This window comes from Macaca mulatta, chromosome 6, assembly GCF_049350105.2.
Source record: "Macaca mulatta isolate MMU2019108-1 chromosome 6, T2T-MMU8v2.0, whole genome shotgun sequence".
NCBI lineage: Eukaryota > Metazoa > Chordata > Mammalia > Primates > Cercopithecidae > Macaca > Macaca mulatta.
Genome location: NC_133411.1, coordinates 114,886,182 through 115,030,360, shown reverse-complemented (window position 1 = coordinate 115,030,360; position 144,179 = coordinate 114,886,182).

Genomic DNA, 144,179 nt, shown 5'->3' with positions numbered 1-144,179 from the left:
CGCATAGCAATGTTTCAGTTAAGAACAGACCACATATATTATGGTGGTCCCATAAGATTACAATATGATATTTTTTACCGTACTTGTTCTACGCTTAGATATGCTTAGATACACAAATACTTACCATTGTGTGACAACTGCCTGCAGTATTGAGTACAATAACATGCTGTGCAGGTTTGTGGCTAGGAACAACAGGCTATACTACATAGCCTAGGCGTATAGTAGGCTATACCATCTAGGTTTGTGTAAGCGCACTCTATGATGTTCACACAGTGACAAAATCTCCTAACAATGCATTTCTCAGAAAGTATTCCCATTATTAAGCTGTATTCCCATTATTAAACTATAAATGATTGTGTGTGTGCGTCTATGTGCACGCGCGCACACACACACACACACACACACATATATATATATATAGAGAGAGAAATTTATTTTAAGGAATAGGCTTATGCAATTGTGAGGCTGGCAACCCTAAAATCTGCAGGCAGACAGAAGCTGAAGAACTAACGAAGAGTTGATGTTGCAGTTGGATCCTAAAGGCTGTCTAAAGGTGGAATTACCTCTTCCTCAGAGGACCTCAGTCTTTTCTAAGGCCTTCAACTGATTGGATGAGGCTCACTCACATTATGGAAGATAATCTGTTTCATTTAGAGTCTACTGATTTAAATGTTAATCTCATCTAAAAAGTATGTTAACAGGTCCATCTAGATGGGTGTTTGGCAAAATATCTAGGTACCATGGCCTAGTCAAGTTGACAGAAAATACTAACCATCATAGACAGGAACGGTCAGAACTGTAAAAATTACATTTTGGGTTTAAATCTATTTAAAGTAAACAAAAGTATCATTTCATAGGAACATTTACATAATTAAATTTTACAAAGCATAGAAACAGGAGACAGAAAATCACCAATAACCTTTTGGAAATTTGGTGCTAGTTATTTTTAATAATAAGTGATAAATATTATTTATATTTTTAATGATTTATCTTATTTAATGATTATAAACTCTCATAAAATCATAGAGATTCTTTGTCTCCTCAAAATATTTATAGTCAAGCCACATAATATCTCAGTTAATGGACACATATACCATAGTGGTCTCATGAGACTATAACATATTTATTGTGTCTTTTCTATGTTTAGACAGTGCTTAGATACACAAAGGCTTACCACTGTATTACAATTGCCTACAGTACAGTAACTGCTGTACCCAATTGTAGCCTAGGAACAACAGGCTATAGACTATAGCCTATGTGTGTAGTATGCTACAGTGTCTAGGTTTGTGTAAATACACTCTGTATATTCATACAACTATCAAATTATGTAACAACTCATTTCTCATAGAGTATCTCCATTGTTAAGTGATACATGACTGTATTCGGAAGATATACTTACATAGTAATTAGTCAGAGGTTGAAAACAATCCTTAAAGAGAATCTTGCAGTTACTTCATACAAAGAAATGAATACAAGACTGGAATATGTTTACATTTTGTAAATCGGTAGAATTAAAAGCAGTTATGTATACTTTCTAGGAAACAAAAAGAAAAGATTTTTTTCCTTATGTGGGGAAACTCTTTACCTTGTATATGTAGTTACTGCTACCATGATTACATCATTTCTCTTTCAACAATAAAAGGCAACAGTTTGAGGTTTAAAAGACACATAGATTTTAAAAATCTAAACAAAAAAACAAGATGCTGAAAGCTATAGTTCACCAGTATTGTAATGCACACACCCTCATATACTACAAAAATAGCCACATTTTATGTTAAATGATGTTTCTTTCTTTAAAATATTATAATAAGAAAAGATGCAGATTTTTAAATGAAATATTTTTATCTCTATATCTATGGCAATATAAATCACTCCTTTATGGTTATTATAATGCTAAGCAATGATAAAGTCACATATACACATAATGAATACAAATGAAAGGTAATAGTTAGCTAAATAATGTTTGCCACATAGTTGTATGAAACACTAATTTAGAAGTTTCTAGCAACCAAAGGGAATATCAATGAGAAATAACCTAGAGCAAGAAAGAATCAGTTTGATGAATTGGGCTATATTAAAGAAGTTCCAATACTTTTTCTTTTTTTGACTCTAGCAATAAAATAGACAAAACTTTCATGTGAGAAAGTAATATTTTACTCTTGGAAAAATGAAAACTTCGAACCTTTTCCTTAAGGGAAGAACTTTGCATTTAAACCATTGACTCTTTAGAGACATTTTCAGGATGAAAAAAAAAATCAAAAGATTCATTTTACTTGGAGCATTAAAAAAGATGAAACACATGGGGCTCCTGGTATTTCTCTCATTTAAGTTTAGTGTCATGATGGTTTGATAGGGTCTGAACATTCATTTAAAAAGATATGCCAAGTAATTAAAAATATTGCAGGTAAGTTGAACATTTGACCTATTTGCTTATTTTAAGCTCTGCCTCGGGATCACTCCTATTCCACATTGTAAGCTATTCCACAGAAGTTATAGGCCATGCATATATTTTAGCGTGATGAATGCTGGTATTAAAAGGCTACAGTGTGTCCCATCTGAGGCAGCACTTTATATCAATGTGGAAACTTAATGTGAGATTGAGGGTTACTGTGGCACTCTAGGGAATCAAGAAAAGTCATACTCTAATGTATGAATATTCAGAAGGAACAGCATATAAATGTACCATGTTTTTCAACATTTCTAAAAAGCATTATAATACATTCTAAAAAGCATTATAATATATAGTGAAATAGAATATTTTTATTTCGATAGCAACATTCACTCAACTCTATGCTGTAATTCTCTTATTCATTTGTACATTCATGTACTCATTTATTCCACACATATGTATGGAGCATCAATTATGTTTCCAGGAACTCTTCTAGATCCTAGGATATAACCATGAATAAAATAAACAAAAACTCCCAATCTCTGTTTTAGTGAGGTGAGACAAGAGACAAGAAAAAAATAAAACAGGTCTGGCACGGTGGCTCACGCCTGTAATCCCAGACTTTGGGAGGCCGAGGCAGGTAAATCACCTGAGCTTAGGAGTTCAAAACCAGCCTGGTCAACATGAGAAAGCCCCGTCTCTATTAGAAACACAAAAATTAACCGGACGTGGTGGCAGGCTCCTGTAATCCCAGCTACTTGGAAGGCTGAGGCAGGAGGATCGCTTGAATCTGGGAGGCAGAGGTTGCAGTGAGCCAGGATTCTGCCATTGAACTCCAGTCAAAAAGAAAAGAAAAGAAAAGAAAAAAATAAAGCAGAGCAAAACTTAAAATAAGTTGTGTCTTTGATAAACAATAAAGCATGATGGGGAGAGAGTGAGATAGATGGGAATGGTGAGGTGCAATTTTAGTATGCACAGTTCTAGAAGGAATCAGTTAACTGGTGCCATTTGAGAAAAGATCCAAAGAATGAGAAGAGAGCCATGTGTGGCTAGGTGGGAGAAGAGCCTTCCAGCAGAGGAATAAATAACCACAAAGAACCAGAAATGGCTATATGATTAGCAGATTCAGTAAATAGCAAGAAAGCCTGTACGTGTCTGGGAAATGAATTCAGAGAAGGGCTTATAGGCCACGCACGTGTAGGCTTTTTCTCTGAATGATACTGGAAGCCACTGGAGGACTTGAGTTGAAGATAATACGATGTAACACGACATGACTTAGATTTTAGTAGAACATTCTGGCTTCTGTGTTGAGAATTGACTGTATTCCGGCAAGGAGGAAAGCAGCTACACCACTTAAAGGACTTTCCCAATAATTCAGATAAGAGATGATAATGGCAGATTAGCCACTGAAAACTAGTCAGATGCTGGATTTACATGACCTAGAGAGTGAATAGCATCTGCTCACAAGAGGAGCTCCTGCTCCTCCTTTATAAGCAGAAACCTTCGGCCTCTATCTCGGGTTGCCAGATAAAATACAAGATTCCCAGTTCAATGAATTTATGATAAATGGTTAACCATTTATCATACATAAGCATTATATATAATCATTACATATCATATATATATATAATCATATATCCTATGGAATTTACTGTCCATGCAAATAGGTCCCATGCAATATAAGAACATACTTCACTAGAAAAGTTATTTGTATTGTATTTGAAATTCAAATTTAACTATCTTGTATTTTTATTTGCAAAATCTGACAACCCTACTTCTATTACTCCCTGCTACAATGCATCTTTACTTACATGCTGTTAGTGAGAGTGTTCTTATCTTTCCCCACATAGAGGTGTGTATTCCTTTCCCTCACTCCTACCCCACAAAAGTAATGGAGTTTTCACTGGCCCTGGGAGCTGGAGAGGTAGCTGTCCTTCACCACTAGCCTAAAGTTTCTGCTCCAATGAGAGAAAGTTGTGAGGGAAGTGGGCGTGGCTTTGTGTCTTTCTCTCACAGCAGCCAATCACTTCCTGCACCCTGTATCATGGAGAAGGGCTTTCTTTGTTTATTTACCTTGCCTCCATCTTGCCTGTGAGCCCCTTTTGGAAGGCTGTAAATTCATGTTGGGTTTCGCTCCCCACTTTTCCAAGTTGTCATATTGCCCCACTCCTGGCCTTTAAAAATTAGTTAATTTTTGGTCACCTTCTTTGTTCTTACTTTCTTGTATAACAACCAGCTTTTTCCCGTGATCTTCCAAAGGTGAAAAGTTCCTGTGTCATTTCTCTTAGCAGTGACTTGTCACACTTTCCAGTTCAGTTTATTTGGTTGCCTTGGTACCTCCTATCTCTGATGGGCTCAAGTAAAGTTATAATTTTGCAGATTATTTGGCTCTCTCATGGTTAGGGTGAAAGCAGTCTTCTCTTGTTCTGCATGCAAAGCATAGTAAGACCTTTAAAGACTTAAACAAAACGTAGACACATTATCACACTGCATTTTTTGTTTGTTTTCCATCCATCATCCAAGAAGCTAGAGACATAGGAGGGTAACCAACCATTGAAAGCAAACGTCTAGAAGGAAGTGCCAATAAAGACAGTACGGTTTTAGATAATTTAAATTTAGACAAGTAAACAAAAAAAATATAGTGCTCACCAAGCCAGTTTCCTGCCTGGGTCTTCATGCTTTTCTTGTTTTCATTCAGCCTGATACTACTGGAAATGTTCGTGGAAACATGTAACAGGTACCCAATATAACAACATGATATCGAATCTCCTAACTCTTAACCTCTAGCCAGCAATTCTTTTATTTATCTCATATTGATTCTGTCTCTGTAGAATTATTTTAAATTTGTCTATTTTTCCCCAACCTTTTGTTTCAATGTCATTTTCAGTCTCATTTTTCTCTTTCAATACAGAAGTGTCCTACGTAATTTATTGAGGATGGAGGTCATCTGGCATAAACTTCCTCAGTCTCACCACTCTTAAAATATAATTTACCTCACTTATGTTTAAGAGTCTCACCACTCTTAAAATATAATTTACCTCACTTATCATTGTTTCCTGTTCTTCTGCTTCAAAAAGAGATTGTGCCTTTCCAAAAACAAATTTCTCCTTGAGGTTCTGACACATTCCCACCTTTCAACACTGTTTGATTTCTCAAATGTTTGCTTCCTTTTTGCTGCATATTACTTTTATACCTGATGTTGGCTTCTTCTCTGGGCCCATTTTATTTTTTTTACCTGCATTTCTCTACCCCACTTTTGTAACATTTTGTTTTCTAAGTTCTGCTAGATAGTTAAGTAATATTTGCACTTCATGTACATTTTACTTCCAGATTTTCTAATAATCTGGCTATTTCCTATTTTTGGCAGTATGAAATTTTTCACACTTTCTTATTTCTGATTTTGACACAGGTTTGCTTCTCTATATTACTGACCTATCCCTTTTATTTTTCTTTGCTTCATCTCTCACACACTTGAAGTCCCTCTCTCTCTGAGACATCTTATTCCTGCTAATTATTCAGCATTAATTTATGTTTTTCAGCAATAATGTAATAACTGCTTAGTCTATATTTGCAGTCTCAAACACTCCACTAAATGCTAATTTTACATTTTTATCTCCTCACTAGATATCACTACCTCAATGTTTTCAAACAGCATTGATGCTCAAAGCTGAGTTGATCATTTTTCACTAATGAAATTTCTTCTTTGATGTCTGTAGATTCGATGTGTATTTTACCAGATTTCTGGGTTCTAAGCTCCAGATTATTTTTAATTATTACCCTTTTTTCATTTTTCACATGCTTTGTCAATAAACAAATATTGATTTGACATTATGTGCTTTGCAAAATGATTGAGATTCAGCCATTGACAAAATTTCTTCTGTTACAGTGTGGTCTGGGAGACAAACAATTATATAAATTAATTCAGTTAATTTCAGATAATACTACTAGGATGAAATACTGTGACAAAATATGATCAAGAGAAATCTCGATCTGAGTATATGGCATTTGAGTTGACCCTGGAACAATAACCACAAACCAATTATAAAATGACTTGACAGGAGTACATTCTTGCCTGAATAAATAAATAAATAAATAAGAAAATAAATAAAATTTATGCAAAGCCCTTTTTAGTTTACCCAGTTACTATTTGAACCTATTCCTGATTATATATCTTCTTTCATTTGAATGATACTTTCTCAAGGCCTGTTATCACATAATAGGACTATTTTATTAAATTCCTAACTGAAGCTCCACTCTTTCCAGTGGATAGAGCTAGAATTATTTCTCTAATAATCTTCTGTGCTTTCTTGCTGGGCAATACATATTCCTTTTTGCATGCCTTGGCTGAAGCATATTGGAATATTTGATAATGCCATTTCTTCCACCCAAACAACCTCCCCTCATTGTCCCTAGCTGTTAAAATGTCCTGCCTTTCATATTTTGGTTTATATTTTCGACTCCTTCATTCATGAAGCATTTATTGATAGGCTTAGTATTATAAAATTTTTCTTGTCTAGATTTCCCAGAGTTTTTAGTTTTAAATCTGCATAAAGCTTTATATTTTTAAAAATGATTATACAGTAAAATTTACCTTTTTAGTGTACAGTTCTATGAATTTTAACATTACTGTCAAGATTTTTAAAATTAACATTCTTGTATATTTATAATTGATCTTTCTCCTTATAACTGAGTATTCTCAGTTTCTCCCTCTGCAACTTGTAGCCTTGTTAGTATTCTTTTTTTATTCGAATCACTCAGTACCTTGTTATAATTGTTTATTTGTTTGTTTGTTTGTTTGTTTTTGAGGCAGAGTTTCTCTCTTGTTGCCCACGCTGGAGTGCAGTGCCATAATCTCAGCTCACTCCAACCTCTCCCTCCCGGGTTCAAGCGATTCTCCTGCCTCAGCCTCCCAAGTAGCTGGGATTATAGACATGTGCCACCACGCACGGCTTATTTTGTATTTTTAGTAGAGATGGAGTTTCACCATGTTGGTCAGGCTGGTCTCCAACTCCTAACCTTAGGTGATCCACCTGCCTCGGCCTCCCAAAGTGCTGGGATTAGAGGCATGAGCACTGCGCCTGACCTACAATTATTTTTTAAACAAACAGTTTTATTAAACAAATGAAGAGGAAAAAAAAAGATTTTATTTAAACAGTTTTTTTTTTTTTTTTTTTTTTTTTTGAGACGGAGTCTGGCTCTGTCGCCCAGGCTGGAGTGCAGTGGCCGGATCTCAGCTCACTGCAAGCTCCGCCTCCCGGGTTCACGTCATTCTCCTGCCTCAGCCCCCGGAGTAGCTAGGACTACAGGCGCCCAGCACCTCACCCGGCTAGTTTTTTTTTTTTGTATTTTTTAGTAGAGACGGGGTTTCACTGGGTTAGCCAGGATGGTCTCGATCTCCTGACCTCCTGATCTGCCCGTCTCGGCCTCCCAAAGTGCTGGGATTACAGGTTTGAGCCACCGCGCCCGGCCTATTTAACCATTTTTTTTGCAATGCATTTCTACCAGCAACAATTATTTCCAGTTTTGTTTATTTAAAGATAATTTTTATTTCTCCTTTATTTCTGAAGACAATTTCACAGTTCAAAATTCTGGGTCATTATTGTATATATTTTTAATACTTTATTTTATTCTACTTTCTTCTTGTTTGCATCATTTTTATAGAGAAATCTGAAGTAATTCTTACTTTTGCTCCTTTATAAGTAAAATGAGTTTCCCCCCTTTAGCTTCTTTGAGGCATTTCTCTTTGTCTTTGATTTAACGAAATTTTACTATGATAAACCCAGATGTTGATTTTTTCAGCATTTACCTTATTTTGTGTTCTCTGAGTTTCCTGTATCTGTGGCATACTGTCTTTCATTAACTTTGAAAAATTATTCGCGACTATTATTAGTTCAAATATTTATCTTGCCCCTCTGTCTCTTTCTTCTCCCTCCAGAAACCCCACCATGTGTATTTACATCTTTTGCAATAGTCTAAGAGTTATTAAGCATAGTGTTCTGATTTATGAATTTTTTGCTTGTTTTTATTTTTGTCTTCATATTTCAGTTTGGAAAGTTTCTCTGTGCATATGTTTAAGCTCACTGATTTTTTTTCCCATCATCTGTGCCCAGTTGAATCATAAAACCATCAAAGGCATTTTAAAATTATCTTTCTCTGTTTTTGATTTCTAGCATTTCCTTTTGTTTCTTTCTTAAGGTTTCCATCTCTCTGTTTACACTATTCATATGTTTTTTCATGTTGTTGATTTTTTTATTAAAGCCTTTAGCATATTAATTATATTACAGTCACTTTAAATTCCTTGTCTGATAATTCCCAAATCTCTATCATATCTGAATATGGATGTTTGCTGTGTCTCTTCAGGCTGTTTTATTTTGCCTTTTTAACATGTCTTGTAATTTTTTTGTTGAAAGCAAAAACATGATGTATCAGGTAGTAAGAATTGAGAGAAACAGGCTTTTTGTGTGAGGTTTTATGTTTATGTGGCCAGGAGTCTGCGCTCTGGTTAATATTTGCGTAGCTGAGGAATCAGAGGCTTCAATTTCCTCTAATGTCCTTGCTTTAATTTCCATGTTGTCTTTGAGACTCCTTAGGAACTCCTTAAATGGAGTCTGTGTTTGGTAGCTCTTTCAGTTATAATCCACTATTTCTATCCTGGAGCCCTGTCAATGTGGTGGTAAGGTACTAGGGAGGGAAGACATTCTGTAATTTCATGAAATTCTCATTTTATGTGTGTGCCAAAATCTCTGGGCTGTGACCTTTAGAAGCACTCCTTAGCCTTTTAAAATTCTCCCTCGCATGAGATCTGAAGGCTAGAGAATATTGGAGCTGTCTAATCCCTCTTTTCCTAGATCATTTAAGGTTCTAGTAAAATATTTTCCCTTGAGGAAAATTTGTTATTGAGAATATCATGCTCTGAGTGTATTTGAAAATGGCACTCCACCTCATTCTACTCTACCTCTTTCTACTGGAAGTAGAAAGTGTTTTCCAATCTTTACCAAAAGAACTGGTGGTGCTCCTGGAGGTAAAACTCAAGAAAGTGTGAGATCTTTCCTAAGATGGGGTCCCCAGAAGTTTTAATTTTCAGAATAATCCATACTCAACCTATAGTCATTTGTCAATTGCTGTTTAAGTGTTCCTACTTGTTATTGGCTCCAGTGTCTTCTGTTCTCTATAAGCTGTGATTCACTGTCTTTGTGTCTTGTGTTTCCAAGGTGGTAGTTTGCTCTGTGACCTCAATGCTCTAATACATCTAACAAGAGCTCTCACTATCAATTATTTTGTTTTTTTCTTATGACTATGAGACTGATAACTTACAAGGACTTTACATATCAGAAAGGAAACTAGAGGTGTCTCCTAGAGTTTTCAAGAGCTAATTTTTATTCTAGTCTTAAAATCCTTATTATATATGTTACAGAGCATGATATATATTTGCCAAATCACACTTTATGCCTCTTAACATGCACCTCAATGAATTACAATATCTGTAATAGAAGATTGGGGCATGGACTCCATCCTCCTATTCTTTGATGAACAAGTCCTAAAGTTGAGACTATGTCTTATTCAAAGAAGCGTTTCACTCTGTATAGTTTTCACAGCAAACATTTATAGGAGATAAGCTCCACTTATGCATGAATATAAATGTTTAAGCAGCAATTTTTCATTGTTGATACTTTATTTTTTGTTCAGAGACAGTTTTAGTTATTTAGTTACAGATATTTTCTTAAGTTAAAAAAGAATTCAGACTTTTAGTACTAAACAGAACTCTTATTGATATATGTCTATTGTGTAAAATTTTTCTTTAGTTTCTTAACTTTAATATTTAAGGTCAGCAGTGTTTTAAAACTAGGCTATTTTTCCTTACTTGATCTTTGCCTCTTCTTGAACCAAATCTGCCTTAGCAGATAGGATTTTAGAAGATTTCCCCTAGAGTGTTACTTCAAGCTATTTAAGCTGCCATCAGCTCCTGATTTAGCATTTTTAATAAACTTCCTAGGGCAAAGGATTAATTTCCCTGGACCCTCTTTATCCTTGATGTAGAAGTATAATGTTCAATCTAGGATGGGTCATTGTTCACCTGCTGTCTTCCCTGCATGTTTATGAATAAGTAGATACAAGTTCAAGGAAGGGAGGAAACACAAGGCAAAATAAAAGTATTCCCAATTCTTAAAATTTGTTGTTAAATAAAAACAGAAACTAATACATATGAATGTAAATACAATTATTTTCACTGCATTAAAGTGAACACTTTAAAGAAACATATGTCTATTGAGGCAGTTTATAGCCAACTAGTTAGAATTTAACTGCCCACATGCTTATTGATTCTTATCTAAAACTCATCCAAAAACAGAATTTCCACGGTCTTAGCAAAACTGTAGTTTATACAGTGACCCAGAAATTTGGGACTATTGTCATTAGCAGAGACACTTGAATTAGTAAACCATCACTCAACAGTTTCTCAAGATTATAATGGGAATTAAGCCTAAAAAATACATATAATTATTCCCTTTTTCATTATGAACATATGTAGTAATACCCAGAATCCTATGATTTCACAGCATATCCAATTACAATTTTCTGAAATTGTTTGGTCTCAAGTTTGGGCTCATTTAAAATGCTTTTAAAAGAAAGAGAAACAAGGGCGAGGGGTGAGATGCATCATAAATTAACTGGGAAGAGGTATAGAAAATGTTGACAAAGGACATAGTGATTGGCAGTTCTCTATTAAAATTAAACTTCCTCTCATGTTTTCTGATAAGACCTAATACAGCTTGTTTATGACAAAAACAGGATATATTCTGTATTAAGGTACAGAATATCCTGTACAGTGCTGTGAGTCAAACATAAATCAGAGCCATGAGCAACTCTTCTCAGTGATAATTAATGGTGATTTTATATCACATGTGTCACTCTAGCTTTTCTTCTTATTGAGGGGAATCATATAATTTATTGTCCGAATGCAACACATTTGAGTATAAAACATGGCATTAATTGGACATTATACTAGGACAATAGGTTTAATTTGAGACTATCCCAGGAAAACTAAGAAATATTTGGTAAAGTGTCTAACAAATTTCAGTTACAGTTAACTCTGAATATTTTTCCCTCTGCCAAAAGACAAGTATTCCAAAATTATCAATACTTTCTATAATGGAATGTATATGCTAGTAAAATAACTATGAGACATTTAAAGAATAAACAGGAATCCATCTTCTTAAAGTGAAAGAAAGTTTTTAAAATAAGAAGTAAGTATCATTTCCAAAACAAAAAGGTGCCAAGGCCAAAAATAAAAATTAAACACAGATGTATGGAAATATATCTAACTTTTTTTGTTGTTTCTGAAAACAATATAATTTACCTATAAAAACTCCCTTATCTCAAGACTTTTAAAAATTGGAAACTCATATCTAGACAGCTTTGGACAGGAAGACTTTCAACAGGCTGTGCATCTATGTAACTATATATGTGTGTGTGTGTATATATATGTGTGTGTATGTATATATATGTGTGTATATATATGTGTATACATATGTGTGTGTGTGTGTATATAGTGTGTGTCTATATATATATATAGAGAGAGAGAGAGAGAGAGAGAGAGAATTTTTTAAAATTGATTGCTATTGTCTGAACATTTATGTGCCCCCTGAAATGCATATGTTAAAATCCTAATCCCCAAAGTGATGGCATTTAGGAGATGATTAGGTAATGATGTGGAGTCCTCATGATTGGAAATAATGCCCTTATAAAAGAAACTCCTGAGAGCTAGCTAGTCCCTTCCAACCCTGCATGTGAAGATGCAGCAAGAAGTCATTGTCTATGAACCTTCAGTAGACACCAAATTTGCCACCACTTGACCTTGGATGTCTCAGTCTCAAGAATTTTGAGAAATAAATTTATGTTTTTTATAAGCTACCTATTTATAGTATTTTGTTATAGCAGCCCGAATGGATTAAACAGAAAATTGGTACCAAGAGTGGGATGCTGATACAACAAATACTGAAAAATGTAGAACTGACTATGGTACTGGGTAAAGGGTAGGACGTAGAAAAGTTTTGATGTGCATGCTAGAAAAAGCCTGTGTCATGCCATTAAGGACAATTCCACTGAAGGCCCAGAAAGAAGAGAGGAGAGATATAGAGGGAGCCTCAACGTCTTAGAGAATATCTAGGTGGTCATAAACAGAAGGTTGGCAGAAATAGGGACAGTAAAATCAATTCTGTATGAGGCCTCAGAGGAAAATGAGGAACAAGGTATTGGAAACTGAAGAAATGTGGTTCTTGTTACAAAATGACAAAGAGCTTGGCTGAATTGTGTTTACGTGCTTGTTGTGTTTTCTAGAAGGTAGAATTTGTGAGCAACAAAATTGGACATTTAACTGAAGCTATTTCCAAGCAACATATAGAAGGTTCAGCTTGGATACTCTTGACTGCCTGTAGTAAACTGTGAAAAAAGAGAAATTATTTTAAAATGGAATTGTTAGTCAAAGGAAAGCAGAACTTTAAAAAATTGAAAATTTTCAGCCTATTTGTACTTGAAAACATGAAAAAGTTTGTTCAGGAAGAAAAATGAAGGGTGTGAGGCTGAGACCAAATGTAATAAGGAGATTAGTTAGAATCATCCATCTCAAATGAATCTAAGAATTATTCATTAGTATAATGAAGAAGTTAAATAGTCATCTACTGTAATCTCAGCACTTTGGGAGGCCAAAGTCAGTGGATCACTTGACATCAGGAGTTTGAGATCAGCCTGGCAACATGGTGAAACCCAGACTCTACTAAAAATAAAAAAAAAAATAGCAGAGCATGGTGGCACATGCCTGTAATCCCAGTTTCTTGGGAGGCTGATGCAGGAGAATTGATTGTACCCAGGAGGTGGAGGTTTCAGTGAGCAGAGAGTATGCCACTGTACTCCAGTTTGGGTGACAGAGTGAGATTCTGTCTCAAAAAAAAAAAAAAAAAAAAAAAAAAAAAGAAGCCGTCTAAACAGAGCCAGGACCCATTATCCAAAATAATGGAAGGATTATCTCAGAGACATTTTGGACATCATCAGGGATGCCTCTGCCATTACAGGCAAACTGCAAGGGCCCGGGGAAGAAAAAGATTTCATGGTTCTACCCCCGCATTCCATTGCCCTGCTCCTTGGCTGACTCAGGTGAGGCTCTAGTGGGCTCAGGTGCAATGACGGCCATGGTGGCAACCTCCCCAAAAGGCATAGGTAGTAAATTTTGGTAGTGTTTATGACAGAGTGTATAAGCCATGCAAACTTGGCTGCCTCCACCTAGATTTCAAAGAACATTCCAGAGAAGTTTGGGGCCCAGTCAGAAAATTGCTATGGGGCCAGGGCTACCACAAGGAGCCTCTAAAAAGGCAATGCACAGCAAAGCAGTGGGAGCAGAGCTGCCCCTGAGACTTCAGACTGATAGAATAACTCATGTGCAATTTCAGCCAGAGGAAGCTTTGGACACACAACCCAGCCACAGAGCTGCCATCTTGACTGCTTCTAAGTTTTGACAATTAAGAATAAAGTTGCTATAAATATTTATGTGAATTTTTTGTGTGTGAACATGAGTTTTCAAATGGTTTGAGTGAGTACCAAGGACAAGAGTATGTTCAGATTTATAAGAAACTAGTAAACTACCTTCCAAAGTGGCTGAACCATTTTTCATTCATATCACCATGAATGAGAGTTTCTGTTGCTCTACACAATTGCAAGTAACAATGTAAGTATCTCACATGTAAAAGATTCTCTATCTGCAGACTTTCAAATATTGGAAACCTATATCTACATAAATAACATTCCAAATGAAGAATTAAAATGGTTTGTGAATCTATAAAATTATATATTTTTAGGACAACAGTTTTTTAAAGACTCAGAAAGCAATTTATATTTCTCAAGAAGTTTTGCTTACAAGTCCATTTATAGGTGAAAACATAGAACCAAACAAATATAAATCCTGTGTCGTCTTGGTGAATGGGTTTGAAAATGTTTATGAGCATAGCCTATGATTATCATTCTGTTTTGGTTTGTTTTTACATACCTTTGTAATTCTATTTTTTCTTTATGAGTATTATTACAAAAGAGATGTAAAATTAATATTAGAGCTATAAAATATTGTATCAAAAATGCAAAAGCCAGGGTTTTCCAAATAATTAAACTTACTTATATTATTAACAATAAAAATATCTTACTAATATTTTTACATGGGATTGAATAAGTATTTTTACTAATCATAAATAATTTAGAATAGTGTTATATTTCATATTTATATTACTCTTTTAGATTTTTCTTGTGTTTTGTAAAACATTTGGAAAGGATAGATTAAAATATAATTTTTTTCCTCTGAAGTAAAATATTAGTAATATTAATGATTTTTAGAAGCTATATTTGAGTCTTAGGTTTATATTATGATGTGGTATTTGTTTATGCTTCTATAACTGAAATATTATATAAAGCTTTTGAAGGAAGTACAAAGAATATTAATATATTATGTGATTAAAAGTCTGAGAAATATGTCCTACTAGGTAAGAATAAGGACCAGAGAAGAGAGAACCAATGAAAACTGTAGCCTCCAAACTTCAACAGAGACTTTGAATGAAACTCACTAGAGTTCCACCATTTCTATTTGAAGACCAAGGTGAATATAGTTTAAAATTGACGATTGTGTTGAGTCATGTTGTTAGTCATATTCAATGCCAACTGAATACGGTTTAAAATGTACAGTGGTGTTAAGAGTCATGTTGTCAGTAAATATTATGTAGTAACCACCTCTACAGATTTTACAAAACCTGAATTTTTAAATAAATTTAAAAACAATTCTGACTGCAAGCAGGAAACTAAGCCAGGTGCTTTTTATTCTTCTAGAATTGTTGCTTCCAAAGTGAAACCCCATCACGATATCTATCCCACTCCTACTTGACACGTCATGAAGAGTCTCAAATCTTCCTCTAAAATGTCTTGACAACTAGGTTGTAGGCTAGGTTTGAATGTCTCTCAGCAAAATACCAAGCTTGCCAAAGGTATAGAATTTACATTAATATAATCCATTGCTACTACTTATGTATTATCGTCATCCATGAAACACTAGAATTTCAACAATCTATTTTTTCTTTCAAATACATTCCCTAAAAATAGAAGATGAGACTTTCTAAAATATTGAAGTTGAAAATAAGAAAACATGGTTATTTTCCTCCTAACCTTAAGCATATTCTCACACCTGAAAAGGGATTTAAAAAATGTTAAAATCACCTTTTGTATTACTTTGTTAAAACTGCCCTCACAATGGGATACCAACTTCCTGCAGTAATATTTTAAAGCATTCTGGTGCTGTGAAGAATATTTAATTATGTGATTATTTTTCATTATGTGTGTAGGTAATTGTCTCTACGTCAAATGTAAATGATTTTGAACAATAAAAGTGAATGAGTAATGTTCTTGCTGTGAGCAACAGATGTCATGTGGATTTTGATTTCTTAGTCATTTATAAATATTTCTTTTCAAGTCTAGAAAAGCAATGAGTTAAGATTATAGACTAATAGCCACCAAAATCCAGGTTTAAGAATGAAAAGCAATGTGAATTATGGAACTATAGAACACCGCCTAGGAAAAAATATTTTATTATATTTATGCTTTTTAAAAACATGAAAAATATGACTTTTTAAAAGATGCATAGCTTAGTTATAATTCTCTGAATTTAGGTCCTACTACCAAGATTAAAGATTTTTGCCCCTCTCACATGTGAACCAATGTCTTCTGCCTCTGACCACTGCCTCATATGTATGGTCTTTTGCACATTATAAACAATCTTTGTTTATGGAATGGCATATGTAAGAATCAGAAAAATAAGGTATACTTTTGTAGTTTACTGGGCATATTCTGCTTCTTGGCAAGCATCCCTTTCCCTTTTATTGACAATAGAGTAACTTTCTTTGTGATAGCTATTTAGCCCCACTTGGCTCACATAATTTAAGTAGGGTGGCTGCAATTCTGGATCCAGTGCTAGTCATGAGAAATAGATCCTGCTGACAAGAACATCATATTCATCACTCAGTGTATTTTAATTCAGAAGTGGTTGATATTTTTCAGGCTGTCAATCTGTGCTATTTCTTGGAAATTTTGCTTGAATAATGAAGGAGTTAAGAACATACCACCCCAAAATATTCCACTCTGGCATATTTACTATGTTGATTTAAAGGCAGGTACAAGAAGTGAGACAGGTACAAGATGATCATTCTGACCTTCTTCTGTTTATTAAAAGCTGTATATACTTTTCTCATGTGAAAAATGACCTTCCTATATCAGAAGGAAGGTACCATTCTTAGCAAGGTTGGGAAATCAAGGCCAAGGGGAATCAGTACAAAGAAACCTTATTGAAGTAATCCTTATATTCTTAATCATCTCACTACCCAATTTACTACTCTAGCCTAAGCTCCTTTGCTTTTTTCCATTCTCATAACTTACTACTCTTTGACCAATTCAGTATAAATGTTCAATTCTAGCTGTGTCTTTGGGTCTTTATTTTCTTACGATGACTCCTGGGCCATGTAAAACTCATATTAAACAAATTTGTAGGCTTTTCTCCTGACAATCTTTCTGGTATAAATTTAATTCTCAGGCCCAGAGGATAGAAAACATGAGCATAAAGACAATATTTTGCCTCCCACATGGTGACTAGAGAGAGGCAGACACTCTTTTGCACAGGAGTTACTGAGGCTGGTGATGAGAAAAGCTTCGTGCTTAAGGAGTCAACAAGAGGAATCAACTTGCTTAGGAGAGAAGCTAAACAAGGAAACATTATTGTGAGATAGAGAAAAATAAATATTGTTGTCATTTGAGCTGCTGGGTCTAGCCATGCGTGATAGTTCTCTCTCTGACTTGTGACAAAGATTGTCTCTTGCTAGCCTCCTCTGAGCCCTCTCTTAACTAGGCCTCAACCTTGGTCTATAACGACTTGAAAACAAAACACTAACATAGTTTTTAACAGATCAAGGCTGCATCCCCAGGATGATTCTAGTACAATGTGAAGTGCCTGTCAGAGAGAACTCAAGGATGCAAAAGAATTAGCTGTCTGTTAACTGTCTATTCCAGCCAGCACCTGATAGGGCCCGTCTCCCAACCTTTCTGGAAGGGTAAAAGTTTAACTTTAATAAGCACCAGTTAGCAAATCCAGATGAATTTCACATGGGCCACTCCCATCTTCCCACTTTTTATAAATTTTTACTTTCCTTACTTTACACAGCTGCTGTTCATCCACCTCCCTATTTTCTTATTCTCCCTTTAAAACCATCCGAAGTCACCTCTGTGCAAATCAAGGTTGAGTTCAGTTCACACTGGACTCTTTTATTTATTGCAATAGTATATTACAGATTACAGTCTGGCCTTACTACTTTAGTGTATTATCCAACTTTAATATTCAACTTTGTATTTAACACTTGATGCTTATGAGAGCCAATAATCTGAAATATAATATATTGAATTTAGTTTATCTATCATTTGCAACTGGAAGAATCATAATTGATTCATTCTGTGTATTACCTGGAGTTTGAGTTCCCTTTTCCATGTGCCTGTGTTTGAATTTGGTAAAGATGATCATAAAGATATCATTGTGAGGCAGCTGTTCCACAACTCTTTATCTCCAGGGAAATACAAACATGAAGCTTGTTTGATAGTTACATTGGGCTTGGCTAGATTGGGAAACTCTAAATTGTAGGAAAGAGTTTATAGATAGAATAAGATATTTTTCAGAATGTTTAATAATGACTGACATCTAGGACTTGCCTTTTCACAATCACATTTTGTAAGTGATGACTTCCTCTTGATATTAGATATTTCCAAATTCAGTAGAGACTTCCAAATCCTTCCTTCCCTCTTTCTCTCTCTCTCTTTCTTCTTTCCTCTTTCTTTCTGTCTCTCTCTGTCCGCCTTTCTCTTTTTCTCTCCCTTTCTCTCTCTCCAGTCTCTCCTTTCTTCCTTCCAATCTCTTTCTTCCTGTTATTTTTCTTTCCTCAGAGAAGAATCAGAAATTAATAAGATAGACAGAGGAATGAGATATAGGCTATAAAATATAAATTTAAGTTATTTATCAGAGACAAAATCTGGAAAGGCAACATGTTAAAGAAGATATCAAGGAAGATAACTGAGCATCTTGCATGCCAGTGGAGGACTAATGGCATATAACTATTTATAAATTGAAGTCAAAGTGAGAATGGAGAACTTGGCTAGAAGACTACAACAAGAGAGTACTTGAGCAAGTTGAGTTGAATGAGACAAATTCTATTCCGTCCCTACAGAACATTAGAAAAAGAAGGCTGAACATCAGACCCCATTAATTTAGTAGCTATTCAGAAGCATGAAGAACATGGGATAGAGCAGAAGAGCAGGCATTCCTTCTCAACTTTAACCATGTTTTCAAGAGTTGAATCTTGTAAATTTTCATGCTTAGGGTGAAAGTCCACTAAGTCTTAACTATTACCAAGACTGAAATTACTGTTATAATTTTGTTCCATTCAAGTACAATAATGTAAATGTAACTATTATCCTATGGGTAAAACTGACTTAAACACACACACACACACACAAAATCAAATAATCAATGATCTGTCTCTGCAAATGTGTTCTACACCATTGCGCCAGAGTCTGTTTCTATGAAAATTGTGTGTTGAAAAAAATACTAACCTTCAGAATATCAGCGGTTTCTGAAGAGGAAGAAGAGTTTGTATAAAACATGAATGGTTTTTAGATCTGTCACTTCACACTGTATTACACACTGAAACCAACAAGGAAGTGTGAAATAAAAATTCTGTTTCCTGGTTCCCTCGTCAGAGATTTTGATTTAATTGTTCTGGAATACAGGTTCAAAAGAAACAAATCTCCACAGATGTGTCTAATGTGCAGCCAAAGTGAAAAATTACTCTTTTGAGAGGACGGAACAGGAGCAGATGCCCATGCATTGAGGAGTATTTTTACAGTGGCCTCCAGTGTAGCTGCTTAACACTTGTAAATTTGAGATTGATTGGTGGTAACATACAAATTCTTTTAAAACCAATAGCTCTTTGATGAGTAAATAAATACACTTTTTATGTCAACTTATGCAATACTTATACTATTTTTATAAGAAAAATGTGAACAACTTCTTAATGAGAACATGTAACCATTGTGTTCTGGGACTCCTTGTACATTACTAATTTATGCTATTTAATAGCAAGTATCAGAAAATAATTAAAATAATTACTATGAAATATATTATTATCTAGTTCTTTTATTTGGTTATTTGAATATTTTCAATTAAAAAATCATATATGGTGAGTTTTAATAAAAGAAATGTATGCACAAATAAAAATGTGACAAGGTAGGAAAAGCCCTTGTTTAGTTCAGAGTTCAGAGTTATTAGACACAATTTGCAGAAGTAAAATTGCTGACTCAAAGAGCGTATGTTACTTTAAATTTGAAGGGTATTACCAAGCCATCTTGCATAAAGCTCAGACTATTTAACATTCCAACTTAAAATGTATGAGATACTTCACCCCCACCTCTTGTCAGCATAGACATTAATAGAAGAGGTATTAATGATGCTTTCCTAGAATTTTAATTTGCATGACATAATCATAAGTGTCATTGAGCATGTTTTCACATATTTTAAGTTCTTTTTCTTTTTGTAAGTCTATTAATTGTGACATTACCGATTTTTTATAATTATTCTATCACACTGATTCATATAAAGGCTTTGTATTTTTTACTAAATATTTATGGTATGTGTGGGAGTGGTGGGAGTGTGTATGTTGCAAACATGTTTTTCTGGTTGAATTTTTCACTTTCGACTTGGTAATTTGAGAAACGTAAATTTTATAAATACTGCGTAATCAAGGTTATCATTCATTTAAACTGAAGTTTTTCAATTTTGTGTCTCATTCTGAAATTATGAAAACAATAATCTCCCATGTTTTCATGTAATATTTTTTATGTTGGCAATTTTTAAGATTTTTTAAAAAAATCTTAAAATATTTTAAAAATCATAAAAAATATTTTTTATGTTGGCAATTTTTAAGACTTTTCCCCCTCTTTTTTATTGAAATGTAATCTCACACACACACACACACACACACACACACACACACACAGAGTAAACATTTTGTAACTGCAATCTATATAAAGACAGAGAATGTCCTCAGAACGTGTGGAATCTTGGATTCGTTTGCTAGGGTAGTAGTTACAAATTATCACAAATTGGATGGCTTAAAAGAGGAATTTATTCCCTCACAATTCAGGAGGCTAGAAGTACAAAAGCAAAGTATCACCTAGATCTGTTTATTCCTTTGGGAAAATTCAGGATGAAGATATCTGGGCTTTTATTTTTCAGTGGGGGCTGTCAAAGCAGTTACATTGAACAGATATAAAATTAATCACTGTTTCTAATTATCATCTTTAATATTTTGGTAACTTGTGCTTGTCTAGAAATCTGTCCATTGAAATTAAAATTTCAAATTTAAAGTCATATATTTCATTATTATATCATCTTATTACCTAATTTTAATATATGTAGAGACTGTTTTTCTTTTCTTGTCAAAGTACTAACTTTGGACTTTGTAGATACCCACTGTTATTATGATTTTTTTCTATTTCATTATTTTCTCATATGGCCTTGACTCTTTAACATTATTTGGTTTAATATGCTGTTCACTGTCTAATTTATAAACCATAAAATATACACTAAAATAAATTTGCTTATAAAAAGAGTATAGTTTCCTTGTATATGTATTATATGTACTATTTTTATTATTCATTATTTTTTAGTTTTTATTGTGATATTTTTCTTTGATCATGGATTATTAAGAATGGTTTTTTTTCTTAATTTCCAAATACATAGATTTTCTTAAACTTTGGTTCTTTTTTTTTTTTATTATTATACTTTAAGTTCTAGGGTACATGTGCACAACGTGCAGGTTTGTTACATATGTATACATGTGCCATGTTGATGTGCTGCACCCATTAACTCGTCATTTACATTAGGTATATCTCCTAATGCTATCCCTCACCCCTCCCCCCTCCCCACAATAGGACCTGGTGTGTGATGTTCCCCTTCCTGTGTCCAAGTGTTCTCATTGTTCAATTCCCACCTATGAGTGAGAACATGTGGTATTTGTTTTTGGTTCATTTTTAACTAACTTTTCATTAGCTAAATTCCACACTTTACCTACTAGTTCATTCTTTGCAATGTAAAATACTAAAAGTTTTGACAGATACATACTAGAATGTACCCACAATTTGGTGTCCTACAGAATTATTTCTCCACTCTCAAAATCCCCTGTGCTTAATCTGTGTATTGCTCCCCTACCCCTAACTGCTGGTGATTGGTGATCTTTTTACTGTCTCTATAGTTTTTTATTTGTGAGAATGAGAGTTGTAATCATATAATCATACAAAATGTATCCTTTACCGACTGGGTGGGTGGTAGTTTTTGTTTCTTTTCTATTGTGTGTGTGTGTGTGTGTGTGTTTGTGAAAGACAAACTTGGGATCATACAAAATGTAGCCTTTTCAGACTAAGTAGGTGGTAGGTGGTAGGTTTTCTGTGTTATCTTCCAGGAATTTGGGGGTTATGCTTTAAATTTAGGGCTATGATCCATTTTGAGCTAACTTTTGTGAAAGGTATAAGATCTGTGCATAGATTCATTCTTTTCATGTAGATGCCCAATTATTCTATAATAGTACCAGTAGACTACATGTGTGTGGATTCATTTACTTCTCCTTGCAGTTCTATTGGTTTTTGCCTCCAATATCTGACACTTTGTTATTAGGCCAGTACATACTAAGGATTATTATATCTTCTTGGAGGAATGAACACTTTATCATTTTTCAATGCACCTCCTTAACTCTCATAATTTTTCCTGCTCTGAAGATTATTTTGTATGAAATCAATATAGTTACTACATTTTTATTAAAACTAATGTTAGCATGCTATATCATTCCCCTTCTCTTGCAATCTGTCTGTATTTTTATATTTAAAGAAGTTTTTTGTAGACAATATATAGTTAGGCGTTGTTTTTAATCCACTCTCTTCGTCTCTCTCAAGTGGGTTATTTAGACCATTTCCATTTCACTTGATAATTGATATATTGGAATGAATGTCTACCATATTTCTATTTGTTGCACTTATTTTGGGGGTCATTTTACATACTTTTCTCTGCCTTCTCTGTTTTTATTAAGCATTTTATATGATTACCTTTTCTCTCCTCTCATAGCATATCAACTGTATGTCTTTAATTTTTCATTTTTAGCAAGTGCTGTAGAGCTTGTAATATACATTTACAACAAATCCATGTTCATTCTACAAAAACACTATACCATTTTATAAATAGTGCAGGTACATTGTAACAGATTATTCCCAATTCTTATCTCCCTTCCCTTATAACATTGCTTTTATTCATTTAACTTTTCCAAAAGGAATAATCTCCCAATATGTTGTTGCCATTATTGTTTTGAAAAAAATTTTCTCTCAACTCAATTAGGAATAAAAAAATTAAAGATTTTATTTTACATTGATATTCCTTCTCTAGTGCTCTTCTGTAATTTATATAAATATGAGTTTCAGATCTATATAATTTTCCTTTCCTCTGAAAAAATTTATTTGAACATTTATTTTTTGTAAGGCAGGTCTACTAGTGACAAATTTCCTCAGTATTTGTTCATTTGGGAAAATATTTCTTTTTCACTTGAAGAATAATTTAGCTGTATACAAAACTCTAAGTTGGTAGGATTTTTTTTCTCTATCATTTTTCTATAGAAAAAGTGCTCTTATCTTAGGCATAGTTCAAGTTTTTCTTTGCATTTCTGCAGTTTAAATATGATATTCTTAGGTATAAACTACTTTTTAGGATTTATCTTGCTTTATATTCTTTGATTTGAGCTTCCTAAATCTGTAATTTGGTATTGGTCATCATTATTATTTTTAATCAGCCAATATTACTTAAGATAATTCTTATGTTCATTTATCTTTTTATTCTTCTTGTATTCCCATTACAAATATTTAGAATTTTTGTAATAGTCCCATGGTTCTTGAACATTCTGCTGCATTTTTCAGTTCATTTTTCACTTTGCCTTTCAGTTTGAAAAGTTTCTACTAACGTATCTTCAAGTCACTAATTCTTTTCTCAGCTGAGTACAGTCTACTGATGAACCCATCAAAAACACTCTTTATTTCTGCTACATTTTTTTAAAATTTCTAGCACTTCCTTTTGATTATTTGTTAGAGTTTTCATCTTTCATTCACATTACTAATTTATTTTTGCATGTTGTTGACTTTCTCCATTAGAATAGTTAGCAGATTAATCCCAGTTACTTTAAATTTCCCTGTTTGATAATTCCAAAATTTCTGCCATATCTGATTCTGAATTCTTGCCTTGTATCTTCAGATTGTTGTTTTCTTGCCTTTGACTATGTCTTGTAGTTTGTCACTGAAAGCAAGATGTGATGTATTGGGTAAAAAGAAAAAAAAAAGGTAAATACAGTGTGAGAATTTTTGTTTATCTAGCTAAGAGTTGTGCTGTGTTTAATGTACACTATAGCTGCTGGTATCAGAAGCTTCAATTTCCCTTAATGTCCTTGTTTTTGCCTCCCATGTTGTCTTTTTTTGTGTGTGTTTTTTATCTTTGTTTTGTTGTTGTTTGTTTTTGAAACTCCTTTTCACACAGAGTCTGTGTTTCATAGCTTTCTCATGTTTAATCCACTGTTATTATACTGGAGTATTGCAGATGTGGTTTTAAGGTATTGGAGAGGGATGAGCCTTCTATAATCTTGTGATTACCACTTTTTTTTTTTTCTTCTTAATGGGCAAGAGTACCTGGGCTGTGCCCTTCAAGAGTGCTTTTAGTCTTTTTCCCCTCCTCTTTTGTGAGATAAAAAGTCTGAAAATGGCTGGAGCTGACTAACTGCCCTTTACACAAGTCAATTATGTCTGTGATAAATTATTTTTATTGCGGGTGGATCTTCATTTTGAGGATAAAATGTTCTGGACATATTTCAAAGTGTTCACTTTCCCATCTTTTCCTGTTAGAACCAAGATGTCATTTTTCTCTGATCTTTGTTGAGAGAACCTGATTAATCTCCCAGAGGTAAAACTCACAAAAGCATGGGGGCTGCCTAAATCTGCATATTTTTCCCTGATGTTTTAACTCTGAAGCTAGCCAATATTCAACCTTCAGCAATTATTCACTGTTATTTAAGCATTCCTCCTAGAGATTGGCTATAGAAGCTTCTGTTCCTGTTAAGCTGAGATGTCTGTATTCTTCTGTGTCTCCAGTTTTGGGGTCAGCAGTTTGCCTTGTCACCTCCCTCCTTTGATGTATTTCTGAAGAGTTGTTGATACTTATATTTTCAGCTCTTTTCCAGGTGAGGAATTGAGAGTAATTATTTCCAAACATCCAAATGGAAGTGGAAACCCATTTTTTAAAACATTAATATTTTAAAATGTTTAATTTCTCTATGTTCATAGAGAAAAGAAGGATTTTATGGCCCAGCATAATATCAACTTTTGGTAACTTTTTTCCTATGTTTTTGAAAAGAATATGTGTACTGTAGATTTGGCTATAATATTTCATGTATGTCAATATGGTTGTGTCGTTTACATCATGTATATGCTTACTTAAATTTATATGAGATACATATTAATAAATCTCCTGATGGATTTTGAATATTTTGAAGTATTTATTTTTCACAAATAAATAAATCTTCAAATATATACTTTAAGGCTATTGAGTAAATTAGACACCTCCTTAGAATTGTTTCCTTTTTCTGGTATGTTGTTATTATTTTGAAATGTCTAAATCATTAATAGCGTTTATTACTTTAAAGTCCACTTGCCTAATATGAATATGGCATTCAGGCTTTCTTTCATTTATTGTTGGTGTAACATCTTTTTTCTTTCACATTTAACTATATATATATATATATATATATATAGTTAAATATATATATAAAAAATACATAAGTGAATTTCATTTTTTGTTTCCAATGCCACAATCTTTTTCTTTTAATTAAAGCATATAATTCATTTGACCTCATTGCTGATTATATTTAATTTTAAATTTATTAACTTACTGTTTGCTGTTTGTTATGTCTATTTTTTAGTTTCTGCTTTTGCTAATTATTTTGGGTTGAATTGACTTTAAAATTTTTTCTACTTATTTGTTTAACACAATCCAGAGGTTATAACGTGCGTCCTTGACTTATTAAAGTATAATATATAACAAGATATTAATAAATTTATGGTTGCCCTTATTCTGATGGATCGGCAAGATTAACGTGTATTTTACTTTTATATTTATAAATGTCACAATACATAATTTTTAAAGCTTTGCCCATTAGTTTTTGAGGAAAATTTCATGAGAGTAATTAAAAAAAATACACTTATCTGAAAAAGTTTTGTTTTACTCTTGGTAGGCAGTTTTCTATGGATATCACTGAGACTAAACATTATTTTTTTCTTAAGTATTTTTAAAGCTTTGTTACTTTTTAACATTGCCTTTTCACTGTTCTTTATGTAGTTTTTTTTTTTTTTTTTTTTTTTAACAGAGTCTTACTCTGTCACCCAGGATGGAGTGCAGTGAGGAGATCTGGGCTCACTGCAAGCTCTGCCTCCCGGGTTCACGCCATTCTCCTGCCTCAGCCTCCCAAGTAGATGGGACTACAGGCACCCACCACCACGCCCGGTTACTTTTTTGTATTTTTAGTGGAGATGGGGTTTCACTGTGTCAGCCAGGATGGTCTCAATCTCCTGACCTCGTGATCTACTTTTTTTTAGTGCCATTCTTTATAGTACAATTCATCAGTCCACCCTCAGCCACGCTTTGTGTTACCAAAGCCATATTGTTTTCAGTTCATACTTTCCAGAGAGCAAACTCCAATCTTTTGCTGCAATAAAAGAAGTTTACCTGGATTTCATGGTGAAAACCAGAACCCTGGGGCCTAAAAGCTTCAAAAAATTAATTTCACCCATTTCTTCTCTCTCAGTTCCACTCTGCTCTGTGCTTTGACCTCAGCAGCACCTTTTGTTTCCAGTGTCTGGTGTTGTGGCACTGATCAGCTTGTTTCTTGCTGGCATTTCTCTCCATGTATTTATGTTGTAGGCACTACTCATATACCTTTTTAATTAACTACCATATTAGAAAAGATCCAGGAAAAAGAGTTCTTGATAAACATGTGAGTTCAACCTGTTTTAAAAGTAGAGATATATTTGAACAGCATTATATATTATATCTCACCAGCAAAACCATAATTTCAGTTTTAAGTTTTTTGTTTGTTATTGTTTTCCTCTACTTTATAAATGGTTCCTCTTCATTTTTCAGGTCTCCATTGAAATGTCATCTTTTCAGAGATGGCTTCCCTGACCACGCCTCTAAACTCATCAATTTCTATCAATTGGTGCTTTTACACTGATTTCCTAGATCTTATCTAAAATAATTTATGATATTTCACATATCTCATTTTTTTATCTGCCATGTTCATCCCAAGGACTTTAAAATGTGCCTCATTAAAGGTACACAGTAAGTGCTACACAGGTATTTGATGAGCAAAAGTATGAATGAATGTATGTAACATCTTACCTATTGAGGATTTTGATCACAGAAAATATGTAATTAAAGTATAGCTTATTGTCACAGGTCACATTACTTGTGTGTGCCTTGGCATGGATGATGTCCTTAAAATGTTGCTTATTTAACAGAAGTGGAAATAATTATCACACCCTATGGAATTTCTGTATTAGACACCCACTTTTCCAATAAGCAAAGCCCATGTGTACTGGAGATTGTGTTGTGTTCAGAACATTAATTATGTGATACTAATCCTTTAAATCATTTTTCAAAACAGCCCATCTGAGTTTCAGTAGGTAAATACTTCCTGGCTTTTAACTATGATCTTATTAAAACTTTAGTTTACCAAGTTTTGCTAGTTTATTTTTTTGGTCTTTTTAAGTATTCTAGGGCTACATGAGTTCTCTGCTATATAAGCCCAGAAGCACTATTAGTTATTAGATGACCTTGCTCTTTTCTTTAAAAGAATCAATGTCCTGCTATTTTACTATTTGTGAACTTTTACACATTATTGTATATTTATTGTTTAAAAAATACACCAAAAAAGAGATCCCTCAAAGGACTAGAAAAGAAAAATTGAAAGCTTTAAAGCATCAGAGTAAAATGCATATTTCATGTCATAGTGGTAAGTGCTGCATTATATTAGCAATTTAGCTATAGGATCAGTGACTTTTCTGTCCTTTATTGAATTTCTAATATCATAAGAAAGTTACTAATGTGATAAAAGTCTTAAAGTATTACCGACTTTCTATCATGCTCTTGAAGTGAATTTTTATAGCATTAGCAAAAACAGAGTTCCAGAATACCGTATAAACTGACCAAAATGAAAATAAAAAAGCTTTAGAAATCAATAATACAGTTTATTCAGCAGATCTATTTGAAGCTTCTCATATTTCATTTTCAGAGTTTTCTCTTTTAGTGGCTGCTGCTCATTGACAAGAGTTGCAGAATTCCCACTTCCTCTGAAACAACATTTAGTCTTGGGTAGACTGTCCTGTTAAGAGACTGAAAATTGCTGATAGTATTATTTATAGAAAAGAATGTTAACAAAGTACCTGCAGCACAATAAATGTTCCTGCCACTTTTAAAAAAACTCCAAAACTTAATAAATAAATAAATACAGTCCAGTGAGTGAATCCACCTTTAAAGGTTATCAGCTCTTTTTGATTTTATACACATGGAATGATTCAGTTGTGACAGACAGAACTGTCATGTATTGGGGTGTTACTTTTATTTTCTGTAAACATCATATTAAATATGAAAAGTGAGAGAAAAAATGACAAAAAAGTTGACTTTCCTTTAGTCCCAGAGACAAAATAATCCTTATCATTTGCCACCCACTCAATTTTACTAATGCTAATTCATTACATTTGTTTGTACGTGAAATGCAATGTAAACCAACCACAAAAACAGATTTTTAAAATACACGTAAATTCAACCTAGTTTTCAGTGGGTTTAATTTTCCCTAGTAGCAATTCCATGTTATTTGAAGAAAAGTAAATTCTTAAAACTTGCCTAACTTGTTGAGAATTTTTATACTGTCTTGTAAAAGAACTACTTTGGGCTACTTATTACTTGCCCAAACATTTTTTTTGGGATATTTTGTGCATTACTAAATGCCAATATTGTGATTTGGGAAATAAAATTTTAAAAAGTTTAAGCAGTAAAACATTTACTTCCATAAATTTCAAAAAAATCACAAAAATTATTCATGTTTCCATATTTTATTTCTGTACAAGACTGCAAAATGGGAATTAATCATTTAAGTGAAATAACTAAAACTGGCTATTTTTCTTCAATCCTTTGGTTATCTCATGTTACTTCCTCACTAGTTATAAATCATCAGATTGATTTTTCAATCTTCTATGAAGTCAATTCTCAATTGTATTAATTTGGTCTCTGTGAACTTTGTAATGTATATCTTTTAATTTAAAAACGGTATTTGAACTTTATCTTATCTCACAATTTTTAAGTTTTTCATAGTTTTTTTGACTAAGAGAATAATGGCAGTAAAGAGAGCCAAAATTTGTATTAGAGTCAATCTTGAATCAGGGACTTACACATTCATTCTGCTCTTACTATCTCTGTTCTTCTAAATTTTCACATAGTGACCACGATGTGTCTAGAGCTATCGTGCTGTGTAGATTTGTTTTCCTTAGTAGAGTAAAAGCTACATGTGGGAAAGTTCTCTTTAGACTATGGCAGTTGGAAAGTTCGCTTGAGATCAAAAACCAACCTGGCCCAGGAAACATACATCTAATTTAAACCACAAGTCAAAAAGAAGATTGAGTTAATCATATCATTCATTGTCAAATACCACTGTCTTCCCCAGAAAACTGTCTTACTGAAGTTAACTTTTCATAGTTTTATGTCACATAGGTATCCTGTTAAAAATACAACGTTCCAGTAATATCAGGTTAATGACTTCCAGTCAAAGACCAGCTAGAACACACCTATAAGTTTAACAAATTTGGTTTATTATTTGTTGAAGTGAAGGAGAAATAGGGCTTTGCTCTTCCAAATTGTACATTATCAAGAATTGAAGTAAATCTATGCGTATTTTATAATTCTTGTCTATTGTAAGGAAAGACTACACTGAGGGTAAAGGTATAACTTATTTTTATAAAAAAGCATTCACTTGCATTAGACAGAGAGGGGTATATTTGTTATTTTCTAACTTGAGAATGCTCCTTTTTTGTCTGTTCAGATATGACGGTGTAGTGGTCTGTTCTTGTTTTCATCCATCAGGGTCAGAGTGACCTTGTCTGATATTGGTGTTCTTTGACATTTTATGTTTAAGAGGGGAACATTTAGGCCTAGCTGTGTGTGGTGGCAGGCCAATTCATATTAACACCACAGCCTAGCTGATATTACTAGAATAGTTCCTGGTTGTCAGAGATTACTTTTCTCTTTCTCAATAATTAACATATCACTTTACTATATTTACTAGCAATCAAAAGTTCATTAAATTTAATTTGGATGTTGCATGATGATAAAATATAGAAGAGATGGCCATAAGTATATTTTTGGAATGAATTTTTTTTTCAGAATGATATATAATACTATTTCTTTCAAAGTAACACATATCATTTAGATTATTCTAACAAATCAATAGAAATAGAGAATAAAATATAAATAATTAATTCTTATGGGTGCTTAGTCATCATAGGTATAAAACAAATCAATTTTGCTCTTTATTTCACTAAAATTGTGTCATCATTTCTAAAGAAATCCCTAACATACATGAAAAATAGCTTTCCATCTTCCAGAATGAGCCGAATTTGCCTTTCAATATTATCTTACAAGTTGTTGCTAGAGACTTAAGGCAACTTGGATTTTCATTTTGGATATTCTAGTTGAATCTTCCAGAGAAGAACCAGCTTCAAGCTTCATCTATGTGTGGATCAATTGTTGCCCCTCTCCGATAAAGTATATTGTAGATATAAAAAAATCATTGCTAGGTTGTAATTGTCAATTTAAATGTTATTAGTTGTATTAATTGGTTAGTGAATGTTTGACAAATCAAATTTGGAACAGGTACTCCTGTGTGGGGACATGGCAGGTTTTATGAGTATTTCATCACTGGAGTCCTGCTTTGGAAAAATAGATTAAAATTTCATGAATGTGCAATTTAAAACCGTATTCCTAGAGCTCTCAGTGAAGAACCTTTTAACTAATTTAACAAAAAATCTCCTTTTTATGGGCCTGAGGAATAAAGTCTCAGAAATTGATAAAAGACTCTGCCTAAAGGCAGAAGAAAAGACTAAGCCTTAGTAAGATTATCATTTCCACAAGTTTAGCCTCACAACTGCATCAGGAAACCAATAGTAATTTTATTTGCTTAGTGAATCCAGAAAGAAACCTGAGCCATTGTGCAGGGTGGAAAGGGAAATATTACCATGCAGCATGGGTGCCTTGAAGTGCCTGTCTCAATCTTACCAGGAATGGAGGCTTATTTGTTCATTCTTTCTGCACCAACCCCCCTCCACAATATTGCCAAGACAGGCTGAAACAAAAGTGTTCAGACAGAAAAGAAAATTTAAGACTGATATTGAATGGAAAATGTTAATTGAATATTTTCTATGTAAGGACACTACTGCAACTGCTAACTTTATTCTGGTCACAGAAGAAGCCATGTGTCTAGGAACATGATGATATAGCCCCTATTACTGGCCAATTAAGAGATAACAATACTGTGGCAGTAATTTGCCTCTCCATCTGCAGCAATCTGTCACTAACTCTAAAAGCCACTTATCCTAGGAAGACAACCCTAAAACAACCTGAAGAATTAAGAATACAAGTAACCAGCAGAGGAAGATTTTAGGCAGGAGATGCTCAGCAGCAAAATCAGTTTGACATTATTATACATTGTTTTGAATGTCCTGAACATTATTTCTACTTAACATCATGGTTGAATATAAATATTGCCTTAAATTTATTTAATTTAATTTAATTAATTAATTTTATTTATTTATTTATTTATTTATTTATTTATTTTTGAGACAGAGTCTCGCTCTGTCACCAGGCTGGAGTGCAGTGGCGCAATCTCAGCTCACTGCAACCTCCACCTCCCGGGTGCAAGTGATTCTCCTGTTTCAGCCTCCCAAGTAGCTGGGACTACAGGTGTGTACCACCATGCCCAACTAATTTTTGTGTTTTTGGTAGAGACAGGGTTTCACCATGTGGGCCAGGATGGCCTCGATCTCTTGACCTCATGATCTGCCCGCCTTGGCCTCCCAAAGTGCTGGGATTACAGGCATGAGCCACCGCGCCTAGCCTTAAATTTCTTTATTTAAAAATGAGAAAATTATATTTTCCCAAGCAATAAGATATTTAAAATAATTTGTATTTTATTACTCCTACGAAAAGTTTTAGATTTTGAGAATAAAATGAATATCCTGATTTTCCAGGCATAGTTTATGTTAAAACATAAAAACACACAAACATATAAACAGAGGCGCATATTTATATTGCAATAAGATTTCACCATATCTCTTTATCACCTCAGATGATTTCTAGAGAAATCATTAGGCATAATTTTTCTCATTAATTAATTAATGAAATTTTTTTCTCATTCAAATGCAAAAAAACAAATAATTTACATTTATTGATCTATTTAAGTCTCATGAGCAGGTAATATACTTATTTCTATATTATAGATGAGGAAATTGATAATAAAAATTATTAAATTGCAGTCCAGGGATCATACATCTGGTATGAGAACACAATCCATGTTTGTAAGCCACTGTGTAATTCCATAAGAATAGTATCAAAACTATTATCACTCAATCAATAGTTAATAAAGGATTTTTAAAAATTATGATTAGAGAAAAGGTCTCACTTTGTTGCTCTGATTGGAGTAGAGTGGCATGATCATTGCTCAATGTAACCTTGAACTCCTGGGCTCAAGGGATCCTCCCACTTCAGCCTCCTCAATAGTTAGGACTATAGGTGTGTACCACCATGCTGGCTAATAAAAAAAAAAAAAATGTAAAGACAGGATCTTGTTATGTCACCCAGGCGGGTCTCAAAAGGGTTAGTATATAGCCAATCCTCCTAATAAATTTTCATATAAATAATAAATTTTCAGTTGACACATAATAATTATGTAGCTAATCTCCCTAACAAATGTTTATGTAAATCATAAATATTGTGAAGGTATTCATTCACAGTGAATTATAGAACCCATCACATATCTGTCTATGGTGAGCTTGCATTAATTTGCTTGAGGTGGTAATGTTAGTAAATAATAGGTTAACATAACAATAATAACAGTGTTTATTAACAATAAGACCAAAGTAATTTCCTGCTTCTGTAGGCTGTGATACAAGAGGCAAGCCAAGAAAAATAACATTAGAAACTTATTTGAAATCAATGTTGTTCTTGTGTTGGATGCAGAAAGAATAGAAGGCTCGGCCGGATGTGGTGGCTCATGCCTGTAATTCCATCACTTTGGGAGGCCGAAGCGGGTGGATTGCAAGGTCAGGAGATTCAGACTATCCAGGCCAATACGGTGAAACCCCGTCTCTACTAAAAATACCAAAAAATGACTGGGCGCGGTGGCTCATGCCTGTAATTCCAGCACTTTGGGAAGCCGAGATGGGTGGATCACGAGGTCAGGAGATCGAGATTATCCTGGCCAACATGGTGAGATGCCGTCTCTACTAAAAATACAAAAAAGTGGCCAGGAGCAGTGGCTCACACCTGTAATCCCAGCACTTTGGGAGGCTGAGGCAGGCAGATCATGAGGTCAGGGGTTCGAGACCAGTCTAGCCAACATAGTGAAACCCCATCTCTATTAAAATACAAAAAAATTAGCCTTGTGTGGTGGTGTTCACCTGTAATCCTAGCTACTTGGGAGGCTGTGGCAGAAGAATCACATGAACCCAGGAGGCGCAGGTTGCAGTGAGCTGAGATTGGGTCATTGCACTCCAGCCTGGGTGACAGTGCGAGAGTCCATCTAAAAAAAAAGTAAACAACAAAAAAACAAAAAAAGTTAGCTGGGCATGGTGGCATGCACCTGTAGTACCAGCTATTCCAGCTATTCGGGAGGCTGAGGCAGGAGAATTGCTTGAACCTGGGAGGCGGAGGTTGCAATGAGCTGAGATCAGGCCACTGCACTCCAGTCTGGCAACAGAGCAAAACTCTGTCAAAAAAAAAAAAAAAAAAAAGAATGGAAGGCTCATCTTCCTCTTCTCATCATGACCCTAAAAAGCAAATATTTTCCCCTAGAAAAGAAAAAAAACAGGTGGCTTTATCTAATAGAAATGAGACTCTGTTTCTCATAAGACATGCTAGGTGATTATGTATTCTCAATCCTCTCAATATAAATATCCAGGTATGCTACAAATATGAAAAACATTTTCAGAGTGGAAGTAATTTAGCTTTATTTTCTTTCTTGAAAATATAGACTGTAAAAGAGAAGACCTTTCTTCTTAGAATTTAGCAAAGTTGCCATATTCATTTTCAACAAGAATATTAACTGCCATTGAAGCCTGAAACACAAATATTTCATTGTTAAAAAGTTTGCTTAGAAAACTGACAGCTATAAAATGGTAAGAGAAAAAGAACATTTAATAACAAGATTATATAATCATCTCAAAATCTTCAGCAATATTGCATAGTCTTTTGCTATTTACCATCAGATTTGTATATTTTACATTGCTTCAACGAATAACAAACACTCAGTAAATTTCTCTGCAAGATGTTTCTTTTCAATAATTTACATTTGACATTTAAAACTATCATTATACTTCTCACCATTGATGCATATCACAAATTCGTCTATTTTATTTACTGTAGTTTCATGCATAAGAGAATACACTGTTAAATTTAAAATATCAAGTTTACAATTCTTCTATCTCTTCGGGTGACCTATTTGAAGCAAAACTCAAAACTGTTAACAATATGTGATACATAAATTTGATGAGAATACTTTTCAGTTAAGTTGTGATGGCACGAGAAGTTTCAATTTAACATTTCAAAATATTTGCAGTCTTTCCTAAAGCTCTGGTTTCATTTGAGACATAGTTTTGGTTTTCATTTCAGATGAGAAATTTAGTAATTATCTTAGCCTGCTGAGGTAAATTTTTTGAATGCAATTTGGGTCAGCTTATGCTAAAAATTGCCTCTGGAAATGAACCCCTAAAAACAGCAACTCGAATAACAACAGAAAGAATACGGTGTTTGATTTGTTTGTTGTTTGAGACACAGTCTCATTCTGTCTCCCAGGATGTGGTGCAGTGGTGAGATTTTGACTCACTGCAATCTTTGCCTCCTGGACTCAAGTGATCCTCCCACCTCCCCTTCTGTAGCTCAGATCACAGGTGCAGGCCACCATGCCTGGCAAAATTTTGTGTTTTTTATAGAGATGAGGTTTTGCCATGTTAACCAGGCTGGTCTTAAACTCCTGGGCTCAAGGAATCCACCTGTCTCAGCCTACTAAATTGCTGGGATTATAGGCGTGAGCCACTGAACCCCACCAGGTGTTTGATATTAATGGCTGGTGACAGTCATTTGTAAAGGATCTTATGTATAGAAAAGGGAAAAAAAACCTATACAATAAATTATCTCTCATATTTTGGTAGGCTCTTTTTGGTCAATTCATAATACATTTTACATAGTAAATATTCTATCAATATTTGCAAAATTAAGGTAATATTATCTAATCTGTAACTTCCCCTAGTCAAAAAAACAAACAAACAAACAAACAAACAAACAAACAAAAAAACCAAATGTGGTGACTGCAGTTTCTAAATTACATAAAGGACTTATTAGATCAGATGTGATCAAAGTCTTGAGATACACTTAGCATTTGAGGATACTTTGGGCTAGTCATTCAGACTGTTTTCTTTCTCTTAGGTGAGCTTGATCAATACTGAAGATCACTCCTGCAGATTAATCCTGTGGATTGCTTGAGGAGCAATCTAGTAGATCCCTCATGCAAGGAATTGACTAAATTTTAACAAAAGATTGATAGGTCCAATAAAAATTGAGAACAATATTAGACTGTTTTAATACAATAATATGGTGGCGATAGTTGATTTTTGTCTAATCAAATAAGTAGTTTCAAGATATATGTGTAATCACTATAGATAAAAGGAAAGAATATCTTCTTTTCAAAAATGGTTTGTAAAATAACATGAAACATTGATTACAAGAAAGCAATGTAATATTTGGAATAATAGTAACAAAAGCAAAATATGTGAAGTACATTTCATTATTTTTCCTTTATATAAGAGCTTTAAATCCAGGGACAAGCCACATTAGCAACGAACATGATTAAAATATTTAAAACAAAAAAAGCAAACATCTCAGAAGCATGTTAAGTTTTCATTAGTTTTTCCAAAATTCTTATGCTTGAGTGTTACTTTTTTACCTTAAACTGTAAACAATGTTAATTAATTCAATAAAAAGATTCTAGACTTCATGACATTTCAAAATTTTTGAAATTTACATGTGCATATGAATATATATATATGGCTATCGTAACTTTTTTTTGTATGTTCCTGGTATTTTTGAACTTTTTCTGTGTTTAAGTGCTTTCTCTTAACACGTGAAATTTATAGCTTTATAAATACTCCTTTTAGCATGCCATGGTTTTGATGGAAAGCCATGTTAAATGATTGCAGAATATTTACTGTAACTAGACTTAAGTTGTGATCATATAGGTTTGATGCTTTTGCAAATATTCAAGAACAGAAATTAATCTATATTTAGAAATTAAACTAGGGAAACTAAAGCTAATTTAATATTCTGGTAATTTAAAGAAAATAACAATTAAAAGTAAGCAAGGTCTGTTCATAAATTTTTAATGATTCACAATATTTCTCTTTTTGTGAGAAAGGTCATCTTTATCAAGGTTGCCTTGTAAAACATATGACTAGGATAGCATATTATAAATCTATTAACAGACCTATAATCCACATCTCCTTTATGATACAAAGAGTTTTGGAAAATAAAACTAATTGTACTCATAGGTTATGAAGTTAAATAACTGAATATGATTTGGAATGGGAAAATAATTCACAGTCATATAATCATAACTAAATTAATTTTGTCAGAGATAATATCTTGTACTTGTTTTGAATATAAAGCTAACCCCACAAAAAATGAGACAGAGCAAGATGCTTTTAAATATTTATGATGAAATTGAACATTTACTACAGCATAAACCTTTGCTTTTTATAAGCATCCACATATTACAGAAAATTTCAGATTTTGGAATTTGAAGTCCAAACTGATCACAGCTCTATTTTTCTTAATCTAGTCTGTATTAACAGACCTAAGCTTTCCATAAATTATCTGTATTCTCAGCATAGTAAATGCTCTTATGCAACACACACACATACACACACACACACACACACGATTTTGAAGCCAGTTTTTTAAATGTCTTGAGAAAAGCATTTTTACAACTTAAATACCTTCATATCAATGCAAAATAATACCTACAAGCTATTCAGAGAATACAATATTTATTTTGAAGAAAACTTGAATAAAATATTTTAATCTCTTCTTTCATTTTTATTCTGTAATCATATCTAAAAATAACAGTGGCGTTTTAAGCCTCAATAGTTGTTCTCAAAGGACATTTATTAACAATACTAGTCAAGCAAGATTTCTTGCTTCTATCTGAAATAAAACATTAAAGAATCAACAACTTCTGACAAGAAATTGTGAAAAATATATCAAATAGGTTACATGTGTATTTAATACACATTATACATATTTAAAATATCATGTTTCCAAATATATAACTGTCAACTTCTAATTGTAATGTCATAAAAATCAGTCAAATTTTGTGTGTAATGAGATATATATTAAATAAACAATGTTAAACACTTTACAAATCCATTATGTTAATATATTACTCAGCGTACTTTATCAGGAAATGAAGTGAACTCAGAAATTTTTTATATACTAACTCTAAAATGTACTTAGCTCAGCCTATAAAATGTTATTATCATAGAGCTGTTCTTCACTTCACAGATATTTTAAAGACTGAGATGCAAATTAATGGTAAGCTCTCTTTGTATTGTTAGAATTAAATAAATGGGACTTGAATTATTAAAAAAAAAAATTAAAAGCTAGGGGTAGACAAACACCCTGCTATCGCTTTTATTCACCACACTGCAAACTCAAAAAGAGAAAAAAGAAAGATAAAAGTGAGGTTCTGGTTCTTTCAAAAAATCTTCACAATTCATATGCTATTCATCTGCACCAAAAAATTGTTTTCCAATGGATTCATCCATGTTGATTTTCCCTGATAATACTTTTTAAATTGTGTAACCTTTTCATGCAACTTTATAAAACTAGAGGAAGGGAAGGTAAATTTTCCAAAAGGTATTAGACATTTAATCCTAATTCAAATGTTAGATTTTGGATTTAATAGTTTACTTTTATCTGGCCGAGTATTCCCATCATATATTGAAACTATATTTTTATTGTATGGTTTTAAAGCTTTCCATTAGTTTCTTGCCTATCATACCCTTTACTTACCTAAAATTCAGCTTCAGATTCACCACCACCAGTAAAACATTCTAATCTGTCAAAATGCTTCTTATTCCTTAGTGCATTGTCATGCTCATTCTAAGTGTCTGAAGATGTAGTCGTTTTTTAAAATTCTCTAGTAAATTGTAGTCACACTACATCAGTTTGAATCCAGGCACACACAACCACTTACTTTATGTGTGACCTAGAGCAAGCTAGTTGATCTCTCTCTATCTTACTCCTTGAGGATTGTATGAAGGAAAACCTATCAGGGACTTAAATAACTGCAGTGTGAAATATAAACAAAGTGATCACAGGGATAACAGCCTACCACTCCAAAAAGGCCAAGAATATACTGGCAAAACTGTCAGTATCACCTTTATAGGAACTCTGAAAATTCACTAAAATTTCATAGCAATCAGATGAAATTTTAAGAAAAATAAAACGGAATAATTTAGGTAAGAGAGCCTCGTGGCATTTTACCCACATCCCATTCATGCCTCAGCTTGCTGTAGGCCTTTAAAACAATAACATAGATTCCTAGTATAGTTTCTTAGCACTGTTACAAGCAGAATGAATCTTGTTCTCAAATAATTTTTATTTTAACCTCTCTGATGGATTTCCGAAGGACCCACTCAAGTGGCTTCCCTCTATTTTGCCTGACATGCAACAACCCTTCAAGGGCCAAGGAGGTTACCCCAGGGGTCATGTGTTGAAAACATCTAAAGCCAAATTCATTAACCTGCTTCTGCCTGGAACAGGGATTAAAGTTAGGACAAATAATAGACAAACTGGAATCTTGGAGAAGGTCTGGGGAGTGAGATGCTTTGGTGAATACGGATTTTTAAATACTCTAAAATAATCTTGGCAATCTATAAGCCATGTACATCTTGGAGCTTTGTGCACACTCAGAAAGAATCTGAAAAAACAAACAAACAAAAAACCTCTTATTGACCTTCAGGCTCTGGGCCAGCAGGAAATGCAGACCAAAAACCAAAACAGAGTTATAAACTCCTAAGTATTGAAGGTGTAGTCCAATACATATGCCATCCATCTTCAAAGACTGTGAATTGTTTCTTGGTTCCAGGTGTTTAAGGAAACTTCTGTTGAGTCACTATCTGACCACTCAGTTAATGGAACAGAGACTTCAGACTCCACACATAACAACAAATATAGACTCTGTTTAATTTGCTGAGCTAATTTTTTAAACAAAAACAACTATAACAGAAAAATACAGCAAATCTTCATGAGAGGGGAGATTCTGATTTCTATAATTATCACATTATATAATTCAAAATGTTCAGTTTTTAACAAAAAAATCTAATAAGTTATCCAAAGAAATAAAAAAGTATGACCCAATAACAGAAAAAAAAAAAAAAAAGAAATCAATAAAAACTATTTCTGAAGAAGTCCAGACATTGGACTCAGACAAAAACATTAAGTCAATGATTTAAAATATGCTCAAAATACTAAAGAAAATCTTGTACAAAGAACTAAAAGAACACATGAGGGCAATGTATTTAGAATTAGATAGAAACTCTTAAGTTGAAAAGGATGAAAAATGAAAAAAAAAGAAATAAACTACAGAAGTGTAGACACTGATTTGAGCAAGCAGTAGAAATAGTCAATTTTCTTAAGGAGAGGTTTATTGAGATTACCCAGGCTGAGAATAAAGAAAGAAAAAATAAATAAATGAATGAAACTTAAGGGATCTGTGTATCATCATCAAGCATATCAACATATGCTAAGAAAACAAAATTGATAAACCTTTAGATAGACTCAAGGCAGGAAGTAGGGGAGAGAAAATCCAAATTACTAAAATTAGGAATAACTAGGAGTTTGTTGCTAGCAGACCTGCACAACAGGAAAGTCTCTCTGGCGTAAATTAAGTAACTCTAGGGAATAATTCAAATTCGTGTGAAAAGTACAGAGCACTTATAAAGGTTAACCACATAGATGAATGTAAACATCAAGTTCTATGCTATTTTAGGTTGTACCTCCTCTTTTTCTATATTACTTGAAAGACAACTACTCAAAAAATTATAAAACTATATTGATGAACATATCATTTTAAAAGATGCAATTTTGGCAATAACAACATGAAGGGGGGTATAGATAATAGGAGATAAATAATATCACAACTAAGTTGGTAATTCAAGCCTGACTTTTTTTTTTTTTTTTTGAGATGGAGTCTCGCTCTGTCGCCCAGGCTGGAGTGCAGTGGTGCAATCTTGGCTCACTGCAAGCTCCACCTCCTGGGTTCACGCCATTCTCCTGACTCAGCCTCCCAAGTAGCTGAGACTACAGGCACCCACCACCATGCCCAGCTAATTTTTTGGTATTTTTAGTAGAGATGGGGTTTCACTGTGTTAGCCAGGATGGTCTCGATCTCCTGACCTCGTGATCCACCCGCCTTGGCCTCCCAAAGCGCTGGGATTACAGGCGTGAGCCACCGCACCCGGCCAAGCTTGACATTTATAAATTAAGATTCTACTTTTCTACTTGCAATTTGCAAGGTAAATCCTAAGAAAATAAGTAAAAATATGTGTAAAAAGAGAAACAAGAAGGGAATTAAAATGGTACATAGAGACTATCTATTTAACACTAAAAGGAGCCTGCAGTGAAACAATTGCAGGACACAGAGATACAACATATTGAACACAAATGGCAAAATGGCATAAACAACTCCTTTCTTACAAGTAATTAGATTCAGTATAATTGTATTAAAATCTTGATTAAAAGACAGAGATTGTCATAATCAGCGGGGCAAAAACATGATCAAGCTCTATGTTGTTTACAAGAGAATTACTTTAGAACCAAAGACACACATAGGTTGAAAGTTAAAGAACAGGGGGAACAAAGATATTCTATGCAAACAGTAACCAAAGGAGAAATGAAGTAGCTATATTAATATTATATAAAATAGGCTTTAAGACAAAAATTGTTACAAGATACAAAGAAGGGCATTATGTAATGATAACAAGGGTCAATTTATCAAGAAAACGTAATAATTATAAAACACATATGCACTTAATAACACAGCTCCAGAATATATGAAGCAAAAAGGGACAAAATTGAGGCGAGAAATAGGCAGTTCAACAATAGTAGAGGCTTTAGCATTCACTTTCAATAGTGGATAGAATGAAAGTCAAAAGATAAACAAAGAAATAGAAGACTTGAACATGCTATGAAACATCTATACCTAGACTTAGCAGACATATATAGAACCCTTCATTTAACAACTGCAGAATATACATTCTCATCAACTGTATATGTAGCACTGTCCAGGGTAGGCCATATGTTTGGCCAGAAACAATTATCAATACATTTTATAATATTAAAATCATACAAAATATCTTTTCAGACTATAATAAATGAAAACAGAAATTAATAACGGAAGGAAATCTGGAAATCTTATATATGGAAATTAACACCTTACAACAATCAGCAGGCCAAAGAAAAAATCACATTGGAAATTAGAAAATACTTTGAAATGAATGAAAATGAATACACAACTTACATTTTATAGGACGCTAACAGAGTGCTCAGAGAGGAACTTTCAGCTACGAACATCTACATTAAAAATAAAGAAATATTTCAAATCAATAACCTAATTTTCCCCCTTAAGGAAGTAGAGAAAGAAAAACAAACTTACAGCAAGCAGATGGAAGTAAATAAGAAATATTACAGTAGTGATAAATGGAATATAGACTAGAAAAGTAATTGAGATAATCAACAAAACCAAAAGTTAATTATTTGAATATTTCAACAAATTTGATAAGCCGTTAGACAGACTGATCAAGGCAGGAAGTAGGGGAGAGAAAATCCAAATTACTAAAAATAAGAAAGGTAATTGGGACATTACTACTGACCTTACGAAAGAAAAAAAAAGATTATTAGAGAATACTGTGAATAATTTTATGAGAAAAAATAGAAGAACCTAGGTGAAATGAAGAACTTTCTATAAATACACAAACTACAAAAACTGACTCAAGAATAAACAGATAATCTGAATTGACCCATAAAGAGATGATCAAAAATCAAAATTTCCAATTAAAAAAGCCCAAGACCATATGATTTTACTGGTTAATCTATTAAACATTTAAGAAATAATTAATTTCAATTCCTCTCAAATTCTTTCAAAAAACAAAAGAAGGTGATATGGGTGTCCCCACCCAAATCTCATCTGTAATTGTAGTTCCCATAATCCCATATGGGAGGGAACCAGTGGGAGGTAATTGAATCATGGTGGCAGTTTCCTCCCATGCTGTTCTTGTGACAGTGAGTTCGTTCTCATGAAATCTGATGGTTTCATAAGCATCTGGCCTTTCCCTGGGCATTCATTCTCTCTCTTACCTCCCTGTGAGAAGGTGCCTTTTGCCATGATTGTAAGTTTCCTGAGGCCTCCCTAGCCATGTGGAACTGTGAGTCAATTAAACTTCTTTTCTTTATAATTACCCAGTCTTGGGTATTTTTTCATAGCAGCACGAAAATGGACTAATACAGGAGCGAACACATTCTAACTCATTATGTGAGGTCAGTATTACCCTGATGTCAAAATCATACAATGTGGGTGTAGTGGTGTATGCTTCTAGTTACAGCTATTAGGAGGCTGAAGTGGAAGGGTCATTTGAGCCTAGGAGTTCAAGCCCGCAGTCTGCTATGATTGTGCCTCTTACTATCCACTATGCTTCAGCCTGAGCAACATAGGGAGACTATGTCTTTAAAAAGATAATCAATTTTAGGCTGGGTACAGCGGCTCACACCTGTAATCCCAGCAATTTGGGAGGCTGAGGTGGGCAGTTCACCTGAGGTCAGGAATTTGAGACTAGCTTTGCCAACATGGTGAAAACCCGTCTCAACTAAATATACAAAAATTAGCCAGGCATGGTGTCGGGTGCCTATAATCCCAGCTACTCAGGAGGCCGAGGCAGGAAAATCACTTGAACCTGGGAGGCAGAGGTTGCGGTGAGCCAAGACCGTGCCACTGCACTCCAGCCTGGGCAGCTGACCAAGACTCCATCTAAAATAATAATAATAATAAATAATAATAATAATAATAATTTTTAAAATAATAAAAATTTGAAAATCTACAAAACATTACAAGAAAAGAAAGCTGAAGACAAATACCTTGTGAATACAGATGTAAAAATCCTCAACAAAATACTGGCAAACAAATATTAGTAACCTATTAAAAGGATTATGCTCAATGACAAAGGAGGCTTTCTTTATCCCAGGGATATAACATTTGCGTAACATGCAAAAATCAATCAGTTCATCAAACCATACTAACACAATGAGGAAATAGAAAACACCACAATTGATCAAAAAAGTGTTTGAAAAATATCCACAATATTTTCATGATAAAACACTCCAAACACCATGAATACAAGGAAATATTATGAAGCTGATAAAAGACGTCCCTGAAAACCCCAGAGATAACATTATACTTAACAGTGAACTACTGAAAGTTTTCCCCCTAAGATCAAGAACAAAACAAAAATACATGTTCTTGCCACTTCTATTTCACATCAATCTAGAAGTTTTAGCCTGAACACTTAGGCAAGAAAAAGAAATGGAAGTTACCCAAGATGGAAAGGAGAATAAAATTACTTCTATTCATAGATGATGTAATTTTACATGTATGAATACCTATGAATTCAATACACCAAAGAAAAACAAACATAAAAGGCAAAAAAAACCCACAAATAAGCACAAAAAACACAAAATTATGTTACAACAACTAAGTAAATTGAGTACAGTTGTAATATAAGAGCATACTACCAGAATCAGTTGTATCTCTACATATCAGCAATAAAAATTTAAAAATTTAAAATTATTAAAATAAAACAGTTCTATTTAAATTAAATAGTTAACTGCTTAGAAATCAATCTATCCAAGGAAGCATAGGGCTTATATGCTGAAAAGTACAAAATGTTGAAAGAAATTAAAGATTACACCAATTAATGAAAATGTTACGTGTTAATGTATTCACACACTTAATATTACTAAGAAGGCAATAGTCCCCAAATAGACAGTTTAATGCAATTCTTATCAAAGTTTCAACTGCTGTTTTTGAAAAAAAAAGGGCAAATGGATCTTAAAATTTATATGGTATGGCAAGAGATCCTAAATAGCTAAAACAAACTTGAAAAAGAGAAGGAAGATTGGTACGGTTGCTCATACCTGTACTCCCAGAAATTTGGGGGGAAATGTGGGTGGAATTCTTGAGCTCAGGAGTTTGAGACAAGCCCAGGCAACACAGCAAAACCTTGCCTCTACAAAAAATACAAAAATTAGCCAGGAGTGGTGGTGCATGCTTCTAGTTTCAGCTACTCAAGAGGCTGAGGCAGGAGAATTCCTTGAGCCCAGGATCAGCAGTGAACTGAGATTGTGCTACTGCACTCCAGCCTGAGAGACAGAGTGAGATCCTGTCTCAAAATAAAAGAAAAAAAAAAGAAAAAGAAAGAAAGAAAGAAAGAAAGAAAGAAAGAAAGAAAGAAAGAGAGAGAAAGAAAGAAAGAAAAGAAAGAAAAAAGGAAAAGAAAAGGAGGACGAAAGGAAAGAAGGAAAGAAGGAAGTAAGGGAGAAAGAAAGAAAAAAAGAAAGAAAGAAGGAAGAAAGGAAGGAAGGAAGGAAGGAAGGAAAGAAAGAAAGAGTGAGTAAAGTTAGGGGACTTACCTCTCCCAATTTTAACTTACTACAAATCTACTTTATCTCAATTAATATGACACTTGGCAAATAATAGATATATGAACCAATAGAATAAATTTGAGTTTCCAGAAATGAACACAGACATATTTGAGTATTTGATTTTTGACAAAGGTTTCAAGATCATTCAAAGGATTTGGGGGAAAAAAATGTGGTTACACGTGCAAAAGATACATACCTGATATGCAACTGTAAATTTTCATGACCTCGGTGTTTTTAGTGAATTTCAGAAATGACATCAAAAGCACAAGCCAACAAAAAGCAAAAATACAATAAAATGTACATCCTCAAACTAAAAAAAAAAAATGTGTACATCCAAGTACGCTATCAAGAAAGTGAATGATCAACTCATAGAATAGAATGCAGTATTTATATTTGTGTATCTGTTGAGTGTAATATCCAGAATACACAAAGGACACTTTAAACAGAATAAGAAAAAGAAAAAAAAAAACAGCCAAATGTAAAGCTCGTCAGAGTCCTTAAATAGGCATTTATCCAGATAAAATATAAAAATGTCTAATAAGCTCAAGAAATTATGCTCAACATAATATCATTGAGAAATGTAAATTAAAATCACAATGAAATACTAATTTACAACTAATAAGATGGCTATAATTAAACAAAAACCGGAAAATAACAAATGTTGGCCGGGTGCTGTGGCTTACATCTGTAATCCCAGCACTTTGAGAGGCTGAGGCGAGTAGATCATCTGAGGTCGGGAGTTGGAGACCAGCCTGACCAACACGGAGAAACATCATCTCTACTGAAAATACAAAATTAGCCAGGCCTGCTAGCACATGCCTGTAATTCCAGCTACTCAGGAGGCAGAGGCAGGAGAATTGCTTGAACCCAGGAGGCTGAGGTTGAGGTGAGCTGAGATTGCGCCATTGCATTCCAGCCTGGGCAACAAGAGTGAAACTCTCTTAAAAAAATAATAATAATAATAACAAATGTTGACAAGGGTGTGGGGAATTACTAAACTTCACACATTGCTGCTGGAAATAAAGAATAGATCAGTCATTCTTTGATGTGGAAAACAGTTTGGCTGTTGTTCACATAGTTAAATATAGAGTTACCTTATGACCCAGCAATTACACTCTTAGGTTTAAATCCAAGACAATTGAAAATGTGGTTTGAACAACAACTTATGCATGTATGTTCATATCAATAGTGTTTAAAATAGCCAAAAGATAGAAAACAATACAAATACCCATCTGCTTATGATGGATAAACAATATATGATATATCCATACAATGGAATGTTGTTCAACCATTAAAAAAAAAGGATGAAGCACTGATACATGCTACAGCAGGGATGGGCTACGAAACATTAAGTAAAAGAAGCTAGACACAAAAGGTCACATATTGTATTATTCCACTTATATAAAATGTCCAAAATAGACAATACATGGAGACAGAAAACAGATTAATGGTGCCAGAGGTTGGAAGGTGAAGGAAATGCAGAGGGACTAGTGAATGGGTAAGGAGTCTATTTAGGATGATAAAAATATTCTGGAATTAGAAAGACTTGGTGGTTGTACCACATTGTGAATGTACTAAAAGGCACTGAATTATACATTATTTTTAAATGGCAAATTTTATGTGAAATGTACCTCAATAAATCATGTAAGTATATGTTTCAGAATATAAAATAATTAAATATCATTGATTTAAAAACGAACAATATTGAATTTGTGCTCATGTGGACTGGAGATAAGCAGGATTTTAAACTTCATGAGAAAAGTTAATGGACAACTTAACAAAGTCTCAAATAAAAATGTGAATACAGGCAAAGCAAAGAGACTATTTAAAAAGATTATTGCAATAGGGAGAATGCTCTGACTAGACTACAAAAACTATTAGAAACCTAAAAGGCCAACAAAATGGAATTTCTCTTACAGGAAAGAATAAATAAAGCTGAAAACATGTTGTGGGTGAAATTGTGTATCAGTGTGATGTTATTGAGTTATTAGACCTGTTCCAATGCTTGCATTAGCACATGGTGGGAGAAAGTCAGAGATCTTGTGTAGTCAGAGACAAAAGCCTGACTACATTTTGGTTAAGTCAAGTTCATGAATATTTTGGCCAGGTTAATCAAAGTCTTGTAGTAATGTGAAATATTGCAGGGAAAATGTCTAATCAACATAAAAGGATGATTGGTTATTTTATCTACTTGTAAATACCTAAAACTTATACAAAACAATAATATGCTCCTTTTAAAAGTTTTCCATCTCTTTGGTAAAATATGTCCCAATAGGTGCTCTGTGTAATAGTATTTTGTTAAGCTATTTTCTGTTACTGCAGCTACTTAAAGTGCTAAATTTATGCTTCCTTAGGAAAACTCTATAGCTCATATAACTCACTAATTCAAGGAGACCTTTCTTTCCAGTTATTTCAAATTAATGATGCTAGCTAAAAGAACTTGAAAGGGTCATAAAATAATCAAGAAGTAGATGGAAGTTGAGATTAGTGAGGTTCACAAGTGCTACATTCACAGAGTTTGGTGGGAAATGATGAGGCCATTAAAATAAAACAATATTTAAGTGTGTTTTTTAGGGTACTGAGGTTGTATGTATTATCAACCTGATTTGTTAGTAGTATGTAGAAAGAAGTTCCCATAAGATGAGGAAGGCAAAAATCCTGAGCTTCTGGGCTCCCCATTTCATGGTTCCTTTCAAGGTCCTGGGATAAATGCTGACAATGGATTCATATGGTGACAAGTGTTTGTATATTTCATTAAAGTAAGATATTTTGACAATAACAACTTAAAATCACGGGTTTTTTTTTTTTTTTTTTTTTTTTTTTTTTTACCACTGATACTTCCTCCTCATTGTCTTTCCCTGTGTCCTGGTGGTGATAATCATAAGAGTTGGAGAAAGAAGAAAGAAACATGAAAAGCAGCTCAACAGTCAAAGACAGGTTTACTTTGGAGAATAAACCTGAGAGGGACTTCTGGCTGATTTCAGTCAGAAGCATTCCCTCTTACAGACTAAGGGTATTTAAGGGATTAGGGAGGGAGAGCTTATCACAGGCTCAGAATGCTTCTGTGTGAAGGAGAGTTTTACTGCAGGGTTGGAATGTCTCTGGTTGGAGGGGAGGTTATCTCGGGGTTGGCATATGTCTGGTCAGAGGTGTCGCTTTTGGTTTATGGTTATGCTGACATTAGTCATTAGGCTGTTTGGAGGCTGGATTTAGGTGGTTTTTAATCAAGGGGAACTTAAAATGGCGGTGTTTGTCCACGATGGTGATGCCCGTGCTCTGTCAATAATAGCACCAATAAAATTTCTTAGATTCAACTAAGGGAAAGTTGATTTGGGAATATATTTGCCTTGAGTTTAAGAGGATATAGATATGTGGCTCACATTTCTTTTATATATGGCTATGTTTTTGTTAGTCGCCTAGTACAGGAATGGGGTCTGGAAATACTTCTACTGCTGATAGTGTTGACTGTGTAGCATTGCATCATGTCACGAAGGGCTACGTTGTATTGTAGTATGAGTGTGTCCTGTAGTGCTTGGCACAGTAAGTATGCAGTAGTAGAAGATAACTGAATGAAGCCAGAGGCTTTGTGCAAAATGCTTCCCAACATCAAATGTAGAAAATTTGGTTCTTATCAACACCTGGTCAAAACAGAAGTTCCTTCATTCAGAGTATACAATTATAATTGCTGCATATGTTTTTGAAAGAAATTGTTCAAAATATAACCTATTTGAATTACTGTGTATTTAAAGCACAACCCTGAATCTGTACTAAAAATAATGCATACTCCTGTGTGTTGTGTCACACGTTTTAGGCATCCCAACAAGTGGTTATAATAATAAAAAAAAAAAGAAACATATTTTGATTAACTATAATGAATGAAAGATTGAGTCATCTGTATATTCTCTAAATGGACAAAAATAAAGAATTGCTGTCATACGAAGACTCAAACAGCAAGCAGACAAAAAATGCAGGAAATGTTAAAGTGGTGTGAAAAGGAATTCGAGCAAATATTACAGTATTTTCCAAAACTTTCATGATAATTTAAATTTGTCTCTGTGATAGCCTGAATATGATCCCAAAAGAGATCTGGGTCTGGATCTCTGGAGCCTGTGAAGCTTACGTCATATGGCAATAGAAACTATGCAAATATTATTAAATTAAGAATATTTGAAATGCAAAAATATCCTGGATTATCCAGGCAAGCTCTAAATGCATCACAAATGTCTGTAGGAGAGAGCAGAGTGAAATTTGACACAGAAAAAGGGGTAAGTAACGACTCAATTACCCTGTTATGCTGCTGGCTTTGAGGATGAAGGAAGGAAATACAGGTCAAAAAATGCAAAGAATGCCCTTCTAGAATCTGGAAAATGTAAGGAAACGGATTTTTCTCTTACATCATGGCCCTGTGCATACCTTAAATGAGAAACTTATTGTGGACTTTTGGCCTCTAGAACTGTAAATTTTAATTGTTTTATGCCACTAAGTTTGAAGTAATTTGTTACAGCAGCAATGGAATACTAATATATTTCTTTAAAATTTTTGTATAAAGACTTGTGAGTTAATTTTCACTTTCAAAATAAATATTGAAATTTGTTTCGAATTAACTAATTTTGTATACTTTTCCTTAAAGATGGCTTCACAAATGGTTTCTTAACTAACACAAGCTGTCTCCAATCCTGGGTCAAGTTGTACAGATATCTACTGATATTTATCAACGTTACTAAGGAAGTCGTTAATATAACTAAATGCTAAATGCCTTTTTAATGGCAGCCACTGTGCTAGTCATGATTGAGAACAATGCAGTCATAACTCATGATTGAATGTCTATTGTGTCAGGTCCTGCAGAGGATATTGAGTCATAAGTTTATTTGATAAGTAAGTGATCGTGACATTTGGAAGCCCTATATTGAGCAAACTACTTAATTGCTTTGAGATTGACTTTCTTCATCATGAAAATGAAAAAAATCAAATTAAAAGAAATTACCATTCTACCTTCTATCATGTTACTAAATATTTCTTTGTTATTTTTAGACTCCTTAAAATACAAGTGTATACAGCAATTTGGCAGGCTGAGGAGTGCAGATCTCTTGAGGTCGGGAGTTTGAGACCAGCCTGGCCAACAAGGCGAAACCCCATCTCTACTAAAAACACAAAAATTACCCAGGCATGGTGGCATGCATCTGCAATCTCAGCTACTCAGGAGGCTGAGGCAGGAGAATTGTTTGAACCCCAGAGGCAGAGGTTGCAGTGAGCCAAGATCGCACCACTGCACTCAAGCCTGGGCAACGGACTTTGTCTCAAAAAAATAAAAAATAAAAAATAAAGCAATTGTATAAAAAAGATAATGTAATATTAATAATTCTTTAGAGAAAGTTTTCTAAAACATAACAAACCATTTTATTCTTACAGCATATCAGATAAATTATACTATATAATATTCATAAAATAATCTGAACTATTAAGAATATAAAATTCAAAATTATTAAGGTATTTTATAGGTGGAGAAAGCCATCTTTCTCACTCTTGTGCTCTCAATCTCTTTTCTTTCTTTCATATTTTCCTGCTGTTCTTCAGGGAAACGTAGTCACAAGACCGCTTATAAGAATTATGCACAATAGCAGGATTTTGAGTGGTCATTGTTTAGAATTTCTATTTTATTGTGTAATTAGGACCACTTGACATTTGCTTGACATAAAAAAGAAAGGAAATAAATGAAAGCTAATGACAGTAAAGGAGAATGATGTTTCCCAAATTAGTTCTTAATTTCTCTTTTATCAGAAGTGCACTAATAAGAAACCTTAAGTTAGTTCCAATATGATTGCAGTATCTGATGTTTCCCTTCCCAGGAGTAGAAATAGCAAAAGTGTTATTTGATGATTTTAAAAAATTTAATGGGAAAGTTTATTGCTATGTGTATATATCTGGGCATACACACACACACACACACACACACACACACAAACACACACACACATATACACACACACACACACATACACATTTTTGTGTGTCTATTTGTATGTACATCACATACATATACACATATACACACAGGTATACAAGCAATGTAGAAAGTCTCTCTTAAGGGAAGAGCTGTTGCTGTATTTAGCCAAACTTACCTCCTTCCTTATTTTCAATCTTTAAAAATATCTCAATGTCTGAATTGATGTAAAATAATAACTGATTTTTTAAATTTTACAAATCTTGTTAAGTATTAAGGATAAGATTAACATGCTTTTGCTTTGTAATAGAAAAATATCTTCTGATTTAAGAAATGAAGGCCAGGCACGGTGGCTCATGCCTGTAATTCCAGCACTTTGGGAGGTCAAGGTGGGTGGATCACTTGAGGTGAGGAGTTCGAGACCAGCCTGGCCAACATGACAAAACCCTATCTCTACTGAAAAATACAAAAATTACTTGGGTGTGGTTGCATGTGCCTGTCACCTCAGCTACTCCAGAGGCTGAGGCACCAGAATCACTTGAACCCCGAAGGCAGATGTTGCAATGAGCCAAGATCGTGCCAGGGCACTCCAGCCTAGGTGACAGGAGGAGACTCTGTCTCAAACAAAAACAAACAAACAAACAAAAAAGAAAATACTACCTTCTGTTAAGCATTTTATGGGCATTTTTACACGTCAAAATATGGTAATTTAATTAAAACAAAAACTTTAAGAGATCATGGCAATGCTGTGTTGTTTTTCATATTAGGTGATATTTAACAGGAAATCTTAATGAGTTGTATTTTCATTGATGCTTCTTAAAATAGAGCTGAGGTGGGGTATACTTATTTTTTCTTTCCTATACTATACTCACAAATTGCACAAGTACTAAAAGCACACTAATGCCAAAGAAAGAGGTAAATGTTATTAAACAACAAATTAAATGTCGATTTGCTGTAAAAACTTTTGTTATGAGAATGAATGTGTGTGTGCATAAACTTGAGTTACTAAATACTAGAAGGGGAATTTTCCTTTTTTATAAAGGAGAATTTCAATGGTAACTTAGATCTAAGTCTGAAAATTAAAGTAATACAACATTTAGAACAAATCAACTTTGTGGCCTTCAAGTGAGCAGGTATTTCATAAACAGGTCACAGAACTCTAGCCAGAGAAGAAAAAGTACATAAATTGGACTATATTAAGCATAAGAACTTCTGTTCTTCAAAATACTTCAGCATATGAATGAAAAGGCAATGCAGGGGTGACAGCACTTCACAATACATATAACTGACAAAATATGTAGATCCTGATAATAAAAAGGCATCATACAATTCATTAAGAAAAAGACAACTGAATAGTAAACGGACAAACACCTTCACCAGATACCACACACAACACACACGCACACACACACACACAATCAGAATTGCTAATAAACCTCAGAAAGGGTGCTCAACTTCATTACTTATTCTGGAAGGGGAAATTAGAAACACAATGCAGTACCACTGCACACTCACCAGAACAGCTAAAATTAAAAAAGGTAGAATGTCTCAAGTATTTGGTGAAGATGTTGAACAAGTTACACCATAGAAGTGTAACTTAGTAAAATAGAAAAACTTTTTGGAAGTTTTTATAAATGTAAATATACATCTACCATATTTCACAGCAATTGAACTTCTAGGTGTATTCCTAACAGAAGTGTACCCAAATATTTACCAAAAGACGTTGACTAGCATCTTAATAGCTGCATTAATTACAATAGCAAGAAACTGGAAACCCCCAAAATAACTAATCTAGAGTAGAATGGAATAGTCTCCAGGAATGAGAATAAATGATCTAAAGCAAAAAGTATATGAATGAATTTCATCAATCTAATTTTTCACAAGAAAAGCCAGAAAAAAGTAAGTATTATTACATTGCCTCAAAAAAAAAAAAAGTATGATTACATTGCCACAAAAGCGAACACACTTAATTTATGGCATTAGAGGTCAGGCTAGTGGTCGTGGGCAGAGAGGAAATCTGAGGTAGATTTTTAATCTATGTCTGATTACAATGGTAAATTTGACTTGAGAAAATTCATCAGGATGCATAATTAGTGCACTTTATTATGCATATATTTTATTTCAATAAACAAAATTCAAAAATGTATTTATATTCCCTAAGTCATTTCCTATTTCCAATGAAGTATGAAATGAAACAATATAAAACTCTTAAGATATAAAAGTTATTTTTTTTTCCTTGCTCCATCCTGTTATTTTCTCTTTTGTCTTCAGTTTGGCTATCGTCCCATGTGTTCAAGTCTGCCAAACATCATAATGATTCAAGGCAAAATGTTCAATCCAGACACAGGATTTCAAGAAAACTTCTAAACAAATGACTCTTTCCATAAGTGTCCATCCTATATTGAATTTAAGGGCTGACTTTTTCACTGCAAGTCAACAAATGGTGAGAGCCTTTTACATGTAAAGTAAATTAAAAATTACCAATTGAGAATGTCAGCCTTGAAATTACTTAAAGACATTTTCTAGATGAAATCATCTGTTTAAATATGCGTCCTGTTTTTGAGGTTTTCTCCTTGTCTTTTTTTTTTTTTTCTTTCGTAATGTGAAATGTCTATTGTTGTGAAACAAATGCTGAGCTCAGGAAACTCCTTCAAGAATATTGCCTAACTTCTAGCAAATGATTTTTGACACTGTTTTCTGGTCTAGTTATTCTAAGTATGCTTTCAATTGCTTATTATTTAAATTTTCAGAAAAGAGTGTAATTATTCAGGTAGGGTACACAGAAGTCATAGGCATCCTATTGCATCTCCATTTATAAATTGTTTTAAATGATCTACAAAGTTCTAAGTTTTTACATGAGGTAAAATTCTCACCTATCATAATGCACAAGAGAAAAATACATTAGTTACTTAAGAGGAACAATTTGCATCCCTACTTAGTAACTCCAAGTTCAGATGTTTGGCTGGCTCCTGCTCAACTTCCCAACCAGACCGAGGAGGAACTGGACCCATCCTCCCAATTATCCCAGCTGGATTTTGGGGGAATTGCCTTTTTCTAAATGTAACAGGAGCAGATTGGTTCTGTTTTTAGACCTAAACACCCATAACGCTCTTTGGCCTTGTTTTCTGGTGACCACCAGGTGGCCTGAGAGGTTAATGTACTTACACAAGTGCCTAAATGCCTGAGAATGTGAGAATGGCAACATGTGTAGCACTTGATGGTCACTAACCCCACTCCCACCTGAGTGTCGGTCATATCTTCTGGAGATTTACAAGCTATATAATGCAATTTGTTTTAAAAGGATTTCCTCCTAGTGAAATAAAATTTGCTTCGAAAATATTTGAACATTGTGAACAGTTAGCTACATTTTATTATTTTAATAGTTTATAGAAGGTCATTAGAAACTGTGTACATCATTTTTCTTCTTGTTACATTTCATTTTACTCTGCTTTAAAATTTCATTCTTTTCTGTGTCAGTGGAAAAAAGTTCACATTTACTGGCCCTTCTGTTAGATGTGTTATGTGTCTTGCCCTGCCTGCCTAACAGCTTAGCCTGAGTCCGCAGTAGACTTAAAACAAGGAACACACATTTGACTTTTGTGTTAGTTCGTTTTCACATTGCTATAAAGAACTACTTGAGACTGGGTAATTTATAAAGAAAAGAGCTTTAACAGACACACTGTTTGACAGACTGTACAGGAGGCATAGCTGGGGAGGTCTCAGGAAACTTACAATCATGGCGAGAGGCAAAGGGGAAGCAGGCACAATCTTCACATGGCAGAGTAGGAGACAAAAAGAGCAAGGGGGAAGTGGTACATACTTTCAAACAACCAGATATCATGAGAACTCACTATCATGAGAAGAGCAAGGGGGAAATCCGCCCCCATGAGCCAATCACCTCCCACCAGATCCCTCCCCCAACACTGGAGATTACAATTCCATAGAAGATTTGGGTGGGGACACAGAGCAAAACCATATCAACTTTGATTTACTCCCTCAATCTGAGACATTTCCTGCCATTCAGGCACACAAAACAAATGTGATTCTGGAGCCTGGCACATTCAATCCCGCAACTCAATCCATCATCACTGAGGAAAACACAATTTCTAGTCTTACCTAAGGGCAGCAGAAGTGGCATTTTCTAAATTTACTTGAGGATACTCAGATGTAGAAAAAAGAAATTCATCAGTTATATCTCTCATTCTTTCATGCATCTCTTCCCTTTGAAACAGTAATCTCTTGATGTAATACATTTTTTCTACATTCTTTTTCACATCTGTCTTTGCTTGTTAATACCAAATTTTAGTCGGAAGCATTAAAACGTGCTACTTTGACACCCCTTCCCTTGAGCCTTTTAAGATCTTAAAGCACATGCAAAGACTTATGCCAGATGAATGAAACTGATCCTTTTATCTTAAGAAATAATAGTCTACATTCTAAAAGAGTCGCTATTAAATCTTAATGCATAAACAGTGTTCTTTAGTTAACAGTGGACTTTTACATGTAATCTCATTTTCATTTTTATTCTCATAATTACTTTGGGATTTCTTTTTACATGGAAGCTGTGATTATTTTTATTTTCAATAAAAGAAATTGAACATAATTTGAAGTGCTCTCTGATCCACCTTTGAATCCAATGGATGCTATTATCTAGACCATATTGCTCTAGAAAATGTGTATTCCTAACTGCCTTATGTTGTGAGATTGTTAAGGGCATGAACTGAGTATATTGGAAGTTAGCCTAGAATGTGGCACATAATTGGGTTTATGAATGAGTTCTAAATATAATAAACAAGTTGGTCAAAGGCATCAGACAGTAAGCAGCAGAAGCATTATTTAAATTTGGTGATTTGAGCTCGGCATTGAAATGTATTGTTGTACAATCCTGTATATAGGCGACGAGCCACCTGGTTAAGGCCTCTGCCTTAAATTACAAATGTTTTAGACAATCTATGTATCCAAATGACAATAGCCATGAGATTAAAAAAAAAAAAAAAAAAAAAAAAAGCTGTAGGTTCTTTGAAAAAAGCTTACATTTTGTCTTGATTTTCATTTCCTAATTGAGCAGGTCACCTACCCACTTCATCATTATTTCTCTTAGCAGAAAGCACTTACAACTCTTCTTGTTATTGCCTGTTTAAATTTAAGCCACATTGTATTTTAACTTTTCAGAAAATATGTCTAGAAAAAGTACTCTTCTTATCATCACAAATGAAAGATGCATACCAGCTGACTTGTAAGAATTTGGAAGTGAAATTTTGCATGAGTTGAAAGAGAAGCTCAAAGTGAATTTACAAATAAGAGACTTAATAACGCCCATTTGTGAAGATAATTCAATGGGCAAACTAATTTTCTTTCCCAATAAAGTAAAAAAGAAAGAAAATGAGGTAAAACAATTGTTGACTAGCTTGAAAGAATAAAGTGTTGGTTGAATGAACTTTGAGATTAATGCTGAATTCATAAGAATTACAATTTTTTTCTCGATTAAAAGCAAGAGTGGAATCAAAAGACATAGCATTGTTCTGTAATTCAAAACTTTTAGAACATAGTGTTTTGAAACTGATCGTAGTTTGGAACAGTGTTATAGCATCACATATATGCATTTTGTTCAGGAAATCTTTCAATAATTGTTTGAATTAAGACACCCAGATGCTTATGCTTTAAAAAAACAACAACAAAAAAACCCAAAAAACTAAGCTCCACAATTGATACCACAGATAGTGTAAATATGTGGAAGCAAAGAACATTACATTTCAAACATGAACCTAGTATGTTTCATTGGTGGTGGAGGAAGTGTCTGATCAAGGCTATTTTATGTATTTTTACAACCACAGAGCTGAAATAAAACTTGGAAAGTCATCTGGTCCAGTTCTCTGCCTTGAAGTTGAAGTACATCACTGGAGCAGGCAAAAATTGATAATGTTTATTAAGACTCCCAGAGAAGAGCAACCCAAGCCTTCTTCATAACCTTTGAATATTTTTTTCTTGTGGCCATTTAAAATGGTTGAAATCCACATGGTTTTCTGAAGTCTTGAGGCTCCTTTAGGAGACCTGAACAAATAAGCTTCTGAAACAAGTCAGCCTCCTTTAAGGATATTTTTGATAACAGGTCTAAAGATTACTTTAAAATATTCAATGAAAGGAGCAGCACATAATTTCTAAAAGCCAAACACCGTATCATTGCCATACTTACATAAAAAGTGCTCAAATAATGTTACTACTAAAACAGTTTATTCATTTTGTAAAAGAGAACTCAATCTAATGCTTGGTAGAAAAAAATATAATGGGTACAATTGTATTGGTCTTTAGGTCAGGGAGGCCATTGAAATAAAGTAAGACTACTCATCCTGAAACGGATAAAGTTCCCTTGTCCCCCTTGCAGGGTGTGCGATGGGGGTGTGGCTCACTTCTTCAGTGCCCGGCTGCTCAATCCTCTAGGGGAGCACATAGACGGACAGGCTACAGGGCTCCGACCCGTGACACTGTCTAGGGGTGAATATTTACAGCTCTTGAAGCCCCAGTGGGCGTGTGTTACAAGGTACTCTCTTAATTTGCCGTCTATAGGTGCTTGTGTTATCTCAATTAGAACCTCCACCTTGTTGCAAGGACATAGGGCTTTCTGTACCCTGGGGTTTCTTCCCTTGGTGTATCAGAAGAATCGGATCACACTCGGACTTGGAGAATGACTGCAAGGTTTTATTGAGTGGAAGTAGCTCTTCGCAGATGCGGAAGCCAGAAGAGAGACGGTTTTTCCCTGGAGTAGGGCCAGTTGGTGGCCCGGGATCTCCTCCGATAGCCCCAGCGAAATTCGCCTCATTCTGCTGCTCAGTGGCCTGCCGGCATGCCAATGCGTTCCTCTCCACGTCCAGCCGCCTGTATGTTCCTCCTCTCCAGCCACTTCTGTGTCTGCCTTGCTAGGGTCTTGGGTTATTATAGGCATAGGATGGGGGCATGGCAGGCCAGGGTGGCCTTGGGAAATGCAATATTTGGGCAGGAAATGCCTATCCTCACCTAGGTCCCTAAGGGTGGAACCCTAGCCAGGGACCACGCCTTCCTCTACCCAACGCTTCCCTTCCATATCATTTAAAGGGACCACGCTCTTCTTTTCTCAGCTTTTCTCTTCCCAGCACTTCCGTATCAATTCTTTACTTCAATAAAGCCCTTTTTTATTTCGGGTACCTCATCAGAGAAAACTGTTTACTGAAACTACATAAAATGTTTTTTAAAAATCACGATTTATAAAACCTTATAGGTTGTGAGAATATTATAAAAGCTTTTTATAAAAGCTTATAGGTTGTGAGCATATTTAAGAAGCTCAGATTTATAAGTTTTAACAAATAAACAATTATTCTGAGATCCTGAGCTAAGATTATCCTTATGCCCAATATATCACACATATTTCTTATCTTCAAAATGAGTGAATCAGAACTTTTAATTTTGCTTTTCTTTTCTAAATTGTGCCACCATTGTTCTTATTTTAATTCCACATCTTCTTCCTTCTCCAAGGACCCCTTCCTACAACACGAACAAATGTATAGACTTACTGTATTTTATGGCATATATATTTGCCAAATGAATGATGTAATAAATGGATTGTGTAATTTAAATGTGTTAAATTTTGCAGCATTTTTTTTTTTTTATAACAGTCTCCATGATGTTTGAAACCATCTGTGACAGGCTTACTTCAGATACAGCACATCCATAGATTTAGCATGCAGGATTCTATAATGCACTCAACATTTACAAATATTTTCATTTTTCCTGGTATTTTTCATATTCATTTTCTTTAACTTATGGTAAGCATTTTGTTATAAACCTATTTCAGTTGATTTTTTTTTCCTTTGCTCTTTTTGTCATGATGAAAGTTTTCAAACATATATAACAGTAAAGAAAAGAATATCACTGTAGTCATCATTCATCATTAACCTCAATAATTGCCAGCATATATTATATTACCCTCACTTGCTCCCCTATGAAGTATAATATTAAAGCATATACAAATTATATAATTACCTCTATAATCCTTAATCAGAAATTTTTAATGACAATTAGGTTAATACTTCATGTTTCAAAATGATTTTTCTGTGAAAATTAGTGATCCCTTAATAACACAGCTTCATCTATAATCCTAGAATTGACTATGGGTAATGAGTAAGAAATAAATATTATCAAAACTCTTGGACATTACCTGAAAAGGATACGTGTGATGATCATGTCTTGTACAATAGGATTGCAGAAGAAATGTAGATGGAATTTGTGGACCACAGATATCTAAAAAACAAGTAGGAAAATAATTCAGATTTAATTTGGGAATTTATTGTGTTCATACCACATAAATTTCTTTGACATAAAAGTAGTTAGAAATTGCTATTTGATAAGACCCTAGTATTCACATTCATAAATTTGAGGAAATTCTCAGCAAATCATCCAGAAGAAATACAGGAAAAAAATATAACTCTTATGGCATAGGGAACTTAAAGCAAAACAGCTTTCAAACACTATACCCAAAAGAACACCAAGAGTGAAAAAGTTTAAAGGAGAAGTAGTTGTTTACATAATTAGAGAAAGACAATTGGTAGAATAGAAAAAAAATAATAAATCTAGAAAATATAGTTTGAATATTACAGCAAACATCACAGTTTAATAAAGTGATTTTGGAAAATCTCTAGGAAAGTATTGAAAACTTATTATTCCCAATCTTCTCTGAACATATACATAAGTGTTCATTTAGTTCTCTTGCTTTTGCTTTGACACAGCTCAGCCTGGGCAACTGCAGCATATTACGTCAGAGCCAGTGACACTTGGATAAGACGAGAAGGTGAAGCCCAGTGAGCCCTGGCTTATTGCAATCTCCTCCAGTGGCATATGAGTAGTTAGTCAAACCTCAGTATCACAGTAAAAAGGTGATGTTCTAGTACAGACGTTGAAGAAAATAAAAGTACATCCTAATTAAGAGAAATATTTAAATATGTAGGGGACATAGGTAATAATACATTTAATAATTTTAGTACAATTTTATATACACATACATTACTAGATGATTAGAAATCTGGATTTTCCTTTCAAACAGGCGTTTCCATATGCTTCCACTGGTATCATGAACTAACACACTAGGTGCTTTTAATTTAAGAGCATATTATATCTAAAAGATATTCTCAAAAGAGAGATCCATGAATATATGCTGTTTTTTAGCAAAGTGAATCATGCTGTGACTAAACTTTCTTTCCAAAATGAATAATGGAAATTGCTCCAGAATTTTGAAACAACCAATATCCCAAAGTTCACTGATTTCTGTAAAGCTTTTAAAAGCCCCTTTCCATTAAGTTTCTTCAGGGAAGCTATTAGCCTTTCCGCTGAAGTTGTATTTTGAGGAATGTAAGGCAGATCCATGAAAGAGATTAAATGAGGATTCAATGATAAGACAGCAGCATATTTTTACCTTTCCTTTTTTTATCATTTAATTTCAGACATTGTGAGTAGAACTTTGTGGAAATTAAGGTGCTTCTCCTGGTTCCACTAATAAAATTCCAATGAAAAAGTGGGATCCTACCTTCATCATGTCATCTTTTGGCCCATACTGAAATTTAAGGGACTTTTCTAAACTCTATTTCTAATTAATGAAAGGCAAAGTTTTTAATGAAAATAATAGCTACCTTTTATAATTTAGTGCCAGTTATAATCTATATATGTAACATATATAGTATTTATACATTGTATTTACTACACATACACATATGCAATACAAACAATATAATATTTATACACATGTACAAAATATATACAAGGCATACCTTCATGGATAAAGATTAAAATTGGCACTAAATGAATGGTACTTACATACCCACACATTTACAATACTTCAAAGTTATTATTATCTAAATTTTCCAGATGCAAAAATTAAAGCTTAGGAAATTAAGTAACTTGCTCAACACCATGTATCATTTAAGTGGTAGATGTCAATTAATAAAATCCTACTTTGTTACCTTCATAGCCCAAACCTCCATCAGTACAATAGAAGGGATTGGGTTAGCTCTTGGGACAAATACAACTTGTTCACAGTTTTCATATATCTACCATTTTCTTATTTTTTATTTCTTGAAATGAATGAAAACAACTATAGGGCCTACAACTCTAGGAAACTTTGTCCATCATATTGCTATAATGGAACTTTTTTTAGCAGTGTTCTATTCAAAAGAATATACTATTATGTCTGGCCATAGGAGAACAAACAAACAAAAACATAAAACAAATACATATGTACAAAAAAACAAACAAAAAACCTTAGGAACTGTTAGTAGTGATAAGCTGAGTCTTTTTCCTTCACTGATTAACATTAAAGGACAATAACTAATTTATAATGTGAGAATTTTTCACTAGATGGAAAGCAGAAATCAAGAGCTTCCCCCCTCACCCAATGCTGATAATCTGTGAGTACACACTGTTACAGCCATACAGCTAAAATGTTTAAATCCCATCATACACGTTGTAAAATGGGCTCTGTCCTGAGCCTCCAGGCAGGATTCTGCCCTGCCAGCCCTTTTCCTAACTAGTAACTAAAGAATGAATGAACCCTGGCAGGCACAGGGTGCTTGGGACCCTGTTCTAGCCTCTGGTCATGTCTACTCTGATTGATCCATGCCCAGGCATACTGGTGGTTTTGTGATTTGAAAGTCACAGCTGCTGTCAGCACAGATTGAATCACTTCAGGAGAAATAAACAGTTAAATAAATATGAAGGGAAATTTTAACTGATCATTGGATAAAACGAGGCTAAGCACAAAAGCAATGAAAGGAATTTCAAAGAGAAACATCAACAGCTTTGACAGTCTTTCAAACAAGTTTTACACACAAAATTAAATGATGAAGTGGAAAATATGTATGAAAAACAAATATAATAGAAAAAGTATCAATATATAAAATTCGTATCTTAAAATGTGAAACTAACTGAACAACTTAAAAGGTAAAAGAAAACTGAAAACATATACAGTTTACTTAAAAGTACAAATAAACAAGAAATACATTTTAAGAATTACAATAGTGCATCTTCTTTTAACTTAAAAAATGTAGCATAATGAAATCCTCAATTTGAAATGATTCAAACATTTCCTTTACAAATGACAATGGGATACTAAACCCACAGATCTGTAATATTTCGTGGCAGTGACACTAAAATACATTTATAGCTTGTAAAGAGGTTTTACATTTTTCTAATTGTCCAGGAGTAGTTATGCTAGTTAATGCTATAACCATATAAATCATTATTGAAGATGTTACTGTCTATAAGATCAAACAAATTTGCATGTGAACTCATTGAAAGACCTCTATTTCTGTATCATACAAGATTCTTAATATTCTGTTCAAAATTAAGGTGCATTCTCAAGCCAAATTTGATGTTAATTACAATAATTATATTAAGTACGATTAAATTTGTTTCTTGACTCTAATTTTATATTTAAAGTTTGCTATATCAACCTTATTATGAGGTATTTACTGCTATCTTACATGTCCCTTGGAAAGAATTGTGATGTACATTTAGATGCATAAATTAGGGTAAATTTGGAACATTATATTATTAATTATTTGTAGAACAACTAAGTGGTCAAAATTGTTTTAGTTTTAGGGTTATTCTCAAGTACTTTGTAATGAAGATTTTTAAAAGAATCTTGTGCCATATCCGGTGCTTCTTTCCAATGGAGTATCATCATATAAATATATTGTTTTGGAATAACAATTGCATTTCTTTTAGCAATAGAGGTGCAAATTATTCATATTTGAACCACAATGCACACACTTCTTAAAAGCCCATTTAAAAAATTATGCTTCTAAAAAGGTTGTTAACGGAAATATGCATCACTTTATAATTAACCAAACCTACAACAAATTAAAGTGCTGATTGTGAAGGCAAAATAACACTAATCTATAATTATAATCAAGAATAGCAGAAACTGAAAACCATAGCCAACTCAAGACAAAATTTTTATGAAATGCAGGATCCAGACAGACGTTTTAGTTGAACCCAAAGTAAACCAGACAAATGTGCCCATATTATATCCTTTCTGAATTTTGGTAAGTCTTCATCATTTATTTAATAGTTTACTAGCTGTTCGTATATAAAACAAAATTATATGTGGTTTTCTGTCATGTTTTCAACAACTAATGAAAAAAGATCTTCAATGTTAAGCTTGAAAACTCCCACTGGCAGAACACTAGTTACTCCATGCTAAGAATCTTATTATAAAAGTTACTACTAAAGGACAAAACAAACAAACTGGCAAAACAAAAGAAAATATACTCTGAATCCCACGATGTTAATTTATCCTGGCACTTTCATTTTCACCCCTATACATTGAGGTTATTGATTGATCATTTATCTTCCTAGAAAGAAAAAATTACCATAGATGCCTGTGTTTATAAGATGGCATTGACTTGTAATTTTTATTGGCAAAGTATAGACATTAGAGAATTCTAGCTGATCATTTGCAATAAATATACATTCTGTATGTTGGAGTTAGCAAAATAGTTAAATAATCTAGATTGCTTAGGTTCAAATATAATTTCCTCAGATTATTGACTGTAACCTTATCTATGCCTCAATTTCCTCATTTTCAGAGGATAATAATCATATCTATTTCCTAAAATGACCATGAGAATTAAATGGGATAACACATACGTACTATTTTACATGGTATATTGTGTCCGGAATTGGTGGGTTCTTGGTCTCGCTGTCTTCAAGAATGAAGCCGCGGACCCTCGCGGTGAGTGTTACAGTTCTTATAGAGGGTGTGTCCGGAGTTTCTTCCTTCTGATGTTCGGATGTGTTCGGAGTTTCTTCCTTCTGGTGGGTTCGTGGTCTCGCTGGCTTCAGGAGTGAAGCTGCAGACCTTCGCAGTGAGTGTTACAGCTCCTAACGCGGCGCCTCTGGAGTTGTTAATTCTTCCTGTTCGGAATTGTTCATTCCTCCCTATGGGTTCATGGTCTCGCTGGCCTCAGAAGTGAAGCTGGAGACTTTCGTCTCCAGCAGCAAGATTTACTGCAAAGAGCGAAAGAACAAAGCTTCTATGCTCTGGAACGGGACCCCAGCAGGTTGCCACTCCTGCCTGGGGCATCCTACTTTCATTCCCTTATGTGACCCCACCCACAACCTGCTGTTTGGTCTAGAGAGCTGATTGCTTCATTTTACAGAGAGCTGACTGGTCTGTTTTGACAGAGTGCTGATTGGTGCATTTACTATCCTTTAGCTAGACACAGAGTGCTAGACAGAAAAGTCCCCACTAGATGAGCTAGTTACAGAGTACAGATTGGTGTATTTGGAAACCTTGAGCTAGACACAGGGCACTGATTGGTGTATTTACAAGCCGTTAGCTACACGTAAAGGTTCTCCAAGTCCCCACTAGAGTTAGGAGCCCAGCTGGCTTCACCTAGTGGATCCCGGACAGGGACTGCAGGCGGAGATACCCGCCAGTTCCCCGCCCTGCGCCGGCACTCCTCGTAGGCGGTCGATGGGACCCGGCGCGGGCGGCGCGGCGCAGGGGGCGGCGCTCTGTGTGGGAGGCTTGGGCCGCGCAGGAGCCCACGGCACGGGGTGGGGCGAGGCTCTAGCATGGCGGGAAGCAGGTCCCGAGCCCTGCCCCGCTGGGAGGCACCTGAGGGCCTGCGAGAATTCGAGTGCAGCGCTGGCAGGGCAGCACTGCTGGGGGACCCGGCACACCCTCTGCAGCTGCTGGCCCGGGTGCTAAGCCCCTCACTGCCTGGTGCCAGCAGCGCTGGCCGGCCGCTCGGAGTGCAGGGCCCGCCGAGCCCACGCCCACCCGGAAGTCGCGCTGGCCCGCGAGCACAGCGTGCAGCCCCGGTTCCCGCCCGGGCCTCTCCCTCCAGACCTCCCTGCAAGCAGAGGGAGCCGGCTCCAGCCTCTGCCAGCCCAGAGAGGGTCTCCCACAGTGCCGTGGCGGGCTGGAGGGCTGGCTCCTCAAGCACTGCCAGAGTGGACGCTGAGGCCGAGAAAGCGCCGAGAGCAAGGGCTGCTAGCATGTTGTCATCTCTCAGTATGACACATAGTAAGGATTCAAACATTTTTCTATTATTGTTGTATACTGCTCCGTAATTATTTTCTACCCCTGCATGAAAAAACAGTCATAGAAAAACTGCATAAATGTTCCACATTAAAATATTGAATGCTTCTTCCTGCTCACTCTAAGAGCTCTTTGTTTAAACATCTTGCCACATTAGAGAATCAATATGTTTTATAAATTGTTTTGACTCTGCTTTAGTTTTGAATAAGAGTTCATAAAGAAGATATTATCCTGTTTCTTAATGTGAAAGAGATGCTAATCATTTATATAATTGTTAAATATTCTAAGAGCATTTCTAGTGGTTTTACATGAACTAAGAACAAGGATTAGAGCACACACATGCCAGCCTGATAGAAATTCACAATATCAGTTTCTCTCATTCACTTAGACATATCCTTAATATTCTATATCAAGCTCAAGAAATGAAATTTGGGTAATTGAATCCTATGATGATAATTTCTCTCAGAGGAGATAATTTATCATAGAGTGGAAAAATCGATGTTTTTGTTGCAAATTAAATGCTTAGAGTTTTCTGCTTGGAAAAGTGCCCTGTCTGGGCAATGTATTTAGTGGCACATAATTCCTTGTGGGCCCCTATGTAGCAACTTTTCAAAGTCATTGTTAGATTCAGTTTGAGGAAAGCTTTGTATTCAGAGTGGTTCTTTTTCTAAGGTGGCAATAATCTGTGACAATAAAGCCATTAGCATAATGCATGGTATAATACATTTTCAATAAATCAATGAAGGATTTAATGATTTGGTTGGCTGGAAGAGAAGGTGTAAGACAAAGAATATCCGTAAGAGCATATTACTTTTCTGTGAGAAAATATAAGCAAATTTATTTGATACAGAGACTATATATTATTAAAGTTTGTAATTAAAGGTTATTTGTCTAAAATAATCCTCATTATTAGAGTGGAAAGTTATTTAGTTACATATTTTATTTTTATTTAATGCTTATTGGCTATTTGGTTTACTCATTACAAATTTTTTTTTGAAATTTTCTTCAAAAATCACACAATTTTTTGAAAACATATTGTCTATATATTTTCTATATGAAAATTAAAAATACAATTTTATAATATAGGGTAGACTTTATATAATTATATAACCTCTTTCACAATCTAGGAAGTTTCATTTGCTCCCTGTCTTGTAGATAAAGGAAATAACTAGTAAGTAGACATGATGTTAGTGGTCACTTATTCCAGATGTTCTCAAAACATGGTCAAAGGAACTGCTGGAAGATTGGCTACATACATACATTTTTTTTAATCCCTTAAAAAAATAGAATAAAAATATGTATATTTTGATCCTACCAAGTCCTTCTAATAAAATGATAAACAATCTAACAGCTTTTTTTTTTTTTTTTTTTTTTAAACAAATAAGAAACTTAGAATCCCCAAGACACTAAGAGGTTTGTTTAAATTCATGAAATTACTTAGGAGCGGAATAACTCAAAACAGTTAATAATCTCATTCTATCATCAAATAACAACTTTTTATCATTACATTTCTCACAAAATTAACATTTGTATTATCTTCAATGCATGCATCTTTTTACAGTGTTTATAGCACAAATAATTTGCAAAGAAAAATAGAAGTTCCTTGAAGACAAGGAGTGTTTTTATTACTTATTTATTTATTTATTTAAGACGGAGTCTCGCTCTGTCGCCCAGGCTGGAGTGCAGTGGTCTCATCTCGGCTCACTGGAAGCTCCACTTCCCGGGTTCATGCCATTCTCCTGCCTCAACCTCCCGAGTAGCTGGGACTACAGGCACCCGACACGACGCCTGGTTAATTTTTTGTATTTTTAGTAGAGACGGGATTTCACCTTGTTAGCCAGGATAGTGTCGATCTCCGGACCTCGTGATCCGCCCGCCTCAGCCTCTCAAAGTGCTGGGATTACAGGCGTGAGCCACTCTTCTTCATACCCTTGGTGCCAAGGATAATGATGAATTTTTAAAAAATGAATTTTCACCTTGAATTAAATTGCTCTTTCAGAGAGAATACTACAGAAAGAAAATGGGTTCAATACTAGTATACTACAACAAGCATTTAGAATTAGAATGTTAATGGTTTGGGCAACTGATTATGGAGCATGGGGGTGGATTTAGTTGCAGCAGGTGTGTAATATTTGAAAGTCCCCAAGTAATTCTGACAAATCACCATTGAACTAATAAGCTTCTCTTCTCTCCTTGAAAATTATTGATTTAAAACAAATGCTTTACTTTGGAATCGTGTCAGAAAAAGCAATAGAAATAAAATTTCCTAAATTCATTTCCGTAATTTAAACAAGACTGAAGATATATTTATTTTGCTGTTTATTTCAGAAACTCAGAACTCTTCCAGTTTATGGACTCTCTCCCACGACACACAAATGCATTTTTTATGAAGTGTTTAATGTATCTTATCTGTATACTGGAAATCTTGTGTCTAGTTTTTGAGTATGTTTCTTTCAAGTAGAATGTACTAATATTTTGAATGGTTTTTGTTCAACTTTTTGCCTTTTCAGAACTTTTCTCTTTTCTTCCTTAGTAATTTAATTTACTCCCTTAGTTGATAACATTTATAGCTGTAACTCTAAGTCAAATGTTTCCTAAGATGTAGACATGCATTATAAACTGAAATTTATAAAGTTCAACGTGTATATTCCAGAGATGATTCTTTTTTTTTTTTTTTTGAGACGGAGTCTGGCTCTGTCACCCAGGCTGGAGTGCAGTGCCCAGATCTCAGCTCACTGCAAGCTCCGCCTCCCAGGTTTATGCCATTCTCCTGCCTCAGCCTCCCGAGTAACTGGGACTACAGGCGCCCGCCACCTCGCCCGGCTAGTTTTTTGTATTTTTTAGTAGAGACGGGGTTTCACCGTGTTAGCCAGGATGGTCTCGATCTCCTGACCTCGTGATCCGCCCATCTCGGCCTCCCAAAGTGCTGGGATTACAGGCTTAAGCCACCGCGCCCGGCCTCATTCCAGAGATGATTCTGACTCAAACTGTCCAAAACTAAATTCAGCATTTTTCTTCTATGAACTGTTTGCTTTCGACTTTTCTATTCCAATCACTGGTGCTATCATCCATCTGGTAGATCAAGACAGAAATATAGGTCTTTCCTAGAAAGGACACATACTACTCCCAATATTTCCAGTTAATTACCCATATGTTATGTCACCCCATTCTTAAACTTCTTTTTTGGCTTAATAACAAGTCCAAACTCCAAAGCAGGGCTACTAGAGCCGTTATGAATTTGATCCTGCTTATTTCTTCAGTCTTCTCTTCTGAAAATACAAGTTGTTTCCTGTTCTTGGGAAACTCCAACTCCCTCTATCTCCCAGACAAGTCATTTCCATTTAACATTTAGCCTTCAGATTAGCTTCCATTACCTCCAGGCAGACTTCTGCAGGATCAGCGTCTATTCAGTGGATTGATAATGTTGCATTTTATTTCTCAGTTTATTGGTCAGGATTCTCACCTCTGCTCAAATAAGCCATGTTTCATAGAACAGTCTTACTGTAAATGAAATCCATAGCCCCATTACTAGTTTGTAAATGGTTAATAATATAAGATTTAAAAACTAAATTAAAAGTGTTTAGCAACTGTTTTAGCAATTTGACAGAATCATCTTATGTTTGATGGATCATATAAAGAATTGGCTATGTATGTCTATTTCACTTCTCTGGCAGTCTATTTTTTTAAAAATTTATTTATTATTATTATACTTTAAGTTGTAGGGTACATGTGCATAACGTGCAGGTTTGTTACATATGTATACTTGTGCCTTGTTGGTGTGCTGCACCCATCAACTCGTCATTTACATCAGGTATAACTCCCAATACAATCCCTCCCCCCTCCCCCCTCCCCATGATAGGCCCCTGTGTGTGATGTTCCCCTTCCTGAGTCCAAGTGATCTCATTGTTCAGTTCCCACCTATGAGTGAGAACATGCGGTGTTTGGTTTTCTGTTCTTGTGATAGTTTCCTAAGAATGATGGTTTCCAGCTGCATCCATGTCCCTACAAAGGACACAAACTCATCCTTTTTGATGGCTGCATAGTATTCCATGGTGTATATGTGCCACATTTTCTTAATCCAGTCTGTCACTGATGGACATTTGGGTTGATTCCAAGTCTTTGCTATTGTGAATAGTGCTGCAATAAACATACGTATGCATGTGTCTTTATAGCAGCATAATTTATAATCCTTTGGGTATATACCCAGTAATGGGATGGCTGGGTCATATGGTACATCTAGTTCTAGATCCTTGAGGAATCGCCATACTGTTTTCCATAATGGTTGAACTAGTTTACATTCCCACCAACAGTGTAAAAGCGTTCCTATTTCTCCACATCCTCTCCAGCACCTGTTGTTTCCTGACTTTTTAATGATCGCCATTCTAACTGGTGTGAGATGGTATCTCATTGTGGTTTTGATTTGCATTTCTCTGATGGCCAGTGATGATGAGCATTTTTTCATGTGTCTGTTGGCTGTATGAATGTCTTCTTTTGAGAAATGTCTGTTCATATCCTTTGCCCACTTTTTGATGGGGTTGTTTGTTTTTTTCTTGTAAATTTGTTTGAGTTCTTTGTAGGTTCTGGATATTAGCCCTTTGTCAGATGTATAGATTGCAAAAATTTTCTCCCATTCTGTAGGTTGCCTGTTCACTCTGATGGTAGTTTCTTTTGCTGTGCAGAAGCTCTTTAGTTTAATTAGATCCCATTTGTCAATTTTGGCTTTTGCTGCTGTTGCTTTTGGTGTTTTAGACATGAAGTCTTTGCCCATGCCTATGTCCTGAATGGTACTACCTAGGTTTTCCTCTAGGATTTTTATGGTATTAGGTCTAACATTTAAGTCTCTAATCCATCTTGAATTAATTTTCGTATAAGGAGTAAGGAAAGGATCCAGTTTCAGCTTTCTACTTATGGCTAGCCAATTTTCCCAGCACCATTTATTAAATAGGGAATCCTTTCCCCATTTCTTGTTTCTCTCAGGTTTGTCAAAGATCAGATGGCTGTAGATGTGTGGTATTATTTCTGAGGACTCAGTTCTGTTCCATTGGTCTATATCTCTGTTTTGGTACCAGTACCATGCTGTTTTGGTTACTGTAGCCTTGTAGTATAGTTTGTAGTCAGGTAGCATGATGCCTCCAGCTTTGTTCTTTTGACTTAGGATTGTCTTGGCAATGCGGGCTCTTTTTTGGTTCCATATGAACTTTAAAGCAGTTTTTTCCAATTCTGTGAAGAAACTCATTGGTAGCTTGATGGGGATGGCATTGAATCTATAAATTACCTTGGGCAGTATGGCCATTTTCACAATATTGATTCTTCCTATCCATGAGCATGGTATGTTCTTCCATTTGTTTGTGTCCTCTTTTATTTCACTGAGCAGTGGTTTGTAGTTGTCCTTGAAGAGGTCCTTTACATCCCTTGTAAGTTGGATTCCTAGGTATTTTATTCTCTTTGAAGCAATTGTGAATGGAAGTTCATTCCTGATTTGGCTCTCTGTTTGTCTGTTACTGGTGTATAAGAATGCTTGTGATTTTTGCATGTTAATTTTGTATCCTGAGACTTTGCTGAAGTTGCTTATCAGCATAAAGAGATTTTGGGCTGAGATGATGGGGTTTTCTAAATATACATTCATGTCATCTGCAAACAGGGACAGTTTGACTTCTTCTTTTCCTAACTGAATACCCTTGATTTCTTTCTCTTGCCTAATTGCCCTAGCCAGAACTTCCAACACTATGTTGAATAGGAGTGGTGAGAGAGGGCATCCCTGTCTTGTGCCAGTTTTCAAAGGGAATTTTTCCAGTTTTTGCCCATTCAGTATGATATTGGCTGTGGGTTTGTCATAGATAGCTCTTATTATTTTGAGGTACGTTCCATCAATACCGAATTTATTGAGCGTTTTTAGCATGAAGGGCTGTTGAATTTTGTCAAAAGCCTTTTCTGCATCTATTGAGATAATCATGTGGTTCTTGTCTTTGGTTCTGTTTATATGCTGGATTATGTTTATTGATTTGCGAATGTTGAACCAGCCTTGCATCCCAGGGATGAAGCCCACTTGATCATGGTGGATAAGCTTTTTGATGTGTTGCTGAATCCGTTTTGCCAGTACTTTATTGAGGATTTTTGCATCGATGTTCATCAGGGATATTGGTCTAAAATTCTCTTTTTTTGTTGTGTCTCTGCCAGGCTTTGGTATCAGGATGATGTTGGCCTCATAAAATGAGTTAGGGAGGATTCCCTCTTTTTCTATTGATTGGAATAGTTTCAGAAGGAATGGTACCAACTCCTCCTTGTACCTCTGGTAGAATTCAGCTGTGAATCCATCTGGTCCTGGACTTTTTTTGGTTGGTAGGCTATTAATTATTGCCTCAATTTCAGAGCCTGCTATTGGTCTATTCAGGGATTCAACTTCCTCCTGGTTTAGTCTTGGAAGAGTGTAAGTGTCCAGGAAATTATCCATTTCTTCTAGATTTTCCAGTTTATTTGCATAGAGGTGTTTATAGTATTCTCTGATGGTAGTTTGTATTTCTGTGGGGTCGGTGGTGATATCCCCTTTATCATTTTTAATTGCGTCGATTTGATTCTTCTCTCTTTTCTTCTTTATTAGTCTTGCTAGTGGTCTGTCAATTTTGTTGATCTTTTCAAAAAACCAACTCCTGGATTCATTGATTTTTTGGAGGGTTTTTTGTGTTTCTATCTCCTTCAGTTCTGCTCTGATCTTAGTTATTTCTTGCCTTCTGCTAGCTTTCGAATGTGTTTGCTCTTGCTTCTCTAGTTCTTTTAATTGCGATGTTAGAGTGTCAATTTTAGATCTTTCCTGCTTTCTCTTGTGGGCATTTAGTGCTATAAATTTCCCTCTACACACTGCTTTAAATGTGTCCCAGAGATTCTGGTATGTTGTATCTTTGTTCTCATTGGTTTCAAAGAACATCTTTATTTCTGCCTTCATTTTGTTATGTACCCAGTAGTCATTCAGGAGCAGGTTGTTCAGTTTCCATGTAGTTGAGCGGTTTTGATTGAGTTTCTTAGTCCTGAGTTCTAATTTGATTGCACTGTGGTCTGAGAGACAGTTTGTTATAATTTCTGTTCTTGTACATTTGCTGAGGAGTGCTTTACTTCCAACTATGTGGTCAATTTTGGAATAAGTGCAATGTGGTGCTGAGAAGAATGTATATTCTGTTGATTTGGGGTGGAGAGTTCTATAGATGTCTATTAGGTCTGCTTGCTGCAGAGATGAGTTCAATTCTTGGATATCCTTGTTAACTTTCTGTCTCATTGATCTGTCTAATATTGACAGTGGGGTGTTGAAGTCTCCCATTATTATTGTATGGGAGTCTAAGTCTCTTTGTAAGTCTCTAAGGACTTGCTTGATGAATCTGGGTGCTCCTGTATTGGGTGCATATATATTTAGGATAGTTAGCTCTTCCTGTTGAATTGATCCCTTTACCATTATGTAATGGCCTTCTTTGTCTCTTTTGATCTTTGATGGTTTAAAGTCTGTTTTATCAGAGACTAGTATTGCAACCCCCGCTTTTTTTTGTTCTCCATTTGCTTGGTAAATCTTCCTCCATCCCTTTATTTTGAGCCTATGTATGTCTCTGCGTGTGAGATGGGTCCTGACTCTTTATCCAGTTTGCCAGTCTGTGTCTTTTAATTGGACCATTTAGTCCATTTACATTTAAGGTTAATATTGTTATGTGTGAACTTGATCCTGCCATTATGATATTTACTGGTTATTTTGCTCGTTAGTTGATGCAGTTTCTTCCTTGCCTCGATGGTCTTTACATTTTGGCATGTTTTTGCAATGGCTGCTACCGGTTGTTCCTTTCCATGTTTAGTGCTTCCTTCAGGGTCTCTTGTAAGGCAGGCCTAGTGGTGACAAAATCTCTAAGCATTTGCTTATCTGTAAAGGATTTTATTTCTCCTTCACTTATGAAACTTAGTTTGGCTGGATATGAAATTCTGGGTTTAAAATTCTTTTCTTTAAGAATGTTGAATATTGGCCCCCACTCTCTTCTGGCTTGGAGAGTTTCTGCCGAGAGATCTGCTGTTAGTCTGATGGGCTTCCCTTTGAGGGTAACCCGAACTTTCTCTCTGGCTGCCCTTAAGATTTTTTCCTTCATTTCAACTTTGGTGAATCTGGCAATTATGTGTCTTGGAGTCGCTCTTCTCGAGGAGTATCTTTGTGGCGTTCTCTGTATTTCCTGGATTTGAATGTTGGCCTGCCCTACTAGGTTGGGGAAGTTCTCCTGGATGATATCCTGAAGAGTGTTTTCCAACTTGGTTCCATTTTCCCCCTCACTTTCAGGCACCCCAATCAGACGTAGATTTGGTCTTTTTACATAATCCCATACTTCTTGCAGGCTTTGTTCATTTCTTTTTCTTCTTTTTTCTTTTGGTTTCTCTTCTCACTTCATTTCATTCATTTGATCCTCAATCGCTGATACTCTTTCTTCCAGTTGATCGAGTCGGTTACTGAAGCTTGTGCATTTGTCACGTATTTCTTGTGTCATGGTTTTCATCTCTTTCATTTCGTTTATGACCTTCTCTGCATTAATTACTCTAGCCATCAATTCTTCCACTTTTTTTTCAAGATTTTTAGTTTCTTTGCGCTGGGTACGTAATTCCTCCTTTAGCTCTGAGAAATTTGATGGACTGAAGCCTTCTTCTCTCATCTCGTCAAAGTCATTCTCCGTCCAGCTTTGATCCGTTGCTGGCGATGAGCTGCGCTCCTTTGCCGGGGGAGATGCGCTCTTATTTTTTGAATTTCCAGCTTTTCTGCCCTGCTTTTTCCCCATCTTTGTGGTTTTATCTGCCTCTGGTCTTTGATGATGGTGATGTACTGATGGGGTTTTGGTGTAGGTGTCCTTCCTGTTTGATAGTTTTCCTTCTAACAGTCAGGACCCTCAGCTGTAGGTCTGTTGGAGATTGCTTGAGGTCCACTCCAGACCCTGTTTGCCTGGGTATCAGCAGCAGAGGCTGCAGAAGATAGAATATTTCTGAACAGCGAGTGTACCTGTCTGATTCTTGCTTTGGAAGCTTCCTCTCAGGGGTGTACTCCACCCTGTGAGGTGTGGGGTGTCAGACTGCCCCTAGTGGGGGATGTCTCCCAGTTAGGCTGCTCAGGGGTCAGGGACCCACTTGAGCAGGGAGTCTGTCCCTTCTCAGATCTCAGCCTCCGTGTTGGGAGATCCACTGCTCTCTTCAAAGCTGTCAGACAGAGTCGTTTGCATCTGCAGAGTTTTCTGCTGTGTTTGTTATTGTTTACTGTGCCCTGTCCCCAGAGGTGGAGTCTACAGAGACAGGCAGGTTTCCTTGGGCTGCTGTGAGCTCCACCCAGTTCGAGCTTCCCAGCGGCTTTGTTTACCTACTTAAGCCTCAGCAATGGCGGGCGCCCCTCCCCCAGTCTCGCTGCTGCCTTGCCGGTAGATCACAGACTGCTGTGCTAGCAATGAGGGAGGCTCCGTGGGTGGGTGTGGGATATCCCACCCGGCCAGGTGTGGGATATGATCTCCTGGTGTGCCTGTTTGCTTAAAGCGCAGTATTGGGGTGGGAGTTACCCGATTTTCCAGGTGTTGTGTGTCTCAGTTCCCCTGGCTAGGAAAAGGGATTCCCTTCCCCCTTGCGCTTCCCAGGTGAGGCAATGCCTCGCCCTGCTTCAGCTCTCGCTGGTCGGGCTGCAGCAGCTGACCAGCACCGATCGTCCGGCACTCCCCAGTGAGATGAACCCAGTACCTCAGTTGAAAATGCAGAAATCACCGGTCTTCTGTGTCGCTCGCGCTGGGAGTTGGAGACTGGAGCTGTTCCTATTCGGCCATCTTGCTCCGCCCCGGCAGTCTATTTTTATGGTGTCATACAAAAATGTCAGTCAGTAAGGGAATCACTGCCATCAAGGAAGAGCAATGTACTATTATAACACCATAACCCAACACCAGGCTTTACTCACAGGATTTATATGTATTGATTTGTTACATGAATAAAAATATTAATCAAAGTTACATATATATCTCAAACCTTACTTAAATTGTGTAACTAAGGCTTAGATGAAGCAGACATGTCAAATATAGAAAACCAAGAAATACAAAACACAAGTCTTATGGAAGAGCATCTTCTGTATTTACGAGTAGTTAACAGCTTTTTCAGTTGCTTACATTAATTTCACAATATTCAAATTGAAAAAAATCAATTTTGAAACAGTTCTTGTTCCCAAAAAGTATCATTTGCAGCATTTTATATTCAAGAATATTGTATCTGAAATTATTACAAAGTCTTAGGAACATTAAGCACTTTTACTGACCAAAAATACATACTCTGCCTTGAGGATGGACAAAGAAAGAGTCTACATAAAAAGTTTCACATCAGTGAGTCCTTTCTCCCTGCAGTGTTTTTTTTTTTTTCCTTTAAAGTCTTCTCTCTCCTTTAAATTCTTCCCTCTCACCATTTTTTTCTGTCTTAACCAGAAAGCCAGGAAGGAATTTTTCTGAGCAATGCCTTCATAAGAAATGAGTGAGTGCTACTATGTTCATTAGCAGATAACAAATTAACTTTTTTATTATTAATAACCATAGCGAATTCCGTAGGTCTCCATTCAGACTACACCTTTAGGAACCAGGCACTTATTTTTATCTACTATCAGGGTTTTTAGGTATTGATATTTCACTGCTTACTTCCTCCCTAGGAATTGGCCTTTGCTGATCATGGCTGCCTCACTTGTGATTTCATCTTATTTCTAGGAATTTTTCAAATCCAAAAATTAGTGATGAATGGGTACAAATGATCAGTTTTACTGCTTCATTTTGCAACAACTCTGCAAGTCCCTCCTAGCTCCTTTGCATATCACAAGATGGACTGAGGTCTTTGTTGCTACTTTATTGCATTACAGCTTCTCTTTCTAACCAATCCTGTTTTCTCCTTTCCATACAAGTGTGTTTCTTGAGGACACTCCCTAATAAACCATCTAAGTATATAAATACATCTTAGAAGTTGTTTTCTGGGAGAAACTGATTTAAGAGAATAAATAAAACAGTTTACATTGGAGATATATATATATGTGTGTGTGTATGTGTGTATGTATACACACACAGTTACATTGGAGATTTATATATATATATACAGTTTATATTGGAGATATATAGATATATATATAAAGCTATATATGAATATACCATATATAGCCATATATAGAAGCCTGAAGACACATATGTGAAGAAACATAAACTGAAATAAGTTTAATAATATGGTAGCAGTCACCAAGGAGAAATATATAAACTAGTGGTTCAAATCTATACCTGGGCTACTCACAGAGTATTAAAATGCAAATAGGATATCTGTGGGAAAAAAACACAACGGTGACTATTTAGTATGATGGTTGTGAAACTTTTACAAAATCACAATGTTGAGAACATGTAACAAATTCAGTTGCTTTGAGGCAGGGCTGAGGAATCTGTGTTTTACCAAAGAACTCAGTAAATTTTGCCTAAGAATATATAACATGCTCGTGAGAGAAGCTTTTCATAGCAACTGTAGGCAGAGTCTATTTATGTGTCCTTAGTGTTGAAGCAAAAAAAGGAAACAGGTTTAAAAAAGCAAGAAAGTTAAACGAGGAAAACTATTTTGTGTGTTTTTTTTTTTTCCCAAAAGAATCATGTAAAATTTTGCATAGCAAAATTTATATGGACCCCCTTTAAAAGTTTTTTTTCTTTAATGTTAATTAAATGAGATTGACTTGTAAAAATTTACCTCATATTACAAACTTTTTGAGTACATGCCCTTTGGATTATATGAAAATCACCTCCGACATTCTGAAGTGAGCAGAATTATTGCTTATCTTTGGGAAAAGCCAGTATGTTGGTAATGTGTGGAGTTTTTACCTCAGTGCTTTTCTTAAGCTACAGCATTGTTAATATTAATCACTTTCAGGCTTGCAACTGTTATTTTGTCCTATTGGCAAAACTGCTTGCCTTCATTCCAGATCTTTCCTTGGAATATCAGATATAAATTTATATTTGCCTCCGCTACTGTTCTGAGTACCTCATAGCCTTTTCAAACTCAGCATATACAAAAGTTTTCCTTGTTTTAGTCACCCGAACATGACCCTGTCATACATTTGACCTTTCAGATAATAGTATCTTCATTTACTCAGTAGACCAAGCTCTTTACTAAAACATCTTTTCTTAATTAACTCTACACAGTTTGGTGTTAAATTGTTCCTGATGATTTTACTCATACATATCCCTTGGATATAACCCTTCCTTCTTTTCTACTGATACTGACTTAGTCTAGACCTCATTCACTTAGATTTTTGCAGTCATTTACTGTTTTCCCCAAATTTGTTGTCTCCGTTTTAATGTTCCACATGGCCAAGAGGGTTACATTCCTGAAACTTCTGAGTATGCCTCTTCTTTGTTCAAAAAATAAAATGTCTAGTATCTTGGCAGTCTATTCATAAACCTTATCTTACTAACTCTTCAATCTACATTTTACATCAATGCAACTCCAACACTTTGGTTATATAATTCTCTCTTGCCAACTTCTGTGTATATATAATATTAAATTTAAATTTAAACACAGAACTTTAAAAATATTTTAATTGATTCCTTTAAGTATAACAATAGACCCCTACCTGCTAATATAACTGTTACATAGTTTGTGAAAAGTAACTATGTTTTAAAAAATACTTTAATAAGAAAGGAAGTATGGGTTTTATAATCTCTTCTATGACCTGGGAGAAGACAACTGGATTCTTCTATTTACTTCTATAGTCAACCTATTGAGATACCTTTTATTGATTAAGGTGTATGATGAAAATATGATCTCACAGAGATATGTAAGTGGAAAAGGGAAGAGTGTTTAATAGTCTTTTCAGATGGTCATGGAAATTATTTTAGATATTCTGTCAAAACTGTCCAAGTGGTGGTTTCTTAAGACGTAATTGTATCTGTACCCATACCAAAGAAATTTTCATACACTGAAAATCTATTGACTTATCATACACTTTGAATAGATATTTTACCCATAATTATGCATTTGTCCTTCAGAAAATATTGGCTCATTTTGTTACAGTCTTTTCAAGTGTTGAAAAAATTCGTTACAAAATGGTGGCAAGTAAAAATTTTCAAAAAAAAAAAAAAACCTGTTTACTTGGAGGCTTGAATTTTATCACTGAGGATAAATCAAGTATTTTTTTTTTCCTATGACATGTCTTTCTCAATTCATTCGTGTTCAAGAAATCTGCCGTTTTCCATCTCTGAAAAATACTAGTTTTTCTGTCACTCCTCCTTTCAAGTGAAAACAGTATTCCATCCAAAAATGGCTAGTTGAGACTACAATTCAAACAATCAAACGTGTGTATATTTTTTAGAAACAACAATCGTACTAGTATTCATTGCTTTATGAATTCTTCCCATTTTGTCACACAACGTAAAAAGCGTATATACACAAGGATCAGGTTTTAATCTGAACATAGTCTCACTGTTACTCACTCACTGCCTCACTGAAGATACTCATTTTTAAATAAAACCCCCTTTTTAAAATTTTTTATTCTACAAGTACCTGGTGATGAAGGATACAATGACTTCTAATAGAATTTTGTGCCACTGCATCCAGTGGTTTTAATTAACAATAACTTGACAACTTGACAAGCCATATTGGAGTCTGGGTCAAAAGGAAAATGTGTGTGTTTGTGTGTACCATACTTTTTTTCAGTGTATGTTTTATTTATGTTTTAATGGTTAAATTTTTTCCAGAATATTATTATGGTTTAAAAATATCGAAACTTTAAAACATTCTTTTTTTTTTTTTTTTTTTTTTTTTCTGAGATGGAGTCTCGCTCTGTCACCCAGGCTGGAGTACAGTGGTATGATCTCTGCCCACTGCAACCTCTGCCTCCCAGATTCAGGCGATTCTTCTGACTCAGCTTCCAGAGTATCTGGGACTACAGGCGTGCACTACCAAGCCCAGCTAATTTTTTTCTTTTTTTTTTTTTTTTTTTTTTGTATTTTTAGTAGAGACTGGGTTTCACCGTGTTGGCTAGGATGGTCTCGATCTCCTGACTTCATGATTTGCCTGCCTCAGCCTCCCAAAGTGCTGAGATTACAGGAGTGAGCCACCGTGCCCGGCCTAAAACATTATTTTCCTTAGAACCCAGTGTGCTTCAACATGGCATCAGTCTTTATTTAAAATTTTGTTGTTTTGTTCATCCTGTTTTTTTTTTTAAGTTAATTTTGATTTTTTAAATATTGCACTAAAATATCCATCTGGTTTGGCCCTGTGGCCCACCCAAGTGTCATCTTGAATTGTATTCCCCATATGTCGGGGCAGAGACCTGGTGGGAAGTAACTGGATCATGGGGGTGGATTTCCACCATGCTGTTTTCATGATGGTGTGTTCTCCTGAGATTTGATGGTTTAAAATTGTGGCACGTCCCCCCTTGCTCTCTCTCTACTGCTCCTCTATGGTAAGACATGCTTGCTTCCCTTTCTCTTTCTGCCATGATTCTGTGTTTCCTGAGGCCTCTGAGCCATATTTTACATTAAGCCTGCAGAACTGTCTTTTAAATCTCTTTTCTTCATAAATTACCCAGTCTCAGATAGTTCTTTATAGCACTGTGAAAATGGACAAATAAAAATAGTATTTGTCTTAATAACTGAATTTTTTAGTGCCCCCTTTAATTATGCACTCAACAAATGCCTCAATTTACTCACCTCAGTCCCCACCCTAATCCCAAAATACCTTTGCTTTTGTAGCATCATTGCAAATATCAAAACAGTAAAACAGGCAAATGTCATTTTAGAACTATTATGAACCTTGTTTTGACCTCATAGACCTCCTGAAAGAGTCTCAGGGACCATCTGTGGGTCATACTTTTAAACCATACATCAGGCTAAAATAATTAAAAAGTTATTTAAAAAGAATTTTTATTCTCATAATTCATCCCTCCTATGACATCCCCAAAAAAAATAAAATTCATTGATTTTCAAAATTGCCACTATTCAATTTAAGGAAGTATATCAATTCTTCAAAAGATATACATGTCGGCTGAGCACAGTGGCTCACATCTGTAATCCCAGCACTTTCATAGACCAAGGAGGGTGGATCACCTGAGGTCAGTAGTTAGAGACCAGCCTGGCCAACATGGTGAAACCTCAGTGAATTCTTAAACAAATTTATGTGAACACTGAACAATTATCCCTTAACTTGTACTTTAGTTCATCAACTTTGTATGTGAATAAATTGTATACATGGTCACATTCTCAAAAATATCTTGTACAAACCACATTTTAGAAAAGGGTAATTAGAGATAGCATTTAACATTCTGAGATATTTTTTTTTCATCATGGATATTAGGTTAATTATTAACCCTTTATTCCTACCGGTAGAGAAAATAGTCACTATGTTATGATAATTGTCATGCCATATACAACATGTTTGTGCATTATATCAAATTAAGAAGTTGCATGAGGCCATCTTTCCAGAGTATCTAGAAATTTCTAGACAATTTTGCATAATTAAAATTAGAATACAAATTGCCATAAGAGTGATTTGTAGGCTGTTTGCTAAGTAAGAAATGTCAGTAAGCAGTAATATCTGTGCTAAAGTCTAAGAATCATTTAATTATAGCATATAATATAAACAATAATGTGACTTACTGGGTTTCATAGATGTTCAATGTTAATAGTAAAAGCAAGAAAGTATTTCAAGTAACACTAATAAAGAGTAGGAGAGAACAACTGTAATCATCCTGTGATTAATGACAATCACAACAACAAATCATGGCCTTATTCTAGGAAATAATTTCTAATAGTTTATTCCATTCAACCTATCTCAAGAAGTAACAATTTTATTGGTGTATAGAAACAGAAAGACTAAGAGGTTCACATAAACTAGAAAGGCAGAGGATTTATAAACTAACAGTTTATTCCATAGAGGTTTTATATAGATGCATTGCATTGCTTAGTAAGGAAAATTCTTTTAGTTCACAAAAGGATTTAGACTGAAAAGTTCAAAGACTGGGCATTTTTAAAAGTATCTTTACTGCCTTAAGTGCTAAACTTTATGAAACTAAATCAGGGTTAGGGTGGAATGAAACTTGCTCTTTGGAATGAAATTTCCTCTCTAACAAGACAAATGCAATCAGTTTAATGAACTCTTCTAGGAGACAAGTGAGAGATGGAAGAAATTACTTGTTCATTATGCTAATTTTAAAAAGAGAGTCTAAAGCCTATGAAAACAAAACTGATTAAAGCATATCCAGTTTGGCTACTTAGAGCTGTGAAGCACAAAATCCTCACATAGTGTGCAAGCCCTGGATGTTGATTGGAGATTCCACATAATTACTAATTTTTTGCATGTGATAAATATGGGTTTTGGATTCTACCTATGACTTTTTGACATATTAAACACATATGGGAAATAGAAATTCAAGAAGAGAGAGATCACTGAGCAAACCAGAAGGAAACTCTTAATTTTCCATTAAAATTAAGCAGCATATAAACTAAAGCATATGGGATAGTTCCTAATGGTCTTCTTTTATGAAACTGCTAAGAAGTTCAATTGAAGCAGTGTTCACAATATATAATGCTGGCCTGACAACAGAGGAAAATGTTTTTCTCCAGCTTTTTTCCATTAGCCAGTCAGAGGGAACTTACAGAGATATAAGAGTTTAATAATCATTTAACAGCTCTTTTTGATCCATCCCATATCCTTGGTGAGGGTTGGAAAGTGTTCCTGTTGCACTCACAGTTTCATCTGCGAGCAAAGGTCCTAATGTATCATAAGATGTATGAAATTGAACTCTGAGCTGCTGAAAACAGAAAGTTTATTTCTGGGTGAGGTTAAATTTAGATCAACTTCTTTCCTAAGAATCAAGAAATCAAGTGGAGTAAAATTTGAAATTAATTCCACCTGAAACTTAATATGCCATATTAGAAAAAATGTTCATATTTTCCAAACAGTTTTATATGATGAAATATATCTCAAGCTATAAATACAGAACTGATGAAAACTCTAGAAATTTTACAAGCTCTTTTTATAAAAAAAAAAGTTTGATGCAAGTGATATGGATTTATTAAGTAAATTCAGTACTCCCCACTGGCATTTTACCAGATCTAGTTCATGTGACTAAAATGAAAAAAAAAAAAAAAAAAAAAAAACCGTCTAAGCAGAGCAGATAGAAAATAGTTCACATTTCATGCTGTTTTAGTAAGTTCTTCCTTTATTCTTAAGACTTTGTTTAACCAAGTCTTTCCCTGTGAGGAGTGTATGTGAGGAATTCAGCATGTAGGGACAATCAGTTACATTCTATATGAACCTAAAATGCTCTTTCCTTCTTTTATTATAAACCAATTGGGAAGACCATTTGTGTCTCAGATTTCAGAATAGTTAATGGTGTGGACAAAAGTGCCAACAAACAAATAACGTTGAATCTCTATTGATTGGATTTGAATCTTTGAGGATTATCTATGCTCCTTTCACTCATATTTTTCAGATAATGTGATATGCTGAATGAAAGCATTGAAGTAAAAGTCAAATACTTGTTTCAGTTTGAGTTCTGAAACTAACACATACCAAAGTTAGTACATTTGACAAAGCATTATCTGTTTAAATAAATGTCCTTATTAGTAAAATGGAAGAATAATTTCTATCTAACTCACAGTGTTAGTAAAGGACAATATATCCCAGAATATAATCTGCTAAGCTGCCTTCACAGGAGTCAGTTAACTGCATATTATAAATATTATATATATTAGATATTATATATATAATAAACAGTTTATTTCTGGGTGAGATTAAATTTAGAGCAACTTCTTTCCTAAGAATCAAGAGATCAAGTGGATTAAAATTTGAAATTAATTCCACCTGAAACTTAATATGCCACAATAGAAAAAAGTTCATATTTTCCAAAGAGTTTTATATGATGAAATATATCTCAAGCTATAAATACAGGACTGATGAAAACTCTAGAAATTTTACAAGCTTTTTTTAAAAAAAAATAGTTTGATGCAAGTGATATGGATTTATTAAGTAAATTCAGTACTCCCCTCTGGCATTTTACCAGATCTAGTTCATATAACTAAAATGAAGAAAAAAAAAAAAAAAAAAAAAAAAGCCTGTCTAAACAGAGCAGATAGAAAACAGTTCACAAAATCTGGGGCCAGAAGTGAATCATATAATTAACATCTAAGGGTTCATCCCAGGAAACTGATTTTTAACAAATGCCCCAGATGGTCTGAATTATTTGTAATATAATCTCTAAAGAATAATGCATTATGCAAACTAGTAGTTCTATATATCATATGCCTTTAGCACACGTAGTTTTTCTAAAAAAAACAAAAATTGCACCTACTAAAAGAAAGGGCATTAACACCCTTAGTGCAAAAGCAACATAATGTAATCTAGATCTCTAGCCTTACGGAATATTCTTACTCCCTTTTTATCATTATTTCTATAGTCATACTTTTCATTTGGTTGTGTCCACATGAGGGAAGCAGCATATACTATAAATCTTGCAAATTATCTTAAGATTTGGAACCACTCAGTAGCATCTCGGCTTTAAGTTAGTTGTCCTCAAAGTGTGGACAAGGAGCCAGCAGCATCCTGATCACCTGAAAACTTGTTTGAATCAGAAAATCTGGGATGGTATGGAGTGAGCTGCTTAATAAGCCCTCAAGGTGTTTAGAGTGGATGCAAATGTATGGGAGCCATTGCTTTAGGATAACTGGACTAAGGGCCACTGTTGTAGGATAGCTTGACTAACAACTTAGGATACTTCTGACATAAAGTTTGATCTTTAGTGAGAAAATGAAGCACATGCTCCTTAATACAATTTACACATTGTATTTATCTTTTCCTAATTCAGGATAATTGTGCTAAGACCACTCTATTTACGTTTCCTCAAAGGCTGCCTAGAGAATCCTTAATTCTTATATTTTGACATAGGCTTTAAGACAACTCCTGATAACTGTTAAAGATACATTTTCTGGTAGGAGGTATCTGCATCTTTTAGCAAAAGGCTTTATTTTTTCTGTACCTAATTGTACTGAAAGATTAGCTATCTTTTCTCTTCTATTGGAAACAGAGATAAGGGAACTGACTGGAGTTCGTTTTCAGCTGCGAGGCCCACAGGGGAATGAAAGTTATACTAATGGTATGCTGATAATTCTATTCTGCCACAATTTGAGATCTGCATCTAAAACATATAAAATAAATTTTATGTATCCAATTTTTATCCAGTCTCTTAGAGTCATAATTTGGGAGATAAATTAAAGAAAATTAAGAAATTAATTTTTAACAGGCTTATTATGGGGAAACATCCATGCTATTAAGAAAATATGTGAAAGAAAATCATTTTGTTGTTGTTGATAATGAGAATGAGATATTCTAGACTGGTGTATACCAAGATGCGGTACTTGTAACACTGGCTTTGTGTACTATACTGAACATGCTTCAGCTGAAATAGACAAATGAAAGGCTGCCATTTTATCATCATTCTTCCTTTGGTTTTCTTTTTCTTTCTTATTTTATTTTCCTCTTGCCAATGGTTCTGTTCTCCCGAATTCTCCTTTTCTTGCCTGGGCCATGCTACAAAATGCTTGCTATTATCATCATTGCTGCCCGGTTGAGCTGTTTCTAGTTTTCTTGGCTAGGCATTCAGAGAGACATCCCAATTTTATCCCACAACACCAGCAGTTCTGCATTCTCCAAGCACATGGTTAATGTAGGAGAATCTAGATCCAGAAAATAGCATACTGCTTTCATGAATACGACTAACTAGTTCAGGATAGATTCATCATACAGGGCCAATCCAATTCCCTGTCCTGGGAATTAGAATAACAAACACATATGGAATGGAGACATAAACTTGGGAGCCGGGGTCAGTCATGTCTTAATGTGTAAAGTAAAAATCATGAGACTTTTTCTTTGGTAACAGAAGAGAAAAAACTATGCTCAGAGAGTTACAGAAGACAGATGGAAAGAGAGGATCCTGATCATCTTTTAGTCCTGGTTCTAATTTATTCTTGATGTTAGGATTTACCCCTATATTAGGGTCTGAGATGTAGCACAAATAGATTTATTTTTTGTAATAAGCTAACTAAGTGGGATTCTATTTCTTTCAACCCAAATCTCTAAATTAATTTAATATTATCTTCTAGTTTCTTATTGAAAATAGACAGTTAAATTGATTTTTATGAACCAGGGCAAGAAATCTAAAGAACATGTCACACACTTCTGCTGTTAAATGTGGTTTGAGTTCTAAACATTAATAAAAATGAGTGTTTTACAGACAGCCTACAGAATGAGGAAAAATATTTGCAAACTATGCATCTGACAAAGGTCTAATACTTAAACAAATTTACAAGAAAACAAACAACCCCATTAAAAAGTGGGCAAAGGACATGAACGGACATTTCTCAAAAGAAGACACACATGCAGCCAATAAACATAGGAGAAAAAACTCAGTATTACTCATCATTCGAGAAATGCAAATCAAAACTACAATGGCAAATCATCTCACACCTTTCAGAACAGCCATTATTAAAAAGCCAAAAAACAGATGCTGTTGAGGCTGCAGAGAAAAGGGAACACTTATACACTATTGGTGGGCATATAAATTAGTTCAACCGTTGTGGAAAGCAGTATGGCAGTTCCTCAAATAGCTAATAGCAGAACTACCATTCAACCCAGCAATCCCTTTATTGGATATATACTCAAAGGAATATAAATCATTCTATCATAAAGACACATATACTTGTATGTTCATCAGAGCCCTATTCACAATAGCAAAGACATGGAATCAACCTAAATGCCCATCAGTGGTAGAGTGGATAAAGAAAATGTGGTATATATACACCATAGAATACTATGCAGCCTTAAAAAGAATGAGATTATGTCCTATGCAGGAACACGGATGGAACTAAAGACCATTATTTTTAGCAAACTAATGCAGAAGCAGAAAACAAAATACTGCATGTTCTTATTTACAAGTAAGAGCTGAATGATGAGAATGCACACATAGAGGGGTACAGCAGATTCTAGAGACTACCTGAGGGTAGAGGATGAGAGAAAAAGGAGGATCAGATACAATAACTATTGGGTACTAGGCTTAGTATCTGGGTGATGAAATAATCTCTACAACAAACTCCCATGCCACAAGTTTATCTATATAAACAAATCTGCCTATATACCCTTCAGCCTAAAAAAAAAGCTTAAAAAAGTAATGTTGAAAAACTATAGTCCTTAGTAAAGAACTTTATGTTCTTTATTGATATTTTAAATATTATGGTGCTCATGATATTTTTAATTCATTGTGATTTAAAATAATGTTCTTTTGAAAAAAAAATTTAGTTTATACTGCTCATTATGGTCTTAGATATTTGCCATATATTATAGTTAAGAATAAGCATACAAGAGATGCATGATATAATGTTCTGCTCTCATACATATATACATGACTAGATGCCTTTATCTATTCTTATCTACAATAATGTAAGAACCAAACATTCAAAGTTAAAATACTAATAATGTTAAAAGTGAAAAACAGGCAAAGAGACATTTTGAATTTTACTCTAATTTCCAGAATAAAATGAATTTGTTATGAGTTATATATTGTAGATATGGGAGTGCCATGTTGAGGATAGTCTCATACTATTGTTTTCCTCTTAGAATAGTTTTGTATCTGGGATTACATATATGAATATGTATATAACAAAATAAATTACAATAAAAAAGACTGAAAGTTTTGTTAGGTGCTAATTCTGAGATACTTCCCTGATTTCACACTTCTCTTCTAAAGAAGCACTATTTTTATAGTTCGTCTTCCAAATCACAGCCATTTGGTTTATTAACCTAAGAGTGCAAATTTATCTGCATCTTGTTTCTCTAATTCTTTTGTCATCAAATTAATTCCAGAATGTATATTCTTTCCATATGTTTCTGGATAATGGTATTGTTTTAGACAGAATTCTTATAACATCTACCTAGAAGAGGAAGAGGGAGACTGACATTTATCGATTACTTATAGAGTGCCAGTCAACTTGTTTGGATTATTAAATTATGTGTCCCCCACAACACATACTCATAAATTTACATCTTAAGATTAAGATCTTCCCCTAAGTAACTGAGGCTCAAAGTAATTGAAAAACTTGCTGAACATCTTAGACCTTTGAGAATTGAAGCTGGAATTTCAATCACAAGCCTTGTGCTCTTTCTAATACATCTGTCACCTGTTTCAAGTAAACAGTAATGTGCTGAATACATGGAACTAAATTTTACATCACTGAATAAATGGTTTGATAAAAATATTTGCTTGATAGTGTAGGTCTGACTTTTATAGTCTGAAACCATTGTGTTTTGGCCAAGTCAAACTTTTTGCATTTGTTGCAGTCAAGCAGAGACAAGTGAAGGAATAGGTGATTCTGCCTTACTAATTCCATGAAAGTAAGTTACAGAACTTTTGATTACATGGAAAATTGTTCTGGTAGATCTTTTTGATGTTTAACAATATACACTTATGTTTGTCTTAAAAAGATGAGGTATAGATATAGGTATAGAGCATAAAATTAGCATCCTAACTAATCACCTTTACCTTTCAGTAGGCATTATACTCTCCTATCTGAGAGTTTAAGTGTTTGATATATATAATATTCACCTAGAAAAGATAGGCTTTGGTATTTATATATTGCACGTTTCAGTTTTAATTCACTTATTTGAGAGAAAATCAGAATTTTTATAAGGTGAACACTAAAAATTGGTTTGATATGCAACTATAAGATATGAAGTATGTGCATGTTATATATTAGCACATAGAAAGTAATAAACTCTACATAATCTCTTTAATAAATACACTATATCCAAAACAATGTAACTATAATAACCAGAATATGATGACATTTAGTTTCTTTAAAAGTCACAACTAACAAGGTATACAAAAAAAGGCTATTTTAAATAGGGAATTTCCAAAGACAAAGTAATAGCTTTCTTCTGAGACTATCTTTGGATACCCCCAGAAGGCTTGATTTTTGTATGTGTTGAATGCTTGCCAGATATATGTACCTTCCTGTATGTTGAATTATTAAAAGGGCATGAATCCAGGAACTCATTATGCATAAAAACTGTTGTATTCCACTGAAGATTGACGGTCAATTAGAGACAGTACGTCTTGGCAAATATTTTGGAATTTTTTTTTTTTTTTGTCTCTGATGCTAACAACATTTGGGGGAACAAAGCCACATGATATGGATGAATATAGTTCCCTTCTATTTAAACACCAGATAACAAGCACATGAGCCATCTTATTAATGTTTTGTGGAAAGGAAAGACAAGACAGAGAAAAAAGAGAGAGGAAGGAAGGAAGGAAGGAAAGAAGGAAGGAAGGAAAGACAGAAGGAAAGAAGGAAGGAAGGACAAAGGGAAGGAAGGAAGAAGGGAAGGCAGGCAGGAATGAAAGAAGTGAGAGAGGGAGGGGAGGAGGGAGGGAGAGAGGGAGGGAGGGAGAGAGAGAGGGGAGGAGGGAGGGAGAGAGGGAGGGAGGGAGAAAGGAAGGAAGGAAGGAAGGAGCCAAGGCAGGCAGGAATGAAGGAAAGAAGGGAAAGGGAGGGAAGGAGGGAGGGCGAGAGGGAGGGAGGAAGGGAGAGAGGAAGGAAGGAACAAGGAGGGAGGAAGGGAGGAGGGGAAAGAAGGAGGGAGGAAGGAAAGAAACATGTATCATGTAGGTCATTTAAGCAGTCCAGAATAACTGAAATTTTGTGCCTTGACATATATTATTAACTTTGGTTTCTAGCAGAGGTCCAACAAATCTTTTTGTAAGTTAACTTTCTAATTGTTATCTATTATGGTATCTTTGGTCCGTCTCACTTTCATTTTCATTACTGATGACTTCTTATGTGTATGCAGCCACATACACTTTGTCTCCAACTCTTATTGTTTCTAAGTTTTTGTACTATTGAGAATCTTGCCTTGAATACCTACAAGTTAGAAGGGACAAAAAATACCAACATTTCTTCTTCACATTGTGCTAAGCAGTTGAATTGACATGTTCACACTCTTGGACAGAGACATTTTTCAACTATCTAGGTGTCAGTGAACTTTAGCAAAAGCTATACATTACATTGAAATTATTTTTTGGAATGTAGAGTAATCCACATGCATTTTTCATTCACAGTATCTGAAGTGTAGTGTACTTAACTCATGTGGTCTTCTAAGGCCTTTTGCTGCTTCGAGACAAATGAATGACACATAAATCTGTGCAGAATAAAAAGTATTAACACTGATGATTGCTTTGGGTTATTGTTAACAGCAAAAGCAATTATTTTTGGTATCTGTGTTGTGTCTTTTTTTCTTTTCCCTGATGACATACACATTTTTCCTCAATAGGCTAACTGTTCAGTGACATTCCACATTCATAAATAGTAGAAGGTTTTCTAAAAGCATGGATTTTCTACAATTGCTTTTATCAAATGTAACATAAGTCTTGCCTCTTTCACTCATATCCTTTTTCCTTGCAATGATATCCAACAGTTAACAAGAGGTAGACAAGATGTCTTTTGGCTTTAAGATCCATATTCTGTATTGGCAAAAGTCAAGACCAAATATGAATTATTTAAGTGTTAGTTTCTTTTTGAAAATCTGTATTAAACAACTTACTTCTATTTAGTCTGAAGCAGCAGCAATAGCAACAACCAGAGTCGATCTCAGGAGGGAGCAGAGGGCCATATGTTCTAGACTGACAGAGGCATTCTGTAAATAGTTGTGCTAAGATTGAAAGTCAGATACATCAGAGTCCAAAAGTTGTGCTATAAAGGACTGTACTCTGTTCTCATTTTAGTACGTACATTTAAGCACTACAGGTCACATTTCCTAGCTTTGGGTTCTATATGACTAGTTTTCTTTATTCATTGTTGTTCTCTGGTTTTTGAAAACTGATGCTAATTCAATAAGTGATGTTGTGCCATGTATGTCAGGAAGAAGAAGTAATGTTGTAGGAGTATATCATCATAATAATGCTACATGACAAAACGACTCCAAAACTCAGTGGTTTAAACAATAAGCATTTATTATTGCTCACAAGCTTACTGACTTCCTGAACTGTGCTTCAAGTTGGTTCGCACCAATGCATCTGAAGGTTAGCAATGAAGCTTAACTGATCTCTGCCTGGCTCTTTCCTGTTTCTGGGGTTTTAGGGAACAACTCAACTGACTTGGATCTGCTCCACATAAACTCCAGCAGTTCAGCCTAAGCAGGTGTCCAATAGAAGAAAAAGAAGTAAGAAGGCAATGAAGACTTTTAGACCCAACTTTGATATTGGGACACCATTACTTAAATCATCTTCTTATTTTTTAAAATTTTATTTGTTATTGTTTGGAGACAGTCCTTCTCTGTCTCCCAGGCTGGAGTGCAGTGGCACAATTGTGGTTCACTGCAGACTCAGTCTCCTAGGCTCAAGTGATCCTCTCCTCTCAGCCTCCTGAGTACTGGGGACCTCAGTTGCATGTCACTGTACCTGGCTATTTTTTAAACTTTTAAATCATACTCAGACAAAGCCATGTCACAAGTCTGTCTCAAATTTATTATGTAGAGGAATAGACTCTTTTCATGGATAGTGGCTGCAAAGTCACAATGCAATGTGGATAATGAGAAACATGAAGAATCAGAATTGTTTTTGCAATAAATCTACCAAAAAGAACCCTGCATATACTTAAAAGATATAAAAATGTGTCCTATAAGTGTTCAGTCCTCAGTTTTAACCTTTATAATTTAGTATTCAACTTTCAGTAGATTTGGAAATTATTTGGAATTAATTCCAGCTATCACAACAAAAATTGTCAACTAAAGTTTATTATTATTGTTATTATTGAAAATAGAATGTTTGTGTGCAACATGAAAGTTACATCTCTGTGTTTCAAGTCTAACACTGAACTGTGTAACTGCCAACCTCCTAAAACACTAACCTCAGCAACTTGGTGTTATGCTCTAGGAATCTCTCTTTGGAACACACATCAACGTAGCAAAACATTGTTTTTAATTAACAAAATGCCAGGCCCATATGTTGCCCACATCCTCATTGGAACTCCCGTTGACATCAACAAGAATATCTTGTGCAGCATATGGTCTTAATAGGTAACAATTTTAATTTTGAAGATTATTTTACTTTAACTCTCAAGCAGTAGAAAATCCTTTTAATTATGCCATTTTCCTATAGTTATTCTTTTAAGCTGTCTGAAAGTTTATTTTCAAAAACATTGTAAGACATTTTAAATGCCCATTTATTTAGACAGAAGACAGCCTTCTAATGTTGACATATACATTAAAATAAAGCAATATTATGCAAAATAATATTTGACCAAACATTTCCATTAAATATAGTAATAGAAACCGTTCCCTGTAATAATTCAAGTTTTTCACTTTTAACTTTCTTGTATTTTATTTTTATGTGTGCTTGTCATTTGAGGAAGAAAAACTTAGCTGAGTTTATAAATGTTGTTCTCAAGTTTTATCTGAAGGTGAAATGAACAAAAATTTATAGCCTCAAACATTTTACATTTTATTTTACTAAAATAAGTTATAGTGGGCTGACATCATCCAAGAATGTACAAAAATGTAGAGTTCAATAGCACACATTTTAGAGTCTGACAGAGATAAATATTAATTCAAGTTCTGCAATAAAATGACACAGATAACTATAAAGTTTCTCACCAAAGCCATAGTGTCTTATCTGTAATGCAGGTATAATAATGCCTGCATATGTAGATGACATGAGAATTAAATGACCTAACACACAACAAGAGTTTGTACAGTGCCCAAAGAAAAATTACCCAGCTAGATGTGGCAGCTCACACCTGTAATCCCAGCACTTTGGGAGGCTGAGTTGGGAAGATCACTTGAGCCCAGGAGTTCGAGAGCAGCCCGGGCAATATGGCGAAACCCTATCTCTACAAAAAAATACAAAAATTAGCCAAGCATGGTGATATTCAACTGTAGTCCCAGCTATCCAGAAGGCTGAGGTGGGAGAAACACGTGAGCCCGGGAGGTCAAGGATGCAGTGATCTATGATTATGCCACTGCACTCCAGCCTGGGCAATAAAGCAAAACCCTAACTCAAAAACTGTAAATAAATAAATAAATAAATAAATAAATAAATAGAAAAAAATCACCCCCCAAAAATAAAATAATGTATACTAAGAAAACAGAAACTTTTGTGTTTTGTATTTGTTTGTGTCATTATTGGGGATAACCTTCTCATTCACTTTTACCTTCTCCTTCTCCATCTTCCTTTTTCTTCTGTTTTTTCCTCCTTTTCCTCCTTCTTTCTTTATGTTAAGATTAATATTAACGTTAGAAAATGTGATTACTACAGACAGAATAAAACTATTGATTCATTGCTTAGTATTTTATAATATTTCCTCTTCCACTAGATAAGCATGATAGTAATTGTATAGATCATAGATCTAATTAGCATTGCATATGGTAACTCGAGGTGTTTTATTCTTGCCCTTCTTTATATAGGTTGTTGATCTTGCACATAAGGCTTTTCATAAACCATAAGCATCAACTCACTCCAGAGAATCACCTGAATGACCTGGCAAGAAATTCACTATCACTTTTCCCAATTACAGAAAACCTTCTGTGAGGTGGGAAATTAAGATGACATTTAAATTTTTCTTAGGTTTGCTTCAGTAAAATTGGGACTGTAAAGAACTAAGTACTATGTGGTTCATAATAATAAAAAGGGAAGGAAGTGATTGAATTAAATGTGTTAACTTCTTCAAAAAAAAGTCTGTGTTAAAAACATGAGAAATAATTTTTAAAATATATTTTTACATTGTTTTTAGAATAAATTTGCTTAAGAAGTGTTCTTTAAATTATCACAGTTAAAATCTCTCAGAATCCTTTAGCATAAAGAATTTTTGTTATCAGTAGTTGTCAGTTTTCTTTCTCAGTATATGTAATAGAAAGCATACAAAGATAAACATGATATCACATGTTTTGTGGAAAAATATTTATAATAGTAAGATATCTTTACAGATTAAATTTAAATAATTAGACAAGTACTTGTCATCTAGGACATGAAAAAAGTTTACTCACATAAACTAGATTTCTAATTCTGTTATAATGCAATTATTAGAGTATTTAGAGTTAGATTGAACTTTGGATTTAGTTAATCAGCTTTTCATATCTATTATGGAAAGATTTAATACAAAGTTTATCATTCTTGTTTTATACAGTTGGAGAGTTTGAAGTCTACATTGATATTTGGAGGCAGTCATAGGATAATTTGTGTTTACAGGGATTTGTATAAGAGAGTATGGAGTAATGGAGGAGAAAGGTAAATAAAGAAGGTACTAGTTTTAAAAACGGTGAAACTGGTGTGAACTACAGAGATTTAAGACATATATCCCATCAGGATTCACTCTGCATTTTGAATAAATAGGATATTCAGGGCTCATAGCACAAAAATACCTGGGAACCAAAGACTTCCTCTTCCTTTTTAAAAATTATCAATATCTTTTACAGTGAGTATAAATTTTAAATTATATTGTAAATTTACCCTCTGGAAGAGTGTGATTAAGGGATTTTGTGACTCTTTTTAAAGGTACTGCTGTTTTCCTTTTTGAAATTATGACGGGAAGAATTTTAAAATAAATGTCAAGACTTTTATTGTGTTTATTGTGAAGGTTTAAAGTATATAGATGTATATCTATACACCACATAATTACAGATCTCCTCCTACAGCTAATCATGCATGCATATCCATTACACTCGAAGCTTCCATTCCTTAATCAAGCATTCTGTGATTATGCAAATTTGCGAGATAATGAGGTACACCCTATAAGAGATAGCAAATCAGTGTTATTAAATAAGTCCTGAAAAATCAGAAAATTGACTTCTTTTGGTCCTGAAAATCTTAAAGAGCTTTCACAATTAGTAGATTAGTCACAGAGAGGAAAGTAGCATATTTTCATGTATTGTGTTGGTTTTATACTGCTTTATTTGGTTGTTTTCCTTCCTCATTGTCTGTGACTAAATATTCCCAAAATTTCTGGTCACAGCTAGTAATCAGAAAAAATATAAAGAAGCTCAAAGAGAACTCAACCACATATGCTCGTCGTGCTTGTCTATTGCCTACTGCTAGGACAGAATGTGTTTTAAGAAATTTGTTTCCGTGCATCATTTGCCTCATGAAGACTTTGATGGTTTCAATAGTAGTGGAATTTTAGGTTTTGGCATATTTTAGCAGGACTATGTTTGGCAGTAGAGTATTATGCAGATATCAATAAAGCAAATGCATTTTTTCATAATTTGTTATTATTTATACTGCTGCTGAACCCTTCCATGTAACTTGGTTTCATCACTGCCATGGACTATGAGTTGGTCATTTGCAAGTTGAAGTGTGCTTTGTTGAAAGAATTGTTTTTAAATTTTATTTTCCTGTCGGAAGAGAACATATGGCGAGGGAGGAATTGGAACAAAATACCAATGTGGTATATTATCTATATATCTCTGTTCACAGGTCTTTGTTAATGGTGGCTTAGGAAATATTTATTTGGCAAAAACAAAGAACACATCATAATATAAATATTATTTTCTCTAAGAGATAAGAACAATAATTAGAGATTATTTCAGGAGACCAATAGGGTTCAACAATATCTTGTTACTGAATTTGTTAAAGTGCTCCTCATCCAAGAATATTTTTTCTAGCTATGTTTGATGAAGTCTAAGATGTCAGTCACTCTTTCAATTAACATACAAGAGACCTAGTAAACAAGCTACGTGTTTTGTTCATGATAGTTATGAATAAATTGTAAGACATTTGATTTTCTTTTAAATATATAATACTAATATGCAATTATATGTGTATATGTATATTTATTAAAACAAATGAAATTCAGTGAAAATTATGTTTATGGTTTGTTTAGAATAGTGTTGAATCCGTAGATTGCTTTGGCCAATATAGTCATTTTAACCATACTGATTCTTCCAATTCATGAGCATGGAATGTTTTTCCATTTGTTCGTATCATCTCTAATTTCTTTCAGCAGTGTTTTGTAATTTTCCTTATAGAAATATTTCACATCCTAGGTTAGATAAATTCCTAGGTATTTTTGTGTGTATGATTATTGTAAATGGAATTAGTACTGGATTTGGCTCTCAGCTTGGATGTTGTTGGTGTATAGAAATGCTACTGAATTTTGTACATTGATTTTGTGTCCTGAAACTTTACTGAAGTCATTTATGAGTTAGAGGAATCTTTTGGCAGGGTATTTAGGGTTTTCTAGGCATAGAATCATATCATCAGCAAAGAGAAATAGTTTGACTTCTTTTTCTATTTAATGCCTTTTATTTCTTTCTCTTGCCTGATCACTCTGGCTGGGACTTCCAGTACTATGTTGAATGGGAGTGGTGAAGAGTGTCACTTTCCTTGTTCCAGCTCTCCAGGAAATGCTTCCGGCTTTTGCCTGTTTTGTGTGGTATTGGCTGTGGGTTTGTCACAGATGGCTATTTTTGTTACTTTGAGATAGGGTCTTGCTCTGTTACATAAGCTGGAGTGTAATTGTCAAGATCACAGTTCAGTGCAGCCTTGACTTCCTCGGGTTCAAGCAATCCTTCCACCTAGCTTCCGGGTAGCTGGGAACACAGGCATGCACCACCATTCCCAGTTAATTTTTGTGTTTTATGTAGAGACCATGTTGCCCAGGCCGGTCTCAAACTCTTGAGCTCAAGCAATTCACCTGCCTCCAGACTGCCAAAGTGCTGGGATTGTAGACGTGAGCAACTCTTATTATTTTGAGGTAAGTTCTTTTGAGGTCTAGTTTATTGAGGGTTTTTATGATGGAGGGATGCTGGATTTTATTGAAGGATTTCTCTGAGTCTATTCAGATGACCATATGATTTTTGTTTTTAATTGTGTTTATATGGTTAATGATATTTGTTGATTTGTGTAGTCGAACCGATCCTGCATCCCAGAAATGAAGCTAATTGATGGTGGTGAATTGACTCTTTGATGTGCTGCTAGATTTGGTTTTCTAATATTTTGTTGAGGATTTTTGCATTTGTGTTCATCAGGGATACTGGTCTACAATTTTATTTTCGTTGTTGTTGTTTTGTCCTTGTCAGGCTTTGGTATCAGAGTGTTGCTGGCTTCACAGAATGAATTTTAAATTCTCACTGGAGTTTATAATCTAGGATTTTTTTTATCTCTGCCAATTTATTCCTATGATACAGGGACCTGGCTGTTAAAGTATGATCTGGCCAGCAGACAAATGAACTCCTTGTTCATTTTGAACTGCTAAAGTTAAAAAGCAGAATCAGGCAGCCATAGCAGGTTGACAGAGTGGCCACATACCTTGAATGCTGGGATAATGGGTCTCTCTTCTCAGAAAGCTGTTGTAAAGATATCACAAGACGGACTCTTCTTCAATCAAACAAAACCAGGTTTTGTCATTGGTGTTGAGATAAACTGCAGCTGAAAATTCCCAGATGACCACCAACCAAGTCTCCGTAGGCCAACCAAGGAGGAGAGATTCATTGTGATGTCTTGCTTCAAGGCCATCCAGTTCGGACACTGATCTGCTCCCCACCCCCCCCAACCCCGCAACACCTTGCAGGGTTTTTTTTAATTGTTATTTATTTATTTATTTTTTTGAGACAGAGTTTTCCTCTGTCACCCAGTCTGGACTGCAGTGGCAGTATCTCAGCTCACTGCAGCCTCTGCCTCCCAGGTTCAAGTGATTCTTCTGTCTCAGCCTCCCGAGTAGCTGGGACTACATGTGTGTACCACCACATCTGGCTTTGTTTGTTTCCTTGTTTGTATTTTTAGTAGAGACGGGGTTTCTCCTTGTTGTTCAGGCTGGTCTCGAACTCCTGGACTGAAGCGATCCACCGACCTCAGCTTCCCAAAGTGCTGGGATTACAGCTGTGAGCCACCACACCCAGCCCACGTTTTGCCTTTATAATCTTCTACGCCCCGCTTCCTACTCAGAACACACTTTTGTTTCGCACAGAGCTTTCATCTTCCCAGTCTACAGAGAGCTTTCAGAAAATAAAATTCTCCTTTTAACATTCCACAGCCTTTTATTAACATGGTGAAGCTTGTAAATGGATAGCTAAATTCAAATGAGAGTACGGTACCTAAGAAAGATACAAAAGACCTAACTATTCAATCTTTCAGGCACGGACCCCCCAGAAAAGGAGGGATGGGGGCTAGAAAAGTATAATTTATTAGAATGTATCCCCAAGTATTTCCTCAAAGGAAAAATAATCCTGATTGGTCTGTCATTCAAATTTGTAAACAGAAAAAGAATGAACTAGTCCTGAGTATGAGGAAAGACTAGAAGCACTGTTAGTAAAATGTTTTGGCCTATCCATGCTGAGTCTGGGCATAGGAAATGCTTTGTCTACCCTATTCATTACTGAGCTCTGCCCTGCAACCTGTAATCTAGTTAAGACAGAAGCTGGGTTAGGAAGGTGCATATATAGCTGAATTAGCCTTCAAGATTCACCTTTCCTGCATTCAACTGATTTGTTTTTGTTTTTGTTTTGTTTTGTTTTGTTTCGTTTTTGAGATGGAGTTTTACTCTTGTTGCCCAGGCTGTAGTGCAATGGTGCCATCTTGGCTCACCACAACCTTAGTCTTCTGGGTTCAGGTGATTCTCCTGCCTCAGGCTCCCAAGCAGCTGAGATTACAGGTATGCGCCACCACGCCTGGCTAATTTTATATTTTTGGTAGAGACGGGGTTTCTCCATGTTGGTCAGGCTGGTTTCGAACTCCCGACCTCAGGTGATCTGCCTGCTGTGGCCTCCCAAAGTGCTAGGATTACAGGCGTGAGCCACTGAGCCCGACCCTCACCTGGTTATTTTAATATTCTTTTGTAAGAGAGATTTTCTTCTATCAAAAACATCTCCATTTGTAAGTATGTCTCCCTCTCTGCATCAGGAAAAGAAGGATGACTAAAATTACTAGAAATTCTCACAAAGAAAAAGCATGAGCTTAAATCTACATAACAAGCCTTAACTTTAAGGTAGTTTTTCTCTGCAGCCATCTTGTCTAAACTAGGCCTTTACATATACCCTCGTTTCTTTGTTTCAACAAATGATAGTATTTAGGTCTGGAGTCTAAGCTCTGTGCCTTTGAGACATATGTTTTCCTAAGAGCCATCCCTTTGGAAATGCAAATTTGAGAGAGATGATTCGCCAAAAGTACAATAAGAAAAAAGAAAGACAAAGGGAAACTACTTGAAAACTGGCACATGAAAACTCTTCTTTTTTCAACAATTATTATTAGAAAGCATTGGTCATCCCTATAGGTAAACATAATTTATCCCATCTTCTAGAAACATAATTTATATTCAGCTATTATTCTATAAATTAGTGTTTTGCATTATAGTACCTGGTTTTAAATGAAAGTTGTAAGATTTGTTTCTGTCTCCTTGCTTATTTATGTCTCTGTATGTGTTTTAAGGATATGGAATAGTTTCTGCCTCCAGATGATGTTGCCAAAATTAATTTATAAAACAGCTCTATTTAATTGGCTCTATTTTATAGCACTTATAAAAGCTAAGTATTCCTTAAACTTGCAGAAAGTTAGGAACTAACTTGAAATGTTTTCTACACATGTAAGACTATAGAATTATGAGTTTTAACGTAAGAAATGTGCAAGTGAAAGTGCAGTGTCCCTTACTTTATATACATTGAGGACAGCAGTGAAACAACGAACCCAAGTATATAACATTTTAAGAATCTTGCTTTTGTGATGGCTGCCCAACATTCACATTATGTAAAAATGGCTAAGAGGGAAATAATTTGATAATGACTAGCTTTGTTTTGTGTTATAATATGCCTACTTAAAAATAGCTTCCCAGACGGGCACGGTGGCTCACGCCTGTAATTCCAGCACTTTGGGAGGCCGACGTGGGCAGATTACCTGAGGTCAGGAGTTCGAGACCAGGCTGGCCAACTTGGTGAAACCCCGTCTCTACTAAAAATACAAAACAAAATTAGCCAGGTGTGGTGGTGGGCGCCTGTAATCCCAGCTACTCAGGGGGCTGAGGCAGGAGAATTGCTTGAACCCAGTAGGCAGAGGCTGCAGTGAGCTGAGATCGTGCCATTGGACTCCAGCCTGGGCAACAAGAGTGAGACTTTGTCTCCAAAAAAAAAAAAAAAAAAAAAAAAGAAGCCCAAATCTCCTTGACTACTTACAGCCTTAGAGTTTTGCTAAATTAAATGATAGATAATAATTGAATATCTAGTTAATTTCTAAATAAGTTTAAATACTGAAACATTAATTAGTGAATGTTCCTATTACAGAGGAATGAAAGATATTTGGGTCTGTTAGCAAACAGGTCCTGTGTCACATTGAAAAATATAATATGAAGAAGTACATGCTTTTAGGAATTATGATTCATAGATTTGCCAGTCTATAAAATGCTAGTTTGACAGACAATTAAAACTAGAAATATTAAGAAAAACAACTCTGTATTTGAGAAAAGTGAGACATATTTTTGATATATGAAGTTATAAAGTATGAAGGATATATCTTTGCTAAGAAAAAAAAAAAATTCCCCAAAACAGAATGATTGATTGTTCCACAATGGAAAATAGAGACAGTATAGGACAAATAGAATGAATATAAGAAATTTCTAGAAGATATGTGGAAGAGAAATTTTGGAAAATGGATTCTATGTGTAGTAAAGCTGGCTAAGATCTGAGGAGATATATATATACACACACACACACATACAAGTATGTGTATATATGTTGATGCTCTTGTTTGAATGTTTGTCTCATCCAAAACTCATGTTGAAATTTAGTTATCATTAAAACATTATTAAGAGGAGGGACCATTGGACAGTAATTAGGCCATAGGGGTGAGGACAGATCCCTCATGTGTCAGATTAATGCCTTTATAAAAGGGCTAGTTCAGCTGTCTTTTGCCTCTTTGCCCTTGTGTCTTCATTATGTGAAGACAGAGCATTCTTCTTCCCTAATGGATGCAGCTTCAAGGTGATATCTTGGAATTAGAATTGCCAAACCTGCTGGGCCCTTGATATTGGACTTCCCAGCTGCCAGAACTGTAAGGCAATAAACTTCTATTCTTTACCAGTTACCCATGTTAGGTATTCTCTTACTGTGCTGCAAAATAAACTAAGGCAGTTACTGAAAAAGAAAATGACAAACATTACTTTTGAAAGTACATGGCTATGAAGTTTTTTTAGAGTATTGGTCTGTTCTCGCTTTATTAGGTCTTTGGTTACTTAAGAAAACTGTATCCTCTCTATTAAAAGAGCTAAGATTTTTCTATAATTATGTAACTTTGTGTATTTGCCTTTGACGTCTTTTTAATTATCACTCTGGTTAAATAAATGACTACTATCAGAGAGACTTGTCATCCTATTTAATCGAGTGTTTTACATCTCATTTTTTGACAAACTTCCCAAAATCCAATTCTAAATGATGTCTTTGTGACTTAGACTAACTTTACAATCTTCCAGAGGGCCCCTGCAGTAGCTTTTAAAAATTTATTCTCTCTCCTCCCAATGAAAAGAGAGATGTTAAACTAATTAGACTAATTCGATATTGTTAAATTTGCATGAGGAGCTTTGTCAAATAAGAAATGATATTTAGGGAAGCAGATAACATGGAGCAAGGATCACACTCCAGAGCCTGATTTTCCTCTATGTCGTTGTAATCAGCTTTTCACAATTCTCTGCTCTCCATCCCGAGGATCTCAGGATCATTACTGACCCTAAAGGCCCTGCATGCACTGCCTCTCCACCACAACTAACCTCAGAAGTCACCATGAGAGCCGAGAGGTTGTTTTGCTTCAAGAAAATTGCTCTGAGGCTGATCTCTTCCTCTAAGTGTCTGTGTTCAGGCCATATGGACACTTCCTTTTGCATCATTTTTCTGCTTAAGATCCTTTACTAAACTCTCCCCGTGACCCTTCTGTTTAAAGTTTTCACCAAGATGAAGATGCAGAGAAAACGGTTGGTGGGAATGTAAATTAGTTCAGTCACTGTGTAAAGCAGTTCATTTTCTCAAAGACCTTAAATAAGAACTACCATTCAACCCAGCAATTTCATTACTGAGTATATATCCAAAGGAATATAAATTGTTCTACCAAAGGGACACGTGCAGTCATGTGTTCATTATAGAACTATTCATAAAGTCAAAGACATGGAATTAACCTAGGTGCCCCCATCAGTGATGGATCAGATAAAGAAAATGTACATATACACCATGGAATATTACACAACCATGAAAGAGAATGAATTCCTGTCCTTTGCTGCAGCATGAATGCAGCTGGAGGCCATTATCCCAAGCAAATTAATGCAGGAGCAGAAAACCACATAGTGCATGTTCTCACTTATAAGTGGGAGCTAAACATTGGGTACACATGGACATAATGATGTGAGCAAAATCACTGGAGGCTATTAAAGCAGGAAGAGACAGAGCGGGCAAGGACTGGGAAATTTCCAATTGGGTGCTATACTCACTACCTTGGTAATGGGATCATGTGTAACCCAAACCTCAGTGTCACATAGTATACATACAGTATACCCACGGAGCAAACTTGCACATGTCTTGCCTGAATGTAAAATAATAGTTGAAATTATTAAAAACAAAACAAACAAAAATCTTCCTCAGAGAGGTGGAGTAACATCCTTTGCGCCATGCACACTTCCCATTCCTGGCCACTGGAGGGCAGTGCTGCAGCCCCAATCCAGGAGTCTCTTGGTCGTGAGATTCTGCAGAGTCCATCCTTGGACACCACTTCTCTGGCCCTCACTTCATATCCTTCTCCTTCTCAGGCCAGGTCCTTCTGTCTCCCAGGCCTTCCCTTTACAATCACCCCTCCATGCTGAGAAAGGTGACCTGGGCCTGTTTTGTGCCATCTGATGTTCTTTTGCCCCAAATTCTATCCATCTGGAAATGTGCTTTTCTGGGATGCAGGCATTTTATTTCATCTTTCTCCTTTTGGATGTGTGTAAAGGGGATCAGGATATGGTTTCAGTGTATACCCCTCCAAATCTCATGTTGAAATGTAACCCCCATTGTTGGAGGCAGGGCCTGGTGGGATGGGTTTGGATCATGGGAGCAGATCCCTCATGAATGGCTTAGCACCATACCCTTGGTGATGAGTGAGTTCTGGCTCATGAGAGATCTGACTGTTTGAAAGAATGTGACGCTTTCCCTCCTTGCTCCCTCTCTTGCATGTGATATGTCTGCTCCCACTTCACTTTCTGCTATGATTATAAGCTTTCTTAGACCTCACCAGAAGCTGGGCAAATGTTGGTGCTATGATTGTACAGCCTGCAGAATAGTGAGCCAACTAAGCCTCTTCTCATTATAAGTCATCCAGTCTCAGGTATTCCTTTACAGTAATACAATAAATGAACTAATGTAAGGAGAGAGACAGAAAGTAACTAAGAATCATAGACAACCTGAGAAGGAAAAAAGAAAATAAGGAAGAATCATAAGCAGATGACAAATTAGAGGATTGCAAGAAGACAGGAAGAGAGAAAAGAAAGTGGCAGGAGCAGAAAAGAAAAAGAGCAATTTAGAGAAAAGCTGTATCTCCAAAGAGTTAAAAGAGAAAAATAGGGAGAGGGGCAGTAAAGGGGGAGGCACCTCAGAAAGAGAGTGAAGGGAGAGATGGAAAGCTTTGGAGCCATGGCAGACAGAACAAGGTGGTGGTGGAGAGAAAGCAAGAGCAACTGGTGATGAGGAGAGCAAAGGGAGAACCACAGCAGGGAAGATGCATAGGAAGCTTCCACATTCACCATTTCAGCCACATCCTCACCCCCACGCCTGGTCCATATTGACTGCTTGGCATGTTTCTTTCTTCTCCTTGGCCATCCACTGTCTGAATATTGGTGACAAGGAGACCCCAAGGGGAGAGCAGAGCCAGAAGATGGGAGGTGTGCTGAGCTTGCCCCTATGAGTGATGCTTAACCCTGGCTTCACATTAGAGCTCTGAGGCATTCTGCACATATATCCTCCTGTGCTATAACACTGCACTATTCAAATAGGTTGGGACTCGTCTTTAATATTTAAAGTTGATTTTAATCTGTATCCAGCATTGAACATCATGGCTCAGTGACCTCCATTTCTAAGATCAGCCTGTGAACCTGGAGGCAGGAGGGGAGTTATTCTCTGCCTCAAGTTTGGTCAGGTCCTAGTCTGTGCCTTGAAGGGGAGCTCAGTCCAGCCCAGTTCCCCACTGCTGTGGCATAGAACTTGATTTAACCAGGACATAAGGAGTTCTGAACAAAGAGGTCAGACACGTATTTGTTGGTTTCTGTTACGAGTTTATTGTCCCTTCATCTCCCCTGGTACAGTGGACAGAAGAAGACTATCTTTCCACATGGTGAGGTCTTCCTCATGAGTGTGGTTGTGGTGCAGGAAGGGACTGTGTTTATTCTAAGCATTAAATAACATACTTTTGACATTCAGGATTGACTTCTGAAGACTCATGTGACCCAAAGAAGAAGTCCAAAAGAGGGGGAAAAATGTCAGGATTGGCTCTTACTAGGTAAAGTGATATTCTCAATTGGTGTGTTCCTTCTTTTCTGAAGTGGCAGGCATTTTAGCTGCTATTGTTCTCCTCACTCTGCCTGACATGTTTGCTTGTACTCACCATGCCTTCCCTCAGTCCCTCTCGTCTTCACTTAGATTCTATCCCATAGTGAGTCAGTGACATGAACTTGTGAGGAGACATGGTCCTGATATGGGCTTCACATCTGAGACATGGTCCTGATATGGGCTTCACATCCAGTCATAGATTAGAGGTGGTGTGTTGGCCCTGTGGTGTCACTGCTGTTGGGTGGCAAAAATTGTTTAGGGGCCACATCTGGATGTACTGTCAACTCTCTGTAAACCAGGATTAGAAAAGCTACATGTGAATGTCACATATTAATGTGCACAAACACCTTCTAAATTCTAGAAAAGGAGACCAGTAAGGGGTTAAAAAAAAAAAAAGAATTAATGTTTGCCTTCTTTGTTATGTTGGTATGAATATATTATTAATGTGTATTCCAGAAATTATATTAAATTTTGGGAAGTCTGATAGTCTGATAGTCCTACTAAAACATCAGTCATAATTTTAGTTATTATCATAAAATGTTATATGCCACAGAAATAGCCAATTTTCCCTGTCAATTACATTATTATTATTATTAATGTAAGTCTTAGTAAGATATTTAACCATAACTGTTTAAGTCTTGTAATCCAAAGTCAGTTAATTATTTTACTCTGGTAGTTAACTGGAAGCTTTTGTTGGCAACTATAATATGAAAGTGTTTGTCTTTAAGAAGATTCATGTAAATGACTCTAAAGTACAAGTTTCTCATAACTTTAAGATTATACCATTGGACTGGGTAATAATTTCTAGAACTCTAATTAGGAGACTGTTTGGATCACAAAACTGTTAACCCAATATCAATCAGAACAACCATTAATTTAATACCAAGAAAATGCTTTGGTATGTTTGTATGCTATTTAGTACTGAAACTATTAGAATATGCCACTGAAATAAACTCCAGAAGATTGATCCAAGTCAAATCACCTATGATAATCTATTTAATAAACAGTCCTGGGAATCTGATTTTGAAAAACAAAATTGATATCTAAAAGAATATAAATTCAATGATAAATGTGAACTCATGGAGAACTAAGACAGTTGCTTGGTTCTTCCTGAGTTCTTAATGCTTCCATTATGAAAACTCTGTACTCCATATTTCATCATAAAGTAGATCAAATCATATATTATTATTCAAAAAATTGGAGGGAAAACTGTTCTAAAATTGCAAAAATGGTTTGTAACCAATGTTCAGTTTTTCAAGCCCATAAACCTGGTAAAAAAATTACAACTTTAGGTGGGACATTTCTGACACCTGGTGGACCATTTGGATAGATGGATTTCATTTAATTGCCACTATCAGTGGGATATCAATATGTTTTTATAATAGTTTGTATATTCTCTGGTTGGATAGAAGCTTTGCTGTGTATTATAGAAAAGCTTTGACAGTCACTTACCAAACTATTGCAAGGCTTTAATGCTTTACGCCAGAGTGTGTTTTCTCCAGATAAAAGAAGCTTTTGTAATCCACCAACTGAGGACAACCAAACTTCCTAATTTAGAGTCCAGCAATTAGGTCTTCTGGAAATGACATCAGGAAAAGACTGCCTTTGAACCTTGCTGGAAGGGATCATGCCAAGTTCTTACCAACCATAGTGCAGTAAAATATTAAGGCCTTGAATCTTAGCTCTATCTTACAACTCAAGTATTCCCTTTCAGACTTTTAGAGCTATAAACTTGTTGAAGACCTTAAAGTAAAACTGACCAGGAAAGTTTCTCCCCAAAATCAAAGGACATCCTAGATGTGGACAACTTTCCCAAGATCACAGATCAAGATTTAGCTTCTTTTTTTTTTTTTTTTTTTTGAGATGGAGTTTTACTGTGCCTCCCAGGCTGGAGTGCAGTAGTGGGATCTTGACTCATTGAAACCTCCACCTCCCAGGTTCAAGCAATTTTCCTGCCTCAGCCTCCCAAGTAGCCAGAATTACAGGTATGCACCATCATCCCTAGCTAATTATTATTATTTTTTCTTTTTTTTTTAGTAGAGATGGGGTTTCACCACATTGGCCAGGCTGGTCTTGAACTCTTCACCTCAAATGATCTGCCTATCTCTGCCTCCCAAAGTGTTGAGATTACAGGCATGAGCCACTGCACCCAGCCATTTTTTTATTTGTCCTTATATGCTGTTGTCCTAATTTTTTCCCTTTCCCCACAGAAAAACCAATGGGACCATAGTAAGTCGATGGCTTTAGCATAGGCTCATGCTGTAGCAAAACACCAGGGCAACTATTGAGTTTGTGGGATAATGCCAAAAAAACAAAAATAAAAACAAAACCCAAAACAGGAAACAATTCCATTATTACCAAGGCTGTCCATGTTCCTAATGACAGTCACCTTGAAGCCCCAAAAGAACAGTGGAAATCTGTCTTTGATGTTCTAGACATCACTGCCACTTCCTTTGCTATTAATAACATAATCACCACCAAATATAGAAAACCTATCTGAGAGATAACTGCAAATGGTATGCTGTGCTTCCAGGCATCATGTGCTCAAGACCTGGGGACTCTCTATCTGGTATATGTAATTGCTTGTCTAATGCTGTGGGATTAAATCCTTTTCCACTAACTGTGGCTGCACACCCTTACAGCATGTTACCAAAAGATGACCAAAAAAAAAAAAAAAAAAGTTAATTTTCTATTGAATCTTCTTCGGAGGTATGCTGACCTATGGGTGAACAAATTTAGCTGAGTCATATTCAAATAACACAAGGTGGCCTTCCTTTTCAGCCCCTGAGGGCCTACATAGGGTCTGCAGAGAATTTGCTTACTCTCTTCTGCCCTCCTACTGACTCAGATATTTGGACTGGCTCATTCACACCTTTTGAGTAGCTTCCCTTTGAAAATTTCTGTAATAAGACAATCAACAACAGAAATTAATAGTTTCTTTCTTACTAAGAGTCTTAAATGTTTATATGCAGATATACATCATGCATTAAGTGGTCTCACTTTATCTAGAACAGCAAGAATATAAACAGTCATTCAACTGACCTGAGGTTCTGACTTGTGAATTCCATGCTGAGACAAAACAAGTTCATTATAATGGTGACAGAGTAGATTCAATACCCAAAGTTTCAGTCCATCTCTCAAGATTGAGAAGCTGACCAAAAGGTGGAAATTTTAAAATTATATTTGTCATGAGGCTATTTTCATACCTTTCATTCCTGGGTATTGAACTGCAACCTCTTAGTATGCAAACGAACCAAAACCTAATATGGGAGAATATATTTTTGTAATAAAGAGCTGGATCTTACCAATCACTAAAGCTTAGCAGCTAACGGATCGGGTCATGTCTAAGTAAGACTAATGCCTCCATATAACTATTTCAGCTATTTCTGTACTTACTTCCATATTCTGGTATAAATGCTCACTGCCCCTATTGCAGAGAGGAGCTTTCTGAACCCTTTCTGGTTCTGAGTGCTGCTTGATTTGTGACTCATTGTTTACTCAAAAAAACTCTCTTAAATTTATTTTCTCTGAAGTTTTTTATTTAAAGAGGGTAAGGGGGCCCTGCATCTGTCCATAAGGAAATAAGTATTTCAGAAAGTTAAATCAGATTCACCCAAAAGCCTTTGTTGGTGGCTTTAAAATGTTTATAGAAGAGAGTGCGTTTTTTTTTTTTTTTTTTTGAATGTGAAAGGTATATTTGCTTCAGATAAAATAGAAGTCAGATGTAAAAGAACAATATCCAAGTGCTAGTAGTTTTTATCTTCATTTGTTAAATTGTGTTTTTTCAAATGTATTGCATCCTGTTGATTATTTACATCAGATGCTTGTATTTGAAGAGAGTCCCATAGTGTTTTACTTTTCTAAAATTCCCATTAATTTTTCCCTTTTCTCAACAGTTTTGTCTCTCTTTGTTAGCAAAAAGTTTCATTTACATCTTGCAGTATTTTTGGTTACTACTGCAAGATTACAGTAAAATTTGTCATAGGGTAATATTCAAAGATTCAAAGATATTTTTAATTAAGATATTTTTATTTTCCAAATGTTTCTTGCCACCTAACAAATGATATTTCTCTTCCTTGGGGAAGGAGTGAATAGAACCTTGAGTTAAAAAAAAAAAAAAAAAGAAGCAACTTAAATATTGAAAAAAAATATTTTAGCTCATGGTAGGTTTTTGTTGTTGTTTGTTTGTTTTTGTTTTTGTTTCGTGACAGAATCTCACTCTGTCACCCGGGCTGAAGTGCAGTGGTGTATTCTCAGCTCACTGAAACCTCTGTCTCTAGGAATCAAGTGATTCTCTTGCCTCAGCCTCCTGAGTAGCTGGGATTACAGGCACCTGCCAACACACCTGGCTAATTTTTGTATTTTTAGTACAGATGGGATTTAACCATGTAGGCCAGGCTGGTCTCAAACTCTTGACCTCAAATGATCTTCCTGTTTTGGCTTCCCAAAGTGATAGGATTGCAGGTGTAAGCCACCGCACCCAGTCTCATAGTAGATACTTTGATTTGAAGTCAAATACTTTTGACTTGAAAGAGCTGAAAATATAGACAGAGATTTGTTGAATTTTTAAGGACTCTGTTTGGAATATTCAGCTAGGCTTTGTATTGCTGAAGTCTACATTACCAGCTAATGGATTTGATGAGAATAAATGGTGGAGTCAGGAATGATACAGGATCACCCCAGGCAGGAAGGCCAAGGAAATACTAACCCTAGATATGTTGAGGAGAAATTCAATAGCCAAGGGCTTGCTTTTTGCTTCCCATTTGAAAGGCTGAGAGGAGACTGTATTAGTCCATTATTGCATTGCTATAAAGCAATACCTGAGACTGAGTAATTTAAAAAGAAAAAAAAGGTTTAATTTGCTCATAGTTCTGCAGGCTGTAGAGGAAGCTTGGCTAGGGAAGCCTCAGGAAACTCACAATCATGGTGGAAGGCAAAGGAGAAGCAGGTATGTCTTCACATGGCCAGAGTAAGAGGAAGAGAGAGGGGTTTGGGGTATGGGGTGATGCTACATACTTTTAACAACCAGATATCATGAAAACTCTATCACAAAAACAGCACTAGAGGGACGGTGGTAAACCATTAGAAACCACCCCCATAATCCAATCACCTCCCCTAGGACCTACCTTCAACATTGAGGAATACATTGCAGTATTAGATTTGGGTGGGGACATAGACTTAAATGATTTCATTCTGCCCTGGCCCCTCTCAAATCTCATGTCTTTCTCACTTTGCAAAATCCAATCATGCCTTCTTGACAGTCCCCCAAAGTCTTAAATCCTTCCAGCAGTAACACAAAAGTGCACAGTACAAAGTCTCATCTGGTACAAGGCTAGTTCCTTCTGCCAAGAGCCTGTAAAGTCAAAAACAAGTTAGTTACTTCCAAGATACAATGGATTACAGGCATTGGGTGAATGCTCCCATTACAAAATAGAGAAATCAGTAAAAAGAAAGGGGCTGCAGTCTCCTTGCAAGTCCAAAACCTATCAGGTGAGTCACTAAGCCTTAAAGCTCCAAAATAATCCCCTTTGACTCCATGTCTCACACCCAGGGAATGCTGGTGCAAAGGATAGACTCCTATTGGACAGCTCTGCCCTTGTGGCTCTGCAAGGCTTAGCCCCCACAGCTGCTCTCAAGTGACATTGAGTGCCTGAAGCTTTTCTATGTGAAGCTTCTTGTGGATCTAACATTCTGGGGCCTGGAGGAAGGTATCACTCTTCTCACAGCTCCAGGAGGCAGTGCCCCAATGAGGACTCTGTAAGGTGGCTTCAACCCCACATTTCCTCTCTGTGCTGCCTTAGTAGAGGTTCTTCATGAGGGATTTGCTCCTGTAGAATGCTGCTGCCTGGACCTCCAGAATTTTCCATACATCCTCTGAAATCTCAGTAGAGGCTCCTAAGTATCAACTCTTGCAGTCTGTGCACCCATAGACTTAACATCACATGGAAACTGCACAGCTTATGGCTTGTACTCTCTGAAGCAGCAGCCCAAACAGTAACTGGCTACAGCTGGATTGGCTGGAATTCAGAGACCAGAGTCCCAAGGCTGCATGGTGTAGCTACACCCTGGGCCCAGCCCACAAAACCATTCTTTCCTCCTAGGCTTCTGGGCCTGTGATGGGAGGGGCTGTTGTGAAGTTCTCTCAAATGACTTGAAGGCCATTTTCCTACTGTCTCAGCTATCAGCATTTGGCTCCTCTTTACTTATGCAAATGCCTGCAACTGGCTTGAATTCCTCCCCTGAAAATGGCCTTTTCTTTTCTACTATATGGCCAGGCTGCAAATTTTCTAAACTTTACCTTTGCTTCCCTTTTAAATATAAGTTCCAGTTTCATTTCTTTGCTCACACATATGAGCTTATGCTGTTTGAAACAGCCAGGCCAAGGCTTGAATGCTTTGTTGTTTAGAAATTTCTTCCACTAGGTACCCTAAATCAGCATTCTCAAGTTCAAAGTTCCACAGATCCCTAGAGTTGGGGCACAGTGCCACAAAGTTGTTTGCTAATGCATAACAAAAGTGACATTTGCTCTAGTTTCCAGTAATTTCCTCAGTCTCTAGGAAGTTCTAAATCTTTCCTCATCTTCCTGTCTTCTTCCTAGCCTTCCACACTCTTCCAACCTCTGCCTGCTACCCAATTCCAAAGCTGCTTCCACATTTTCATGTATCTTTAGAGCAAAGCCCTACTCCTCAGTACTAATTTTCTGCATGTATTCATTGTCACACTTTTATAAAGAAATACCCAAGACTAGGTGATTTATAAAGAAAGAAGGTTTAATTGGCTCATGATTTTACAGACTGTAAAAGAAACATGGTGGCAGAGGCCTTGGGAGACTTACAGTGATGGCAGAAATTGAAGAGGAAGCAGGCACATCTTCCATGAACGTAGTAGGAGGAAGAGACAGAGCAAGGAGATGCCACACACTTTTAAACAACTAAGTCTTGTGAGAACTCTGTCACAAGAACAGAACCAAAAGGGGGAATCTACCCCAATGATCCAGTCACCTCCTATTAGGCCTCACCTCCAACGTTAGGGATTACAGTTTGACATGACATTTGGGTGGGGACATAAATCCAAACCATAACTGAGACCATCTTACATCAAAATTGGGAAGCCACAGCCTAAATCTTATATTTGAATAAATACATATTCAAAAGGATCTAGATTTTAAAACAGAAATTCATTCTGACTAGTAAAGATTATTACATAATGGCAAGATTTAATGTTTTGTTATACAGAAATGTATTAGACATCTACCATAGTATGTAGAAATAAAACAATGTTTGTCTTCTCATTGAACTGACTTCTAGAGTGGTGGGCTAGGATTAAATTTTCAAATATCAGTAGAATTAGTTGTCTCTTAGCTAAGTAGAATTATGTTATTGAAAAATAGTTACCTTTGTGTACATCTAAGTAGTGAATACACATTTAGAATGTAGATTAGAACTTCCCTAGATATTTTAGATAGAAAAAGAGAACACTCTTTAATAGATATGTAAGGAGGCACACAGTTTTATTATCCTAACAGCAGCTCCTAAAGAATAGAGCCAACAATTATCTGTTTAACTGGTAACCACTATCATGGTTCTTGATACCTAATAGATGCTCAGTTTATATTGTAAATGTATTACAAGCTATCCATCATCAGTTATTAGAAATGCTTCAGTATGTCTAGGTTTGAAATGCTTAGTTACTTAGTGATTTGTGTGTGTGTGTGTGTGTGTGTGTGTGTGTGTATGTGTGTGTTTTATTTTAGCTTCATGATCTTTGAAAAAATATAACTAAAGATAGGAAAATTACCATTGTTCTATAGAATACGAGAAGGACCTTACTGGAGAGTAGCACTGTATTCATGGGGTCTTAGAGTTGGGTCATCCTCACCTATTAAAAAAAAACAGTGAGATCGTTAGACTTTACACAGTAGCCCAGTAACAAAAAGGATACACATTGTCATCTCCCATGGAGAAGATGGGGGAAATACCAAAGACACACTTTCCTCTATTTTGTAACTATTCCAGGGTTTGTTTTATTTTTCAGTTATGATTTATAACTATGGGAGATCACTAAACACTTACATGCTTTTAAATTATCATCTTTTGCTTTCTGGAAAGATTTATGTACATTTGAACAGCTGACATTGACACAGAGTTTTGTTTAGCATGGAATTGCTCCAAGAATTTTAGTTTATACTAGGGAGACCACTTTTCACCTAATGGTATTGTACATGACACTTCTGTGAAGAAATTTATAGTATTTAACCATCTGCAAACGTGTATGAAACAACAGAGGGGGTGAAGACACATAATAAGACTTTAGTTGACCTTTTCCTTTTTAGAATTAATGAAACTTTACTTTCTCTGTTTCCACCACACAGGGGCCCACTGTTGCTAAGTGCCAATACTGTCACCTAATGTTCATCAAATATTATGTTCATCAAATATTAGCCCCATCATAAATGGAGCAAGTGCAGGAAATGCTAGCTGCAATCTCTAACTAGCAGTAATTTCTGTCTTGCCCACCTCCAAGAAGAATACTTGGAATAAGTGTAAGCTTGCTTTTCTTATTTTTTTAATCAAAGAAAGACTCATCATAAAAGAAAACACTTTGAGCAACTTACACGTAACTGGGAATAATGATCTGAAGAGAGGGTGCCAAGGGAAGTTTGCTTTATATTCATGAATAGGTGATTGCATATGAAGAGGAAACAGAGCTGATAACTAGTGAGAGTACTATGAAAGCCATTATGCACTTAACTCCCATATATACAACTATTAAAAACAAACAAACAAACAAAAAAACACTTATTTTACAGGGTTGAAATACCAATAAGGAGAATCCGGAAAGCGTATCATTAGGTTTACTTACAAATCTGTGAATAGCTTTGCATGGCCCATTTTAGGATTGGGTAACAGCTGTACTCATTCATCACTAATATTATTACTTACAAACACAATTTTATTAGGTGAATAAATACAAAAGACTTTGACTGCACTGTGCTAAAATAGAACAATTCAAAGAGATACTATCTTTTGTAATCAACAGCAAGTTGAACTAAATTTTACAGGGATATTGAAGACATGAATAATACAAGTTCATAATTGTATCTTAGTAAAAAAAGAAACACTCTTGGATAAAAATCATACAAAATAATCAATAATAATAATAAACAATTTCACCCTGTCAGTTGTAATAAAAAAAGTTATTTTTGGAAATGTGGTTGGGAAGCAAATTGTTTTTAATAAGTTGAAATCTTAAATATTTGATTTTTTGACATATATAAAGGCATTTAGTATTGTCAAGCTAAAGAATAAAAATTATATGATCATATCAATTGTTGTCAAAAAAGCATTTGACAGAAAATCCAATCTAAACCATTAAAATCTTCAGCTAACATTATATTTAGTGGTGAAAAAGTGAGTGCTTTCCTATGTTATAAGTGACTCATATGCCTTATTCAATAAAATACTGAAAGTTTTAGTCATTATAATAAATCAAGAAAAATAAATAAAGGTATACAGACTTGAAAAAAAAAAAAAAGAAACCAAGCTGTCATTATTTGAAGATGGTATGATTGTATATGTACAAAATCCCGAAGAATCTAAAGCCACTTACAAACCTAATAAGTGAGCACAGCAAGGTTGCATGATACAAGACTGTAATGAGGAGTATGAGTTCAGTTGTTGAGATTTGACTGCAACAGCTTTTAATCCCCACTTCTCCTTCTCGTTATGCCCCACATCTGATGTGCTGATGAGATAACCTGGGCGGTCCATCATTCGACACCAGTAGAGAATTCAAATGTAGAAGCGCCTTTCAGTGTGCAGGGACACTTACTCCAGGTTCACATCTCAAGCACAATAAAAACCCAGGCTAATTTTTTTTTCTAGTTAATTTTAGACCTACTTAACTGGTTTGCCCTGGTCCCCCAGAGACTTCACTTATTATGAATAAATTTTTTAATACCCTCTTGGTGTGTGTGTATGGCATCATCAGCCTCCAAATCTGAACCAAACTTTGGGAAGAGTCCGTCTGCCTTTGTGGATGACCATAAAAATGACCAGCATATTGTTAATACACAACCAAAAACAATTGCATTTGTATATACTAACAATGAACATGCAAACACCAAAATTAAAGACAACAAAAACATTGACAGCCATGTCAAAGAAAATGTAAAACATATGTATATACTAAACAAACTATGAACAAGAAGTGTATGCTAAAAATTATAAGATCTGAATAGAGAGACATACATGTTCATGGAGTGGAAAACTCAAAACAGCAAGTATACTATTTTTTCCCCAAACAGACCTATAGATTTAATGGTGTAAGTATAAAAATCCTCGCAAATATTTTGTAAACACAGACAAAGTTATTCTAAAATTTATATGGAAAGTAAAGAAGCTAGAATACCCAAAATAATCTCAAAAATGGATGAAATGGGAATAATCACTCTACTAAATATCAAGACTTACTATAGAGTGACTTTAATCAAGAGAATTGGTATTAGTGAAGTGATAGACACATAGGTCAATGCAACCAAATACACCACTGATTTTTGATAAGGTACAAAAGCAATTCAATAGATAAAGGATAGGCTATTCAATATATAGTGCTGGAGCAATTGGTTATTCATAGACAAAAAAAGTGAACCAAAATTTCACATCTTATTAAAAATTAACTCAAAATGGATCATGGACATAAATATATGACATAAAGCTATACAACTTCTTAGACAAACAAATGAGAAAATATCTGGGGCCTAGGGCTATGCAGAGTTCTTTATTTTTCCATAAAAGATAAATATATAAATTAAACCTCATCAAAATTAAATATATTTGTTCTGCAAAAGCTCATGTGAAGAAGATAAAACAAGCTACATTCTTTGAGAAAATATTTGTGAACTATGTATCTACCATAAAATTAATATCTCGAATACACAAAGAACTCCCAAAATTCAGTATTGAAAATTAAATGAATGAAAATTAAATTTGAAAATGGACAAAAGTCATGAATGGACATTTCATGGAATAAAATATTCAACATCTTCAGCCATAAGTGAAAGGAAAATTAAATCCACAATAAGATATCAGTACATACTTATACATAACAGAATAACTTTTAAAAATCATGGCAACAACAAACGGTTGAGAATGCAAAAAAAAAAAAAAAAAAAAAAAAAAGGGGGGGGGGGTCACTCATGCCTTGCTAGTAGAAATGTAAATGGTACATCCAATCTGTAAAACATTTTGATATTTTCTTATAACATGAAACATACAAGTACCATACTAAATAGCAATGGTACTCTTGGGTTTTTATCCCAGAGAAATAACATTTGTGTTCACAGAATAATTGATACACAAACGTTTATAGAAACTTTATTTGTAATAGCCAAAAACTAGAATCTTCCCAGATGTTCTTCAATAGGTGAATGGTTCAACAGACTGTGGTACATATACCACGCAATATAACTCAGCATTAAAAAGCAATGAACTAGATATATGCAACAACTTGTAATATATAATTCCAGGGAATTATACTGCATGAAAAAAATACCAATCTCAAGAGGAATCGAGACTGTATGATTCCACTAATATAACATTTTTAAATACAACTTTAAAAAGTGAAGGACAGCTAAGTGGTTGCCAGTGGATACAGAGAGATGGAGGAGGGATATGAGCATGATTACAAAAGGACAATAGGAGAGATCCTTATAGTGTTGGAATTGGTCAGTGTCTTGCCTATATAACTTTAGCATGGAATTAAATACACATACATAAATGAGTATAAGTAAAAGTGGGAAAATCTGAATAACTTTGGTGAGTTGTATCAATGTTAATATCCTGGTTTTTGATACTTCACTATAGTTTTGCACAATTGGGGAAACTACATAAAGTGTACGTGGAATCTTTGTTTCTTATAATTTCATGTGAATCTAAAATTATGTCAATACAAATTACAACAACAACAACAACAACAACAAAAGAACTTTGGTGAACCAAAAAGTAAAGACACACTTAGTTGTATTAAAGACATCTATTGATTCACTGTTTATAAAAAATATCTCATTAGCTTTCTTGCACAACTCAAAATGTTACTTGTTAAAACATATGTTCTCCAATTATAATTCAGTCTATTTCCTAATGAGTCCTAATCATAATGCCTTTAGTACAAATAGTGCCTTTCTTTGAAGTGGCTTTTACTCACATTGTATTTAGTGAAAAGTATATTCAATTAAGGTCTATGAAATCTAGAGACATGAGAATTAACAGGATATAAAAGGAGAAATTTAAAAATACCCACTTTTGTCACTTTTTAAGATTTCTAGGAATTACTTATTTTCGAATCATTTTACTCGTATACTTATAATCTATTAATATCAAGGAAATTTAATTATGGTTCTTGAATAAAGTGTCTCAAGTTCTATTGTATTTCAGTGATGTAGACATATAAAGTAAGTTCTATGTTTCACTAAATTATCAAAATTATAATTAGACTTTAATATTAACTATCATAACACACATCCTTGGACTTTGACAGTATTCACTTTGTATTTCTTTCTAATTTCACATGCAAAAGTTAATAGTAAATGTAGAGTATAAACTTAAAAAAAAAAAACTAAATTAAGGAAACAGTTCACAATGAATGAAATGATTAATATTAAGAGAGTGAACTTTCTAATGTCATCAAAGATGAAGATCATTTTGTAACTTTTTTTCTTGTTACTTCAGTGGTAGCTGATAATTTTTAATTCTGCTGGAAAATATAGAAATGATGTCTACATAATTTCTACTGGAAAATATTGAAATGATGTCTACATAATTTGTTCTAGTCTTGATCTCAGAGATTAGGCATTGTAAAATTAAAACTTTAAAATATATAGTTACTTTAAAAACTAACAGATAATATATAAGTATTGCTCATAGGTCTTATTTTAGAAATGTATTGCTATTGTTTTGAGAAATTCAATCATTGTTTTACATTTCTGCAGAATTATTACAAATATATACTGTTTAAAAGTTTGTCTGCAGAGAATGACAATGGAGCAAGGTCTCTGCTTTTCCTTATATAGCATGGCTAAAAAAAGAAAAAGAAAAGAAAACATCATAGAAATGACCTCTGCCTACGGCATAAATATTTTTCATTAAATGCAATATTTCTTCAGTATAAGTATGTTGGTATACATATAAGTAAGTAGTCTATGAAAATATATAATTTCCAGTTTTTTTTATGGTTGGCACAACAGCAAGAGAAAAATTTTAAAATCTCATAAATCGGCTTAACAGAAGTTTCAAAAAAGTTAGCCAGACAATACTGAAGAAAGCTTAGTAGTTTCTTACTGGACCATTGATTCAGTACATTTTTAAATTTTCAAAAACTGGAATAATTTCATGTTTACTTCAGTGTATCGAGATTCACTTATATAAAAAGACTTTCAGTTAAAGTGTTATTTTTTTCTCAATATAGTGCTAAATTTCTTCCAAAGTTCTGAAAACTTTTCCAAACAAAATCTTGTTTTTCTGAGATATTTTATTTGAGATTAGCAAATATTCTTGGTATGTTAAATAACAGTGGAAAGTATTCTAAAATCCACATTAGAGGGAATACCAAACAGAAAATATCTGTGAATTACCAAAATCGACCCACGAAAAATAATAGTTTACATTGTAAATACTCTTATAGCATATTCAATGTTTACATAGTTCTGGGCAATTTTTAAATGACAAAAAGTAAAGCGAAACAAAAACTTAAAGCCTTTTAAAAAAATTACTAACAACATGTTAACATTATAAATTGTATTCTAATTAAAATGATTAATACAATTAATTGTATTAATATAAATACAACACTTCAAGTTGTAGAAATTTCAACATAATAACAGAGACTTGAGTGTTTTTTTTTTCTTTCTTGTATCCTTTATAGCCAGTCAGCAAATACTGCCAAACTTTCTTCCAGACCCTTTTTATCCTCATCTTTCTACTGTCAAAGATCTATAACTCATGTAGACCCTTAAGTGTGGGTCCTGGATTACGAATTTTGAGCTGAATTATTAACGTTGTATCTTGACTGTCATTTCCTGAAGTATCACCCTTCTTCTCCCTTTATCTTTTCTAATTTATTAACTATTGCCAGATGAAAATTTTCTTATAAAAACACTATGTCTTAAGCATGCAACTCTTTCAGTCAGACATTTCAGGATTTGGAACATTCTCTGTTGTCTTCTGTTTAAGCAGATATATTTTATTCCAGAGCATTTGCCAGCTCCATTGCTCTTTCTAGTATTTATTCTTACAGCTGTTTGCATTATTGGTCAGCTGTTTAATAAGATTTTATAATTTCTCCATTAGATGGTCAATATCAGGAATATAAATAGATGACATATTATTTTTAACTATTTAATTTCACTAAAATTTTGAACATATAACATGTTACAAGAGGACACATCACCGCTTTGATTAGGTATGTTCCTGTTTTATTTTGTTTTTTGGAGCTATTTTAAAAGGATTGAGTTCTTGATTTGATTGTCAGCTTGGTCACTGTTGGTGTATAGCAGAGCTAGTGATTTGTGTACATTAATTTTGTATCCTGAAACTTTGCTGAATTTGTTAACTAGCTGTAGGATTTTTTTTTTTTGGATGATTCTTTAGGGTTTTCTAGTATATCATCTGTAGATTGACAAACACTGACATTTTGACTTCTTCTTTACTGATTTGAATGACCTTGATTTTTTTCTATTGTCCAACTGGTCTGGCTAGGACTTCCAGTACTGTGATGAATAGAAGTGGTGAAAGTGGGCGTCCTTGTCTTGTTCCGGTTCTCAGAAAGAATGCTTTCAACTTTTCCCCATTGAGTATAATGTTGGCTGTGGGTTTGTCATAGATGGCTTTATTACCTTAAGGTATGTCTCTTCTGTGCCGATACTGCTGAGAATTTTAATCATAAATGGATGCTGGGTTTTGTCAAATGCTTTTTCTGCATCTATTGAGATGATCATGTGATTTTTGTTCTTAATTCTGTTTATGTGGTGTATCACATTTATTGACTTGTGGATATTAAACTATCCCTGCATCCCCAGTGTGGAACCTACTTGATCATGGTGAATTACATTTTTGATATGCAGTTGAATTCCGTTACCTAGTATTTTGTTGAGGATTTTTGCATCTATGTTCATCAGAGATATTTGTCTGTAGTTTTCTTTTTTGTGAAATCCTTCCCTGGTTTTGCTTTTAGGGGGATACTGGCTTCATAGAATGATTTAGGGAAGATTCCTTTTATTCATCCTGTAGAATAGTGTCAATAGGATTGGTACCAATTCTTCTTTGAATGTCTGGTATAATTCAGCTGTGAATCCTTCTGACCTTAACCAAGGAGGTGAAAAACTTCTACAAGAAAAACTACAAAACACTGCTGAAAGAAATCATACATGACACAAATAGAAACACATCCTATGCTCATGGATGGGTAGAATCAATATTGTAAAAATGACTATATTGCCAAAAGAAATCTACAGATTTAATGCTATTCCCATCAAAATATCACCATCATTCCTCATAGAACTAGAAAAAAACATTCCTAAAATTCATATGGGATCAATAAATAGCCCACAGAGCCAAAGCAAGACTAAGCAAAAAGAATAAATCTAAAGGCATCAAATTAACCAGACTTCAAATTATACTATAAGACCGTAGTCACCAAAACAGCCTGGTACTGGTATAAAAGTAGGCATATAGACCAATGGAACAGAATGGAGACCCAGAAGTAAAGCCAAATACTTACAGCCAACTGATCTTCTACAAAGCAAACAAAACATACAGTGGGGAAAGGACACCCTATTCAACAAATGGTGCTGGGATAATTGGCTAGCAACATGTAGATGAATGAAACTGGATCCTCATCTCTCACCTCGTACAAAAGTCAACTCAAGATGGAACAAGGACTTTAAGACCTGAAATCATAAAAATTCTAGAAGATAACATCGGAAAAAATAAAATCCTTCTAGACATCGGCTTAGACAAAGACTTCAGGACCAAGACCCCAAAAGCAAATGCAACAAAAACAAAGATAAATAGATGTGACTTAATTAAACTAAAAAAGCTTCACACAGCAAAAGAAACAATCCACAGAGTAAAGAGACAACCCACAGAATAGGAGAAAACCTTTGCAAGCTATACATCCAACAAAGGAGTGATATCCAGAATCTACAAAGAACTCAAACAACTCAGCAAGAAGAAAACAATTTCATCAAAAAGTAGGCTAAAGACATGTATAGACAATTCTCAAAATAAGATACACAATGGCCAACAAGCATATAGAAAAATGCTCAACATCACATTTCAGGAAAATGCTAATCAAAACTACAATGTGATATCACCTTACTCCAGTAAGAATGGCCATAATCAAAACATAGAAAAAAAATAGATGTCGCCGTGAATGTGGTGAAAAGGGAACACTTTTACACTGTTGGTGGGAACGTAAACTAGTACAAAACCACTATGGAAAACAGCATGGAGATTTCTTACAGAACTAAAGTTAGTTCTGCCATTCAATCCAGAAATCCCACTGCTGGGTATCTATCCAGAGGAAAAGACATCATTATACAAAAAAGATACCTGCACACACATGTTTATAGCAGCACAATTTGCAATTGCAATAATATAGAACCAGCCCAAATGCCCATCAATCAATGAGTGGATAAAGAAAATGTGATACATATATGTACCATGGAATACTACTCAGCCATAAAATGGAATGAAATAATGGCATTTGCAGTAACCTGGATGAAATTGGAAACTAATATTCTAAGTGAAGTATCTCAGGAATGGAAAACCAAACATTGTATGTTCTCGCGTGTCAGCGGGAGCTAAGCTATGAGCTTAAGAATGATACGCAAAAGCTTAAGAATGATACAATGGACTTGGGAGACTCGGGGGGAAAAGGAGGGAGGCGGATTAGGGATAAAAGACTACACATTGGGTACAGTGTACACTGCTTGGGTGATGGGGGCACCAAAATTTCCAAAATTGCCACTGAAGAACTTATTCATGTAATGAAACATCACCTGTCCCCTTCAAAAAAACCTATTGAAATAAAAACTAAATTTAATAAAACACATAGGAAAAAATTGCAACCATGGATTAGGCAAAGATTTCATAAATTTAACAACAACAACAACAGCGACAAAAGAGAAACATCACAACTGCGGCCTCTGGGGGAAAAAAAAAGGATCATAATGGAGTGCTATGAACAATTATACACTGACAAAATAGACTAGAGGAAATGGAGAAATTACTAGAAACATACAACCTAGAAAGACTCAAGAGGAAATAGGAAGTCTGAGCAAACTAAAAACAGAGACTGAGTAGTAATATAAAACAGCCCCAGAAAGAAAGGCCCAGGACCAGATGGCTTCATGACTGAATTCTAGTAGCCATTCGAAGAATTAACATGAAACTTTAAGGTTTTCCAAAAAACTAGACACAGAGGGAATACTTCCAAATGAACTTTATGAGGCCAGTATCACTGTGATACCAAAGCCAGACAAAGATACCACAAGAAAATAAATCTAGGCCAATATCTCTGATAAAAATAGATTTTAAAATCTTCAACAAAATACTAGCAAACCAAATTCAACAACACATCGAGAGTATACACCATGACCAACTAAAATTTCTCCCTGGGATGCAAGTTTGTTTTAACATATTCCCTCAGTGTGATATGCCATATTGACAGAATAAAATATAAAAACTATATTATTATCTCAATAGAGGAAACAAAAACATGTGATAAAGTTCAGCTTTGTTTCATGATTTAAAAAACCTCTCAACAAAATAGATATTGGCAGAAATTTCTCAATATAATAAGGACTATTTTTAAAGCCAGAAGCTAACATCATAATTCATGGGGAAAATCTGAAAGTTTTTGCTATGAGGTCTGGCAAGGTAACTTCAATTTTACATACTGCTAGAAGTACTAGCAAGAGCAATCTAACAAGAAAAAGAAACAAAAGGCACCCTAATTGGAAAAGAAGAAAAATTATCTCTTTTTTTTGATGACATGATCCTATATGAAGGAAACCCTAAGAGACTCCACAGATTGTTAGTACTAATAAATGAATTAAGTGAAGTGCAGGATGCAAATTCAACATACAAAAATCAGTTGCATATCTTCATACCAACAATGATCTATGTGAAAAAAGAAATCAAGAAAACAATTCCACTCATAATAATTTCAGAAAGAGTAAAATATTTAAGAATAAATTTAACCAAGGAAGTGAAAATTTGTATACTAAACACTACTAAACATTGATGAAGGAAACTAAAGAAGACGTAAATAAATGAAAAGATATCCCACGTTAGTGAATTGGAAGAACTGACATTGTTAAAATATCCATGCTACCCAAAGTTATATGCAGAGTCAGTGCCATTCCTATCAAAACTATCACGGCATTTTTCACAAAAATATAAAAAAAAAATCTAAAATGTATATTAAACCAAAAAAAAATCAACCCTGAATAGCCAAAGCAATCTTGAGAAAGAGAAACAAAGTTGGAGGCATTACATTTCTTGATCTCAAATTATGTTAAAAGATATTGAATCAAAATAGTATGGTAATGACATAAAAACAGACACATAAACCATTGGAACGGAGTGGAGAGCCCAAAAGTAAACCCAAGCATATATGGTCAATGAATTTTTGACAAGGCCACCAAAAAGAGAAATGGAGAAAGGACAATCACTTTAATAAATGATTTGGGGAGGGAAAACTGGACATTCACCTACACAAGAATGAAAATGACCTTTATCTTATACCATGCACAAAAATCAATTCAAAATGAATTAAAGACCAAATATTAAGACTTGAAACTGTAAAATGTCTAGAAGAAAACAGGAGGTCTCCTGATATTAGCCTTGGTAATAAATTTTTGGATATCACAACAATACCTCAGGCAACTAAAACAAAAATAAACTAGTGGACTACATCAAACTGAAAAAACTTCTGTACAGGAAAGGAATCAACATGAAAAAGCAGCCTAGATATTGAAAAAATATTTGCAAAGTACACATCTTATAAGGGGTTAATATCTAAAATAAATAAGGAACTCACACAGCTCAACAGCAAGCAAACAAACAAAAATAAAAAAATAAAAAACTAAAACCAATTTAAAAATGGGTAAAGGAACTTAACAGATATTTATTCCAAAGGAGACATAAAAATGACCATCAGGTATATGAAAAGATGCTCAACATCACCAATCATTAGGGAAATGCAAATCAAAATTACAATGAGATATCACTTCACACCTGTTAAGATGGCTATTATTAAAAAGACAAGAGATAAATGTTGGTAAGTGTGTGGAGTAAAGGGAACCCATGTACACTTTCAGTAGGAACATAAATTGGTACAGCCATTATAGAAAACATTAAGAAAGTTCCTCAAAAATTTAAAAATTAAGCAACCGAATGATCCAACAATCCCTCTAATGGGTATATACAAAGAAAATTAATTCAGCCCTTCTTCAAAGGATTTGTGTTCCTGCGTTCATTGCAGCATTATTCACAATTGCTAAGATATGGGAACAACCTGAATGTTCATTGTGTCATATGTACACACAAACACACATGCACACACACAGTGAAGTATCATTCAGTCTTATAAAAGGAAACATTGTTATTTTCAACAACATGGATTAAACTGGAGGACATTACGCTAAATGAGATAAGGCAGAGAAATTAAAATACTGCATAATTTCATTTATATATGGACTCTAAAACATGTCAAAAACACAGCAACACAGAATAGAATGGTGATTACCAGGGGTGGACAGGCAGAGGAAATGGGAGAAGTAGGTCAAAGATTGCACACTTGGGATAATCTAAGATAAGTAAGTCAAGAGATATAATATACAGCATGAGGACTATAGTTAATCATATTGTATAGTATGCAGTTGACTCTTGAACAATGCAGGAGTTAGGGACACCGAACTCCTCACAGTAAAAAATCCATGCATTACTTTTTGAGTCCCCCAAAACTTTACTGCTAAGAGCTTACTGTTGACTGGAAGCATTACTAACATAATCAGGCCATTAATGCATATTTTGTATTTTATATATATATAAATGCTGTTTTCTTATAATAAAGCAAGCTAGAGAAAGAAAATGTTATTAAGAAAATCATAAGAATGAGAAAATACATTTACTAGTTACTAAGTGGAAGTGTATCATCATAAAGGTCTTCATCCTCACTGTCTTCATTTTGAATAGGCTGAAAAGGAAGAAGAAGAGGAGGGGTTGGTTTTGCTATCTCAGGGGTGGCAGAAGTGAAAGTGTACCCACACAATTCAAATCCATGTGGTTCAAAGATCAACTGTACTGAAAATTTGCTAAGAGAAGATTTTAGGTGCTGTTACCACACACAAAAACAAGATACTATGCGAGATGATAGATATGTTAATTTGCTTAACTACAGTAATCATTACATTATGTGTATATATATAAACATCATTTATATACCTTAAATACATATAATAAAATACAATGTTTTAAAGAAAATATTGAAGTTGAAAAAGGAAATAGTACCAAAAACCACATATGCCCAATACCCAAGTAGAAAGGTTTTTTTAATTTTGTTAATACTTTTGATTTTTATCACACAATGATCTGATAATTTTTGTGTAAAATTTCTGCTATGGAATTTAGTGATTTTTCTGTCACATAACAAAGGATCAATTGGACATTTTTTTGTGTGTATTCAAAAAGATTTATTTTCTATTAGTAGAATGAAAAGTTTAATATATATCCTTGTGATCTACCTAATTTTTAACATTCTTTAAGTTTCTTATATTTGTACTTATTACTTATCTTTTTGTAGTGAGAATGGTGTGCACTGACCTCTATTATTAGTATTGTGTGGTTCTATCTATGCCTCCCTGGATCTTTTGCAGTTATTTCCTTATAAAGCTGGTTGCTGTATTATTTAGTGCATAGAAAACCTTAAACGCTAAGTGCTTATTACAAATAATTCCTTTAGGATTAAAAAGTACCCTTTTGGTCGTATTTAATGCTTTTTGCTTGAATTTTACTTTTCCTTTTATCATCTGCCAAATACAATTTTGCCCATTCTTTTATATTTAGTATTTCTATTTAATTTGTTTCCCTTTATCATGTGCCAGATACAATTTTGTCCATTCTTTTATATTTAGTATTCCTATTTAATTTGTCTTAGGTATTTCTCTTGAATGTAGTTTGTTAATGCATACAAAATGCCAAATTGAAAATATTTTGCTGTATATAAGTGAATTAAGCACATTCATATATTTTATATAAATTTTATATTTGGTCTCAATATGCCCACAACGTTCTATGATTATTATGTGTATTATATTATAGTTATTTTTCTTATATATATTTGTTTTCTTTTAATTTGTATATTTTTATTCATCATAACTTTTTATTACTTCAGTATTTTCTTATTTAACCTTCAAGCATATTTTTTGTCGGTTTAATGGCATCTTTCAATTATGCCTATTGCCCATATTGCAGCTAATGAATTTATACTATGTTACTTTGTATTTCCTGAATCTTCCCACTTTTAATTGCATTATATATACTTTGCCACCACATAAAAAATTTGTGTGTTTACATTGTTAATACTTTTGATTTTTATCACACAATGATCTGATAATTTTTGTGTAAAATTTTTGCTATGGAATTTGGTGATTAGTTTTGTGATTAGTTTTGTGTTAGTTGAGACCTAGAATTCTATCTATCTAAACAATATCATCTATCTTTTTTTTGTCTTTAAAAATGCTCACTAGAAATAATTTTGCTGACATTTTTCTAGTTATCTCATGGTTGGATCAAGTTGTCCTGGAATAAATGCTGCAAGATGGGACTGTGGATTCAATATACTCTGAGCCTTTGTGTGGTCAAAACTGTCTTTCTATAGGCTTGATACAAGAAGGACAATTTGGCTTTATATAAAATGTCTACATAACATTTTTATTAATTTTGAAATTGTGACTCCATTGTTGCATTATTTCATATGTTACTTTTTGAAGATGTGAAACCTAATTCTTTTCAGTTATTTTGTCTTTTCTCTGGAGTCCTTGTGGGTTTTTAAAAAATCTTTGAAGCATAATAGTTTTAATTGGATATGGCTTGTGGTGGATTGAGATTAACTTACCCGCCATGCCATGGTACTCTCCTGCATTTAGATTTCTGTTTTTATCTTTAAATTCTGGAAAATGTTCTTAGAGGATACTTCTAAATATCACATATTGGATTTATTTGTTACTCTTTTTCAGTGGCTCAAATTATACATTTATTATAATTTTTTCTTTGCTTTTTTCCATTTTATTAATTTATCCTGTAATATTTTGTACATCTTTCATGATGGCATTTTTTTTTCTTAGAAGCTTTCCTATCTTTTTAAGAATTTAAAGATTTCAAATTGATTCCACTTTCCTTTTGGCACCTCTTAGTTTGTTTCTAATTTTTGAAATAAGTTCTCTCAGACCCATTTATTCAGTGAGATCAATCTTATATTGGTTTTCTTTCATTATTTTGTACATTTCTAATGTTAACTTTTGAAATCAATGTTGTTTTTTTTTTTTTCTCACATGCTTGTTTATGTACATAGATTTAGTTTGGAATATTACCGTTTTGCTAGTTTTTTTCATTACATACTTTCAGTACCTGTGGAGTATTCATCCTCATGTTCTATTTTCTCTTAATAATTTGTTATAGAATTATTACTTTTTAAAATTTTGTGGTGCATCGAATTCTTATCTCAGTGACATCTGTTTTCATCATCATAGCAAAGTACAGTTTATTTAGTGGAAGGTTCTTTTTTCCCTTGATGAAGGAAAGGTTATGTCTTCCGCTTTTTTGTTATCTCGAGAAACCTAAGTGCCTCTCCCTGTTTTGTTTCACCATGTAATGACCAAATGTCTACTTTTTTTTTTTTCTTACCTTTAACTTCCCCAGAAACTGTGGCTTTTTAATTCTGCCTCCTTTTACACTATGTAAAAATTTAAATCTCTTCCTGTAGTCTGTGCTATGATCTCCCAGGACACTTTTTGAATACTTTCATATACTTCTTGTGAACTTTCTCATTCCAGTGGTGGTTATACACAAATTTGAATCTATTGCTACCTCCTCTCTTCGTCATTCCCTGCAGTTTTTCTTGGATTTCTCTTGCTTACCACAAGTCTTGCACTAGGAATATAACTACTTCCTGTTGGGATATGGCTTGTTTCTTTTTACATTCCAAGTAATTTGAAGTTTGGGTAGGCTTTTTCATGTATATTGAGTGTGGGGACTTGGGGCAAATTTATTTGTTCTATATTGCATTTGCAAGACTTGAGAATCAGTGCATGAGAGTGAACAGGGCCATACATTAGGCAGCTGTCATTGTCCTTGGCAAATTAGAAGTCTAATTGCTCTTTTGTTTCTGATGCAAAGGCAGTCATCAGTTTTTGTTCTTTGTCTTCCTCTGTGTAAAGTACGTATTATTAATATGACATTTTCTAAATTTTCTCTTTGTCTTTTGTTTTTAGCAGGTTCTCTATGCTGTGCATAAATGTGGTTCGCTCTACTTATTTTGCTTGGAATTTCTGATCTCCTTGGGTATATAAGTTCATGCTTTTTTACTAAATTTGGAAAATGTGTTATTTTTATTTTCTCTGTATATATATTTGTGTGTGTATATATATTTGCATATATATGACACATTTTCATTATTTTGTTTCTTTATAATTAATTACAGATAAGTTAGACAACTTGATATTATCCCTTGGATCATTTATTTTTCAATTTTTAAATTAATTTCTGTTTTTCAGTTTCTATAATTTTCATTTATCTGTCTTTAAGCTCCATAGCCCTTCCTTCTGCTCTATCTTCAATGGTGTTTTATGTTTGTATAGCTTTTTTTTTTTTTTTTTTTTTTTTTTTTTTACAGATGGTGTCTCGTTCTGTCACCCAGGCTGGAGTGCAGTAGATTGATCATTGCTCATTGCAGCCTCAAACTCTTAGGCCCAAGAGATCCTCCGACCTCTGCTTCCTTCATAGCTGGGACTGTAAGTGTGCACCACAAAGCTGGCTAATTTTTATTTTTATTATTTTTATTTTATTTTTTTGTAGAGACAGGGTTGCAGTATGTTTCCCAGGCTGGTTTTGAACTACCAGGCTCATGTGATCCTTTCATGGCAGCCTTCCAAAGTGCTGGGATTACAGGCATGAGCTTACCTGCCAGGCCAAGTTTTTTATTTTACACATTATTGTTTTAAAATTTATATTGTTTCCTTTTTATCATTTTAAATTCTCCTCTGAAATTATCCATTTATTTATTCATTATAACCATATTTTCTGTTATTAGACATTTTAAAAATAGCTGCTTTAATGTTCTTGCTTTCTAATTTTATCACCTTGTCATCTTGATGTTGCTTAATAATGTGTGCATTTCCCCATTCCTAATTATGAAAAATGTACTTATTCTTGAGATTAGTATTTTTTACCGAATGCTAGCCATTGTGGGGGATATAATTTTAAGTGTTTGGAATTTGTTGTATTATTTTAAGTGTATGCAGTTTTCTGAGCGCCAGCAATTAATTTACTGTTGAATAAGATTAATTTTTGAGTTTGATTATGGAGGTTTCTTATGCAGGATCTGAGAGCAAAAGAACTTTTCTCTAGAATGTGCATGGCTAACTCATATTGCATAAACACATTCATATGATTTTATTAGCGTTTGAATAAAATGTCTGGAAATATATGTAAGTAATGGGGTTAACATTAATTGGAAGTTAATGAAATGTTAATTGGGCATCTATCTATTTTTTATAGGTTTTAAGGTAAGTAGGATGATTTGCAAGAAGATACAAGAAAAAAAATATAACATTATTTGAAGTTATACACAGTGTATCGAGAGAGACAGTACAGAGAAAAAAATTACTATACCTGAGTGAGTTAAGTTCTCCTTTATACAAGCTCGCTGTTCAAGTGATATCAACTAGTAAAAGAGGTGAAGAAAAATGCTCTGAAAAACTGGAGAGAGCTTGAGGGTAACAATCACAAGAAATAAGGAGTGATTAATATACTTAAGAAGGTCATTGAATTTTCTGTTTAAGAAAATTTGCAAAGACTGTTGGGGAAGAAAAAGCATTAGGTTAGGTGGAAAATACTATTTTGATGAGTTTGGATAGCGGAAGACAGAAATAGCATTTTTAAATTGATAGAAAAACTTGAAATAGATTATGGCTTGAGGTGGAGATTTTAGCAGAGAAGTATAGCTGAATATATAATTTTTTACTTTGAACACTTGAACTGCAAAATTACTGGACAAGTTGTAGTATAGTATCAGCAGCACAGGAAGAACACCCATTCTTTTGGGCATTAACAAGTACAGTAAAAAATATATGCAATTAAAAATATGGGGCTTGAATTAACATAATTATGTTTAATAGGGAGAATAATTTGGGGGGCCTATGACACATGAAAGTGCAAGTTTTCTAATGCAGAAGTAGAAAAGTAAAATTTTTGAAAAGAAGATAAAAGAAATGATTTGTAGGGGAGGGGTAGTGTGATGATGTAGAATTTACAAGTTCCTGTAGTTAATCAGGTGCTTGCTACATGAAAGAGTCAGATCAGAATAGGGTTTAAAAAAGTGAGGGCCAGGCGCAGTGGCTCACGCCTATAATCGCAGCACTTTTGGGAGGCCGAAGTGGGTGGATCACCTGAGGTCAGGAGTTCGAGACCAGCCTAACCAACATGGAGAAACCCCGTCTCTACTAAAACATACAAAATTACCCGGGCGTGGTGGCACATGCCTGTAATCCCAGCTACTCAGGAGGCTGAGGCAGGAGAATTGCTTGAACCCAGGAGGTGAAGGGAAGTTGCAGTGAGCCAAGATCAGCCATTGCCCAGCCCAGCCTGGGCAACAAGAGTGAAACTCTATCTCAAAAAAAAAAAAAAAAAAGAGAGAGAGAGAGAGAGAGTGAGGATCCAGGGATTAGAGATATTGAAGAAATGAAGAACAGAGGTGGAAAGAGTAAACCTATAAGGGGAATTAAAAAGTTATAGTCAGGGTTTCAGAGGCAAAAGTAATTCTGGACTGTGAAAGGTCCAGGTCAAAGTCCTGAAAGACAATAGCTGAAGTAGATTGGAGGATGGACCATCGCTGTGAAATCAGGCTTCCCTGAAGAACAACACAGACATCGTCTAACATGGTGCCACAAGTTGCCTTCAGAAGAAAAATTATAAACCAGCTATGTGTTTTGTGTTAATGTTCTCAATAAATATGAGTGTATCACCAAAAGGTTACAGTCATAGTCTTGAGTTGGGGGTTCAGATTGTGTATCAAATCATATGAAATTCAATGAATGTCATTGAATGTTTGTTAGGAAAGAGTGAAATGTTATGTAGCTGGATAGGCAGTAAGAACATGGAACTAAAGCCTGGGGAGGTGGGGTTTCATGAGAAAAAGGAGAAACTTTTTATCAGAGAGCTGGAAAAGATACTTTTTTGAGAGGGATGGAGGTAGAAGAGGCAGTTTTCTGTTAGTGCATAAAGGACATGAAAACAGGGGTGCCCTCAAAGTGCTCAATATTTCCCCCAAAATACATGTTTTTAAAATTAACAGAGATTATAGAGGATGGCCAAGCCTGCTCTTCACCTTCTACAGCTGTTGGAATAAAGGAAAGGTCTCAGAAAAACTCAGGAGGTGAAAACTATGAGAAAAAGTGTTCTGTTTTCTTCTCATTTTCCTCCCCTAGCAGTCATCTCTAGAGAGCATCTTGTGTTTCACTATGCAGTCGTGGCCTGCAAAATCTGTGATTGGAGAGAAATGAAAGATGAGAGTATAGTAAAAAGGGATTAGAGGAGAACTCAGACCTAGCCTTCATACTTTTCTGAATGACCAGAATTACAGAAACTTAACAGCACAATAGAGGATAGTAATAAGTTTTGAAATAGGAACTGCTGAAGAAGCAAAGAGAACCTGGATTATCAAATCCCTGCCTTCCTCTATATCTAGTTTCTTCCCACAGGCCCCATTCAAAGCCTGTTGCCTTCGCAGGAGACAATTAGACTCTCTTGCGATGCCCACTCAAATACTTATTTTAACATAGGGCAATTTAGATGCTGTAAGCTTGTCTCCTTAAATGTCTCTCCAAGACCATTCACTGTCTCTGTGGCATGTTTTAATGTGCTGCCATGTTTTCAGTACTTGCCTGCCAGAGTCTATTCTAATACTGGCATATCTCTTGCAAAGGAAGCAACCTGATTCATTATTATTAAGTTATCTTTTTTGGCAGTAAGTGCTGCCTGACTCAAAGATTATGTAGAAGAAGAAGAATGTCCTTTCACAATCATGGTTGCCTCTTTGACGTTTTCCTGATAAACTTGTTTTGTATTATCTCCTGTTTTCTTTGTAGAGCTTTTCTTCCAAGATTTCATTACAGCGTGGGTGACAAGGATTTTGTTGTTGTTGTTTAAGTAAGTTGGCATGTACTAAATTACCACTGATAGAAGAAGAACTCAATCAAAACTGACATTGTCTGTCTAGTGTTTTACTAAAAGCCCACTAGGTTGTGATATGTTTTAATGTTTAGACTTCAGTTCTGCAACAAACATTAAATCAACAACTCCAACCTGCATAACAATTCAGGGAATTAGCACAGAACATGGAAACTCTTGAAAATAAGGTGTGACCCTGCTGAAGATAATTCTGGCTTCCAGGCTTTCATGGAGGATATATTAACTCATTAAATTATTCAAGCATGCTGCATACAAATGCTGACAGGGATTCAAAGGTTTGTTGCCTCTTATTAATCACTTTATTATTCATATCATTCTTTCACTAGAGGCATTAGAATATGTGTGATTAATATCTTATTTTTATTGTTCTTGTGAGCAATGTTCATTGGCTCTGCTCTAGAGAGCTTTGTTTTCTTTCAAGTAAATGTGAACAGAACAATAAATAATTGTCAAATCTTGATGCTGTTTGCTGTGATTGCACAGTGTCTCCTAATAACCATGGCCATTACACCTAGTTCAGCCTGTGGCTAGGATGGATGGTAGTGAGATAAGGTGTCTCTACTTAACCTCTTATGAGGTGAAGAGTCTCTAAAGATCACCTGACTTAAGACAAAGCTTAGCAGCCTCTAGAGTGTTCCCTGGTTACCTCACTGTTCTCCCTTTGGTGGCTATTACATTGTAATCCCATTGATTTGGTCTGAATGTCAGATCAAGAAGAACCATCTCTTTCATTCATTCTGCTAAGCATAGGGAGAGATGAGGGAAATTTTAGAAGATTCACTATTTGATATGTCAAATATTGAGCTTAGCATTGCATAAGATTCTTGCTCTAATCTTGAAGGCAAAGCCACTGGAAAAAATATAATGGTTTACATGCTAGGTAATTTTCTTAGCTTTAGGAGCATAAATTATTCTGGAACATGTTTTGAATTGATTTAGGAAAAAATCCAGATTTGGGTGCATTTCATGTCTTAACACCAGTCATTTGGACATTACTTTAGTTAATTTTTTTAAGAAAACAAACAATGTTTACTATATGAAGGGTAAGCAAGCTAAACCTGAAAAAAGCGGAAACAGTGTACACAGAAGCATGTTTCATAGTTGAAAATATCTAGCCTTAGTTCCTGATTATTTTTTGTAGTCCTTAAATCAGCAAATGAGGATTTATTTTATTTTCCTTAAATATTCAGGTAGTTGTCCATGACATTGGGGTTCTTCCCCTTCTCTGCTGCCTTGCAGTGTATTTCTGGGCAGAGCAGCTCACCACAGGAACCTCCACGGAACACCATGATTAGAGTTAACTCCTCACCCTCCATATGGCTTAGTCCAGATCCTTTACAAGCTTGACTGCATGCACGTTGTGCCTGGTATTTATTGACCCCGCTGCTTTCCTTCTGTCCACTGTGTTGCCATTATATGTTTGTTCTTTTTTGGCCTTCCCAAAGTTAATAATCATCAACCAATCGGGAAGAAGATCGCCCCACAAAAGTCAGTGCCATCTCTCTTATCTTGATCTCAGTTTTTTGGCTGTCTTAATTCTATAAAATTTAGCTATCGATAACACCAGACGTACAAAGGAAAAGCTATTCAATTAAAGCTTAGATTTATAAGCGGCAGCAAGTCAGCACAATAGTAAAAGAAAGAGGTGTGGATAGGTTCTCACAAGTATCACAGCTTTGTGCAAGTTATCTTACCTCTTTGGCACCACTTTGCACACTGCTTGTGTGTTTCAGAAGGTAGGTGGGGAGAAACAGGATGGAAATGGCACTTGGGAAAAGAGCATAGTATATGGGAAACTTAGTAGCTTTTAAATGCAGAGAGACAAAATTTCAAATGTTGATTATGCCACTTATGACATTGAGGAATTTATTAAAATTTGTTTCCTTTTATCTATTAAATGAGAAAAACGTCAGTTGCTTTATTTTGTTTAAAAGTTTTTGTGATTTCATCTAAGGTTCATGACCCATAATAGAATTTCAGTAATTGACATGTCATATTTTATTTTAATTTTTTAGTCCAGGTTTCCCTTTCTTGAGGACACATGTCATTTTATTCTTTGTGTTTTCAACACCTGGAGGTTGTGAATGTAATAAACATGTATTATGTGAATACAGGAGTGAATAGCTAATTCACAGTATACCCTCAGAGAAATACAGACGTTTGTTAAATTATCTTAACTCTTACTCTATCTTTTCTAATGAGGATAGTTATCTAGTTTCTCATGATTCAGCAAATATGGAAAAAAGTAAGTTTAGAATAGGGCTTGAAGATCTCTGGGTAGGAATATAGACAATTGTAAAAGTTACAACTGACTGGTTGAGAATACAAAAAAACTGAGAAGTATTTGTGTATAGCCCTTTCTATAGCTCTCCAGGCCACGGATTCCATCTGGTATCATCATATTACAGAGTAGATCAGCATTCATATAGATAGTTACTTCGACTTTTAATGGATAGGAAAAACTACATTAAATTCACTCCACTTTAGAAGCCATAAATGTACGTAATATGTTTTAGAAATATTTCTATTAAAATGGTTAGCTTTAGTGCTTGAAAAGTTAATCTTCGCATATCTGTAAAATTAACATGTGTACAGATCATTCTCCATCAATGTCAGGTTAATAGAGTGTTCTGCCTATTGTCATTACCAATCATTCTTCTGCCACCCCTTGGCATTTTTGTCCTACCAAAATATCCTACAGTGATCTACAGACCTTTCAATGAAGGTTCCTTTTAGGAAAGTTGATAGTAAGGAGATCTATTTTAAAATTTGCAAAGGCCATCGTTGACGTGTTTCTGTTGATCATTGAAACTTTTGTGTTTCACTCTGATGTCGGTGAAATCCCCAGGCTGAGCCTGGCATCAGTGCCATTGTATATGTTTGTAATCTGAGCCAGACATCTGTGAGTGCATGAAACGAGCCCCAGGGCAGGAAGGCTGGCATCTTTCCACCTGAATGACTGTTTAAGTAAAAGCAGCACAGGGGAGAAAGACAGGCTAGTCTGTTTTCCTTGTAATTGGTGTTGGCTTGAATATATGCAATTCATAAACTGGCTCAAAGGCTGTTCATTTTCAAGAAGACAACGCTTTCACATAATGCAGCAGTCAACAAAACCTGGAATAAACAGTCGAGTTTTAACTATATGAATAGTCTAAACTTCCATGCATACCACATCTTCCTCATTCCCAAATAGATCACCATATCACTCACCACACACACACACACACACACACACACACGCATGTGCACACACACCGCTAAAGTATGTAGCAATTTCCTTTTTTTCTTGTCTATGTGATAAGTGCTTTAGTGTATTTCCATAAAAATAAGTCCTAAGTATTTTCGTGGCTTACTGAACAGAGTAATTTATGGATGGATGGATAAATATTGCCTATGAAATAAAAACTACTTATAAAAAGAACATCATAAATATATCTTAACATTTCAAAGTAAATTCGAATTTAGAAATCTGTAAGAAAGTAAACAGTGATTAGTATTTCCTGACTGTAGAAAGTAAATGGAACGCTAGCATCAATAATAATTTATGAGAGCAACTTTAATGTATTTCTTTAAACATGGGTCTAGGTTATTTGGTATAAGCTAGAACTGCCAGGCAGAAGGGTCGGCTGGTGGCAAATAATGGAGGAACATTCATTGATGCAGAAACAGACACAAGATATGGGACTGTATCCTGGCAATCGGACTCTCTCTCTGGACGAACTGCTCACACTTTGTTATGGCGCAAGAGTAAGAACAGTTTCATCTTCAGAAAATAAATACTTCAGGTCTCATCTGAATCAAGCTGAACCTACTTGCTAGTTTTGAAGAGACTGCAAGTAAATGTCATCTGCTTGACACGGCAGACATTAGAGGTTTTCAGCTCCCATGGGCAGGTTGAATTTGGACAGATCCTTTCCCTTGAGAGAAGGGCAAGTTCTGGGTCCCAACGGAGTCACTGCAGATAATCCCTAATGAATCTCTGAACTTCCCCATCTGATTTCCTTAATTGCTTGTCTCCACAAAGAGTTACACAGTCATTAAATAACAAATTCAAATTTAAGGTTTTATTATTATTTAAGAGAAAATATGAATTTGATAGGATTCGTTTAGAAAGCATAGAAGTAATGAGAAGCTGAGTTGGGGTGATCAGCTGAGCTCAGGAGTTCAAGGCTGCAGTTGAGCTATGATCATACAACTGCACTGCAGCCTAGGTAACAGAGGGAGAATCTATCCAAAAAAAGAAAAAAAAAGAATTAAAAAACGAAGAAGTAAGAGGTTACTATAATTTTAATGGAATCCTTTTTTTTTACATGTTAAAAAAAAAAAAGTTTAAGGGCTTCAGTGACTTACTGGGATTTCTGATTTCTCTTTGCTTAAAACCTTTATTCCTAAAACATCTTCTCAATATTCAGTCTGCATTTCAAGGATAAAGTAAATTTCATATGTCCCAGCATTTGGTTACCTTCTACTTCTAATTTTTACAGTTTGTTTTTATACTGATTCTATGATCAACCAAGCTCATGCTAACTTCACTGGCACGAATTAGTCATTGTTAACAGGTCCTCAGTTAATGAGAGAGTTTCATGAATGGTCCATACAATGCCCACAAATCAGTCTGTCAGCGGAAGTCACCATGGGGCTTGTGCTCCCTTTTCCTGCACCACTTTGACACTCTCTTGTTAATGTCTGATCTTGTGAATCCTCACCACTGGCTTTGCACAGGACTGGATCTACAAAACTCCAGATGGGCAGTTTCCAGTTAATCAAAATACATCAATCATGAGGGTACAAAATATTTCCTGTGGCTTATAAAAAGACAAAGAGAATGACCTCAAACAGGTCCCAAGAGCCATATGCAATAATGTTTATTTCAGCTCTAAAACAAACAAATAAAAATCAAACTAACAGAAAAAATCAGAAAGGAGATAACTAAATACATTGTAGTAATGTATATCTAAATTAAGACTAAACTACTTAAATAAGGAAGTAGATGTATGGGAAACTCTCTAAGATATTTTAATAAATATATAGATGATTCCACAATGATACTTACACATTAAAAATAATAGGAACTTCCTACCCTCCTACAATATTCATATTAAATTAATATATTAACATTAAAATACAATATTTATGGTTTGAGTACTTTGACAGGTTTTCACGTACAACAAAAAAAGCAAGAAAAAATTCAAACCAAATTCAGAAAAGTAGTTTCTTCTTAGAAAAAAGAGAAGTATTAGGACTGGGGATGTTGATCAAGAGGACTTTCATCTATTTTTTTTTTCACTGCAGAAATTTATTTACACAATTCTTATATTAATCAATTAACTTAGCTACTCATCTATCTTACTGAGTCACGGGAATATAAGAAGAAACTTAGGGCATTCATTCATATGAAGGGGTCAGCAGTGTTCAGAACGTTAAATACCAGTTTCTGCTGGATAAAAATAATAGTTTGCATTTACTTGGTTATTTGTTTGGCTCTTTTAGTGACCTGGAATGAGTATTTCACACTATGATGATAGCATCTGAAGACTCACAGAATGAGTCTTCAAAGACTTGAGCAAATATTTCAAATAAGTATTCTCAATTCTTATTAGAAAATATCAAACCCAATTAAAGAGCACTTTAAGTTCATGGTTGTAATTTTTTCCTACCTTCTCTGAGACCTTTATTCATTAGCCATTTTATATTTCTCTGTACTCCCATCGTACCTCTCTATAGCAAGTCCTGACTCCCCACTTTTTTTTTGTTTGTTAGAATATTTTTTGTTTTATCTTACTTTTAATTGACAAATAAAAATTGCGATGTTTCCATAAGTATGTACATTGTGGAATGACCAAACCAGGCTAGTTAATATCTTTATCACCTCAAATAAGTATCATTTGTTTTTGGTGAGAACACTTAAAATTCACTCTTTTAGCTATTTTGAAGTATATAACACATTATTATTAACTTTCATCAAATTTAAATCACAATGAGATATCACCTCACATCTGTAAGTATGGCTTTTATAAAAAAAACAAAAGTGAGGTATGGTGAGGATGTGGAGAAAAGGAAACCATTGCACACTGTTGGTGGGAATGTAAATTAATACAGCCATTTTGGAAAATAGTATGAAAGTACCTCAAAAAGTGAAACTAAAAATACTATATGATGTAACAATCCCCGTTATGGGTATATAACCAAAGGAAATGAAATCAGCATGCTAAAGAGATCTCTATACTCCCATGTTCATTGCAGCATTATTCATAATGCCCAAGATAGGAAAATGGTCAAATTGCCCAATTATAGATAAATGAATTTTTAACATGTGTTGTGTATATACATATACACAGTGGAATACCATTCAGTCTGTCTTTCAACTTTTAAACATAGTCAGTTTCTTTCCATTTAAAATAAATGACCCAACTAACAAGCAAAACATACTTCTCTGATTCCACTAATGTCTATTATTTTTCCCTTGCTTCTTGGACTCTCATTTCTTTACCTTCCATTTATTTCACTCCTCAGTTAATTGTAATTACTTTCTGACTCCAATTATTTCTCTAAAACTTCTCGCATTAAGGAAGAAAATTTTTAGATTTTAAGGTAAAAAATTGCCCTTAGAATCAATTCACAGCATTAGGGTCCAATCCCTAGAAAAATAAAATGTATATACTCACGATATACTCATAAACAAAATTTGTAAAGGCCTACCTATATGTCTATTTTGACATTATTCCTGAATTAAATATATTATCTCTTAATTTAATAATTATTGCTGAACTTCAACTCCATGAATCCAGAAACTACAACTGCCTTTTTCTTTATTATGTCCATGATAAGAAGCAGAATGTCTGGAAGCTAGTAGGTATTTAATAAATAAGTGTCAAATGAATAAATCAATGCCCTAGTTGTCATGAAAGCAGATGAGTATTTTAGTACTGTGTTAATAACCAGGACTTTTTGAAAATGGACTATGCAATGCACTTAGCTATTGATTTTATATGTGCAATTGCCATGAATTCTGGAATCAATATCTGTCCATTATTACCCTGGGTGGGATTCAAATCACTCAATTCAAATAGCTGTAAGGAAAAAGGCTGTCATTCCTGTCCTTATATTCTTTTCCTCAAAACATGAAAAAGCATGAGATTCATAACCTCCAGCAACATTTCTCAGTACCTTAATTTTCACAGTTCAAAGTTATCTGAAACATATTCACCCATTCTCATCCTAATTTCTCTCCCCTAAAACTGTCCTCTATCTATTGTCTGTGCTTCCTTTCATGTGTTTTTTTCTCCTCAGAATTTAATGGTTTAGATTGGTTTAGTCTTTTCATCTAATTGTTTTGCTCATCAAGCCCTAATGATTCTGTCTTTTTTTGTGTCTGTCATATTATACTGCACAAAAATCTAGAATTTGTCTGATAGAGGCAAGGGTAAGTGGGAAGAGACAGTATTCTGTTTCTGAATCCCAAATAATCATCAGCTTTCTTATTACTCTTCTATAATTTACCAGGAACAAAAGCTCCAAGATAAAAAGCAACTTGCCCACAGGCTCACTAAAGGACTGAATCAAGACGTCCAGATCCCTTTGATTCTAAAAAGCATGTTCTTTAGCAGAGTATTCCACTGCCTCCTTGAATCTTCACTCATTCATTCAGCAATTATTAGGGTTATTTACTGTGTACCAGGGAATTTGACATTTGGGACCCAGAAATTGACAAAAAGTATATAAAAATTCTTGCCCTTGTGGATCTGGTTTTCAAGGGGTAGACTATACAATAAAGAGTAAAATAACAGAAAACTAAAAGGTATAGAATTTACGAAGTGCTAAAAATATAGAAAAAAAATAAGGTCTGATCTGGAGAGTGAAAGGTAGTGAAGAGGTTAAAATTTGAAATGTCTCTCTGGTTGGTGTCATCCTTATGAGAAAGTGACATTTTAGCAGTGATTTGTAGGAGGTGAGGAAATAAGCCAGACCAAAAATTCCAGGAGGATTGTTCATTGCAGACGAAATAGCCAATGCAAGGCACTAAGTGGTCTGGCTGTTCAAGAAACAGCGAAGAGGCTACTGTGGCTAGAGTATAGGAGGCCAAGAGAAGGGTAAGAAAGAGAGATAGAGAATTTATTTTGTTTGTTGGTTTCTCTTTAAGTTAATGGCTCATAATTTTGTCAAGTTCTCCAAAGAGTCTTCAAATCCAAAGGTTAAATTTCACTGCCTTGGGAGAAAGAGTAGTGGTAGGTGATTGATGTACTCATTAGGGTTCTCCAACAGAACCAGTAAGATATATATACACACACACACACACACACACACACACACACACACACACAGACTTTTATTATGAAGAATTGGTTCATGTGATTATGAAGCCTGAGAATTCCCATCATCAGCTCTCCAGCACCTGGAGACCCAGGCAAGTTTGCAATGTAATTTTGTCTGAGTTAGAATGCTTGAGAACCAGGGGAACCAGTGGTGTAAATCCCAGTCTAAGGGTAGGAGAAAATGAGATGAGGTATCTTGGCCCAAACAGTGAGGCAGAAAAGGAGAGGTAAACTCCTCCTTCCTCTGCCTTTTATTCTATTCAGGCCTTCAGTGAATTGGATAATTTCCACCAATATTGGGGAGGGCAGTCTACTTTACTGTATCCACTGATTCAAATGCTAGTCTTCTGTAGACACCCTCACAGGCACACCCTAATCTGAGTACTTCATGATCTACTCAAGTTGACATAAAATATTAAGCATGCTAGGTGGGATGTTTGTCTTATTCACATTAGCTGTTACATTTGACTGTATTATTGATTCAAAATTTTGAAATCTTAAATCCCATAACCATGTGTACTCCTAGATTGCCTCATAACGTTTAGAATTTTCTGCCTATTTTCACCATGAACTCATATTTTCAACCTAAATGATTGACAGGTGTCCACTGAAAAAATGAATGTGAAGAGAAGTGAATGAACAAAATGTCTGGAACATTTGCATTTAGAAAAAAAAAATAGAAGATAATGTTAAGTGAACACATCAGGGAATTGAACCCTATATTGACTTTCATTGAATACATATCAATTTTGTTGAGACTGACATTTAAGAAAACTGGGCTCTCCATAATTTCAAGGTTCTATCCCTGTCAAGAGTTAATTCACCAAAGTGGTCTCCTCCCTGAGTTAACTTTTCAGTTTCATCCTTGACTTTTATAAAATATTTGTAAGAAGTATCTATCTGAACATTGTATTTTTCCTCGGAAAATTATATTTAAATATATTCTTTATTAAGTTATTCTTTCTACATGAAGGTCTGTTGGACATTTTTGTCAGTGGAAAGAAATCATTTTACAAATGAACTTTTAGACCTTTGTTGCTATTGTTGTTTTGCTACTGAGAACAATCTAAGTCTAACCCCTTTCCTCCTTCCCTATCCATGAAGTTCAAAGCTGTATTAAAAATTTATTGAAAATCTGTAGTAAAAAAGATACTGTGAAGGGTACAAAGATTGATTGAACACTGATCAGGAAACATCCAGAGGGATATTAAACTTATGTGTAAACAACAGTGGCACAAGAAACAAAGTGCTAATGACTTTAATGAGGTTTAGGAAAGAGATGACTTTCAATAGTGGAAAACTATAGCAATTAACTCTTAAAAGCATGTATCTACCATCATTTAAAAACCTCTTAAAAGCATGTGTCTGTCATCTTTTAAAAATGTGTTTTTCCTCAATTATTTTTATTCTTCATGACAAAATTAAATCATATCCTTTCTAGAGATAGGCAAGGAATATAGCATTACTTATCACAATTATAAACCCTTATCATACTCAACATCACACATCCTGATAATCCCCTACATAATTTTAGAATTGTCTTTAAATTAGATGCAAACAAGAAATTTTTTGGCTATCGAAGAATGATAACATTTTTTAAAGATTAAAAAAGGTTGTGAGATTCCCTGGAAAGGGCAAAATAATAATCTGTCCTGGGTTATATAATTGTTCAGCTTTTTGAAGTCATAAATGAACTGGATAAATTATGAGGACAGCTGTCATAGCTTTCCTTTTTATACTATTGATTTTCCTCATTAGAGTGAGAGAAGCACTATCTACACCTAATTCTGTATGCATATTGTCTGGTCAGGGTGTGGTGTAGGGGTGTGTGTGTGTCTCTCTCTGTGGCTTTGTGTGTTTCTGTGGGTCTGATGTCTATATCTGTGCAGTAGTAATATTTACCATGACTGGAATCTAGAACTTCATCCAAAATTTATTGGCATAAACGTGATAAATGTGAAATAAGTAAAATCAGCTACAAGATAATATAAAAACATGTTTTTGGAAATAAGAGATTGGGTCATAATTAAACATTTAGAGGAGGTAGAAATAATTATGTGGCTTCTCATGAAGCAGCTGCCTTCAGATGCTCTATGTACAAAATGGAGTTTTGATGATTTCCACATCTAATATTTAATTGTTTTAAAACATATTGAGAGGTAGTATGCATTTTTTACAAAAGTATGCTTTGTTAAATATTTCATTTAATTTCAATGTAATTTCATAAAGTATAGTTTTCTGAGCACCATTTTGTTTACACAAAACACTCTCTCTATCACAGATAACAGTGAAGGAAATGAAAATATTTTACCCTAAAATAAACTTCTTTGATATATTTTGAGATGGATGTTCAGAGGGCCTGCAGACAGGAATAGTCCTGCAAAGATGTGTTTTGTGTGAGAGATTTGCATGTGTAGAGAATCTGCATTGACCTAGCCAAGCTTTCTCTGAGGCCCTCCCTTCTCAGGATCTAGGAAAAATTACCTGAGATTCTGATACCTTAAAAGTCTGAAAGAAACATCCACCATCTATTCTCTGGCAGCTGCTACCTGTAAAGTTTCAGCTATACAACAAGACCACCTTTGCCAGCCAAGCCTGCTTCATCTTCTCTCCCGTAACCTGTCTTACCACTGTAACCTGATTTACCACCATAACCTGTTTTTGGCCGCCATTCTTTCTGTAATCTCGAGATGGTATATAAGCTTCTGCACCCCATTAGAGAGTTGGGACTAATCACTCTGATGTTGCCCTGTGAACACGAGTAAATTTGTATGCCTTTTCTCTTATTAATCTGCCTTTTGTCTGTTGATTTTTCAGCAGACCTCCTGAGGGTAAAGAAGTTTTCCCTTCCCTACAAGAGCTAGATGTTGATGAAACTGTAATTACTAGTCAAAGCCTAACTTACCTGACCTTCAGTGGTGTGGCATCCTCTCTATTTCAGGATAAGCTAATCCAAACTTCATGGACCAAACTGTTTCTATGATTATGTTTGACAGAAAAAAAAGGAAGCAGAGTTGCTAGCTATTTCTAAGTTGGCTAGTGTAGCTAGAGGCTTTTCTTAGCCCACATTTTCCGTTTGCCAACACTGTGATCAAGGCTCAGCTTTCCTTTGTATGATATAGAAAGCTTGTTAGAATGTCATGATTCCATAAATGTGATCACCACTGTTAAAGGTGCCTTAGCTAGTTAATTCATCTCATTTCACAGTTTGGGATGGGGCAGGGTGGCTGTGTTTAGAAGTCCTTTAAAGTAGGGGTTCCGTGGCAGTCTTTTTGTTCACACAATAAGCTCTCCATGATGAAAGAGGATCTTACATAAAATACGTTTATGATCTAAAGAGTACATCCTCATTACATTTTTAGATCTCCATTTCAAAGATACCATGCCTACTTTACTCTCATGAAGTAAGACCTCTCTAAAGTGCATCACAAATGGGCTGTCACACGCTGGGTCATAAACTGTGTATTGGTTGATTAGAGCAAAATAAAAGGCAACATCAGGATTCACTCCCCTGGAAGCTGGCATTCTCACCACCAGCTTTTACCCTTACCTGTCTGTGGTACCTCTCTCAGCACCCCACCTCATTTCTTTTAGATCAATCTGTTATAAAACACCCCCGTAGGTGGCTTTATTCTCATGGTAAGGCTTGTGAATTTGAGTTTTTTGTTTCACAAAAGGCTAACAAATTCGGCTTTCACTCAGTCTCTGAACAGTGTTAACCAGCTAAACAAGAATAATGAAAAGCCCACAGCTCCTGGCTTTGCATAGATTTTACCTACAAGTAGAAGATCATTTCAAAGAATTTGAGCCTGCTGATTTTGATGAGAACTCAATTAATTTATTTCCCATTTGTTATCATCACCTGCAGCTTAATACTCAAAGGCTGAAGAGATGGAAGATGTAGGATAAAGACAAACGAAGCTAAACAATAAAATGTCTTTGCATTCAAAAGAAGTACTGCGGAAAATATCATTTTTCAGACATTCATTGACTTTCTCTAGAACTCAGTAGCATTAAACACATCCTTTTACAAACTGCAGTAGTCCCTGTCTCCTCAGAGTCAAGCATCTTTGAAGAAAAGGATAGATGAAAATAAAAGTTAAGTGACTAGGCAAAAACAAGATATAAGAAGGAGAGACTTGCGGGTGTGGTTTAAATAAATAACACAGAGTGTGAATCTATTAACAGCAAAGACATTATTGAGAAAAAATAACCAAAGCTCAAATATGAAAACATGAAAATTAAATACTCATGAAAAAGCAGCTAAGAAATTTAAAAAATGTTGAAAAACATTGTTATGGCATGACCCATGTCTAAAAATATCATGAACTGTGGAAAACATCTAGAAGTTATATATTAAAAATAAGACAAGTTAGGAGCAATATTTTACCAATATCCAAAGTATAGCTTAAAAGAGGCATAAGTTTAAATTTCTCTTTTCTGAAATTATATTTTTCATAAATTATGGCAAGTTTGAAGCGAGTTTATGTGTGCTGCTCATTTTTCCAGATTACTTACGAGTGGTGCGGAGAGGACTGGGGTGGGAGAAGGTGCGTGGCATTATTTTGGGAAGGTAGTTAATTTTGAAGCAGCTGCTGGCAATTTTCCTACAGTATTATTCATCATTTAAAAAAAATAATGATTATAATTACCCCGATATGTCATATCATATGTGACTGACAAAAGGAAATGATGGTGGAGACAGAGAAAATGTCCACATCCCAGGAGTAGATGCTCATTACTCCATAAACTTCTGAGCAGCAGACTTCCAAGGGATGTTGCCCCAACGAATGAAGCTCAGGTGAGTAATAAAATCAAGCAGAAGGCCTGCAAGTGCCAGTAGCCACCTGATCAGAGCTCATTTAGTGATTGTCATCACTTTGTAGCAACCATGCAGTTAATACCCAGTGTATTTGACACCTGCTATGTTAAATTAGTACTTGCAGAATTAACACCTGCTGTCAGCCACCCAGCATGAATGTTGCTTTCTTCAGAATAAAGGACAAATAAATTATTTCCCTAGAAATTTGTGTAAATTATTTTTGTGGATGGAGAATTACTTGGAAACAATTGGGGACTGGCAATCAAGATTCCTCATTTTTTATAGTGTTA